The sequence below is a fragment of the Diuraphis noxia genome, unplaced genomic scaffold (assembly GCF_037042655.1).
Source record: "Diuraphis noxia isolate RWA-SAM2 unplaced genomic scaffold, SU_Dnox_SAM2 contig0004, whole genome shotgun sequence".
NCBI classification, from domain to species: Eukaryota; Metazoa; Arthropoda; class Insecta; order Hemiptera; family Aphididae; genus Diuraphis; species Diuraphis noxia.
Genome location: NW_028301714.1, coordinates 36,313,883 through 36,458,061, shown reverse-complemented (window position 1 = coordinate 36,458,061; position 144,179 = coordinate 36,313,883). Strand labels below are relative to the sequence as shown.

Sequence of the window (144,179 nt, the reverse complement as noted above, 5' to 3'; positions counted from 1 at the left end):
CTGTATAGAATAATGCAAACTACAATCGTTAGAAGTAATGATTTAACTATATTCATCAATACGATTCCCTTAGTATTAAGTAACATGTATAAACTATATAATGTTCTACCAAACCCAGTATATTTAGAAAATAATAGATTTATGTTTATACAACCTAGATTTAAGTTTATAGCCATAACTATTGATCAGGAATATTTTATTAACTTAAGCGAAAACGATGTTAGTTTGTGTACTGATACAAACCGTTTTAAAATTTGTAAAAACTTTTTAGCCAAAAGGGTAGTGACATCAAACGAATGTGAAATAAATTTAATTTCTTATTCAGATATAACAGAATTAACAGATTTTTGTAAAATAAAATACACTTCATTTAAACATGGGATTTTTCATAAGCTCATGTCATCAAATTCGTGGATTTTCACGGTAAAACACCAAAATTTAGTTTTAACGTGTTCCAATAAAGATTCAATTACAGAAGTATTAACTGGATCAGGTATATTATCCCTAAGCGAACAATGTTCCGCAATTTCAGGAGGTTATCGCATAATTCCGTTTAGAACTATTTATTCAGAATTAAAATCAGACTTCATACCAACTATGAATTTGACTCAATATATACATAATGTTAACACAATAAAAGAATTTGTAGCCCCAGAAGTGGTATTTTCAAAGTATAAAGATGATAATGAAGTCACTATCCCAAAAGATAATTTATATTATAAGCCATCTTCAATTTATATAAATTATTATGTTATTGGTTTAATTATACTATGTTGTTTACTAACAATTATTCTGTCAATTATAATAATAAGAAAAATATTTAATTTTAAGAAAATTAAAAATGCCAATGTAAACCAACCGAGTTCGACGGAACAAAATGAAGTAGAACTTAAAATAAGAAAAGGAAAATCATTACCCAAAATAATTGTTTAAAAGTAGGATAATGATCTTCCGTCTAACCCGGGGGGTGTTATATGCCCACACTATAGACTATAGAGACGTTTGTTTTACAGAATATAATAACGCCTGTATGTAGTAGGCGTCTTATCTTAGTTATTTTGCTTTTGCGCGACAAGACGATAGTATCAGTCCTGTCGGCAGTTCAGTCTGAAACTCGACTCATTCGAGCTAAGTAGTGTGCTTGCTTATAGTATAAATTACATGTCAATTTAAAAACTAATAAAGTATATAATATCAATCATCATTTAAATCTAAAACGTGTGTTCTTTTATTAATAAATTATTTAATAACATTTGATTATCACCCACTACACAGAGAACGGTTTCAACAAATTGTCGTCTTCGGATACAACCGGAGACACAATATAAAATATAACGGGACATCACAGGCGTACGCGGTGGCGTTCATAACAGGACCCTGAAACATTCATAGTTTCCTCGGGTTCGTTGCCGCTGACATCCGTGTTCCTAACACATAAATCTCTATACCACTTACCTCGAGCCAAAGTGTCCGCCACTGCCATCGTAACGAGTCGCCATCGCCGTCGTCATCATCGTAGGTACGGTCGGGGCGGAATCGTTGCCCACGCCGTTACCTCAACTAACCACCGTGCCGTCGACATCGTCGTCCATCGATCCACGCGACTGTAACTGCCGGGCGCTCGCCGAGCCGCCAGAGGGTCTCGCGCGTCAACGACGACCGAGCGCGCTACGCTCGTGAACCCGTCGCTACGTGGGTGGTCGGGAAACGCGTTCGGGTGACTTACCGCCGTGCACCTTCCGGGCTCTTTCCCGTATCCTCCCCTCCTATTCGTCGCCGTCTTCCTGACGACATCATCGGCCCTTAGGGGACCGCCAGACTAACGTGGGTCGCGGACGGTTTCTCTTCGCCAGCAACACAGACGTCGGAAAATCCGCCTGACGCCTTTCCAGCACGAGGTCTTGTACCTTCGTGGCTGGTCGGATTTTCCGGTTGTTGCTGGCGGGTCCAGCCTACCTACGACCTCACCGTTGTCTGGCTCTTCTATGCCCTGAGCCGGCTCAATTCCGTTTTCAGCTTCACACGTCTTCTCTGCATCGTCGAGTGGGCCGTCATTCGGAATCGGAGTGGTTTCGACGGGCCCCGACTCGAAGAACGGCGCGTCGCCACTCGACCATGCACTACTGCCTACAGAAAATGACAACTGGTCGTCGGTATCTTTTGCACCTTCTGTGTCGAACATTCTGTCTTCGGAGACCTCATCCACATCCATGGGTTCCGATTCTGGAGACAGATCGACAGTTCTTGACATGGTATCTTGAGCGATAGCAAGCAGAAGAGCTATGATCCAGTTGTGCATATCGTCGTTTTTCTCATAATAACCATCCGTGATACCTGCAACTATTTCATGCAATATCAGGAGTAATTGGACTTGAACGTCTTGTATTTTGCGATGGTAAGCAGCCATTTTTTAAATGTGCGTGTGTGTATACGAGTGTATGTAGTCGCTGGTCGAATTGAGAATTGCAAATGAACTAAAAACGTCTCTTTCAACACAGAGACTTTTAAATTTAAAAATCTCCTAGACGACAACGTTTGTTACTAGCCAGCGAGTACGATAGGTAATCGTTCTTATCGGCCAGCAACACTAGAATTTTGAGCGCGTTTATTTTCCTAAACTTTCTGCAATATTACCGATTCAAATACCTCATACTATCATAATACAATAATCTATGAGCAGTAACTATAAATGCAAATATTTTTTATTTCTATCATAAATTTCAAAAAAATATTTCTTAAATGTTCAATAAATCAAAATCAAAAATTAATCTTTTTACTTATCAAAATGTCAAGTATTTTATATTTTTAATGTTGAACCCAATTACAACATTTATTAGAGTCTTATCAAAATCAATTTAGTAGTTTTGTAGTGCATTGGACGTTACGATTTTTAATTTTTTTTAGCTAAAATAAGAGCAACTCATAATAAACCTTATGAATGACCTAAATTTTCAAGTTTTTTTGGTCATCCAACATTTTTTTACCGACACTTAAAAAAATTCTTATAAAAATCGAAAATTTCAGTGGTCTATAAATAACTCAAAAAAGTCAAAATATTTTGAAAATTAAATCATGTAAAGAAAATACCAATCTAAATAACTGACAAAATGTTCAAGTATCTACGACTTATACTTTTTGAATAATAACAAATATTTAAAATCGTTTCAGGATAAATCGTTATCGTTACGCTATTTCGTAAAAATTTAAAATTCAATCGCACTTAAAATTTTTCCTATAATGATGCTTCGAGTTTTCTCTATAGCTACTTGAAGGAAAACTTATGGAAAACTTAGTGTTGTATTTTTAATCCTTAGTTATAAACGCAAAAAATTTTATGATTTTTCAACTTCAAAATTACTTGCAAATTTTCGCGTTTTCGACAGATTTCGTACAATTTTGAACTATAAACGCTTATTAAAAAAAAATGTGACTTACGATTTTTAATTTTTTTTAGTTACAATAAGAACAACTCATAAGGAACCGTGTATTAAATTTTCAAATTTTTTTGGTCGTCCAACATTTTTTTACCGACACTTCAAAAAAAATTCTCAAAAAAATTGAAAATTTCAGTGGTCTATAAATAACTCAAAAAAGGTCAAAATTTTTGAAAATTAAACTGTATATAGATAACACTAACATAAACATTTGGATAAAATTTCAAGTATTTACAGTGATTAGTTTTTGAATTTATTACAACCATATAAAAAAATCGATTTGGTCGAAAACTGATTTTGTGTAAAAATTCCCGTTTTTCTGTCATTTTATTTTTGTTTTTCTCGATTTTTTTGAAAGCTGTTGGAAAATGTTTACTTTTGACCTCTATAATGCACCAAGGATCTTCAATTTTACATCGGAAACCACACCCAAAGTTTGAAATTGAAGCATTATTTCGACTAGTTATGCTGTAGGTACACAGACACAAATAAAAACACACATCATTGTAAAATCAATACATTCATCACTTCGTTCAGAATCTAAAACTTAAAAATTGATAAAAAATTTTTTCGAAATATTCAATATAGCCAATTTGTAAATCTGATTTTTAGAAAAATTGATATGGTAAAAACACTTATTTAAGTCAAATGGCTGATTTTTTACAATTTTTTTAAATATCAATATTTTCGTTAAGTAAATTACGATCTAGTTTATGTTAGCAACATTTTAATTTCAAATAATATAAAGTTTTTTAAAAATATTTTATAAGAAAATTTTTAAATAGGTGCATGTTAAAATATAATAATTTTTTTTATTGCATTTATTTTAATAATATGTGATGTATAAACTATAAATTACTATAATTAACTATAATTTACTTAACGAAAATATTGATACTTAAAAAAATTGTAAAAAATTAGCTATTTGACTTAAATAAGTGTTTTTACCATATACATTTTTCTAAAAACCAGATTTACAAATTGACTATATTGAATTTTTCGAAAAAAAATTTTATCAATTTTAAGTTTTTTACTTTCAGTATTAAAAAATAAAAAATGTATTCTAAAAATGTAGCGCAAGCGTCTATGAATTATATTTAAAAGAAATTTTTTTTAAAATATTGATTAGAACAAAAGTTATTTTAGTTGTCAGATCTTTGTGGGACACCCTAAATATTTAATATGATTTCAATAGCATATTTTGACAAATTTCAGCAATTTTTTTCATATTAATTATATTTCTAATTTATACGAATTCAAAATTTTAACATTGAAACCTTTAACTTTAAATGTTTAGTGTCAATTCATATAGCTTCTTATTGTAGGTATATAATATTATAGTCATTCAGATTGTATACATACTATGATAAGAAATTTTAAGAAGAAAATTAGCTTAATATCTAAATAATTAGTTTATAAGATCATAGAGGCATACAATTATAATTTTAATTAGTAATTACGACTATATCAGAGTTCTTATAACTAAATACTTTAAAATGGAACCAATCTCTATAAAAACAAAAACATAATTACGTGTATTTGAACAATATATTAATATATATTTATGTATAAAAACAAAATTATTTAGTCATTTTAGATGTAGAAAATTGTGACATTATGGATAATTCTGAATGGACATTTAATCACCGAAAGGAAATGTTTTTACGATGGAACTTTCTCCTAAAACTTATAACCCTATTAAATAGAACTTTTTGTTTTTAAACACGAAACTGTATAATTTAATGCGTTTTTGGAGGGGGGATCGGAATAATCTAAAATGCAACGGACAATTTTAGCTCTTCGCAGCCAGAGAGGATTTACTATGCTAATATATTTGACACGAATTTAATTTTACTAGTTCACGTCTCAATATATAAAAATACATTAATATAATCATTATCATTCATCATCATCATAATCATCGGAATCATCGTAAACTCGATACTACTCCAATTATTATATACGATTCATTTATAGACTAATATATTTTTGGCAAGGGCAAATATTTGTTTACGGTGTTTGCGTTAGACATTATAACACACGTAGGTACATCTATACGAGTATATTGACATGAAAAATGATTAACTTTTTTTTTACACTAAAAATATCTGAAGAAAAAAACAAAGCGGATAGGACATTTGTTTTAAAACATTACCTATACGTATACGAATATCGTCACGTCATTTCTTGTCCTATAAAATTCGTAGACTTGAGCCGATGATCCTATTAAAAAGTGTTCGACGACGACGGCGTCGGCGATGTGGAATGAAACAAATAGATAGCAGCCAAGGCGCGATGCCGCCGAAAAGGAATATACTATAATAATATTGTGCTATATAGTGTCTAATCGTAATCACTGAGAGCGCTTAAACGTCTAATGGGATACCCTTGTTCGTCTGCAAGCTCATCATGACTCCTTAGTAAGTGGCGGTGTCTATACACCAGCGTACGGGCGCGAGAGACGAATGAGGCTTTAACGCGGGCAAAGTCGTTTACTAGGGCCTAAGCTATATTAATGGACCTCCACCCCATGGCATGATGCTGCTCCATTGACGCTCGAAGGCTCAACGTGCATTATAATATAGGTGAAGTATATACAATAATAAAAGTAAGCATAAAGTATAATTTAATCGAACGGCAGACGAATATATATATATATATATACACTGCTGCAGTTCGTACATGATGATGATATGTATATAAGAGTATATATGTATAGATTATTATGGTCTCCGTTTGATCTTATTATACGTAGCATTCATGGCGAATTATTAAAGGGAAAGAAAATAATGTGAATTCGTTTATTATATATTATAAATATAATAGGAATTTGCTTTGCGTACAGTTCGGTACCCATGGATAATAATAATAATGATTTTTTTTTTGCTAAAGAAGATTATAATGAATTTAATGTTAAAAAGTGAGTTTTTATTTATTTTTTTTTACTTAATACAACAAGTGTTACTATGTTTATACATTTATGACTAAAATTATTTTAATTTATATTGTTGTTACAAAATGTATTACTTGGTAATGTAAGTTTGAAAATTTTAAAATTGAAAAAAAAAAACAGTTATAACGTTAAACACATTATAATAATTGTTAATTGTATTAAATTGAGAATTATTTTTTTGTATTTCGGTACCGTCAGGTATAAAAATAAAAATATGTATCATTGGAAAAACCAATACACTCATAACTCCACGAATAATATAGTAAAATATTTTTTGTAGAACAGTTAACAAAACAAACAGCAATGTTTAGAACAGTCACTTCAATTGAATATTAAATCTTTAGAAGATAATTATTTAACTATAACTAGGAGGTTGACACATTGTTGGGCGTGAGTTAATTCAATAAGAACAATGCTGTAAAATGTCTTTGCTGTTAAATGTCATTACCTACCTAACGGGCGAATTCGATTATACGGTACGGGCACTACAAATATTATGTATTTTCATTTTTCCAGAATTAAATTTACGGAAATACGATCCGTTACTACATCTATTTTTATTTTTTACCCTACCAAGTTTTTCGACCCATGACCACTTTAAATAATAATTCTACTTAAATGATGTACTAGGAAATAAGAATAACAAACATGTTTGGAGATGACTTATAGTCATATTATTAAATTATGTAGACGTGTTTTCCATATTTTTCTAATATCATTATTTTAACTTGAGCTAGGAATTAAAAATTACTCTATAATAATGTTGTCATGAAAAATAACTCTAGTTGATAAGATCTTCAAATATCGAAACAGAATTTAGACTGAAAAATATTTTGACAAAATTTAATATGGTTTAACTATCCTACAAATTGAATTTGATCCTATTTATATGTTAAATGTATATTTGTGTATCAACTTTCATTACGTTACTTTAAGGCATTATGACATACCAGGGTCCAGGATAAATTTAGAGGTATTAGAACAATACATTTAAAACATCATAACATAATTTCATCAATGTTTATCAAATATCTTGTTCATATTAATTAGGTAATGAAATATTTGTAATGTTCTATCTTTTTATTTTTACAGTCGATTAAATGATTTTAATCATTTTATACATTGATTGTTTGCTTAAAAATCAACAGAATTATTATTTTAAAGTTTTAAACATTATTAATTAATACTTTTAATAACTAAAACGACCTGAACATAATTAATAATATGATTATATTTATCTCATTACTTGTTATTTAATACGTAGGTTATTTTGAGATATTTCACTTTTTATTTTGAAAATAAATATTTTTATAGGAAAAAGTTTGGTAAATTATATTCCCTAAAGATGCTGTAGGTTTAAAATGTTTTAATGTTGATTTGACTTTTTCTCACCTGGGTGGAAATGATGAATTGTGTTGGTTACAGCATATTTTTTTTCTTTCGACATAACAGGATTACTATTTATTTTCTATGGCTCTCATTACTGTATTTACGAATTGAAACCATTGTAATAATTTGGATTTTTATTGCAAGTTGATACCAAGAAATTTTCATTTTTATCATTTAGATACTATTCTTAGCAAATAAGGCTTGTAGATACTGCCATAAAAAGATAAGTTTCTATCTTCTTGTACTGACTAACTTCAAACTAGTCATAAGAGTTAGTAAAAAAATAAATAATAATAAACTATTAATCAAAATATATGGTACAATCAGTAATTGCCAACTTTTGTTATTAATTAATAAAATGTATCAGATTAATGTTTGATTTTTCTTTTAGAATTTATATTTTCAAAAATTATTTAATTTATTTTAATAATTTGTTTTAGATTCTGAGTGGAGCGAGGAATGTATTGATTTTACCATGATGTGTGTGTGGGTTATTTTTGTGTCTGTCATCACGTTTTAGGGGCAGTAAAAGTCCTTCGATTTTCGACTTCAGTATTTCGTTCGATCAGAAAGTGAATCTATAATTGGTACTTTGGGAGGTCAAAAGTAAAAATTCCCAATATTTTTCTTAATAATTGGGATAAACAAACTAAAAATTAAGGAAAAAATGGAAATTTTTACGCGCAATCAGTTTTCGACAAAATCGATTTTGGTTTTTGATGTAACTTTAAAACAAATGACCATCAATACATTAAATTTCCGCTGAATGCTTTTATTACTATATTCTATCCACCATACAATTTTCAAAAAATCGAACTATTTATAGGCATATGTTATTTTCGATAATTATTAGTTTTTTTTTTAAAAATTAATATCAATGAAAATTTTTTTTTTTGTTAAAAAAGGTTGAAATTGTAATACAAGGCTCCTAAAATATTGTTACAATAGCAATTGAAAAATAAAATAAATACATAGTCACAATTTTTTTTTATAAGCATTCAAAGTTTAAATTTTAACAACATACGTAAAAATCACGAAAATTCGCAAATTATTTTATACTAGAAATTCATAAAACATTTTGTTTTCAAATCTAAGATTTGAAAATTTAATACAAGATTCCTTACAAGTTTTTCAATTTTTATCACAAAAAAAATGTCCAACAGAAATTCAAATTAAATTGTTATGAGCGTTTGAAATTTAAATTTTTACAACATTGGATTTTTCACTAGATTTCTCATTTAGTGATTTTCTTATTTTGGTGTAACTCTAAGATAAATGACCGCAGATACTTGAAATTTTCACTGAATGTTTATATTAGCATTTTAAATATTTGATAAGATTTTTAAAATATTTTGATTAGTTTTTAGCTGTTTATTGACATTTTAATTTTTCAACTTTTTTAGTTTTTTTTTTCTATTAATGTCAATAAAATTTTAGTGGTTGGGTCCAAAAGCTTTAAAATTTAATATAAGACTTCCAAGCATACCAGCGCCTCTCAATGCTATTTCCTATCCTAAACAAAAAATCAGTTATACAAAAAAAAAATGCTCAATATTAATTTACAAGCAATTATTACGCTCACTAATTACCTATGCTTGTCCTATCTGGGGAAACTGCTCAGTGACACACTTAAGAAAAATACAAATTTTCCAAAACAAAGTATTAAGAATAATAACAAACGCACCATGGTTCATACGCAACGAAAATCTACATAAAGACCTCCGAATCATAAAAATTCAAGATCATAGGATTATAAGCTCTAACAGAAAATTTCCATAGTTCACTCCAAAAATCAACTGGCTCAATACACTTCAACTTACACATACGTCCACCACCTCAAAGACGACTAAAACGCGGTCGCCCGCACGATCTTATTCGATAATACTATTAAATAACTAGTCACTACTATAATTATCGCTCTTAATTGTAATTGTAAATACTTATATCATGTTAAAATAAGTCAAAAAAAAATTATGTTATTTATCCATAGATGTAGAGAGCCTTATAGGCTAGGAATGTCTTATTATAAAATAAAAAAAAAAAAAAAATATAAGGCTTCCAACATATTGTTTCAATAGCAGTTAAAAAATATTAAAAATACATAGGCACGATTTTTATAATATATCCTAGAAAGATATAAACCATCTCTGCTCAGAATCGTTTTTTGTATACAGTGATATAATATCATTGATTTAAAATTTAATTCCATCCATTACAGTAGTTCACTTGTAACCTACTGTACAGCAGAGCGATACTCACTTAAAAAAAATAATTTTAAAGGAATTAAAAAATTAATGTAATATTATTCCATTTTTTCTAATATTATACTTTGTTGCTAATGTTGACTGTGGTCAAGCAACGTATGGCGTCGCTAACCTCCAGATAGGTGACCACCCAGGTTTTTGGTGACGAATCCTTGCCCAACTTAAACACGTGTTCCTCAACTAACTTTCTCCCTACAAAAAACTTATGACCACAGTTAACGAAGCTTAAACATAAAAAAAAATGATGTGACTATATAGACTTAACTATAGTAAATAATATGCAATTGAAACATTTAAGTGGTTTTGATTTATTAAATGACGTATAAGACAATTAGTTCTACGAAACAGTACTCAATATCTCTAAATATATTAGTTCTTGACCATTGAACTACATTAATTAAGCTGTTCTTATTTTGTTTAAGAATAAATTCCTCAACTTGACAACTTGAAATAATTAAATAAAATAAAAAATTAATTCGTTGATCATGTGGAGGAAGTATTATATAGTTATAATTTCTAAAAAAAATGGATAAAAACAATTTAAAAGCCTTAATAGTCTTAATATTGATAAAAAATACGATTAAAAAAATAATAACAACAACAGTATTTCAATTGCATCACTTGATTTGAATAATGCGAATGGATCTCTATAAATTATATGATAATTTATATGTATAAACCGTTTGTAAAGGTATAACTTCTGTGTTTGTTATTTATTAAATTATAATTGTTTGCAAATACGATTAATAAAAAACAACAATTAAGTTAGGTACCTACGTATTATAGAAACAGTATTAAAAATAGCGGTATGTCTAAGAAACCGGAACAGTTTAGAGAGGAAAAAAAGTTCAATTTGATTATTTTAGTGATAAAAAAAAGAATTTAAAAACGTTGTTCAATGTTATAAATACTGGAAAAACAATGATATAATGTAAATAAAATGTTAATAACATAATTTTATTTTTTTATTTTTACTTATTTTGTGGTTATATTGGATATAACTACCGATTAAATATATCCGATATCAAACATTTTATTATAATGACATGAAACATGTAAATCTATTACACTCAACGAATGTTGTGGACATAAAACAATTAAAATACATATTATACTTGTAATTTTCTTGCATAAAATTCATTTATTTTGAATATAATCCCATAATTGCACGTCAATTTTTAATTTTCAAATATTCGAGGATTTAATTAATCAAATGAACATAATATGTTATTATAGAATATTATTCTGACATAGACATTATCAATATGATAACATAGTTTTATATAACCAAGTGTTAACATTGTATGCAATGACTATACCAAAAATTATACCGAAAATTAAACCAAAAATTATATAAAAAATTATACCAAAAATTATAGTTAAATAATTTCATATTGATAACATTATAGTATTTTATGCAGATTTTAAAACTGGATGAATAGCAGCATTCCAAAGCTTGTACATTTTAAACTGAAATATCAAGTCAGCATATTGACGGTAGAAAGGTCAAGTAATATACCTCTCACAGTAGATGAAATAAATATTTTGACTGATGTTGGACTAAACATAATCAATACACATTATCTCCAAATAACTAAGCCATTAAATCATTTTTAGATTCTAAGCGGAGCGAGGAATGTATTGGTTTTACTATGATATTTATTGGTGTTTCTTTTTCTTTTTTATTCTGTAAACACTTTTTCTCCTTCTAAAGTTGCTCAAAAGTATCAAGTGTAGCATCTTTTCTGAAAGTTAATGTTATTTAACTGGTACTTTAGAGAGGTCATTTTTCGATTTTTGAAACGGTACTCGAAATAAAAGCAGTTAAAAGAGAAAAAAGTACGATTTCACGATTTTATAATATTAAATAATTACGGACAACTTTTTTTTTTTTTTTAATTATTACAATATAATTAATATAGTATAACATATCCTAGACTGATAAACCGTTTCCACTAAGAATCGTTTTTCGCATACAATGATATTACATCATTGAATTCAAATTTAATACCATCCATTACAGTAACCCACTGTACTGCAGAGCGACATCCACTTACTTACCCGTTTTTATTCACAATTTTAACAAAGGAAATTTACTTTACTTAAACTTTAACATAATAGTAATCTCTAAAAAATTTAATTTTTTTTCGTGGTGCTAACACTTTTGATTTTTAAATCACTCACATAAATAATTATAATACAACTATAAAGCATTCAATAATTGCAAAGATGGCCTTGGTCATAGAAAAATATATGGTGACCAAATAATTCAGTTGAATTTGACAAAAAAAATCTGGTCAGACCGTCTGCTGGTGTATACAGACGTATATGGAGTACTCATCAATACTTTTGTAGTTGGAGCCTGACCGCACAACTGTTCCATGTGACTAGACTAATCTTTATGCCTGATACACTGATCACCACCTCCTCAATGCCACTGAGTGCGTCCTGCACCTGATGCCGACCGTCTGATAAAAATAGCTTGCTGGGGTTTTTGACATATAAGTTTACGACTATCACGGTGGTTTCGCTCTGCTATTTATTTCCGCTTTGTTAACACATTTTACATAATATTATTACTGTAATCACGGTGTTCCGAATGACATTTTAACGTTTTTTTGCTCTAAAGGTTTATTTCACGACAGTTCTAAAAGATTAGATCTTGTTTTTGATGTAGGTTATTCATACCTATATCATATTACACCTAATATATTGTGTTAAATCTTTTTATTATTATATTTTTAAATAGTTAGTTTTATAAAGTTAAATGTAGTCATAATTGTGTTTAACACACTACGGCATTGTTATTATTTTTAATTTATAAGTATAGAAGGTTTAAATCTAAATGGATTTATGTATTTATTTATGTGGAGAGGGCAAACTGTTTTTATTACTATATTGTAAATTATAGAAAATTAGTTTCAAAATGTATTCATCTCTCATATACATATATATATACAAGTTCAATGTCTTATTGTTATTTTTAGATCGATTAATTTAAATATTTATGTTATTCAGGTCATTATGTTAAAAATGAAGTGGAAGATTTTTTTAGTAACAACTCACAATATGAATTTAAAACAATTTGAGCCAAATTGAAGCTTGTAATACTTGATGTAATAATAAATTTTGACGTTTATTAATGAATTTAACAGAGAATTGTTTCAATAGAAAAACTAATTAAAGTATAAGATGAAACAAAAAAGTGTAAAGTAGATTATGATTGGAAAACAAAAAAAATAACATTTAAAATTGTTGATTTAGTTTTTATGACAGAATTTATAAAGAAATAATAGGTTAAGGAAGAATTTTCTCTTGTGAATGTAGTAATATCTAAATTTAATCTAACTGTTAGGTAATGTTTTCCACGGGATTAGTTTTAGAGTGCTTTTAACTTATTACCGAGAGTATAAATCTTGGAGATAATATTCTTATCAATTCAGGTAGGTATATCAAAATATTCTATAATATATTATATTTACACCCCGATCTCAGTTAGAATGATATTCTATTACAGAATCTGTTCGGGTATAATAATATACTTTCTAATACTCTATTTAAGTACTATTTTATGTCATCAACTAAAAAACAGTGCCTGATTCTGAATATACTTTTTTAAGTGAGTGCAGCGAAGTTTAAATCATGGGCTGAGGGTGAGTTGCGGCCCGACCTTTCGTTTCTGGTGTTGGAGACCGGTGAATTCCGGCCCGATAATATTTTAGGTATAGGTTAGTTGCGGCCCGACAATATTTTAGCGATAGGTGAGTTGCGGCCCAAGTAATTATCATTACATATGTACCTTACTTATATAATATATATTATATACCTATTATCTATGTACCATATAAACGAATAACTATAAACGAAATGTTCAATACGTATGGGAAGTTATATTTTTGTATAAAATATGATAAAGATAATATAGATCGTTTTATCGTATTATCTGCCATAGGTATATGACTTACATTATGAATGCTTTGATTTTTTTTTTGGACATTATTATCATAATATATTACACCAATTATACTTTTATTTTTTTAAATTATTTATTATTTAATATAATGTTATAATATTAATATATTATATTATATTCTATAATTTTATGAATACTTTTATTTTATTTACGACCAATAGTAATATAAGTAGGTACGACAATTTATACTAGAAAATACCTACACAATATTGTGATGTTTACATACTATATATAGACATATAGTATATAATATATATATGTAATAATTTGTAATATATACATTATTGTATGGTCGCAATTCGTACGTACCTTTCATAAACCCGGGCCGCAGTTCGTACGTTCCTTTCATAAACCCTGGCCGCAACTCGTACGTACCTCTCATAAACCCGGGCCGCAACTCGTACGTTATTTAGGGTTTGGGCCGCAACTCGCCAACACTGAAATCATGAAGTTGTTCCTCCTCCCCCAAACTGTTCAGAAAATAAAAAATACCTACGATTTAATATACATTATTTTTATTTGAGTACCTATTAATTGTATTTAACAGTTAATAAAATTATATAGTTAATAACGTATGTCACGAATTGTCGATAAATTATATCTGCAGTTCATAAGTGATTTAAACCTATTTAACTATTCAGTATTTAAATTAATGAATAATTGCTATAAAATGATTTATAAATAATAATAATATGATAGTTTGAAAAAAGTTGCGAAACTCAAGGCTTCTTTTTTAATCCGTCTCCGCGAACGACAGGCTTTAAATCTTCACCAGCGAACATCCATCTGTTCGTCGTCACGTCACTTCTCCGTCTGTGTACGCTTTTTTGATATTGAATTTCACACGATTTCCCTTAATATTATATTTTACGCAACTTTTATACCGTTGTATAGAAGTTCGCTTTACATTCGTTATGCGATACGCGTATAATAGTCGAAGTTCGGCGAAGTGTGTGACCCGCTAGTCACCACCGCCAAAGCACCCGGATTTCCATATGCTCTTGTCGGAGTGCGCGGGCGCTTTTGCAGAACGTTTATCCGTGTCGCTTAAGCCAAAAACCAGGCACGGTGGTGGCAAGGGTGGTATCCGGGTATGTCTCGTGTAAATAATCATCGCAGGGTGTGCCCGACCGTGCTGAAAATACTACTCTTTGCCAAAGGACCGCCACCGCAGCCTATAGGTAGGTTAGCAAACACGCGCCACCAAGTATATTATATCGTATTACATATTAATATTGTTGCGTATGTATACTATTATTATTATTATTGTTATTATTATACGTTTATATATATATATGGAGTGTTATAGTGAGTTATCTGCGCAGAATGCGTAATATTGTTTTTGGTGGCTTTGCGTGCAGGAGTGTGCCCTTTGTATGCTGTTTGCGGATAGGATACACAATATTACGAACGTGGACTTTCTATGTCACCACACTCATCGTTCACTCTCTTTCTCTCTATCTTTCTCTATTCCTCTTTCTATATATATATATATATTATAATATACTCCTTTATGTCGTTTAGATGGTACCTGTCCTTTAGCTAATATTGTTATATACGATTGCCTGGAGGGTCTTCGTACTGTAAATTCTTTGTCACCGCCACGTCTGCACGTGTGCGTGTGTGCGATTCGCTTATTGTGTATATACATAGAAATTCTTTGAGACGTAATATTACATAATCGAAACCGAAACTGGTCAAAGCGTGAGAAGGCACAAATAATTTAATACTTTGTACTTACTTATTTTTATAAATTTTACTATTTTTCCTAAGTTATACACCACTCTTTTGATAACGCTGTTATTTTTAATTATCATAGAATAAAAGATTGCACTAAATGTCAATATATTATATTATAATAAAGTTTTCATGAAAATTTACTATGTTTTGAAAACATATCCCCCATTTTATTTTGAGCTACTTTGACTACTAATTGCGTTGCGAATCGGTAAGATTATTATGATTACGATTAACAGTCTTAATTGTCTATTGGCTTACAACATCACGATTTCGCTTTTAACAGGCATGTGAAATACGTGACAATCAGATATTTTGAATGAATTCACCATTACAGAATCACAGAATCGTATAATTATGGAATCCTCATTCAAGCGCATAATTTATTTTGAGTAAAGCAATGCATTACATTACTTTTGTGGAGCATTCTCCTTAAATGAGGCCGTTTATAATGCTATTAATTATAAACAAATTTGTTAAAAACCTATAAACATATTATGTAATACATAAATGACTCATATTACATTACTAATTTTTTTCTCAAATATTTGTTTGGCGGATATTTCTGCATACTATTTATATAAGATACAATATGCATATGCATATTACAATATTGTTTACTTTATGAAAGTTTTCCACTAAATTATTTAAAATAGGTACACATGCACATTGCACAGTATATTATATTTGAATTCATAAAGTATATTATATTATCGTGGTAGGTACCTATTTAAATTGTAACAGGGACAATACTTATCAAATTATTTAAAAATGGTCAATATTATTTTCTTACATTTACAATAAAAAAATAAAAAAATAAAAAATACCTCTTATAACACAAGCACGCGTTTTTCAGGCTTTACCCGATGATCGCGTGGGTACTGGACGAACGGTAAAAGTAACTTTCCCGTGATTTCCATTCCAATGCTGTCGGTACGTTTACTTAGGCAGACGACAGTCGGCGGCGTTATAATTGGGTCTCTAATGAATAGACAATTAACCTCTCCCCGCACCGCAACTCAAAATCCACCCATCGTGACGATGTACATGCCATCTCAATTTGTGGGTTTCGAGAATCAGCACGACCTGTGTATCACCGCCATCGACCGTTTTCGCTTCTTTGACCACCGCACCGCAGCCGGGGAAAATTCTCAACAAAAACATTTCGTTTCGCACGATAAAATCGTACAGGTAAATCCTTTCGTCCTTTTCCCACTCACAGGACAGGTCAACATCCAAAATTAACAAACCAATGTCATCGTGTATTCGTGCGCAAACACACTGGACCATACCCTATATAAGTACACCGAAAGGACGAACGAACGAACGAACTAACGACGACGACATCGTGCTGACAGTGTATAGTGCTGTAGGTATGAATTGGATTTTGATTAACGATCGATATAATAGCGAGTACGATGATGTCAAGTATTTTATTTTATTTTATATTTTTATCGTAAAAAAATCCTGCTAAATTTGTGAAATTGAATATTATATGCATATTATAATAATAGATTAATATGTATCTTCATTTTTTCCGTTGACATTAATTGATAAACATTTACCATATATACCTACCTGTCTGTAATTCTGAATGAATATAATGTTCGATATATGTATAATAATATATGTTATAGGTACAATAATTACTTATAGGATTAAAACAAAAAGCCGCAGTATAATAGCTTTTTTTATTGTTCTGGTTACATTTCAAAGGAATTTTCAGGAATTTTCAAGAATATTTTTTAAATTGTTCAACCTGATAACGTGTTAAATTTTAAGTAAAAATTAATGACAAAGACAATTAAAATGGTAAAATATTTTTTTTACTGCATATGTTTGTATGTGTACATATTTTAATAAAAGTGAATAAATATTTTTTTATTACTTATTGAATCTTATGCACTCATCTACAAAGCTTTTCCAAAGTTGTTCAGGGGCCCTTTGACCATAATAATACAGTATGATGAACAAAATACTCACTAACCAACCACCTTCATTTAAATTCATGTATACTGAATTACATTTTCAACAATTTCTTAGTAATGTATTATCAAATATGTTAAAAAATACATTTTATCCCTAGATAAATGCTCATGATTTTCGTCATTACTTACACTAAACATAATATGTTAAAAAACCCATCGTTTAGTTTTTCTTCAACTTACGTTGTTTTACCTAATGCTTGAATGTTTGCTCAGAAAAAAAAATATTTCGTAGAAATTAAAAATAAACTATAAATATTATTAAACGTACTTATAAGTCGATTTACGAAATACTAGTTTTGATAAGAATGAAGAACATAATATTCTACAAAATAATAAGGAATTACATAATATATCCTCACTGGCATAGGGAAAACAAATTACCTAATATTTTTGAAAACGGGTTCCGTAAAAATAAATCTACAATCGACATATTTTCTGAAAATAAATCTATGAGTATTTTAAGAGTATAAGACTTGGCATAGAAAAGGCTAATATGACTGCACTTGAAAGCGTAGAAATATCTCAGATTATTATGCAACGGAAACCCACTTAATATGTTGGATTTTTTTACGAACCAGATGATTCTAACTCAAATTAGGTAACACAACATTGGTACATTTTTACATGAAAGTGTAATCCTACAAGGGACAAGCTTATCCTTATTCCTTAACAATATTTTTAGTAGCCACAAATAATATATTTAAAAAGACTATTGAACTCCTCAAACACACTCTTATTTCAGATGACTAAAATATTTTAGACACAGCGAACAAACATTATACAAAATGAACTCCAATAAAATATAAAATATTTAATGAAATTCTGAAACTGGCTTTAAGTTTTCATCAAATAAATCACAAGTTATCTGTTTTACAAAAAAAAAAATCTAGCTTTTTTTACTAATGAAATCATTATAAGCACTCAGATAAGTATATCTAAATCATACAATTAAGCAAACATAATTTATGTAAAAAATTAGGAAAAGTTTATAAATCGACTATTAAACTCTTAAATCAAACATCAATTTTGAATTGATACCTCACGACGGTCAAATAATACTGTTTAGTAAAAAATTTGTGACAAACAGGAAATCAATTATGTAAATTATTTTTAGCTGTGATTTAAAAACGAATAACTGTACACATATCTTGGAAATTTTCATCAAATGTTAATAACAATAACGTATAATAAATTATATAATTTAGTTTAATTAATTTAAGAATGGAACATAAGCTAATGATCGAAGCTTCAAATTTAATAATTTTTTTTTTTTAAGTATGATATTATTAATAATATAATAAATGTATTGATTTCGGCAAAAAATTATTCAATTTATATAATGTCGTATAATTATTATAAAAATAAATCACAAAAAACCTATAATAGCAATATAAATATTATAGTATATTATAATTTTAATACCCAATTACCAAGTAATTTAGGGTGAAAAACCATCTTCGTTCTTAATCATTTTCATTTGAAATGATTTATGATTTAATTCAAAATTAACCAACATTATATTCAGTAGAACAACTAGGGTCTATTTTTTAGGAGGGGTTATTCATATAAAAAAGTTAATTAACAAAAAAAAGTCTTCACATTTAAATATTTGACTTTTGAATTCAGGGGGAGTGTTACAACTCTCAAGCCCCTACCCTGGTTGCGCAACTGATAATGGTAACTATTACTCAATTATGAGATACACGAGATATCTGTTGTACAGTTTGTTAATTATAAATTATAATGGCATATATTATTTTGTCGAATATTATAAATTAAAAAATGGTGAATCGAATAAAACACAATTAGTCATTAGATAGTTGCTGAGTTACATTATTAGTACTTTCGAAGAAAACGAACGTATAAAATTATTGAAACTCATCTCTTTTGTCGTTAAAAATTAAACTACATATCCAGTCACATTTCGACATCCAAGCATTAATATTAAAAGGAAATTATATTGGTAGGTAGCCAGGTAGGTAAGTTGTTTACCATTTAAAGACTTGGAATAAGTGAGTTCATTGCTATCCAGATTTTTAACGAAGTTTCTGAATTATTAATAATTTTTTTTTTTTATTAAAGCCGCAACAGCTAAGGTTATTGGCATATTAAACAATGTAAACATTAAATTAGTTGCTAGATAACATTATGAATATTAAGTACAATGTAGATTATTTATAAAGGTATAACGTTAAAGTATAGAATTACAGCATTGGAAGTGAGAGAAAGACGAAAAGAAAAAAAAAAAAGTACAAAACAGATACAAATACAAATACAAATGTCAGATAAGGTTATACAATTTGGTTATTTTAAGAAACTTTATGATTTTGATAGTGGTTTCATGATCGGGTCCAAGTGCTTCATATAGATGCTCACGTATACTTAAGGTTGTTCTGGTGTCTGCGTAGTTTCGACAGTATAGGAGGATATGTTTGACAGTTAAAGCTTCCCCACAAGTTTTATTAATAATGCATTTTGGTTACTTTACAGTTTTAGACATATATACTACTTTTATATTAGATAAGGTTTTAATGATTTTGTAGTTCTTTTAAAATTGTATTTATTGGTACTATTTAAGCAGTATAATTCCTTTACTGGTTAAATTAATAATTTATACGAGTTAAATGTATTCTATTTTTTTTTCATACAAAAATTATTTATAAAATAAAATATTTTAACTGTACATTTTTATTGGATTAGATGTTTTTTCCAAAATTTGCGTATAATATTGTATTTTTTGTATAGTTTTAAATTGAAATGTTGTTTAACTACTTTATATAAAAGCCCATAAGCTTTATTTATGGTCTTAAGTAAGAACTCAATAAGAAAAAACAACATAAATTAGATTTTTTAATTTGTTGTTTTTTTAAAATATTTCAAGAAATGATTTGAATTAAAAAAACAACACTTGTATTGCACATGAAAGTTACATTACATATTACAGACATGAAAGTTATTTTTAACTTTGTGAACCATATTAAATTAAATTAAATCATGATATTGAAAACCTGTAAATTGTGTTAAAGGACTTCAGTTCGTTTAAATAAAAAAATCATCTTTTCCAATATACAATTCCATGTAAATCATATTATATTAAATAATGTTTATGTTGAGTACTTTCGAGTATTGATTATAATTGTTGATAATATTAAATAAACATTTAAATTTTAATACAAAGATAACAATTTGATTGTTCCAGTTTTCGTTGTTATGTATGTGGTCTTTGTGGATTGAGGAATAGTAATTTCTCTATGATTTTCCAAGGGGTTTTCGGTCGATTCTGACGAGAAACAGTCGTCTGTTACGGCTTAGTTATATTAGTAAATTGTAGTTAGTTTTAATGCATCCTTAGACTCTCGCGGTTCTATAACAGTAACAAACCCTCTTCGGAGCACACAATAGTCGCATAACACTACACCATGTGTCACCTCTAGACGTCTGAACCAAAGGAAATATCATCAATGCCAACGTGTGAGACGAATTTCAAACACGAATTTATCTTATGATGTTCTTTTTTTATTACTAAAGTTACGTCCCGATATCATGATTACCTGAGCGAAATCACTTGTGCAATAATCGTTAATCCACATATTTGAAGAATATCGATATATTTTAATTTACACATAATATACGTTTATCATACATTTACTCATTGTGTTACTTCTAATAAATAATCGCTAAAAATAAAATTGTTTTGTTGTGTTAAAAATACATAAAATACCAAAACAACTTATTTCTGATTTTATTTCACGTCAAATCGGAATCTCTTAGCTGCATTATACTCGTATATAAACAGCTACTTATAAATACGCTCGGTTACTGCCTTTATATTATAATTAAATATTTAAGAAAAATTAACACGGTACTTAAAATTAAATTGTATTTACCCTAAGCTTTGAAAAAAATATCAGTACCTAATGAGTTAATTTAATAGTCGACTACGCTTAATGACGTAATAATTAAAATTAAAAAAAATATGATTATTATTTAATTTGAGCATCGTAAAAAAAAGTTAAATTTATTTATTTTCGTAATTATAATATTAACCATGACATTTTATAAAATATTTGTAATAACTTTAATTATTTATTTTACACAAAAATATTATTTATACAATATATAACATATTTTATGTTTAAACCACGAAAATGTATTAGTTTAGACACTAATTATTAGATAGTATAGACCGGTTGAATATTTTATTTTGCTGCACCTGCGAATAATTAGCTGCGACAATAAGCTTTGAAGTCTAAGCACGACTTGGTATATCTGCGTTTAATGCTGTAGTATTAGTTTCAATATAGAAATAAATTTGATGATAAATAAAATAAAGTTGGAAAGTATAATATTATACTTGATTATTGTAAATGAATGTAAAATAGCTGATTTCTACAGGTGCCGATTTTAATATAATATTTATAATATATTTACCACCTAAAAAAATTAAATATTGTTTTTTGTTCAAACAAAAAAAAACTTGCGTTTGACTGATTTATTTATTTTTTTGTTTTTGTTTTATCACTAGTTATGTCATTATTTATTTATATCCCAGGCAATGGACATAATGTGTTATAACAGTTCCGGCATGAATTCACGGGATGTCACAAAATTTAATTTATATACATCGTCATAATCATTGAATTTCGTATATAAAACTAATAAATATTTTTCTATGAATACATAACATGATAATAATGTTATTTAGCTTGATAGTGTGTGCGTTAAATGTTATATCTATTTCGTTCATAATATTTAAAATTGTGCATTCATTTTAGGATATTCCATCTGCATGTTCACATTAAATGCCTTAAAACATAAGAAAGTAAATGTGACAACTAATAATATTATAAAATGTCAAGAAATAATTTTTTTAGTGTTGATATATTTAATTTAAATAATTTTGAAGAACAGAGTAACTTATTGTATAAGACATGTTGTAAAGACAGTAACATACGATTTTTTACTTCAAAAAAAAAAAAAAAAAAAAAAAAACATGGGCTATATTGTGATTATTTATTAACGTTCAAGTGGAAGCATAGTAATAAATGATATTAGTATATAGCTATATAGAGTAGCTAACAATAATAAAAATTATTTCCACTGTTTTATCGCGTACTGGACTAGTTATATCGATTCAATCCGTAAGTAGTGAGGATGATAAGTTAAGATTTCAGGACACGTGCTGCAAATAATATAGGATACGCTAGGATTCCTATACAAACTATTGAATTGGATTCGGATACATCATAAATCCCGTTCGGAAAACGTATGGGTGTATTCTTAGTATTCTTAGAACAATAAAAAATATAAATAAGTATGGGTATGCCTATTTTCTTACTGTTAGAAAACAAAACGAAAGAAAAAAATAACGTGTTTTTCCGTACGTTTGTATGTTCTATATTTTTTTCGCTGTAATTATCCTACTTATATTTCTTCTACTTCTAATACCACAAAAGCATCTGTTATGACTTCTTCAACAGCTCTACTCATATTGGTACAACTAATATAAACTTATTCTATTACTATTACCACTTATATTACTCCTATAATACTACTACTACTACTACTACTAATACTACTTATACTATATGTTTATACTTTATATTCTAATAAAGTATACCAAATCTTTGTTTCGTTTACCGTGCATGGTCGAGTGAAAAATCAAATAAGTATATAATAAAACCTCCTAAGGCGATTTTTTTTTCATTCACTCTTTCTACCACTTGAGAGACTTGTACGTTTTTCAACGGATGCAGGTTCAATAACGCCATTGTATACATATGAGTACACAGAGCTAGAGAAATCATATTATTATTCGTTTATTCTTTTTATTCTGATAAATCAGTTCGTTGCAGTGTGGCACACACATATATTTTATTACGCCAATACCATGATTGATGGCGCATACTCTTTTTATCTGCTTATGATATTATATTATATTCATTGCTCGTCGTACTCACGTGCGCCAAAACTTTGCAGACGTCCTTCAGTAGATAAGTTACTGTGTTCTAATAATAATAATAATTGCGTGTTTCAATGTATATTTTATGATTTTTACGTTTAAATACATTAAAAAGAAACAACATATTTTTAAAATTTACAATGTCTAGAATTATAGACGTGCTGATTTATTTATTTTTGAATCACAACAAAAACACGAATTCAATTTGACAGAAAATGGGTTTCATGTAAAAAAAACACTCTTGCTTTGACTACCCCCTCAGAGTTTTTTTTTTGCTATAAAAATCGTTAACATTATTGTAAAACCAATACATTCATTGCTCTGCTAAGCACAATATTATTTTCAGGAGGCTATGTCCCCCTCTCTTGAACTCCATCTATAAGACTTTGAGTGGTGTCTCATTGATTTAGAAATACTTATTGATAATTCAAAAATATTTTATTCTTATTATTGTATTACATTTAATCATTTTATTACCACGTTAAACTTATACCTACATAGTTTCCATAATTTCCTATTGAAATATTATATTAATCATATAATTAATTTGGATAGAACGATACTATTATATAGATAATAAGTAAATAAAAATCTAAGAAGGAATAATATTCATACTTAAGACTTAAACTTTGCAACAGAATTAATCTAAATACTCATAATATCTTTAAATCATTAACTAATCAAAAACAAAAACTATGAGTCATCTCGAGTGGTTATATGTAGTTACTATAGTTTTAGATGATATGTTACGCCACCATCGTACTGATGATGTTAATCAATTTAATCAGATCTTTTAGCTAGTATTAAATCAATTGAATTATCAAAATAATAGTAAGGAAGTAATGTTTATACTATTTTTTCGGGAAAATGGGGAGGGGGGGGGGTCGGAGAGCACAAGATGCTGTAGGAGGCAAAACGCAAAGCCTTCCTGATAACATTGTACTACTATTAAAAATATGATTGTAAAATATAAAATTAATACAGTTATCGGCTCGTCTTTACCACAAACAATTATCATTACCAACATTTTCAATTTTTCAATAGGTAGTTTTTTCTTTACGTATATTAATAAAAACTACTGAGCTAATTCAAAAACTAATTTTTTTAAGTAGGTTCTTGTAAGATAAAATATCTAATCTAAAAAAGTTAGTTTATTATATCAGAATAATTATTTCACCATAAGGCATAAATAGCGATGAAATAAACATAAAAAGAAGGAAAAGTAGATAACTACTCAACTGAACATTAGGTGTCGGGTTAGATTTCGTCATTCAGTAAGCCACGGTAACGCAAGTGTTAAAATTTACACTAAATGATAAATCATCGCATACAAAAAATGATTATGAGCGAAGATGCCAGACTTAACTAAAAATATTTTATGATGATATATTTATATTACCTAATATTATAGTTTGTTTTGCTATTGGTAGGTTGAGTTAATTACATATATTTGTCTAAAAGATTGAATTTATTTTAGTATCAAAGCTTAATATTTTGTTTTATATCATACCTATATTATTACTATTATTTTTATTCACTTTTGTGTCAATGGGTACTGACTTTTTTAAGAATGATGTGAATAGGTTCGCGGTATAAGTAGGCAATAGCTTGAATGTTTTGAAAATGCCATTGTGTACCTACTTTAAATATAATAATACATGTAAAAGTTTAAGTTCCTGCGAATAATATTTTTGAATTACAACAAAGTTACCAAAATTGTTATTCTTTGTTAACTTTAAACACTTAATTTCAACTAAACTTAAACTTCAAATGTCTAAAAAAAAGTGTTTATCTAGATATTTACTTTTTATAATTTTCAGTTTTAGTAAGAACTGCTATAACTTTGTGTTAATTTTTAAGCCTGACTTATCAACAATTTTACATTACCTATATCAATTTTTAATTACAAAATATAAGTTCGGTTCCGATTGTCGCAATGTACGCGCGCTAGTTTATTAGCTGTATGCTCGCCGCTCTCTTATCTAATCGTATCCTCTTTTACGGCTTCGACCATAATTCATATAAATCAAGTTATTATGTCACCGCAACCTAATGTGGTTTCTTCCAAAATTACGAACAAAAGAAATCTTTCAGCTTTCTACATCTTTTCTATCGCCAAAGGCTGAAGAAAAGAAAACTCTAAGTTATTCACGAGTCCAAATCGGTTTTTCGTTCTCGCTAACCGTGACGAAACTGACATGAACCCATCCGGTTCCAACATCAAAATCCGAAATAGCGCCGACAAACCATGTAAGGTATCACTAGTTTACATAAAAAATGTGGACAATATCTCCATCTTCACCTCCAGCCTCATGATCATACTCGACTCTACAGATTTTATCTGTAAATCCACGCCCTCCCATCCTATCATCCGCACATATTTCTTTGAGCATTACAACTTGTTATTGACACATTTAGAGGAGAATGATTATAGTTATCATTCTTATTAGCCTGACGTCTTGCGTACGTTACGCGTAGTAATACGAAATCTTCACCCATCCACTGCACACGAAGAGCTGCTTCTGGTACCAATCAACTGTCTTATGTCAATATCGCTTCCTCCGGTCAAAATCTCTCTCAACATTCTTCAAGAATCGAAACTTTGTTAACCTAATTTATCTCCGAATTCTCGAATATCATAAAACCCTTCTCTTCTTATTTTACTATTAAGTAAGTCACAATTATATGCAATTCCAAATATATCTAGTATCTACTCGCGTAATCACGCTATATCAGTATATCACATTGTTAACCATCTTTTCTTTATCTGTATGTTAATTATTTCTAATATTTTGTACGTCCATATCCTATATATCTATATTATATATGAACTTATCATCATCGAATGTTCAAATAAAAAAAAATAAAAACTACCTATTAATATTGATTATCTTTTGTGCTGTATATCTTGACTGTTTGCTATAATGTTCGTTATCTATCTATATTCTATATCTATATCATTATTAGTACTTTTACTTTTATTATCATTAATATTGTTTTATAATATGCATCTCTAATATTGTAATAATTGTTGAGCCATAATAATCTACGACTGAAGGCTAATAAAATAAATAAAAAATAAATTACAAAATAGTTTGAAAAATTTTGTCAAAATTACAACTTTAAGTGATTATATAAAAAAATGTGGTCATGTATCTATAATATTTTTATAGTATTACTACTTAAATTAATTGTTGAGTTACGACAAACAGACTTAAATCAGTTAATGAGTAGGTACCATTAATGTACACATAATTTTCCAATTTTATTGAAATTTAAATTTTAAACGCCAATATTTGTAGAATTGCACTCAATTTGTTTATAAATTATTATAATAGTAATGTTATATAAGAAAAAATATTCTTAATATCTACTTTCGATATTATTTAATAATTATGTGATATGTGAATAATAAACATTTCCAAGCTTTTTTTTCGGAATACAAAAATATTATCTAACATATACCTAAGTTGATGATAAACTAAATTGACCGACTCAAAAATTACACTCATAAAATGTAAAAACACTTCTTTACCGTTTGTTATTGACTATTGAGTGTTAGCAGTATATTTAATTTATCTTGTAACTTCAATTATTAATATGATCATAACTCGGAATGCCTAACAATACTTATTGCAATTCGCAGATGAAGTATTTACATGAACCTACTCAGTACTCATATTACTCATAATATCGTTATACGTTCCATGTAGTGTACCTGTAATATATATTTAATAAGTAAATACTGTTATTGTACATTTTTTGATTTATTATTTATCAAGTGTAACGCCAAACTCTATTAGTATTATTTTTTGAGAGATATTTTGACAGAAAAATATTCATCAGATTTTGTGATTTAATAGAAAACTATTAAGCGTTGTACAATTTCTGATGGATATTTCTAAGAATAATATACATACAAATTTTCAACGGATAATATACCCTTCAGAATTTCTTTTGCACATTTTTACAATACTAGAAAGTATTTTAGGAAATAAATAAATAAATAATTGTGAAATCCATATAGTTACCTTGATATATTTGTAGAGTAAAAAATAACATTGTTGTATTGGAGATAAAATTCTATGGATTTTCATACGTTAAAACTACTTCCGGTTTATTTTCAAAATACAATGTACCTATATGTATAATCTTAGAAGTCTCGCATCATTATGTTACGTTGGAATATAATTTAAAAATTTGCTCATAGCATAAATTTATGAATCTTTTTTGTATTTACCTACTTATATTTACTATATTATAATAAAGGGCATGTTTAAAAAAGTGGATGCATATGTCATGAATCTTTTTCACTTTTTAATACACATTTTACAATCACATCATAATGAGAATTCAAATCGAGTGAACAGCAGCGTTTAGGGAGCACATATTAAGCACTCTACGTCATTGCAACATGTATATTATATACGTGACGATAGAGTTTGTGTGTGTATGTACATACTCATATAATTAATATACGGTTTGTAAGATCTATAATCAGTAGTTACGTTAATTGATAACTTTGAACCCTTGCTATTTCATGGAAATGCAATCCCATTGATATAAAAAGATGTTTATCTTTTAAAAACTTGAAATTTATCATGTTTAAGAAAAATAAATCAAGTCTCTGTTTGATAAGCCATATAGTAGGTTTTAAATGTAAATCTTCATTGCGTGGATCACTGTTATGAATGCATTAAATTTGAATTCCATATAAAGTAAATTAATATAAATAACATTAATATAAATAGCTTAAAATGAGTCCAAATATTTTAATTATGTCTTTGTGTATAGAAAACAATAATAATGAATGTGATGATGAAAAGTTTCAAATTCTTAAAATTAATATTTTTTAATTAAAAAAAAAAGTAGCTAAAACTGATTTACGATAAATTTTATTTTTGTAATGAGCATTTATAAAAATGAAATTGTGTTATACATTTTCAATATTTATAAATGGAATAACTAATGAAGAACTTTGTATTAAATTTGATGTTGAAAAAAAAAGTTATTTTGTTAATAATATCATGTTTAGAAAATGTTATTGTAAAAACTTTTAATGGCTGCATCCAAATTGGTTCCCATACCTGAAAATTGACATTCGAATTAGTTCCTTGCATTCCACGAAAAACACATTTGAATTGGTTTCCGATATTCTAGGTAAGTGGAACACATCCAGATTGGATGCTATATAACTGTATGTAACACTGTCAACCATAAAATTAATTTATATACTATTATACGATATGCGTACATATTATAGGCAGATAGTTAAGTGGACAGCTATAATATAGGTTTATATAAATACCGTTATCGCATTGCAATAAATACTTACATAAAAGGCGAAATACGATCTAATAATATTATTATAACATATTTCCCAACATTATAAGTACAAATGTACCAAAAGATGATTTAGATAAGTGCTAAGTCTGTATAAACTGAGAAGGAAAATTGAAAATGCTTTTTCCCGGGAACCAATTTGGATACACCGTTTTTAATAGTTTTATGAAAATTTCAAGCATCAAGAGTTATTCATTAATTTTACTAAAAACAAACCACAGTGTTGATTGAATCATATTTTCTGTTCCAAAACGTGAGTCTAAATACTCTAAATAGTACACTCAAGGCACATACACTACTTATGAATGTTTTTCTATTTGTCGTTTGTGTCAATACATCTTTAATACTACGTTTGATCCGAACTTTGAAAGAGTTCGCTCATCATCATCGTCCCGATGACGTAAATATCGTTGTAATAAAGTGCTTTATTATTATTATTACTAATAATGTAGATAGCGCATACTGCATAGATGTAAATATGGTTGGAGTCTACCACTTGATTATTATGCAAAAACATTGTTAAACGTTACCGCTGGTTAACTGGGTATGGCCGACGGCGAGTAGAGACGCGCGTGTTCAATATAAATTTTAATTAATCACATCATATACTCAGGAGAACACAATCGTTGCAATTAACCGTCGATAATTAGCCCAGACTGTGTACGGTTATATAGTAGCAATTCTACTCATTTCCACGTATACATGTCTCCCTCCCACTCTAAATGAATATATTTATACTCACACATACAGACGATGCGCAGATATGTATATATAATATGCAATGGTAAGAGAAGGTTGGTGTAGGTAGTAGTGGGTAGTGGTGGTAGTGAGTAGGTGCGTAGTTTAATCTCCATCACAAAGAGGGTAGGTTTATATGTATATATATTGTATATACTTATATACATATATAAGTATATATATATTGTATATACTTATATACATATACATATATATATATTAACGTTCCCTCCGGTGCTCTTTTATTAACATTTTGAACTTGCATTTCGCATTTACCTGCCATACCCTACCACCACGCCGACTACCCACACAACCGTTCATTCAGACTCGACATGATAATACAGTCGTCAGTCGTATTCCATCGCGTATACGCGTGTTTGTCGGTCGATTATCGATGGCAGCTGCTTTTAAATTCTTCAAAATGAATGTACGTATAGTATATAAATATAAAATTCTCGGTTGAAGTGTGTAGAGGAAAGTGATAAAATTAATGGAAATTACGATGACACAAGACAGCGGGCCTTTTTAAAACCGCGATTGGACAATATTATATCACGGAAATTGGAGATTTCTGGGAATGTGGGTTTATTTTTAAAATAAAATTTTCTCTGATGTTATTTTTTTTAAACATTATTTTTAGAGTGTTTTTTTTAACAGTTAATACAAGCAATATGTCAACACTATATGTATAATAGACTGAAGACATTAAAAAAAAAAAAAAAAATAATCATGTTTTACCAGCAACCAGCATACTTATCAAAAATAACAGTTATCAAAATGAGCTAATGAGAAATAATTTAAACTGAGCTGAATATATGGAAATTATAACAGGAAATATATATAATAGTTAAATATCTGCAATGAAGCTTTCAGATAGACTTAAAAAATAAATTATGATCGGGTATAGATGGTACCTACTGGTTTTTTTAGTTGTCTATTCCTATGGTTTTGTCTACCATTTAATCGACCGTCGAGTATCGGCTTTAAACCATAAAATACTCCTTCAATATCATATGTAACAATATCACAGTTAATATTGTCTTGAAAAATTAAAGTGCCCTACAAAAAATATGAAAAAGAAATACAAACCATAACATACCATCATAATGCATAATATTTACTTACTTGTATAAAATAAAAAATGAATGTACCTAATACTTCCAACTTCCAAGTTTGATATTAAACTTTGTTATGATAATTTATGATGACTACTTATTTATTCGTAATTGATATTTAATTTATTAAAACCAATATATTGATTACATTTTGAATATTCAATAGTTATCATTTTATTCTTAAATTAAAAACCCGTCTTGAAAAATGTTTAATTCATAAACATCAAACATTTATGATAATTAAACGATCTCAATAATAAATTATTTTATTATTAAAAAAAAAAAAAGTAAAATATAAATATACACGCCGTTAGTATTTTCAAGTTAGGTAAGTAAACGATCAATAAAACATGTGGATTGGTTTTTAAATTATTTTACATATAATTACATTTTTTTAAAATAAATTGTATGCATTTCGTGTAATATAAATTGTCACACTTAAGTTAAAATTTCGTAACACCTAAATGCATAGAAACGTAAGCCTTTCATTAATCATATAAACGTCTATGTTTTTTTGTCATCTTCAATAGAAACAGTAAATATTTTAAGTATGGTTATATATTACTATATTAGACGTATTATAGTGTTGCAACTTATAAGAGATACTTCATTCAGGATGTATCAAATGGGACGTTTTTTTTTTTTTTTATTATTATTTTTACTATTTATATTTTGAATAATGCTTATTAAGTTAATTAAAAACAAAGTATGTGTTTATAATTTATATTTTATTATACAGTACGAATTATATATTGCTCATTTAAAGCTAATAGGTAAGAATAAAGCATATGACAAAACTTTAAACGATTATGCGATTTTTAAATAGTAAAAGGTAAGACAGATGTAACCATAATAATTACATCATAATTATTTATTAGTATTATAAAATGTCAGGAAATCAAACAAAAAACAAATAAAGAAAGCGCGTATATCTTTGTTCGAAAAAACAAGAGGAAACTTCAATGAATCTGTTTAGGAGTTTGTGAAGAATTTTAGTTTTAAATGAAATAAAATGTTTAAAAGTATTATGTACTTACTTTTTATTATTCCAAATATATTAAATACAATTTCCGGATTTAATAACGTGGTTATTAACCGATAAAATATATTGTTTGTCAACAAACGTGGAATATTCATATATACGCAGGTACTGTAATAAAATATACAATATAGAACACATGCATTATTTGGTAACAATGTTGGCACCATCTGTGTGATGATCAAGAGATTCACAGAAGGCACTATGATTTAGTGAAAGCTCTGTAATTCTGTATACAATGCATCTACATAGTGTACATTTTACAATTAATTTATACCCAATAATATAATTGAAATAAATATAGATGTAAGCGTTTTCTCTTGTACATCTATGGCATCTATGTACATCATAGTTTTTTTTTTTTTATAACATTCAACCAAACACTGTTCTGTAATAAATTATTACGGTTATTTTTATTCCCCCCTTAAGCAGAGTTTAATTTTCAAATTAACCTTAAATTTTCAAATCGGAGATTAATTTTAAAACTTTCTAAATTTATAAAAATAAAAATGTATATTTAAAAATAGCATATAGTTTTAAATTATTACAGAAAATATTTTCTAAAAATTATGATGAAGGTCTCGTACATAATTAATATAATATACATCACCAAGTTATCTATAAGAGAGTAAATGAATAAGTATAATTCACTTTTAAATCAATTATCAAAATTGTATATCAAATAAATTTATACAAAGTTAATTATTTTTCTTGAAATTAAATTAAATTAATATTGTACATTTAGCAAGATGTTTAACCATCATAAATGCTCTAACGTTTAAACGAGCATATATAGTATAAGCTAGGTAGTTAATTGTAATCGTTTTTATGTTGTTGCGTGAATATTTTTAGTATTCCATTAAGTTACCTGACTAAATAAAATAACCAGTTACATAACATTAATTGTAATGAATTTATTCAGAACAAGACATACAACTTGTATATGAATTTAATTAATTTTGTTTCTTGGTTTTAACATAAAACAATTTCTGTTTAGTAGTATGTAAAGTTAGCATTACGTAATATTGTAGGATAATCTATCCAGGTGCCAAGGTACATAATATATGATTTATGCGACCATACAGGCTACAAAATAGTAAAACAATTTTTAATTTATTTTATCTAAAAAAGTTCAATTCAGACATAAAAATAAATAAATAAATATATATTGTTTATAAAGCTAATTTAAATTTATTTACCCGTGCATTATTTTATCGTAAACATTTCGAGTGGTTATTTGCTATATGATATAGTTTTCTCTTTGTACCTATTTCAATTAAAATATTAAATTATCAATCTGTGTATGCGTGGCAATAGCGTACTACAACACTCGATAGCTGGCAAATGTTTATACATCGTTTTAACTGAATTAGGAGAAAATTTGAAAAGCCTTGGATCTGTTTCGCTACTGCTCTCCAAAGCCACAACTACTGACGTCGTGGCATGGCCAATTTGAATAAAATATTCAACGTTTTGTCATTTTCTTCAGAAATGGTTTTAAAACCGGAATGAATATTCAAGGGAACACAAATTACGAAACAACTCAGAATCTACTCTTGGCAAACAGCAAAGTTTCCAGCCGAACCAGAGTATAATTTAATTAGCATCGAAAAAAGCATTCTAACAATTTATATTGTTCATCCAGAAATAAATATTTAACGAGGTGAACAGGTGCATTTACAAGGAGTACGACATGTGACCGTCATGTATTATTTTATCGATTTTTTTAATTTCTAAGATTTTATTGTTGTAGATAGGTATACAAAACTATGTACAGTTTATGACTTTTGTTAACCTCATCGATTCAAATTGTATGATGTTGTGGTGGAAAATTACTTTATGTTTCTATACTTAACAAAAGAAAATCAGCTTATATAGGTAGATAATATCATAGTAAATACTATAGTAAGTAGGTACTATGTAGTCTATATTATATTTTATATATATTAAAATATGTTGTTTGACATTAAACGGTTTGATCTAAAATTATTTAATTTCTAATTTTAGTTCATGTTCAATTTTTCTGGTAGATAACTTATTATTTATCACGTCAGAAAAAACATTTAAAAAGAGGTAATTAATATACTTGATTTTAAGTTATTACGACTAAAATAATATTATTATGATTTTCATGAAATCCAACTTTGTTAATGTTCAACGTACTTAATTACGAATAATAATTAATAGGAACTATATATATATTGCTATCTCATACCGCATTGTTTATTTTATTCAATCTTAACAACTTATTATAATCACAACTTAAAAAAACATTTTCAGTTAATATTAAGGATTTAAATAATATTTTTATGCGAACACAAACAAGCATTATGTTGGTGTTATTATAATGTTATATTCTTCAACGGTGAACTATAGAACTCTAAGATTTAACAGAATTAATATAAACTTTATTATAAATATTTATAAGAGTGGTACAATATTATTTCGTTAAAATGGTTTAAATAATCATTCAACCAATATAATTTATTGAAGAATAGGTACATTTGAACAAAATGGAAATAATATAGTGAGAAATGAATAACAGTATGTCAGTATATACCTACCAGTATTTGGATTATTTATAGATCAGTATTGTTTCTAATTTTTTTTTTTAGGAATTAATATAGATGATATTATAAGTACTATAATTAAAATTACTTTTTAAAAGTTATTAATGTCTGAACTGATTTTTACAAATCATGTCTGCCTAATTTCTATACAAATTATTAAAATAGTTATATTTTAGTTTAAATACTTTGATTGAGGCAATGAGCTTGTTATTTCATAACTTATAATATTATGCCAATATAAGCTATTTTATATAATTAAAAACAATTTGAAGTAATAAAAGTTTTGGTATTTTTTGCCGTGTAAACTTTTTAGTATTATTTCAATATTTAAAAATCTTAATAATCTAATATCTGCATAGAATTTTGTATAAAAATATATACCTAATTAAAAGTTAGAAATTTCATACAATAATACTATTATTGTACTTATTAGAATTACTTCAGAAATATTTCGTTCTGTTATAATATTCATTTTTATTTTTTATGAAATTAAATATTGTTAGGTATATAATTTAATGCTTATCTCTAGTCCGTTTTCAAGAACTGGTAATCCCAACGCTTGCTAATCCGCTTTTAGTTGTATGCAATGTCCATCTACGTTTTCTCCGTCACTTGGCTATCGTTTGTCCCACTTTGACTTTCCTCACAAATATAGACCAGGCTTTATTCTACTTCTATTCATTTACTCCTCAAGAGATATGTAAACCTTGAATCCTTTGACATCTTACGAAACTTATCGCTGTTTCTAAGCACTTCTTGTAATGCTGAGTTAATACCTTTTCCATTATGCACACATTTAAGTTTATTAATAAACTTTATTTATAAGCAGAAAATTCCTTTTTGAACTAGCGTACGTAAAGCGTATCAAATTATTACCCTCAAATGCAGATTTTGTGTAAGAAATACTTGCTATATACTAATATATACTGACTGACACTTAGCGATGATAAAAATTGTATTTAGTCTTGAACCAATACCAATACCAAGATTGAGTGTAAAACAACTTTAGCACTGCAAGGCTTTCGTGGTCTTGCTAAATTTGTAGAAACAATTTTCTTCAGAAAAATACATTTAATATATTATGGATACATTTATTTATAAATAACAATATATTATGAAAGTATTAAGTATTATTACGAACGACGTAATGCTTATATCAAATTTTTATTTGCTCAAGTGAATTATGATTTAACGAAAATGATATAAGAAATAATCAAAAGAAATAATATAATATAATTGTCTTATATCAATTAGCAGAATTGGAATAGGTACTTATTTTAGTTTTCCAAAATTTACTGAAACTTCGATGTACGAAGTTTTTATTTTGCGATGTTCCTTTATGTATTATGTATACTACTGGGTTACAGCCATAATATAGTGTAATTTAGTGTCTTGTGCTCTCATACGTACTTACATTGTATGTCAGTAGTACCAGTAAAGTATTAAAAAATAATTTAAATAATTTAAAGTATATTTAAAATATTAATGAAAAATAATGAGATTGATTCACTTTGGACCAATGTGCTTAAATTATTTATATAAATGTCAGCTATAATTTAGTTTAATAACATTTTCAAACTACGAGTAAGTAAGACTGATAAATATTGTATTTTATATTTAACTTTTTTACTATTGATGAATAATTGTTTTGAATGATCCCGAAGCATGCTTCAGCAATAAATCGATTTAAGTAAAACTAATTAATCAAGACCACTAACATTTTTCAGTATTTTATTACCTGTTTTGTTAAAATCTATGTATTCCGTCTTTTGATGTAAATATATTTGATGAAATGAACCTTCATTGGATATACATACATATAGGCATTTTAATTAATACTTTATTAATACCTACGAAACACATTTACCGAGAATGAAAATCACTTAGTGTCGGTTAACACGCACATTACACTTATTTCCGTACTTTTTTCAGAAATTTCGGGAACTTAAAATCATATTTTTTATGTGAATACATATATGTTATATTATGTAGGTACCTATATAATATAAATTATATATATGTATATATATATATATATAGGTATTATATATTAGTGTGTCAGTCGAGTCATATAGTTACCTATATATAAAAAAAAAAAAAACGCTATGCTATAAGTCTTGAACAATATTTATGGTTTAAATAAAACAAATCGGTGTATCGGTGTAAATAGTAAAAACAAACAGAAATCACTGTACGAGGATGATAACGTTGGCAGTGTCGTATCCAATTTTGCACGCACTATATAGGTGATTCGATGGAAAAACACGTAACGACCTCATAGGTTAAATTTGTTTGGCTAGGTATGAAAAAAAAAATGCAACCGATCGATTTTGTTTCGTCTCGACATCATATACTACTCGCGTCGAACAGAAGAAGTAGAACGTTGAGGTACGTGTGCTCGATCGGTAGGTATATATCTATATAAAGTACATGACGACGTCGAATGATGAATGTGAACGAATTCTTTTGAAAAAAAAATCCATAACATTATCACGAATTGACTTTATTATATACTCTTCTATACGGGTGTGGGTAGGTACATGGTTTTTGCTCTTCCCTTCCCCACACACTAACCACTATTTTGCTACTGTATAAACGACTACAACAGTCTTCGGCCGTGTCGTCCCGCGGGATATCTGCTGCCGCCGCCATCGGTGTAATAATTAATTATGTAAATCGACTGCTAGAAGCACACCCCGTGTAGGTCGTGTGTGGGTCGTGTTCGCGCACCACAGTTTTTAGCCGGAACTAAATAATAAATATACCCTTCGAACGAAAACGCCAGCCGTCTCGCACTCCTCGACTGGATCGATGGACCGTTTTATTGGTGAGCCCCGGCATGGTGGTATTGGCGGTGGCGGTGACGGCACTCACTTCCGAGCCTATTAATTATTCGAAAGCGAATTCAAAATAATTTATATTATGTAAGTCGCTGCTTGCGAAACGAAGGTAAACATTACACACTCTGCACCTACGCTGAAGCTGATGTCGTAGATACACGTTATTTTTCGTATTTGCTCAACGCGTGCAGTACCACAGAACTGTAAAAAAAAAAAACACAAGCAGATATGATTTTTACGGAAATTGGATGTGGCATAGAGGGATTGTCGTCCGCTGAATTCGTCGCTACTATTATTGTATTATGCGCGATATAGTTATTATTGATATTATTTTCATCTTTTTATTTGTCACACAATCGACTTCCGATCACGAAGGGAACTTCCGCAAGTGAGCGGCTATATAGTGGATATATTTTCCCATCACCGGATCCATTATCTACACTCACAACGGATGGGACGGACGAACGACCCGTCCCATTGTCCGAAAAACGTTGTTGAGAATAACACTGTCACGCATGCGCATGCACCACCCCTAATTGGAATTCGGTCCATTTTGGCGTTCCCGGACGTCTTCGTAAATCGAAAACACTAGGCACCAGTATGCATAGGATGCGACTTCTTTCCGGTCATCATGGTCGGTCGCGTAGGAAGTGGTGGCTCTTTTATATAATAGGCTCAGCCAGTATTGTGTCATCCGTATCGTGTCCTGTCCTCAACTGCTCCGGTTATAGACGCGTCTCCGACGATCGATAATTAATTACGAATCGCTTTTGGTTTACGCGTTACGCCTCAGACGTCTGCTGTGGAAAACTGATATTTGCGGACATGCGAAGTACTTTTACAGTGCACGCGCGTGCACACACACACACACACATGTACACACGCACAAGTAAGAAAAGTGATAGAAAACTTTATAGCGTTCGTTTCGCATGGCGAACATTACGTGATAACAAGGCTCATCAACTCAGCCGTCATTTTTGCTCGATCGTCGGCATGGCGAGTGAATACGTATAGCCGTCTATAGGAAATAATAACAATGCCATCAGAAAACAACAAAAAACATTTAAATCGTGCACGCACACATTATAATAATACATTAATAATCGGTGTCTATATAGCCATATGGGTCGATTTGCATACGTTCCTAACATAAATTTAAATGATGACGATTGTTTTATTTGTTACCATCGTGGGCTCTTCACATGGTAACATTTTCCTTTTTAATTTGTTTCATTATATGCTCAAACACCTCGACTTGTTTGAGAAAAACTACATTTTTACAACGCCTGTGGATCAAAAAATAACCATTATTTTCATGGAATAACCATTACTTTTGGGTCGTAAACAAAAAAAAAGTATTATGAGTTAGTGTTATGATAAGAGTATAAAATGTTATGTGTTTAAAAGGTTCGGAATAGAAAATAATAATAATACATAAAACGTAAATAACTATATCTACACAAATCAGTGAAAACATCTGGAAATAATGCAAACACGATTAATTTTTTTAGATAATTAAAATAATTTATGAAAATAAATATAACGAAATATTGTTATATATAAGTATACAAAAGGTAGGTAAGTAATAAAAAGTTCATAATTATTGTGATTTTTATGAAACATAAAAATAAGTGAACAACCCTTTTAGTAGTATAGTAATGTTGGGGTAAAATATTAGTTATTTGAAATGCATTATAGCTGATGAGGTTCCTTATTATATTTAACGATTTTGCCATAATAATTAGGTAGATTCTATTGATAAAATAATATACTTTCACTAATTAATCATTTTTGCAGGATATAAAATAGTATTATCGGTCCATACAATATAATATACATATTTTTTAAACTGATGGTTATAATAATGATTACTATAATATTTTGAACTATATACTTAATGAAATTCAGATCTTAACTAATATTATAAATTATAATGCACCTATTTAACCAAAATTCTCAAGAAATTCTTTAACGTAAAAGCTGTTTTTTAATTCCATAAGTTATTATGTAGGATTCATCGATACGAATTTATATTTGATATTTGGACATCTCATTTTTTTTAGAAATACCTATATAATATTGTGATATATATTTAACTATCTTTTTAATGATATAGTATTGTTTATCAAGCAAATTAACTTAATATTCAAATTATTTATACACACTATAAAATTAAACGAATATCTATATTTTATTACAATTAAAGTTTAAATCAACTGAATAATAATATGAATTTGATATACACAATCTGTACAATGTAGCACACTTGCACAATAAGTATTTGTGATATTCTGATATTATAATAGTAACATGAATATTTTGAATTAAGAAATCACCCATTGGTGACATTTGGCTGGGATTTAACAATATCTAGAATCTAGAACTTCGTTGAGTTTGATATTTTCACTTCATTAAATATTATACAGTGAAACTTCTAAATACCGGACACTCTCGGTCCTCGGTCGCTTAAACGTCGTCCGCTATTTGGAGGTGTCTGCTATTAAGAGTGGAAATACAGTGAGTACACATTTCACCGTTACCGAAATTCCGTCCGTTATTTAGAGGTGTCCGCTATTGAGAGGTGTCTGTTAAAGGAGATTTCACTGTATATGTGGCAATTTTACAAGCAATATAAAAATAAAAAAATAAAAAACTTAGTTTTTCAATCTCACCTCTTTTTTGTTTTTTTTTTGTATTATATAATTAATATTGTAATTATTCTCTTATTTTATGATTTGGACTTAGCTATAAGTATTCAATTTCATAGTCATAATACTAAGTCATTCTCAGTGTTGAACCGCTAACTTCATTTTTATCACAATAACTCATACTATACATATTATAGCATTGCAGTGTACAATATTATTGGGTCACTTATATTTATTCAATTTTAAAATCGAAGTTTTTATGAACAAAATAAATTGAAATATTATTATATAAATATATATTTACATAATCGTCAATTTAGTTTCATTTTTGTTAATATTTTGTGATGTTACTTTATGCACCCTTTATTTTTCCCATCCTTATGTTATGTTTGCTTCATATTATGCAATTAAAAATACAAATAATATAAGTTTATTTCAACATAAAAAAAGCTGATATTGGTTTTACCAGAAAAATCCTTATGTGTAATAATGTTATGTTCGTATCTGTGTGAATTTTTCAAGTGATAAAAAAAAGTATTTAAGTGCACACTTATATACACAGTTAAATAGACTAAAAATGATTATGAGTAATATTGTTAAAATCCAAAATAATTTGCGGTGAGAAATCTATTAGAGAGAACCCATGGAGAGAGTACTTATGTGACTTAATTGATAGTTAGGTATATGTTCCAATTGTAACTGTTATTGTACCTGTGAATCTTCCAGATATGTCACATATTATTAGACATAAACAATATTATATAGATTTATAAAATGTATAAGAAAGATTATACTTTTTGTATAAACCATTGTTTATTGAGAAATTAATCACCCATATTGACAATTAGTTTAAACGGTTAGTAGTAGGCAATACGTTTACCTTTACTTGTGCAGTTACACAAGTTTGTCTTAGCACGTTTCAACTAACCGATACACTTTACTCGACAAACATCTCAACACAAATGGCACACGTAAAGAAGTACTTACAAATCAAAAGAGGCGTTTTCTTGTGCATTAAGGGGGACCTAAAAGTTTTAGGTATGATCAAAGAAGCCGCAACGTCCAGTGTATTGCTCGATAACAGTTTGCACGACTTGAAACAGCTGCGTAAGTACGATTATAATTTCTTATTGAGTCTTTAAAATTAATATTATCATATGCGTTTGGCATTCATCAATTATAATATAATATACGCAGAATACGCATTAGATCAATCTAAATATCGAACCAAGCCACCTAACTTGTGTGGTTGTATGATCTTATAGAAATAAATTTTCACTATATAGATTTAGTTTATAGGTACATTTACTATAAACCAAAATTATGACAGGAGGACACTGCCATTTGGTGAAAAAAGTCGTAACATTTTAAAGGATTGTAAATGTTTAAACATGTATGTTTAATAGATACGCCAAATATTATTGCCCTGAGTCTGGGTGGCTATGAAATTCATCACAGCACTATACCGTTTTATATTTGAATTTAGAAAATACAACTGTGTAGTAGAAGATAGTTCTCGCGGATTTTAAATCAATAAATGAACAACAGACATTATGACGATATTATATCACTCACGACTAAATGTTTTGCCACTTCTAAGGAAAACATTCTTTGCTTTCATAATATAAAACTATACGGTCTGGCTGATTCAAATTGATTATATTTAAACTTATATAAAACGTGTAGGTGTGTATTTACGCGTATATTATGATATGGGCTATTACGAGTTTGTAGTTGTAAGTATAAGTGTAACGATTAATTGTTAAAGAACTTTCAATACAATTGTGTTTATAATTTTTATGTTTATATATAACATTTAGTATTTCATATTGAAGACTCGGAAAGTTTTTTATTGCTTCCGTTAAAAAAAGTTACTGTTTGTACCCGTCAAACCTTATTTAAATCAATTTTATTTTTTTGAATAGTTTTGGAAACTTGCGATTTTGTGTCAGCCAAAACGGGACAATAACACTTAACACTAATGAAATGTATTTCATGTCGTCAATGTTGAATAGAAATGTTTCGGAACAACAGATGAAACGACTACAGTTGACGTGACGGGCTTATTCTGCGACAATGAGCAAGTGCAGATATTTGCCATTCATCGTCAGAGGGGTTTCATTGGATGAATTTACGTTTAAAATGTTTCATTCTCGACAAAAAATATAATACAACGTTTTTAAATTTTACAGCTATCGTGTTCAACGGGACCGTTTAGTAAAGGGTTCATTCCCGTGGTCCACATATTAAATTCAAAAAATTCTCTCTGAATGCTTTGAAGTGTTTTTCGAAGTTCGCAACGATAACAATCTATTTTATGAATCAGAAATTTTGATCATACGGGCCCACCTGGTTTTATAATAATATGTATTTTATTTGATAAAAGTTATAGTCCCAACAAATGCCACGATAATATTATTCTTACGATGAGTTGTTCCAAACAAATAACAATTGAACACAAACTATTGTTACTCGACCATTTGTTTTACATTAAACCTTCTATTATAAAATATTGAATAGTCTCTATTGATGTAGATATGTCAAAAACTTTGAACATAACATTATGTAAGCTGATTAACAAAATTTATTGTTCAATACACTTAGGTACTCTAACTTATTCATGCGTAATTGTGTTTAAATATTTTTATGGATTGAAAATATCATGTATTGCCGATAAATTATTATTTAATTTCCACTATTGAGTAATAGAAATTATAATATTATCATCCTAAATGCCCATCGAAATCAAGTATTCTAATAACAGTAAATTTTAATCGTAAATCATACGGTTTACATAGATTTACATAATAATATATCATAACCGTTCATTTTAGTGTACGTTATTTTTTAGTATTAATTCGATTTTCACAATATTTATTTAATTCTGTAGTTGTGTACAAACTATGTAACGAACAAATTATGTAAAATTATTATGAATTCGAATTAATTAGGAAGTTGTCCTAAATAAATTTACATTATGTTATAAATGTTGTAAATATTAATTTTCAATAATTTTATCCATTGAGTAATATGATATGATATGGAATTTCCAAGCAATCGATGGATTTACCATAGACGTATCATAATTGTGTAATTAATAATCATTTATGAAATGTTTGTAATGAAATAATAAATATTATACGAATATTTAATTTGTTAAACTTACTATCGGATAAAGTTACACACCGCCGATTCGGTTTAGAAACTATTTAGCTGTTTTTATTGTGATTTAATATGTTAGGTACGTAAAGGTTAAAGGACTTTTGTTTAGGAAAGGGAAGGTATTATTTCTGGTGCTTTAATTAACAATAAATTGTCGATGTATCTAGGATCGTTTTACTGCAATTTGTTTCTACTAAAGCGTATAGTGGGCCGGTATCTACTTAATTAATTTTAGAATTCATTTTAACACCTCAATAGACCATTAAAAACCATTAAAAACTGTTTTAATTGTTAATTTATGTACTCACGATTATAATAACAACAAATATGTACCTATGTCCTACAGATGGGATACTGAAACTGCGGGAACTTGTCTCGCTTTGCTCACATCATTCCGGGTCAGTATTGGCTATTAATGTGTTATACCGTTATGTTTTATTTTAGAACGATGATAAATCATCGCGTCCATAAAACAATAATTTTGAAAGGAACCAAGCATTGTATTTTTTTAAACTATATTGTGTTGTAATTTTTACGATTTTCATACATTTGATAAAATGTTCATGCTATAAACTGCTGTATATTTCTAACAATACAATAAAATCAGTTGAATTTTAAATTTCTGAATGAATAATTTGGATGATGATAGCTGTACTAAAAATGTTTGTTTTAAAAATCATATTGTTTTTAGAGAACAAAGTTCTTCAGAAATTATAAAATTAGATATTTTCAAAAGTCATAATGAATAAAAAATTTAATTATTTATTGTTATTTGTGAAATATCTAATTAAAATCATTTTGTAATTTGGGTTATTCAAATGTATGTACAATTTCTAGTTAATTTCCTAGGAAGAAGAAAAACAATTTGCATTGATTTAATTATTCAAACGATTAATTATTTGTTTCTTTTGAAAATATTTTGCCAGGTGGGGTAATCAACTATCAATCAATAAACACGTTAGATTAAATAAGTAAACATATAGGAACGGTTTAAATAAATAAAATCATATTTTTTAGTTTAACATGTTTTTAATTTGTATTATTATAGAAGTGTTAATGTCTGTCAAAATCAAGATTTATAAGATTTATGATTTTCAGTTTAAAAAAAAAAAAAAAAAAAAAAAAGGAAAATTATATTTATAAATGTAGGTAGCACAAGTGTATATGAATTATATCGAAAAAAATGTTTAGTATTGAATACAACAAAAGTTATACCAAATGTTAGATTATCGTGATTAATATTATATACATATATTTACAACTAATGTCCAACAACTGTAGTATGTATCAAGCTCCAAATAAATTATTATTTCAATTTCAATAAGTTCCGAATTTTTCTATTATTTCTTTTTATTTTATTAAAATGTTTATTTAATGTACAGTGTTAAGTATTGAATAGTGACTATAAAATGTATTGCTTTATTAGAATACGTTTAAGTAGGCAGTGTTAAATAATAATAATAATAATAACAGTATAAAAAAGGTAAATATAAATCATAGTAAACTCCGGCAATTTTCCGTGAGCTTTGGCTTCTGACAAAGAGAAAGTTTTTGTTTATATTTTACATAGAAAGAAAGAGAAATGGAAACTATGTGTTTGATCAGGATAACATTGTGCACTCCGTGCTAGGATAAAATAGAATTTTTTCCTGCAAAGATTCAATAGGAAAAAAACTCGTTAGTCTCAATTTTATTGTTTGTCAAACTTTCCATGCATTTATAATAAAGTAATATAAATTAAAAACTTTTTGATATTGTTAAAAAGATATTGCATATTACAAATCTAAAAATACACAAAATAATATAATGGTTGGATAGTCAAGTAAAAAGTGTATAATATAATAGTTAATAATGATATTCCCATTCACTTGTAAGTTGTATTAACTAATCACTAGTGCAGATAATACATTAAGTACTTCAAGTGTAAATTTAAATAGCTAATATAATTAAGTAATTTTGTACATTTTACAGAAAACGCATCAAGGTTACATAATACAATTTAATATTTAACTAGTTAGCTGATAAAATGATAATACCTACTAATGTATCGTCTGAGAACATCGAATTTTCAGCATTCTATTTCTTCTGTAGTATAATTTTTTAGTAATTTTATTACAAACTGAAAATATGCTGACCAAAACCTAATTATTTTGTGTTACCTATACCAGATTTAAATTGACGTTGTATCTAATTTAACGTATTGTAATAAAAATTGTAAATTTTTTTTAAAACAAACACACCTGGAACTAGAATCAAATATTCATTAAAATAAAATAATGGAATATAAATTTTCCCAACAAAACAATAACATTGAAATAATAATAATATTAATAATATATTTGTCTAAATTACAAGCTTACGAAATCATTATAAATCGTTTTGAGTCTTGTCAATTTAAAATGTATTAAAAATATTATTTGGGATATTGAATTTTTGGCCAACATATTGTTTTTCTCTTCTTTACGAATACGATTGAAAATCGAATAATGGTTGAGAAACTATTTTTTTCTCATATAGAATCTATTGATTCTGTAACGATATTTTAACACTTTTTTTGCAGGTCACAGTGCAAGAAGTAGGTACTTAATAATACTCTATACATGGTTTTCTGAGTTTTCATAAGGAAATATTTTATTTACACACGTACTTTTAAAGGTACCTATATACTGTTTAAAAAGTGAACGATGTAGACAATGCGTTTTAAATGGTCAACAAAGTTTTTATTAAGACCAAGGCTGTTAAAATTAAATTTGAAATATTTTGAAACCTACTATTTCCTAAAAACTCGTACTTGTTTATTGTATATCAAATAATTTTAATGAAATATAAAAATAACATCATATTTATTTTAACTATTTTTATGTAATTTAATATTAATTGGTTGCCATGATTTTATTTTATTCGATTTTTAATCGAGGATGATTGTATTGAAATATAAACTATATTATAAATGTTAAATATTGAATTGAATCATTATAAGTTTTATTAAAATTATATTTATAATAACAAGAGGTGGAAACATTTTAAATTGAGTTTTCGTAAATTGTCTAAGAGTCTTTGTATTTTAAGTTGTTAAAAAAATATCCAACTATCAACATAAACATGTTGCTGAAAAAAATTGTTAAATATTTCTTTAATGTTTCAGAAAAATGAAATATATAGAGTAGTGCTTTATATTTTTTTTTATTTTTGAATGAGAATGAAAAGGATGTGGTAAAAATCAAATACGCATAATATTGTTACCATATTTAGATAATCATGTTTATTATTATTTACAAAACAAAGCTGTTTTAAATTTTAAGCATTATAATATTATGTATACAGGTTTATAATATATTTTTAACAAAAACTATAAATATTTATATTGGATTAAAAAGTAAAAACAAATAATATAATATAAATCTATCATACAATATAATTAATTGGAAGGATAAAATGGCGCATTGAAAGAAACGAATTATTAACAAAATAATATGTTTATTCCTTGTTGAACAACGCGTGAGTAGTATACAAGAAATATTCATTAAACAACAATATCTTTATTGTATTTATTTATTATTATGTATATTATTAACATTACACAAGTACATACAAAACAAATATATATATATATTTTTTTTTATCGTTGTCAATATTTTTTCTTTGATCGCAAGTCGATCTATTAATTTACAATATTTTCAATTCAGTTAAAAAATAAAAAAAGTCATCTTTCATGATATAAAAAAGATGCACTTTTATCATTTTGTTTTTTTTTTTGTTTTACATAGAATATGTCGTTTTGAATACGGTCAAAGGACTGAAAACTATTCAGATACGAATTGGTCAACCGTAACTAATTTGAGTTTGAAATAAAACATTAGATAAAATAGATAAAACTACTAGATATCGTTGTGATTTTTCAAGTACTTTTTTCATTAAATTTCATTAATATCAGACGGAAGGGCCTCTATCTACACGTTTAAAGCTTCTACGACGGAAATAAAATATGGATAAATAATTGTATCAAGCGTAGTTCAATCGGAATCTATCTGACATCATCCTCGTGTTTGAATACGGTAGCGCATATATTTTGCAGTCCACATAATAATATGTACCGATTTAATAAATTCAACTAAAGCAAATATTTGCATGTTACAAATAAACTGCGATATATTATACAACGAAATCCTTTATATAAGTATACATTATTTTAAACTATAAAAATCGCATGTAAAATATCAACCAACCATGTAGTACGGGATGCAATCATTACTCAGATATAACGAGTTTTTTTTTTTTTTTTTTTTTCTTTATTTGAGATAAACAATCTATACCTTAGGGGCACAATAAGTTTATATGGTTAGAGAATTTACAACATGATACGCTTGACGTGAGAAGTCATCCACTAATGACACTCAAATTGATTGATTTTTTTTTTTTTAATTTTTTAAATTTTTTTTTTTTTATTTTTTTATTTTTTAGAATAATTAGTTAAACAACTGATACTCTGTAAATGATTAGTTGAGGGCAGGGGGGTGAGCAAGTAGGTCGCGACACCATTTACGTTTTAAACGTCTGGGTGGGTTACCAGGAATAGTATGGACTGCAAGATTACGTATTAGCGGGTTGCTATTTGAGGAAAGACGATTGTGGAAGCGTTGGTAATGATCTATAGCTTCTTCATGTACCAGTTTCATTTTTAGATCAGTGTGAATAGTGTGGTTTGAGACGTAAGGAGGAGCGTTTAGAAGTTTCCTGAGTGCTATGTTTTGAAAAGTTTGTATTTTGTTTATATTTGATTTTTTTGCATTACCCCATAACTCTATTCCATAAGTCCAGACTGGTTTGATTAAAGATTTATATATGAGCAGTTTTGAGTTGATATTAGTGAATTTGTTATTGTTAATAAATGTTTTAAGAAGGCGTAAACGAGCGTTTAAGTTTGTTCGTTTAGACTTAATATGGTGGGCCCAGGTTAATCTACGATCTAAAGTTAGTCCAAGATATTTAACTGTTTGTGAGTTTGGAATAGGGATGCCATGAATGGAGACAGCTGGGCAGGTAGGAGGTCTAAGGGTAAAAGTACAATGTATGGATTTGGACTGATTTATTTTCAACCGCCAGTTGGTGTACCATTCTTCCATGAGGGAGAGGTGATTTTGAAGATGGTGGGAGGCAATAACCGGGTCATTATTTATTGAGATTATAGCTTTATCGTCAGCATAGTCGGCGACTAGCGTATTCGGGGAGGTTGGTTGATCAGAGGCGTAGATGTTGTAGAGCACAGGCGAAAGAATTCCACCTTGTGGAGAGTTGTTTTTTAATATTCAAATAAATAAATGCGTTTATTTGAAAAAGGACTATGTACTTTAAAATATACCCTTTCTTTGAGGGGTATTTACCATCGAAATAAAATAATTTTTTCATTTTATATTAAAGAGACAAAATAGTTATTTTGTTATTAATTATAATATTATTTTGTTTTATTACCTATACGAGGGAATTTTATTTTTTGTACTTGGTATATAAAATCAAAAAACTGCGTATCATATAATATTTTATCATTGCGAATTTCGTAATATTATTTCGGCTATAATAAACAATGATAGTCAATTTCATAGTATCTAAAATATTGTTGAAAATATGGATAGTGGTGAAATAATGGAATAATAACTATCTGTTCAGAATGCATACGCTTTGGATCTGTATGTAGTATGCACCATGTTATATTTGAAACGTCAGATGCGTTTTCCGCGTAAAGACTGAATAAAAATAATATGTACTCACCAGAATGATGGTTATTTCGCGAATTTACTAGGCCATTATAATGGGGGTCACAGCGATGACTTTGTACGCATTATGAAAAATTCTCCGAGACCGTGTATCTTGCGATCAGATGGTAAACAAAACGAAAACCTTAAAATTTTATTTAGCCATAGTGTGGCGATAATATGATGGGATGGGGTTCCACCAATGCTGTTGTTAGGGTAGAGCAGCAAGGGTCTTGGTCCAGACCAAACCTCTTCAAGGGTGGACAGTGCGTGTTATACGATCGGGAATATGACGACGTGACTTCTGGTGTTTATGTGTGTTTGTTAATGGTCGGAGGTAAAAATGGGGAAATATGTTATGATTTGGAAAATAGCTCACATTTTAGCCGGTCGTAGTGAGTCACGCTCGTATGTAAATACAACCCCATTACCCCGTACGTGCAGGTAGCACTAAGACAAGTAGGGTTGGGTGATAAACCCTTCCTCCGTGGCGAACGATCAGTTCTGTACACAGACCGACGACGATGAGAATATAACAAAATGATAATAATTCTTTTTCCAACGACAGTGCTAACCTACAACTTACTACAGGCGTAATTTTTCATTGGTGTGGTAAGAAGTGAGTGTACTGAGTTATCGCTTAAAAATGGATTAAAAAATCATTTACCCGATTATTTCATACACATAACCATACCATCTCACATGGACATACGCGTGGTCATCAATCCGAGTCACGTATCACTGGCAGCGAGTCCCGAGGGAGTGCATAGTTAGGGTCAGTGGCATCCTCAGGCCAATTTATAGGAGTGGGGGAGAATTGAACTCAATATAATAATATACACTATACACTATGCTGGTCGAAAAAAGTACCTATATGAGTAGAACGATGAAAAAAAAATGAAAATGACCACGTGAGTTCTCCTTTGGCCCCCTATCTCGCTGAGGACATCACTGACTCTTAACAACAATACATGGTAATGAAAAACACGATTTTATACGATAACACAATGACATAATAATATTATACAGTTTACATAAGTACGCGTTTTGAAACAGTTGACGACATCTCTCGTTCGTTCAGTAGACGTTACACCAGACAGTTACCAGATAGAATACTGCTAGTGAACGGGCCAAGCAGACAATAAGATGCGACGTCTTAGTCGCCGTATTTCCGGTTCCGCTGCCACTCAGCGCGCTCGCCTTGCACCGCAGGTCTTCCGGATAGATGTCGGCCACTGGCACCCGAGCCCCTCCATTCCTAGGGTCCGCGCACGTGGCCCGTCGGGCCGTCCACTGTGCCAGCTGCGTTTCGGCCATGCCCAGTGTGTGCACCTGCACCGCCTCCCGGAGCCATCGACGTAGCCACTGGCCCAGCCAAAGTAGACCGCAGTCGCACTGCAGAGGATTGTCGTCCAGGTACAGTCCACCTGTGAACAAGAGTAACCATACCAATTTTGTAGTTTATTTTTCTGAAAATATTGACGTTTCAACATTTTATTTTCATTAATTTCTTGATTTTTAATATTTTTTCTAGTTTTGAAGAAATAAAAATATGATTAACCAGGCACGCTGAAAGTACGAGATGCGAGAACGCGCAGGGCGCGCTGGGTCACATGTTTAATAACACTACAGTGTGTGTTAAATAATTCGTAATTTTCTTCGAAATTAAAAATCAAGAAATTAATAAAAATACAATTTTGAAACGTCAAAATTTTCAGAAAAATAAAGTCTTTAAAATTAAATAAATCATTTTTTTACAAAAACATTAAAATAAATTAAAAAATGAAATAATTGTAGTTTTTATCCCTGAATCTTATTATAAAACCAGAATTTTTATATCTCCATAATTTCGTGAGGTATCACATGGGTAAATCTTAGCGGGACATCCTGTATATATATTTGAAACGTCATGTTTTATTTTGATTAATATACGAGTATACGATGATAAATACCTATGTGTACCTATTTAAAACATAAAACTAATTACTAGAATGATTTAATTTTTTTATCAATAAACCATTATTTTGTGACATTATTGTACCAAATTGTAATTGTTTAAATTATAAGAGCTAAAAGTGGCTGGTACCTTTATGAACATAACAATTAATTGGTGTATTGTTTTAATTGGTCAGAAAGAAATTTGGTAAGTACCTACTTATTTGTAAATATGTTATTAGCTATTAAAATTGAATAATTTCTTAAGCAGAAAATATCATATTGTACCCACCAATCATACTCACTCCCCTTTCCCACCAATATAATGTAGTTATTTTATATTAGGTACATTGTATAAGTAAAAGCTCTTATATTTAATGTATGAGTTCAATTTTCAAACATTAAATTTCGTTATGCATTCGTTAACAGAATAATATTATTGAAACTATATGTTTTAAAGTTTGTTATGAGTTAACTTTATTTTGAATATATATTATCAAACGTAATATAGCAATAATTGAATCGATACATTATAATATTATATTCTGTTGATATTGGGCATTATATTGTGTTGTATATATACATTTACATATTGAATATAATATTATACATAATTTGTGAATTTGTCTGAAATAGTAACCCTTTACCATCAGCATGGGATCCATTAATTAGTGAACTTGTATGTAGAAACGAATTTGTATTGACACTCGTGACGGACAGTTTAGTGAGTTTTTTTTCTGTCTAAAGTTTATAAAGGTTCAAGGTTTGGGAATACTATTGCATTTATCTGTCAATCAAAGAGATATTTTTCTGACAAGTATATGATTTTTCACTTATCAAAATGTTTAGTTTAATATTAATAAACTAAAATTGTTTTGAGTGATGGTCAAAATTATAGGGTTTAAAAAATAAAAGCATTTATTATACTATTTGAATGCGTAACCACCTATGACCTACACATGCACATTTTTTTTACACAGATATTGGTATATCATTTAACAGTTACTTTTTGTAGTTGGATACTAAAAAAAAAAAAAACTATTATTCATGTATTTTTTGTGAAACTTTTATAAAAATAGAATCTTTCTAATATTTTTATATATATTAAAAATTATTATAATTTTTAATTATTAGGTAATACCTAACCTCACTTTTTACGAAGTTTATTTTTCGATGCTATAAAATTTATAAGCATATTAAAATACAGTGTATAAACTAACTTTTAATTTTTTTTATTTACAAATATGTAAGTATGTAATATTCAGATTTAATACAGTTTCTCTGGTCTAAAATCACATTTATTGTTTTTTTTTTTGATATTTTTGTGTTACTACCTACCAATGCATATCTAATAATAAGGTTTTTAATTAATAAAAATAATGATAGTGATTATGTCATTACTTATTATTTAGTATAAACTTTAATCAGTTCAAAATTATTATGTTTCTATGATGATATTATGTTTGTTTACTTAATACAGAATAACTAAAAGCTATTAAAAAAAAAATACATACACCGTCTATATTTCGAAAACAACATGAATAATGACTTTTTGAAATTTAATTAATATTATTTAAATATTAAACTTTAAAGTTTTCAAAAAGATTAATTTAACTAATGATTTATTTTGATACATTTTTTGTTGAAAATTTATTAATATATTTTTTACCGTAAAATGTTTATCATAGCATCGTGGGATAAGCCTCAATACGTGATAAGAACGATGCATTTATATAAAATACGATTTTGTCTGTTAACTTTTTTTTATAGTCATCATTTATTAGAGCAATAAAAATAATGGTAGACGTTTTAAGCTCAAGAAACATTGATGTTACTAACTAATTTTGAAAGGTTTCAAATAATGACTGTGCTTTGATGGTAAAATGTTGCTAAGGAATTTACACCCGTCTTTCGTTTGTTATTCTTCTAAATCAAACTATAGCCCATTATTTCAATTTGCTTCTGTTGTTTTATTTTTATATTTAACAAGTTTATCTAAAATAATCTACACTATTAGTTAATATAAAACAAAATCGTAAAACCAACGATAAAATTTCACCAAAAAGTTCTTAAAAATATTAAAGGTAAATATAACATAAGCTTGTCCATGCGTTACACTATATTTATTATATTATTTTCCACCCTTACATTATCATTTATCTATTATGTTATTTAATGACAATTCTTTAGAATTATGTGGTCGTGTATAACTCGAGTTGTACGTACCCCAAACTAATTATATTATTTTGTTATAATTTGAGTTAAAAATAAGGTACCTACTAACTACGCATAAATAAGATGAAATTCAAAGAATGAAAAAAAAAATGTTTTTAATTTATTTCTTTTCCAGTTATAATGCTACTTATATTTTTTTTATACGGTCTAAGATTTAATTAGTTATCTTCTAAGTTGTACGTTAGTATTTTATGAAGTCTGACTTGAATCAAATTATTTTTTAGTATATAAGTTTTGTTTTCAAAAATAATTAAGCCGTTTACGTGTAATTACTGCAATTTATGAAGATATAGTTCTATAATGTAAATCAGACACGATTTTTTCATATTATGCTTATAAAATAGTATTATAGTTTTCATAATATACTTGAAATCAATTTTCCCCAGCTTTTAAAATAATAATTACTGTTAAATTCGTTGGCCTATGTTAATTTATACTGTAGTTGTATGATACGACATTTTAGCGAATGTGTTTCACATCTACTTAAATGTTTTTTAGCGTGCAAATAAAATTTCAATGGAATAAGTTCAAAAAGTTTTGGTAACTCAATTGATAAGGATTTCTTGCTTTATTAGTTAGGTACTAAAACGATCTCTTTTAAAATAACTTGAAGACGTTGAAATAGTTCTAAACCACCAAAAAAATTTAATAAGCTATAATAAATCAAAATAAACGGAGTTTTATAATTATTTCTGAATTTTTTATAAGTCGTAAAAACCATACTTTTTTTGTAAAGTTGAATATGAACAAAATTTATTTAAATTTTTTAGTCTGTTTTCTTCTAATAAACATATTAATATATGTTATTTTAGTTGTATACAAAATAATATTCATGTGCGATGAATTGTAAAAATAATCATGAATAATCAGTAATCACTTATTATTATATTTATACTTAAATAATAATACAACGTTTTAATAGGTAAATATACAAAAAATAATGATGTATCAAAAATCTGATGACTAGGAGAAATAGTTAAATGCTGCATATTTTGTATATAATTATATATTATAGTATTATGAAAAGTAATAGTTATTGGTGTATTAAAAATAAATTATATATTTTATAAGTGTAAATCTATTCGAAAATTATAATTTAATATGCACTTACGTGTTTATGTACACTATGTGTCTATATGGGTACTATAATATATTAATATACCTAAATTTAGACCTATTAGAAGATAAATAGTAGCTTAAATAAATTACTAAAATGTATTATACATAAATTATTCGTATAATTCAATTTCTGATTCCAATGACATTTTATATTTTAATTAAGAAAATAATAATTTTCAGTAGTAAAAATATTAATATAATATTGATGGATTTAACTGTGATATTCAAATTACGTTAATTTTTTTTTTATAGAAGTACGCCATATATATATATAGAATAAAATTAAACAAATGCGCTAATTTGAGTTATTTGTAAAAGAAATAAAGCCATGAAGACAAGGGGTTTATATTTTTAAGATTTAAGTATTGGTTTATTTTTAGCCATCAAAAGCTCATGTAATAAAACTGTCACAATTGAAATGTCTAGTAAAATATACATTTAACATTTCCTCTTATAATGACGAACACATATTTTGTCCCCTTAATCATATGTTCATATTATGTTACACTGGCATGATTGTAATGAAAATTGTGATCGTTATCGGGCATGTGTCATTTGACCCGCCTCTAGTCATCATCGATATAAATAAATTATTTACACTAAGGAATGATTATTATAATACCTACTATTTTGATAATATTATTTTTTGCATCGATATTAGAGACCTACACATAATATAATATTTTTAGTATTAAATGTTAAATAATAATAATATGGCAAAGACATATTTTCAACTTGTCATTTCGACAGCTCTTTGTGGTTGTGTGTTTACTTATATCGACCAAACGGAAAAGCAAAAATACGTACACGTGTATAGAAGAGTGAGAGAAGAAAGAGCGACCGAAAAGAAAATCGCGGTACGACAAAAAGTCGTGCGTTAGATACCGTGGAGGGTGAAAAATATATCCTACCCGACACAGATGTGCTTTAATATAACCCCTATTCCTCACTCATCCCAATGCCACCACATACTCATTCTTTTCAAGCGGCACTTCGTCAGCACTTCAGTTCACAGTAGCGAACACAGCCATTCTGGAGGAGAAACAAAAAAAAAATAAATAAATAAATGTGAAAAAAATACAACACAAACTTCCGCCACTAGCACTCTTGTCAGCCTAAATACTCGAAGTACTTGGTACTTTTTTCCTCTCTTAATTTTTTTTATTCCTGTAGATACACGCATATACACACAAAAAATGCCATTATGTTTGCATGGCATGAACAATGACCGGTCGGCAAATAAACCACGTGTGACATTGTTTAAATTTATATACATATTATATTATAATTCTATGGTCACCCAATTTGCTCGAATCTCATGTTTTCTTTGTATTCCTGTCTTCTTTTATATTCTTTTTTACACTCGTCAGTCCCAACATAACGTAAATAAGCCATTATTTTTTTGTTTCTTTTTTTGTAATGAACTCATTATGCAGAAATGAAACAAAACTATGAATGTAAATTACAGTATAAATATATACGAATGAGTACCTAAATAATTATCTAAAATGTAGAACATAAAATATGAGTCAGTATATAAATCTCTAATGAATGAAAAAATAAAACCTGATAAAAAGAGGGTAGAGCTATTCTGCTCATTTTTGAAGTAAGTACACAAAATGAAGAGGAAAAGGTATACATTTTAATAATATAATAATTTAATTTCTAACTATATTTTATGGTGTAATAGATCAATTTAATAATAAATATTATTTTAATAACTTTATAACTTTATTTTTGATGTTAAATTTTATAAATTAAATGATAATAGAATACTAGTGTAAAATATTGTGAAATGTGACGTGTAACGAATACATTATTTGTTTGTCACAAGAAAACGTATGTGAACTTTAGAATACATTTATTATATAATTTAGGCAGGTAGGTATTAGAGTTTATATATTATATTGAATATCAAACAGTTAACATTTTATATTTATTTTGAAGTTATAATTTAATATTTTATTTTGGTTAGTAATTTGTTGAAGTGTGGTTTTATATACTTAATATTATGTATTATAATATGGGTTAGTGTAAAATATTTAATTGAGAAACACTTACCTTTTAATATATTTGTCCCGGAGTTTTCCCATGTCGTGTAATTGGAATATATTGTCAATGGATTGAGTGATGTAAGCTTGTTACCAGTTAAATCCAGTGCGAGTTTCGGTACGCCAACCAATGGCAGCAATAGATCAGAAGGCAAATCTTCAATTGCAGTGTCTCGTATGCTAATTGCTAGTCGTTCACCGACCCCACGCTCTAGACCTGAGAATACCTGCCGATCAACGAACTGCAACTTCGATCCCGTTATGGCCACGGATTCTAATTTGGGACCGCAGGTGTCGACTATCGGTCCTATTAATTTAGATCCTTTCACGTGAACCGAAAGTCTACGGATTGACTTAACAGCAGCGCATACGATTTGTCCAAGGTTAGGTCGCCAATCAGTAGCTAATGACCGGAGTGTGGACAACTTGGATAATGATCCCGCATCAAAACGGTCTAAATAATCGAGTTTTTGAACTCGTAAATGCTGCAAACGGGACAATCCTGAAAAACTTGCTTTAGTTATTGTCTGAAATAAAAATATAAAAATAATGAATTAGATATTTGATTCGAAAATTATTTTTATTTTATTCCAATCAATAATAGTAGGTTTTTATAAGCGTGATTACAGTATATTTATGAAAATTTTAAAATAGCTAAAATTAAAAAGAAATTACTTTTATAGGATTTGAAGATAGATCCAATGTTTTTAATGATGGTAGTAACGACCAAGCGTGTGACGGAGAAGAACTTAATTTATTGTCATTTAAGAACAATGTTTTGAGCCGGGACAACATTTCCATTGAAGATCTGGATATTTTTTCTAATTTATTTTTTGACAGTCGAAGTGAAATTAAACTAGGAAGTGGTAATGGTGGCGTTTCGATTAGCCCTGTATCTTCCAGATTTAAATGCCTAACATTTTGTACATAGTGGAAAAGTTCTTTGAAATTCGCTCTTAGGCTATTTGAAGACAAATCTAATGAAATAAGATTCGTGAGTCCAACAAATGTGTTGTCTGGAATTATTGTCAACTTATTATTCGCCAAACTTAAATTGGCTAATCTTGGCACATCAAAAAACGTTGTCCCATCAACATGATCTATCCGATTACCAGCCAATAAAAGATGTCTTAGAGTTGAGCCCGTGTTCAATAGCACACCAGCTGGTACCGCGAGTAATTCATTATTGGATAGATCAATATACTCTAATGGCGTTCCTGATAATACATCCCAACTTAATGTGCTTAGTCGATTCCGGGCTAAAGATAATACTCTAAGTTTTGGTAATGTTGCAAACTGTTGGGACGATAATTGTTGTATCTTATTACCAGATAAATATAGTATTTGCAAAGAAGTTAAATTACTAAATGCTTTTGATGCTATTGATGTCATACCATTTTCGGTGATTGATAGAACTTCTAAGTTCGTTAAGTTTATGAATTCGGAGTTATATATCTTGGTTATTCGATTATGATCCAAGTATAAATTTCTAAGTGAGCTAGATATGAAATCTAACAATTTAAATGGTAAATCTTGTAAACTATTATGACTTAAGTCTAATATTTTTATGTGAATTGGCGTCAATGAATCGTCAATCGGCATTCTTTCAATACGATTGTTGGATACGTTTAAGGACAATGGCGTTTTTGAATTAGTGCAATTTACAAATGACGTCATTCGCAATTCCTTCAATTGATTTCCTTGCAAATCAAGACGTTTAAAATTTGGTAAGCCGTGAAATGCTGATGGCTGGATGTATTCAATTTGATTAAACGATAAGTCAATATTGAGTAGTCTTGGAAGTTCTTTAAAGGAGTGCGACATCACTTCAATAATTTTGTTCCTAGATATAGTTATCGTTTGTAGTTGTTGCAGATTGGAAAACGTCTTTGGTTCTAAAGACATTAAATAATTTTGATTCAGTCTTACTTCACGAAGATCAGTTTGGTTCGGTGCACCAAATGTCCCGGGAGCCAATACAGATATCCTATTAGACTCTAAGTTCAAATACTGAAGACTATCTAGCGAATACAATGAATCAAATGGCACCGATGAAATATCGTTATTATCAAGTACTAACCACAACAAAGACTTGAGGTGTCTAAGTATTTTAACTGGAAAGTTGTCATAGTAAACGCCGAAACTAATTTCTAAACTTTCTAGCGATGTAGCTAAATCCAAAAATACGTCAGCATCTACGTAATGAATATTATTAAAAGATAAACTTAATTCCCGAAGAGCATTCGTGTTTTTGAAAGGTCTTCCAATGAGTTCTTTTAATTTATTGTTCATCAGTAGTAATGTATCAAGGTGCATGGCCCATTCTCCAAAGTCATTTTCTTTTATTTCTCTGATAAAATTATATCCTAAATTTAAATGAGATAGTTTAGTGCAGTTCATCAATGCATTGCTTGGAATTTCCGTAAGGAGATTCCCAGATAATGAAAGTGACCTCAAGCTCGATGACACGCCTGTGAAATCCCCTGAATCTAATTTATTGAGATCGTTTGACGATAAATACAAAAATTTTAAATTTTTTAATGTTCTTATTGCTGTTGGTATTATTCCTAAATTATTATGTTCCAAGTCCAAATACTCTAGTATTCTTTCAAGACCTTCAAATGTTTTGTGGTTCAAATTTTTTAACTTGTTATATGATAGATACATCCGAACTGATCGCAATCCATCAAATGCATTAGCATCCAGGGACTCTAATCGATTCATATCTAAGTGTAAATTTCTTACTTCTGAACGACCGCCAAACATTCGACCTGACCAACTGTCTAATCGATTCATGCCAAAATCTAAAACATCTAGTTTAACAAATCTATTTGGAATTATTTTTGTCATATTTTCTATATAATTGTCGCGGATGTATAATCTATTTAATGCAGTACCAGTTTCCAATAGTGACAATGGAAACTCTTGTAGAAAATTATTTGATATGCTCAATGTTTCTAGCGTCGGAGGAGTTCTAATATTAGATGGAATTGACGTAATCAAATTATTATCTAGATTTAGTGTTGATAAAGTTCGTAGTTTTGAAAAATGTTCGGGAAATAATATTAAATCATTTTCGCCAATAAATAAATGTTGTAGAGTATCTTGCAAATGATTCCAATGCGTTTCCACAACTTCTATGTTATTACTGTAATTCACAACATGTTAATATAATTAATTCAACTATTTGTTAATATATGTAAATATGAAAATAGTGTAATTTATATAATAGTTATTCAAATCTAATAATCACCCATGTAAATTAAGCCAATCCAAATTTTTTATATTGAAAAATGATTTAAGTGGCACTTTATCCAATTGGTTGTAGCTGAGATCAAGGGCTCTTAGAACTGACCCGGACGACCTGCAATCATTGAAAATACAATTATTTACTAATCATTTATATGTGTTTTTTTAAATAAATAAATTAAAAATATTTTTTATCAGGAGATATTGCATCATTACAGATTTATATAAATAATTATTTATTTTCAGAACCAATTATAAAATATGTCATTCTAGCCAATTTTTGTAATTTTGGAATAACAAACTCACTATGATTTTTGATTCTTGTAATTTTATAAGGAAATTCAACAAGAAGAAAAATCTTATTATAATTATTTTTTTCATTTTACTAGAAGCTAAAACAAAATAAAAATCTTACTGAATACGAGGAAAATATAGATACCTGCCTAATAAACTAATAGAAATACCAAAAATAACCCGTTTGTCACTGTAGTAGACAGAATATAATGTTGTGTTAAAAATGTTTGTATAAAATATGTTTTAATTTTAATGGTAGCAAAACACATATTTTCATATTTTGTGACTTGTGTATTGCTAATAATTATCTTTACGCCTAGACATACATTAATTTAATTAAACATTGCTAACTCTAGAATTAATTTACTTGTAAGATTTTTAGTGGTAACTTATATATATTATAATATAAATAATGTTATATCTACTATTAATTTCGTTATATTATTTAAAATATATCTGTGATAATTAAATGTGTGTACTTTATATTTTATATGTTATTATAGATTAGTAAATTCAATTAATTATAGAAAGAGTTTATTTTTACAAGAAAATATTATCCAAACAATATAATAACACAGTGTAAGAGTTGTAATAGTATACAGGCAGCTTTAAATGGACTTAAAAACTATGCAAAACAATCAAATACTTAAGTTAAAAAACATATGTTTGTTGTAAAAATAAAGTAGATTTCAATTCGTCTAGACAGTGAAAAAATAGGCGATAATTGTATATTGTTCATTTGTGCCATTCACAAGAACCTAATTCCAATTTCGTTGAACTGATCAATGACAATATTTAGATGAGATTGATCTGATAACAGAAACTCAGCTCGCTAAAACAATTTTTATCGAAATATTGTAACCAAGTATGATACTTCCAATGTATGTAATAATGTCTCAATTCTTTTACTGACTGAAATGTTAAATATACATTGAATGATATAAATAATCATACCCGTAAATGCAATTAATGTATTCGCCTAGCGACAACGAAGTGATATAAAAATACTCAATCAAAACAAGGTAATAGAATGATACTCATCACATGCCCTTAAAAAAGGTTTCCAGTAAAATTGTGGCAGCTTTGCCAACACAGGGTCTCCGTTTTGCTGCTTTTAAAATAATTTATTAATTATCCCGTATATTAAAGGTTTATTTTGTTAATTTTTTATACAAAATATTTATTTCATATAAAAACTGATGGTGTAGTATCCAAATATAAAATTGATACAAATTCCAAAAAAAGTGAATGATTTATTAGCATGCTATTAAATAATATATTATTTTGATATAGTAAGTAGTACAACACATTAAAATTGTATAAATTTTTTATGAAAAATTCTACATTTAAAACTTGGAAATCAGTTCTGTCGTATATTAAATGTATATAGTAGGACACTGTAAGAGATATATTAAATTTTAAATCAATAATAAATCATTGCATGAGAAAAACGAATGTCTATATTATATCTGAAGATATTTTATTGTATATTCATATTGCTATTAGTAATATACTAGCTATAAGTTACCATTAATTTTTTCCTAAAAAACATGTTTTTATTATATTGTAATACCTATTATTGTATTATTATTATTATGTTATTGGTTGGTTTTAATTTATAATTCATAAGTCAATACTGGAGTATCATAGAAAGGTGTTAATAGGTACACGGTATTTAAGATATTTTTTATTGGAGTGTGAACAACTTATAAGGAATTTCGTATTAATTCTAGTTTTTTATTCAATGATTAAAATGGTATCATACATAATTAGAAAACAATTATTTTTTTTAAACCTAGAAAATGCTATTTAAAATATGTAGTGTATATTTATAATTTATTAATTATAAGTACCTAACCAAATTGAATCGTTTTTAAGTTACCACAAAAATTTAAAAACTGATTTTATGCAAAAACTTTTGTATTTATTATCCCGAATTTTGAAAAGAACCTACTTGAAATATTCATTTTTGATCCCCAAAAAAGTACCAATTATACCCTATTTGCTATTATAATCTGAAATTTTACTGCTCGAAAAATAGACTAACATAAAAAAAAATTATGTATATATTAAGAAAACAAATCTTGATAAAATTAATAAAAGTAGAACTGATACGTTGTTATACAGCGATGATTTGTTATCTAAACTCTAAAGTCCCTCATGAAATAAAAATGTGTGCACTTTTTCTACTATTTAGTATTCGTAAGTTTGTTAAATGTAATTACAAACTGTTAATTACCATGACAGATAATCAGTTGGATAATTATTGTATGATATTTAATTAGACTAAGAAATTTGAAAACAACAATTTATATCATACAGAGAGTTAGGAAACTTAAGGCATTTCGCATTAATATTTACGTAAGTTACATACATATATATTACATAATATGATTCTATAAAATATGTTAATAATTATTATTCTAGAATATACAAATATTTCAATGCAATTACACTGGAATTGTTAATATTATTATTTTTATAACTTACTATAATGGTGTATGGCTATTTATACTATTATAGATATTTTAATAAATCACATTTCATAAATTACCTAAAATAATTTGTTTTTGAACAAAATATGTTGAAATAATATGTATACAGTATGTATAATTAGCATGCTCAATCCCATTTTTTCTTTAATAATGAATTTATTTGAATTCTGGTTTTTATAACTTTTAAATATACTCAAATACAATTTTTTTTAAATTCTTAATTTGTTTTTTACTACGTAAGAAGTGTTCTGTGTCGATATTAAATACTGTTTTTCAAATGAGAATCTTTTATTACCTACTGTAAATTATTCGGTGTACAATTACATTGGTATTTTGGTAATTTGAATTTATTTGCAGTAATAAGGATAATAATCCTAAAAAATAGTTTTCCAAAAATATAAATATACTGAATATTGGAACTAATATTAATTATACTTGGACAAATTATTAATGTTGATGGATTAATATAAATCAATACAATTTTTAAAACACCATAGTCCCAAATGTCATAAACGACATAAACCCATATAAAACCATGTACCTTTTATCCTTAAAACACAAATTTATTTAACTCAAAAACTTATCGTAGAAATATTCTGACATATCATAATAATTGTTCAAAAGAATTATGAACTGGAAAATTGTTAAGTAGTTGGAAAGGAGGGGTTCTTATTTGAAAAAAAGAAGCTTGCTCCATAAAAAGCTCCTTAATAGTAGTACATAAAATCTCAAGAATTCTAAAATATGGATCTAAATTCTAAAGTATATTCAAAATTTCAAAAATCAGATTTTTAATAACTGTGATATTGAAGAAAAAAGTGTGTGTACATACTTGATAGATCACAGTGCATGTTAAGTTGTATTATTCAATATATTATCTTTAATTATAGTTTTAATAATGTAGTATATGATATAATAATAAGTAATTATCCCAAGCTATAAGACAAAAATGATCAATATCACCCAATTAAAATAAATACATTGATTTTACATAAAAACTTGGATTTGTTTAGAATGTGATATTTAAGGTAGAAATTTTGTTACACTTCTACTCACTACAGAATATGCTGATGACAGTCAAACTTCAACTCACCGTATAACTATTAGAAAAACTTATTTATTTTAGTAATAAATAATAATAACAATATAAATAAATTCTAAAATATCCTTATAGAAGCAAAGGATGACATATAAATTTCTCACTCAAAGTCGTTTTTTTGTGAGCAATACTTTATTATTGAATAAAATTTAACACATACATGACAATAACCTACTCATGACATTAAAACAAAAATAATTTTAGCTTGAAAATAATCATAACATAATTTAAAAACAATATTGAATTAACAAATAAACGATGATAGGAAAATAATGATAACATATATTTTTATTTTATATTTGAATTATTTTATTTTTATAATAACTAAAATTGTAAAATATAAAACAATAATTAAACGAAAATTTACAGTTTTTAGAATCTAAAAAAGTTTAAAAAAATTGTTTGTATTTAAAATAATTCCTTATCCCTAAATATTTTAAAAATACAATGTAGTCATTTTGAACATTGGTTAAGTATCCTGTTTTAGCCATTATACGAGAATACTTGATGATATTACAATACTTCTAACTTCTAAGGTTTATTAGAATAAAACAATGCATTTGTCTTGTGTCTGATTATTGTAGGAACAATGGCACTACATCAACTCAAAATATTAATGAAATTATAATACCTTTTAATAATATTATGCAAAGCATCTTATAAAGTAATATGTTAATGATAAGACCATTAATACTACTTCTAATATCACAGCGGTTCTCGAAACTATGTTGAATTGTGTAAGGAAATGTGATATGTGCTAAGTAAAATTAAATAACTTAAATAGTAACATATTAGTTATTAATTTAAAAATTTAGTTGAGAATTTGAATTTAATATGCAATACATTTTAAAGAAAATATGTACATTAATTTAAATTTTTCATTTAATTTGAAACACTTGAAACTATTGTGTGAAAAAAATAAAAAATATGAAAAGCCAAATGTTGATTCCTAAAAAATTGATTATTATTTACTCTAAAAAATGTTTGAAGATTTTCTCTATGAAATTAGTATAGCCTGCATAAGGTAATAGCTTTGTTTTAATTATTAACAAAGCCAGACTTAAGCAAGATATTTGCAAATAAAACTATATAATGTGTAATATTATTAAGACTAATGTAATGCATAAGATAAATGACAACAGATTGTAGGAGTTCAGTTAAGTTTGACAAACATAAATGGTTTAATATGCCATAATATTATCATTTGTGCAGAAATGCTAATAAGTTCATAAGTGACTTGACTTAACGAAATGTATAATGTATAATGTATAATCGTTATATTTTGAGTATAAACTAACATTTAAATGTTGTATTCATATTATTTTAGATTTTGAGTGGAGACAGGAATGTTATGATATTACAATGATGTATATGTTTTTCAATTTGTCTGAAAAAACTTTTTATAGTAGAAAAATTCTCCGGTGATCAATTTTAATATATATAGATATTTCTGTTGTAAATATTGATCTAGGTTGTATTTCGAATGGTCAAAATTTGAAATGACTCTAAAAAAATTTAAGTAAAAATGGGGGAAATCGGAAAAATATATAACCTCTCTGTTACCCAATAAGTGTTGAGTGTACTTCGTTGTTGAGTAGGTCATCACTGCAATAGCGTAATGTATATTGTGTTAAATTTAAATTTTATGATAAACCACTATCTAGGTACGAAAAATGGTTGAATGAGGACAGATTGTCAACCAATGATCTATTTATATTGCTTTTTAAAAATTTTATTTTACTACCTACTCTAATAATACATCATGTTGAATTAATGTTCCCCTAAGTCATTGCATTAAAAAACTTAACAATATACGTAAAAATGTCATATTCACATCAATAATATTTTTGAATTTCAACAAAATTACTAAAATTGTTTAAATATCTAATCTTATCAAAATTTGATCCTAAAATGTTTATAAAAAACATTGATTTTATATTTTTTCGTATTTTTTTTAAATTTTGGCGGAAGAACTTCTCATAAAAAATAAACATAAATTTTATTCAAATTCTTAAAACTCTCTTTTTTATTCGAGAAAATATACATTCCAAAATAGTTATGATTTTATGAATATTAAACTTTTGTATTTAACGATAGAAATTACAATACATTTTCATTAAATGGTTATTAATTATTATAATTATTATAATAAATAGTTTTAACATACGCGAAGGCCCTTTCAGAAATGATTCCGATTCTATTGCTCATCAACCTTAATGATTCAATATGTGTTCCTTGTAATATATCATTGTCGACAACCTCGATCTCAGATGACATGATATCCATGTGACTTATCCGAGTACCAGTTGCTACTTCTATAAAAAAAAAAAACAAATTAATCCCAAAATATCCAAAAATATAATACAATTTTATTTAGTTTGTTTAAGAACCTTGACAAATTTCATTTAATAACCATAAACTGTGACTTAAAATCAAATTATCAAATTGTGACTTAAAATTATTTTTTACCAATGATTAGATATTATGTTTATTTTCAGTTACCTGGGATTGTATATAAAGGAACAGCAACACATGCGATGTGCATTCTTAATGCTTCGTCTGTTTTGCATGTACACATGCTGTTGAATATGCAAGGTGTCGCCGCCACTGTCGTGAGCATGATGACCAGAAGTGGAAAACATGATTTCATCTGAAAAATCAATTAATCGATTAGTGTTATTATGTGTCCTTTTAAATCATCAATACGCATATTAACATTTATAAATCATTTACTGCTTATAGTAATGCCCCAATTTATAACATACTATGGGTACAGTGTACATTATATTATATACTATGCATTCCAAAGTCATCAATAGTCTAATTAATTGATTTGTATCGATGCAGGTTAAATATGTCGTTATTATTCGAGATTAAACTCAATGCGTTGAAAACAAAAGGTAGCTGGTTTTATACAATATCATCATTTTTATTTTATACCATTATAGTGGTCCTCATTATTATCACAAACGCATATAACTTTATTTTATTATTCATTTTGCAGTATTAAATTACATAAAAATATAAAGTTCCGCAAGTATAAGGTTTGCACTACTATATTATTCAATACAGCTAGAGTAAGTACCTATCAGCTGTTGCTATAGCGTTGTAGTTCTATTTCACTATGTGTCTTATACTCTTATCATAGAAAACCCTGTTCAACTACAGTATGACATTGTTTTTTTATAACAAACTACATATTTTATAGAACTTGTAAACTTGTTTCCAGAGTGAAATTTTGGAGGGATAGAAGTTCCCCTTGTGGACATTTTAAAAGAAATGGTGACTAGCGTGTTCATATATTAAATTTACTAAACTAATTTTTCATTTGTTCATTGACGTGTTTAATTAATAAATAACAGTGGGATAGTTTTTCAATTTATAATTTTAACAAGCACAAAAAATTAATGTGAACATTTGTAATCACAGTGTACGTGAAGCGGCTCAGTTCTGTATTGCCCAAGGGCGGAAAAAACTCTTAATAAAAGGTGCTAGCCTGTATCTGAAGACGTTGAGATTAAGATTACAACTACAGATTTATTCACATACTATACATATATATATATATATATATATTATACACCAACATTATGGGAAATCACACAGAAATTGGAGAGAATAAATGTACTTACGTCACGCCAAGGACATAGCTATGAATGCAAATTACGTTTAGCTACAGGTATACAAGGCGATTTACTGGAAATTCATACTGTATACTACATTTTGTTATGCATATTTTTTTAATTCTGTTTTTAAGGATTTTTAAGTTTAATCAAAGAACACGTTTTAAAATAATTATAACACTTACTGTTCCACCATTTAGAGTTTTCAAATAAGAACTACCTTTTCTTATTATAAATGATTACGTGAATATCGTATACACCTATAGTGGACGAGAGTGAGAGACTTGACAGTAGGTACCTATATTAATTCATAGCTGACGGTAGGTACGCTCAGTAGACGCGACCGGAGATTAGGTGTATGCGATATCGCTGTTTGTTGCCGGAATACGGAAACATTCCAAAAGTCGTTTATTTACCCAACCAATAGTGGGTAGTATGGATAAAAATCCATCGTTCTCTCGTGTTGATTTCTTATAATAATTTTATTTATCTATACTGATGTGAAATTAAGTTTCTCATAAAATTAATTACGACTACGTAGGTGATATTCAAGAATAAAAGCAAAAAAATAAAATTTATACTTGAACTAATCAACTTAAGAAATTCATACGATTTTGAATCATTTTGTATTAGGTATTAGATTCTAGATAATAAATCTAGTAAATATCTTCTACTATTATATTTAACAGTTTCTTACTTATGGGGTAAGTCGTTTGTGTATATAATTCAATAATAGTAATAATTAATTATTATCAATATCGCATTGAAACTGTGTAAAATTCATATTTAAGGGTATTCTGTAGTTATTAATAAAAAGGTAAATATTCGTTTATTACAATAATTACCGATATACTACTCATCACAGTGTAAAAATTGTTTTATGAAAATTAAATACGTTCTTGGACACTATAACTTGATATGGATAATTATTATGACTTACATCAATAGCCACCCAGAAGGTGGTTACACCCTATTATAAAAGAAAGCCTACAAGAAAACTAAATTTTCAAATAAATGATGCCATTGAGCATTATATAGCGTTATATCTTTATGACATAGACAAATTACGTACAACTGTACATTAGCTTTGAACTTGAATTTTTTTTTTAAATATATCTATTTTAATTCTACAATAAAAGTGTATAACTATTATATATACATAAATAATATTAATTCGATCTCATTGCGTGTGGACATTGTACGGTTGATTGTTGTTCAATCGATGCCAGCCACATTATATAATATTAATATTATGTTTAAATATAATTGAACTATAAAGGTGATATTTATCTAAAGTTAGCTTTAGATAAATATTACACTTAGTGTGTGCGTATTCGTTGTTCACGGTTAGTGGTTCGAGATTAGTTTAAATATATGAATAGTACGTAGTAAAGGTTATTCGTCATTCGAGGCCCAAAACTATTCACGAATGATTCGTAATCTTTTATTTCGGATTTCAGGAGAACAGTAAAATCAAAAGACCAAGAGTACAAATCGATGAAATATCCGTAAATTTATGTAAAAATCTTGTGGATTTGTGTTCATTTGTCAAATATTTGTAAAAATTTACTTATTTTTACAAATTACTTATATTTATTTACTTATATTCAACTCAAGCCGAATATTAAGAAACTTACCCAATTCTAATCATAGAATATTTAATATTTCATTATAGGTACTTTTAAATTTAACATAATTAATATTATTCCATCATACATTTTTTAGAATTTAGATTTAATTGTGAGTATTCGGAGTGAACAGCAAGTTAAAAACAATAAAACGTAAACTAAACTAAAGGCTGTAACAGCTGTTCTATTGGACCACTTACTGTTTTTGCCTTTGAGTGGCAACAAAGATATAACACTACAACAACCTAACAACTTCATAACTTACATCGTGTACGTCAAAAGCACACGGAATTACTATTACAAATTTCATAAGGTAGACAGGTGCACGACAACAATATTTGGATCTAAACGAGTCACTACAATTATACATCATTCTAAATTTCTAACTTATTAAAAATAGTGGCGCACGGTGATGGATATAATAAGCAGTTCAAAAGAACGACGGACGCTCACGCCGATAAGTCTTAAACTAAAAAATCACGTAAAAGAGTAGTCATTTACGTCAAACACTAAAAGTGTATTACGTAAGATAACTGCAAGTTCTATTATAATAACATTGGGTAGGTATGGAGGTATAAGCTATAGGCGATAAAACATCGCGACCTTTTTTTTTTTTATATAAGACCGATTATATTGTATTACCTATCAAAATAAAAATATGGCAAATATATTTTTATTTTTGAAAGATATTGATTTGTACAATTTAATTTAAATTATCAGTATCTGTAAAAACAAGCCAATGGTCACGTTACCGAGGCTTTTTCTTTAATAAAAAATAAAAAAATATGGTGTTGAACTTAAATATCGTTCAAAATATTTAGTACCGACAATATTATAATATACTCTCCATAACCTATATCAGACACTTAAATTATATTATAATTGCAGTAATTAGATGGTTGTTTTAAGCTCCAAAACTTGCATTGTAGATATAAAACCTACATAAATAATATGATATATTGTTATTCCTTGTTCTAGCTTTCAGTTAATATACTTCCGTCCAGCCGTCGTTTATTTATTTGTATTCGAAATGTTTATACATACATTTCGAATTTTTATTATATGTTTTTTTTTTTAGTCGAACTTGCAACAAACACCGTTACGCAATAACGTTGACAGATACGAGTAAATCACTATTTATTTCCTGTTATAATATCGAGGAAGGGTCGTACTATTTTTCTTTCTAGTAATAATAATATATCAGCTATATGACAAATGTCTGTTGTAAAAAAAAGTGTACTATCATAATGTTAAATTAATGTTTAAAGACCAGTCAAAGAATTATAAATACCCAATATTCTTGTGTATTACGGCATTAGATTTCGAAAAATTGTAAATAAAATTGTGCATCACACAATATATATATTTAAATAAAAAAAGTAGGGAAGTATACCAGTATACGTTATTATTAACTGACACATGGATGAATAATATTAAAAGTTAAATATTGTATAAATATTTTTCATTAGAAATTTAAAAAAACATACGTGCATTTTTGGAGTAGGTACTTACGGATTTCAAAATATAACAATTATTTAAGTTCTAAAAAATAGGTTGGCTTGAATAATAATTTTATAGCCATTATTTTAATCTTCATAAACTTTAAAAGTTATGAATTTCAATTTTATCTCTCATCCCTTTAATTAAAAATTATTTAATAAACACTACATCTATTTAAAACAAATCGTTTGAAAATTATTACATGTGATTTGATTAAACTTAATAAAGTTTAATCTAAATTTGTTTTGAAAAGTCCTTTGATTTACTTACCTCATACAACACTAAGGTAACCTGATTAAAACATTTAATCAGTAAACTTAAAATATTTTTAATAGTTTATTTCGTATAAAATGTAGGTATAAAAAATTAATGACAACGAAAGCATAAAAAAATAACGAATAAATTACTGTCGATTTATTAATTTATTTCAATAATTATACATTTTAGTTTTTATAACGTGTGTCATGACTTTCAACTTAATAAGGTTGAAATGCTGAGAATAGGTGTAAGAAGCGTTTTTAAATGGCAATGAACACAGTTTTTAAATATTTTCTAATATTGAATAACAATTTTTTTTATCTATTAAGATTTAAGAATTAATTTTTTATTTTAGTTAAATAATCTAACTATTTTGTCTATACAATATAGAATCTCAAATTGACAGAGCAATCAAATCGATAGATAAGTGGATCTTATGTTTACTGGAATACCTGCAGTTTTTATTTGGAAAATTTTTGAATTATTTGTGGAAAGAAAAAGTATAATTTATTAATATAGACTAAGATCAGTTTAATGTTAATCGGTATCTTGAAATTTGTATTCTGTATTAGATATTAAAATTTATTATGCCTAACAAGCCAACTTCGGAAATAAGGTTGATGTTCAATTTATAATTGACCATCAAAAATTAAGTATGGTAATATATACCTATATATATATATACAGTGTGTTCACCGATTTAGGGAACATTGAATTTCTCGGCCGGATTTGTTTGAAATAAATCGATTTTTTTTTACAAACTGGTGGTATATGAATACACGTTTTTCAATACATTTCAAAATTTTTTGACTGGTCTGCGCATGCGCAGTAAAAACTTTTTTTTTAAATAGCAAAACCTATTTTTAACACCATATTCGGATAGGCCTATTTTTTTAAAGTAATTTTTATGTATCAACTATGGCTCTAAGTTCAATATTGACTGAATAAGAGCCATTTAAATTTTATCAAATAATACATTTTTAAACATTTTTAATTAATTCTTATTGGTTACTTTTTGAATATTTGTGCGTATTTTTTTTTTTAGAAATGTTATCAACAAGACTAACATAATATGGATACAACATTATTTATTAAAAATCGACTAGGTACAACAAGTGAACAATAATTTATAATTACACAATAAACTAAATACATTGTTCAAAGTTTCCTTCAAAGCAATAAATAATTATAAATGTTTAAAAATGTATTATTTGATAAAATTTAAATGACTCTTATTCAGTCAATATTGAACTTAGAGCCATAGTTGATACACGAAAATTACTTTAAAAAAATAGGTCTATCCAAATATGATATTAAAAATAGGCGTTGCTATTAAAAAAAAAAATTATATTCATATACCACCAGTTTGTAAAAAAAATCGATATATTCCAAACAAATCCGGCCGAGAAATTCAGTGTTCCCTAAATCGGCGAACACACTGTATTTATATATACATATATATATGTAAAACAGATCCAATAAAACAGAGGTGGATTGAGCCATTAGGTTGAAACAGTATTACTGAATTCGTTTTAATTTGAGAAAATATGTTTTATTCCAACAGTCTATTTAAATAATATTGATAAAGATGGTGACTCTTTTTGATTGAATTATTATATGAACAAACTGCATTTAATCGCAACTAATTTTAACTAAATAAATTACTCTTTTTATAAAATGAAAAAAATTCTAATTTCTCCAAATCTAAGTCATTTAATTCAAAATTAAATCCTTAAAACATAAACATTTGACATTTAAATAAAATATTCGATTGTTCTTCTATTGCATTTTCCAGTCTCTTGGATGAGAGAATAGGATGATGTGAATATTTCAAACTCGTGTATTCAGTTTTCTTAGTAATATATTATACTATTATAATACTCACATATTAATAACGCCTAAGACATATATTATGTATTTTTTTTTTTTTTTTAGTAGATTTAATATATTTTTCCACGGAAAGATATTATAAGTTAATGTTACGGCAAGTAAAATTCATTTTGAAATATTTTATATATAATATTCTAGTATAAAATATTGTTCAGGTCATCTGAAACGGATTCACAAACTATAAAATGAATGAACAAAGTCACTGCCGGAATTTCATTCGATAGGCACTAGAAATTATTTCCAAAAGTCATGCTTAAAATTTAAAATGAAATTGACGGGGAGACGCGCCTTAGAGACAGCCTGTTCGTTGCACCGAGGACGGAAGAAACGTAGGCTGACGTGACCTTGAATATGACGGAGAGCGCGACTGAAAACACCCTGATGGTAGTGCGCTGCGAAATGGCTACCGACGGTTTAGTTAAGAACTTTTTTGTACGACGCTCAATGCCGAGTTTGCCTTATCCGTCACGACCCAAGTGCAACGACGCTCTGAAGAAAGTGCCACCGATCCCCAAATTGACCATATCCACCAGTTCGGGGGCGCTAGAACTCACATTGGACGGTGGGATCGTGGTCGTATCCCATCACTTGTACGCGACAGTCAAGGGTTTTGAGCTGTTTGTCTATGCTGTAAGAGGCAGCAACGACGGAAACAAATGATAAGGAATTGCACTTCATCCTCTCACCAAGCCACAAGCCGTCCATCAAGTTTGAACTTTTCCGCCTGCCTGTGGCCACCGGGCTATGTTGTTTCACGGTGCGCATGGTGGACGTAGGACGTACACTCAAGACGTGGCCAGTGTACCACTGCAAACGTGGTGCCCTGAAAACTTACGATGTCATAATATTTTGTTGTTTGTGCTTGTTTGTTGAAACCTAAACAGTTTACTTATAACTAAAACGTTTATGTACATATGTACATATATAGTACATAGGTATATATATAAAAAATATTTTTATAGGTCAAAAACTGTCGGACATATTCAATAAAAGTTGTCAAAAAGTTAGACCGTATTTTCTCAAATAGTATACTCGATTAATTTTAGTTTATTTTCTTTGAGTATCGATAAAATAACATTCGTGCTTAAAAATATAATAAATAAAAGGTTCATCATAAGTTGTTATTTTAGTTAGGCATATAAAAACATAAAATATATGTACGTTACAAAAAAAAAAATTAAAATGTTGACAAAATATGCATCACATCCGCGTAAATTTGCAAGTTATTTTGTCATCAAACACCGAAGTTCTATGAATCCATCATAATTGTAATATTTAGGTTTCACTAAATATTTCTTTTCAATAAGTTTCCAAGAAGATCAAATTTAACATATTAAAGGCGTAGTTATTAAGTATGTTCAAAGGTTTTATAATATATGTAATATATTCATTCAATTTACCTATAAAGATTTCATATGAAACCCGTTTTATCTATACCAGCGTTTTTGTAATATTGTTGCTAACATTTCTTGTTTGTTGTATTTCAGGCTAAATCAGGCATGCTGGCATCGCCCAATTCAAGGAACATATAAATTATCCATTTCTACCAGACAAAAACAAAATAGTTCTGTTAAGCTCGTGTGTTTTTCAACTGCGTTGATATATATATATATACCTTATTCAAGAACTAATCTACTTAAAAAAATGTATAAAGTAATTATCAATTTAAGAATGTTGTATAAATGCATAAACTAAAAGTATGCTTTGTAATGCACGACGTAATCTATGACAATATTGGAAATTAACAATAGGTCACGAGTCACGAATTACAATAGATATTTTAATTATTTGGTTTTTAATAAATGCAATAATTCTTGTATCCATTAATATATAATAAAAATAACCTAACACGATACCTAGTTGAGTTGTTTTGTGTTAACTAAATATTTGAACGAATAAACGTAGTGAACCCCATTGTGTACTAATGCTAGGTAGGTAATGAATATAATAATTGTTATTGTTTGTACCGAATGAAAAGCCAATTAAGAATTAAAAATTAAACTTCACAGTTAAAGTAGTAATTCGCAATACTTAAAATGTTGTAGCCATTATAGTTAATCACATAACATGTTGACATAGGTAGTTTACAAAGAAATAAGTAGAAATATGTTTGCTAAACAATATTAGATTTTGAACTAAACTATAGTACTATACGTACTATGATATATAATTTTTTTATTTTTCATTAGGATTGTCAATACATAATAAATAAAAATAAATTGAAAGGAAATACATTTTCCACAGTACATACAATTTTAGAATTATACATGGTAAAAGTTGAGATTTTAAAATAAAGATGATATTTTTAACATAAAAAGCTAAAAACGATTACATGAAAACTAGCTTGTTATTACTAGGTACCATCATTATTTTGTAAATTAAACAAAATTATTAGAGTATTTTCAAGACATGCGAAATATAGAGGAATGAAAAATGCATTATAGTTATTTTAAAGTAGCTTCAGTTAATGATGTACAATTTATTTTAATAGCCATGGTCTTTAGTCATGCTGAACGTTATAACTTATAACAGTTATTATTATAAAAACTTTGAATTAAATTATATACGTATAGGAGGTACTTTTCAAACAGTTAAACGACTAAGTCATGTAAAAATAAATGTTTCATTCTACTTAGATATCACACAAACGTTTTTCTCATATTTAATATACAGTGAAAAAGAAAATAATAAATATAATTCAAAATGTTATTAAACTTGAAAACGTTTATAAGCAAAGTTAATGTTTCAATTAAATCATTTTTATTTAGACGTATGCCATGAATACCACGTGTCGTTTATAAACTCCGGTAAGTTTATTTTTTAGATTTTAACGGGTTAAGTGAGCGTGACGAGTGACTATGTGACTTTGTTAGTTGAGGTTGTTTAGTGCACCAATAAAAAATTATCTAGTTTGAAAAAGTGTATTAGATTGTTAGGAATTAAATTTCATACAATTAGTAAAGTAGTATAAATTAATTTTTACTTTATTAAAATATACTTATTATTATTGATTATGACCAACTCAAACAGGTAGATATAATCGACAATCCTCTAGTATTATTCAGTCTATTTATTTTATTTTACTACCAAAATATTTTTCCAGATTGTAACTAATGATCAAATTTCACGTTTTTTTGTCAAAAATATAAATTTGTATTTTGATTCACATCTGCATAGTAATCTGTGTTCATAAAACATTACTATGGGAATTGCATTTATTTTTAACTGATTGCATTTTACTTTCAGGATTAGAATGTGTGTGAATACTTAACTTTTAGTTAAGTAAATATTTGAACCTATATTTATATATATCCACCCAGAGTCCAGGGATATTCCCAGGTTATTTAACTTTTCACCTACACGTATGAAAACACAAAGGGTTTTCAAACCATTAATAATATATCCTCCAAAAACACTTTAGACATAAAGACTTTAATCTTCAGAGTATCGATTTGAGCTTTACTTGTTTATTGATAAAATCTGTTATATTGTTCATCAAATTATTTTTATAGGTATAAGGATTAAATATTAATTCTCCTTTATAGTTGGTACTACATTTTGTTTTTAAGTATATAACTTGAAGATACATATACTATTACAATAAAATATGACATAATTTGTACCTTCTTTACTATTTTTATATTTTTATAAAATGCGCTGTTCTATATAACTCACAAAGTAATAATTTAATTAGTTAATATAATTTTTTTTTTTTGTTTTTGATGAGTAGATCTTTCAAATGTTACATAGGTATATTATGTAGTTTTAAATATATTTTAACAGTGATAAAATAGTTAAGAAAAATAGCTGTAAATATTCTATAAAAATTAATAAAATTAAAATGTAATCTTTATTATTGCTTTAAAAATATTTGATTAAATAATTGTTAGAATAAATAAATAGGTAACTTATAATTTATAACTAAATATATTATACAACATACAAAATACATGGTGTAATTGTATCTGAATTATATGTATATTTTATATAATATTATTGTGTTAGTGAACCATTATTGTTAGGACTAAGACTAAATGAATATAGATATCAGTAGATTGATTTCAAGAATTTCGTTTTTAATAACAGTGGTTAATAAAAATAAATGAAACGAATTCAGTGCAAATTAACTTCTAACATTCCAACAGCCAACATACTTTCAAACTTTACTACGGACGTTTTTATAATCAATTAACTAATTAATCTAACCTAAAAATCTATAAATCTCAACTATATCTTTGAAAACATTCCTGCTAACATAAATACGTGACTCAAAAGAAGTTTGCCTTTAGAACTACATAGTATATCATTTAAAATTTAATCAAAACGAACAACAACAAATAATTTGAGACTTAGTCTATGAATGGATAGTTTCTTTACTATATAATATTAAATATCACCAATAATCACCATCGTCATTCTTATTCTAATTTATATTGTACAAATACTGTTCTTTTAACCAATTAAAAATAAAAGTTAAAAGTGGCTTAATGAATAAATTTTATATTCTAATTCAACAAACTTGGACTCAAAAGGTGTTTATTGTTCATGCACAAATGATATATTCATAAATTATATTTGATCAAAGTTATACATATACTATTTATTTAATTGTGCATTTAAGGTTATTTATAAGTTTGACAAATAACCAGCTGCATGGAGCTTTAAACCTACGACCTATGCAATCATTGTTTACAAACAAACTCTAAAGAGTATGCTATAACACATCCGTAAAGAATAGCTTAAATAAATAAAAGCAGGTAAATTATTTAGCAAGTACCTACAATATTGTCCTTACTCTTTAGACGTAATATAAACATAACGTGGTTAGTAGACTTGTAAAAATATTATTTGTTATTTAGTATGGCAGTTTTGTTTGACAGTTAAAATATAAAAGTAAAAAAAAACCATTCAATATAAAAAAATGCAGAACTTTTGTCACAAACTGGATACAAATAACTATTGTAATGAGTGAGCTAGAGTTTTAATATTCTCTGAAACAAATCATGCAATGATAAATTCATTTTTATCCACGCTACATTAGATATATTCCGATGATTTTTTTATGTACAAATTTGATAATACATTTTTTGGAATTTCACTTGTTCAACAGCAAGTAGTTATAGTCGACCAGTTTTATAACAGTAGTTATTTGATTGGCAGAGAATATAGCACAGTTATTGTCAAACTTTTTGCCTTATTTGAAATACATTATTATACCGTATTGAAGTACTCTGATAATGTACGATTTTCAATAATATTAATTTTGTATTTCATATTTATTAATTAAATATCCTGTCTATGGTTTTAAATCTATTAATTAAATGTAAATCATTCAAAACTAATGTAATCAAGAACACAAGTTAATTTTTTTTTCTTTGTAAAATAATGTACACATTCAGATTTTCGTTCGAAGTCATCATAATAATTAATATCAATAAATAATAACTTATTACTAAAAATCAATAAAGTAACTTCGATTTCAATTTATTATTATAAAAATAATAATTATACTTAGTTCATGAACTCGTCGACATCTTGTTTATTTGACTAACTTTTTGTTGATTTTATACATATAACATGTACCTATTTGAATAAGTCCGTGTTAAGTGAGTATTAAATTTATCGGGATTAAATGTTATTTTTAGATCAATGTTAATACTCACCACTGATCATTTTTAACAAATGAAATAATCAAAATGTCAGTTGATCTAATTAATTACCTTCATATACTCACGATAAGGGATTTTAAAGGCTGGGGGACACTGAGAACTACAAATAATATAATCAAATTTGCATCACTGCTTTCTAAACAGTATTATTTTAAATACCAAAAAATAATGCATTGATGTCCCTACACAGTCTTAAAGTTGAAAAAGACTTACATATGTGAGAATTATCATATTTTATGTAAATACTTTCTACGCAACCGATACAACCTATAAGTTATGAACATACTAATAATAAATTTAATAGAATATAATCCTACTTGTTAAATTTTTACTTGATGAAATAATAATGATTATTTATTCCAGTAATCTATTCCCATAAAAAATACTCAAAATATAAAATTTATCTAATGTTTATTTTATGATTCCTCTCTTTTTTTTATCAATTTTAAAAAGACTACCTAACCACACATAAACTCTATTATAAAATCAATTTAAGTGACGATAAAGTCTCTTTAATTATTCGAATTAATTCGTCAACAAATATGTAAATATCAATTGTTAATACCATCCATTTAAATTTTTTTTCCGTGGTATTCACATTACGATATGCAATATGCATATTCTCATTTTTATTCATTTTTATTTGATGCTTGATAATTTTTCTCGATTATATATAAAATTATTTATACGTCATTTTATGCATAATATATTTTACCAATATATACGAGTAGGTTCTCAGGCCCTTATTATTCATAATATAACCTACATATGAGTTATAGTTACTCGTATCCTCTATACTCATTTTTTAAATATATAGTTATTCTTATAATAATTATTACCTACCTATGGAAATTATTTCTTAATAAGATAGTGATTATAAATATTATTAAATGTGTGTAGAATACATTTTACACTTGAAATAAAGCAATTTTGTATCTGTATCTCTTCATAATACGTGAAATAGGAACGAGAATCATTACATATTAATGTTGCTCGAGGCAGTTGGTTTGTTCGAGACATCCAAATTGTAAAGCTATTCCTGGAAGTAAAGAAAACCAACCTCTTAAGGAATATTTTAGCCACAGGGAGTTGCTATGGCGCACCCCAACCATTCCACTTCCAAATGAACGAAGGAGTCTTGTCCGGTAACAGAGTCCTCATACAATATTCAAACGCATCGTCGTACTGGTCTTGTACCAAAGTCGTTACAGTAATACAGTGAGAAATTATTCACCACTAAAGGGACGCGTTTGTAGATAAAATATGAATTGTACATGATTTATTATTATTATTATTATGTTTACTGTGCGTAAAGCACACAAAAAGTAAAAATTACTAGTAATTAAATCATGAAATATATATAAATGTAAATTTCTTTTATACATATTATATATATTTTGTTATTTTTAAATATGTATTTAACAAATTTCTGTTAAATTCAAAATCACATGTTTTATACGGAACTTGCATATTATTTTGTAATTTAAAATTCATGAAATTAATCGTTTTAACACTTACAGTTTGAAAATTTAATACAAGATTAATTTTCATAGCTTTATTATACAGTTAATTTAAAATGTTTATTTTAATCAACATTTTTAATGAACGCGGTGAAGTTCAAATTTTTAAAGTATTGAATATTAGACTATTACAACAATTTATCGACCTTTTTTTTTATATAATTAATACTAGGTAATAAGGACAAATAATCAAAGAAATTTGAAAATTCGCTAATACTTAAACTATATTTTCTATAAACATTACAATTTTCAAAAATTAATTTTAAACTATCTGTAGAAATATCTTAAGTTAAAATTTTTTAGCAAAATTTATTACAGCCGATAAAGTGACCTATCCGCGATGAGATTAACTGGATAACTACTAAACATCAATATAACTATTAGGATTATGGTTATACAAATAATGTATAATTACACCTACATTAAAAATCGTACATATAACCCATAAAGTTATTCATTTACCGTCAAAAAAATATTGCTGTGTAATTACTAATTATATAACATAATCAAAATCAAAGATGAAAAAGAAGAATATATACATTTCAGAAATATAATAGAAATCAAATAATAGATCAATTTTAACAATTATTATTTGTATTACGTACATTGAAAATATAGATATCACACATTAAACTAAACGTTTTGGTTGTAACAGTATTTAAATATTTCAAAATAAATATCTTAATATTGTTATTTAACAATGTACGTAACCAAAGTAATTTGTCGCATAGCATTTAATATTGTTATATTGTGTATACCGTAACCCACATCAGTGAGGCAGCGGCCTTCGACAATGACAGCCACTATTGTATGATAAGTGAGAATGGTTAGAAACGCATATTATTTATACTTTAAAAACATTAAAGTTGTAGAAAAAAGAACATTAGAGTCATTAAAAATTCACAGAAAGTATCCTAGGTTATGTTGTAATCTGAAACCTAGATCTTAAAATTACAAAACACTATAATGGTTGTGGTTAAAGAAAAAGCACTAGAGATCATTAGTGACTGGCTAAGTTAATTATTAAGGTCGACTTTTTAAAACTTTTTTTATTTACCTACTCTTATTCGGGGGCGGTAATCTAGTATAAGCAATTTTTTTTTCTGAAATCCAGCTTTTATATATTTTTTTTTACGCAAAGGTTATGTTTAGGATACTTATTGTGACTAAAGTAAAGTTGTAAGGGTATATAATATATAATCTTTTATAAAATTTAGTTTATTTTATTCAACTATCAAGAATAACCATCAGAATTAGAAATATTTTGTTCTCTAATTTTTTTCACTAGCCTCGTATAAATCAAATATTTTAGTAACGTTAAATATTAATGAAAACTCTTTATATTGTGAACATTATAATGAAAGATTAATTCAAATTTATATTATTTTACTTAAACTTATATCACGTATAATTATTTCAAGTATCATTACAGGTAAATGTAAGCCTTTACGTGTATAGTGTATTACATTTTTTTTGATCTAGATGCTTTTATGGCATACACATGTAGTATTTAATAATACATTTGGACTTGATCGAGAATACAATATTATTTCATAAGTCAGTGAATAAAGCGTTTTTTACGAATTAGTTTTAATTATATACTAAACAAATATTTTACCCCATAATATTTGGTATGTATCTTTATGTAGTACCAAATATAATGGCAATATATTATCGTTAATTTTATCTGTATTACTTTTTAGTTCAACACTAATTCAAATACACTTGGTAAAAAGTTTGTGAAAACTGTTTAAGATGAATAGACGAGTTAACTTCTTATTGGATTAGATACAAATATTATCGTATATTGTCGGAGTTTAATTTTACAAAGAACAACTTAGGTAATACTAAATAAGTCAAATTATGTAGTTGTCATTTAAATTAAGACAAAAAATGCTTACAAATCAGTATAACTTCTTGGACTTCTCCAGTAAGTAATAATCATACATATACTATTTAATAAAGTTATTTACAATATAATTCCGAGATGAATACTTTTTATATAATCGTACAGATCGTTAAAGGCAATCCAATTAAATACTTTAGAATTTAATAAACATATGCGTTGAATATTTTTTAATAAATCATGCATTATATTGTTATGTGAAAATATTGTTTGTTTGTTTGTTTTCCATATGCGCAGTGTTAACTGATCCTCTCAGTGTATATGCACGTAACAAACTGTTGTAACAAACAGAGAAGTTTTTGAATAAAGTTCAAAACGAAATTTTTTTATGAATGTAGGTACCTACCTAACTAACTTTGTTAGGAGAATATCCAAAAAAGGAAGGAGGTTACCACTCGAATTTTAAGTGTGACATTATCAGTTTGATCGCTTGTAATATTTCAACACACGTGGTTTACAGGAAGCAAAAGGAGATTATCCGTTTAACCGGACCTTTCCCTACACATACCCTTAAGGGTACGGTTGATGCGCCAAAACTTCGTGGAGGTGTACACTAGTGTATTGGTTAACGATAAGGGAAAGCAATAGCTGGGTAGATTTTTCCTCAACATCGGGTATGACACAAAGGGTGGAAGACATCCGATCGATACTGGTGGTCGGCGTTACTCTAATCTGGTACATTTTCAACTTCCTGTCTCCTACCCTCGTCTTTCGTGTATGACCTGTCGCCCTCGAGCCGCCTGAACTCGTCTTGTCAACCCCAACCCCCCTTTGAGTCTTTACAAAAGTTTGTTTTCATAGGTATATCGAATTTACTCACATTTTCCGCCTATATCTCCTCTGGGAAGGAAGAGTGTTAGAATGAAGCAGCAATCAATCAACTAAAAATATAACTCGTATCTCATAAAATATTCTTTTGGGCTTAAATTTACAATTTGCTTTTCTTTAGTTGTCAAAATGAATGGACAAACATTGTACATTTTCAAACTTGGTCTATACTAAAAATGACCTATACATTGGTTTCATTATTTTCCCAATGAGATGACATTGTTACATTTTTATATTCAAGTAAAACTGATTTTTACTTTTTGAATAAAATATGATGTCCACTTTAAAACTTTAAGAAGTGTATTGATAAATTCCAAAAAAAACTCGGTACCAATTTGAATAACATTTTTATGTGTATTTAGAGTTTATTTATCAACTTTACAAACTCCTTTACCTCTTTCTTAAGTTATTTTTATTACATTGGAAGGCTTTTAGGACTTAGGTAGGTACAACATTTTTATGGTCAAATATAGTATTTGATAGTTTTTACAGTATGAATTTAAAATGCCATTTATTGTGTATATTATTGTTTTTAAATGATAATTTTAAAATTTTATATTTGACATAAAAATTAATATAAAGCGTAATCTAGGATGATAACATTGTTGTTGATAAATTAATATTGTACTTCTTGCAAAGCGTATGATTCTTAAGATAAATATAATTAATTTGTGATTTGGAAGATTAAAAGTTGGCAATGATATGATTAATTTTTAAATTTTTTTTTATTTATTGCAATTAAAATTTTTCAGCATATAGTGCATGCTATTACAAGTTTTAGATTAAAATTTAATTACGGATTAGTTTGTGGTTTTCGGTTTTTATACAAATAGAATATGGTGTGGGGATCGAAGATAATTTTAATGAGGTTTGTGTATAAGAAATTTAATGTTAGAAATAATGACTGTTATGTGAATATGGTTGTGAGTTTGCTCAAAATTACGGCTATTAGAGATATTAATGGATATAATAATGTTTTGAGTTCATATAAAATGTTTGACGTAAAATCTGTATTACTGGATATTGGTTGGGTGGCTCTTATACTGACGTATGATGAACCGGACAAGGGTGAATAAGTTGCATAACGACGTACCTACGGCGCCTTGTTGTGTTAGAATTTTTGCCTTTTTTGGTTTGTTTGTGGATTATTGTTGGTTTGTTTGTATATGATACAGGTGATACAACCTTTATAATATGATACTGTATGTGCATTGGAGCATGATTAATTTAATATTTTTCTTATAATCAAAGTTTTTTGGTGTTGAGTAAAATTATTTATTAGTATAAATGACAAACGCGTATGTTTAAAATTGTAAATATAAATAATAACAATGAAATTACTACTATCCAGAAAAAAAAAATACACAGTATTTACAAAGGAAAATGTTGGGAGTTAATGATCACCCCTAGTGCACAAATAACCGTAATTGTTATACCGGGCTCGTCTGAGTCATAACATGTTACCCTAAAGTCCCTTTAGTTGTAGTCTTATAGATAGTCGCGTACTTGACACATGTCCTCCTTTATTTCATCATTGGGTTGTTGGGTAGAGAAAATGACACACACTGTTGTTGTCCTGACGACGGCACATAACCACTAAACCTCTTTGCCGTTCCACCAACACTAAACAAAAAGTTTCCGAAAAATAAATTTCTCTCGGTCCTCCTCTATTTTTCTGCTTGGATTTGTCAACGCCGACTTCAGTTAATCCGGGTTTCCGATGTTTTGATAGGTTTCAGTGAGATGATAACATATCAAATTCACTGCTTTCCTTTTTGCCGCTTATACTTGCAAAGTGAATAGCACCAAAAATCAGAATTCTTTACCCGATTTTATCATTGTATCCACTGGCTTAAGTGCAGTTTCTAATAAAGAAGTTTATCCATCTCCATATAGTTTATCTGTCACTAAATTCTGTCACAATATTGAAATACACACATGTGCTTTCCAAAACAGAAAAATAAAATGGTGTAAGATTGATTGAATGTTCACGTAATATTGTATAAAACCATTCTTATCACGTGAATAACACTCTGATTAATATAATTATATGTGAAATGAAGTTATATAATTAAAAAATTATAATATAAGTAGATGAATTAAGTAATGAAAAATCATGTATTGACGCTATTCATAAATATTTTTTGTTGGTCAAATTAAATATAGTTCATAATAATTTTAATTAAAAAGTGTAATAGCTATAATTTTGATTATTTATAATATTATGCATTACGATAACTATTTGTTCATTTATTATATTGTATAAAAACAGTGTCACTGGTGAAATCATAATGTACCAATTATAAATTGCACATTAAGTAATTGATTCATCATATATATATATATATATAACCCCTTAACCACGTATTTTCTTTATAGTAAAATGATAAAACCGCTAAAATGCTTAATAGGTATTACTACTGTAATATTGGCCTGGTTTTAAGTTATATTTTATCCTTAAAAGAATACGTATATTAGAAATAAATTATTTAAATTACATAAAAAGACCACTTGCTGGATATAATAACTATATCGTGTACAAACAATAAAATAATAATAATATATAACGAAACACAGGTTTCTCGCAATTTCACGTTCACCCAGAGTGCAACTGATAAATTGTGGAGAGACAAATGTCTTATTATTTATGCTTTGGAGAATGGAAAGGATAGTGGAGGTCCACGGTAAAAAAAAAAAAAAAAAAAAAAACGTTTGTGGTGGCAGGAAAGAGAACTTCTACACAGGTTGTTAAGAGTGGCAATAAATCAAGACAGTTTTATGCGGGTCGGTGGCAAACCCCTCTAGTCTCCCTCGTGACCGTCATTGAGCTGGAGTGGAGCACCTTCCGAACAAAACTAATTTCCTGCGGGAGCTTTCGTGCAAGCTCGGTTTTATTATTTTATTTTGCTTTTATATATGTGTAATACGAAAGGGAGAATGTGTTATGTTAGCGCACCATCATTCACAGCCCAAAAATACGAATATCATTACACGTTTTTAATGTATATCAATTATTTATGCTAAGATGCTGTAAAGCGTAAACTATTGTGTTATACACGTCTTGTACACAACTAAATTAAAACATCACAAAATTAGTCTTTAATTTTTGAAAATATTAAAATTTAATTAAGTTAAGAACCGTACTGATTTATGAGCAACAAACTCCAATGGATGGCGTTGGTCGTTGAGTATTCTTCAGATAACGTGATTAAATCATTTAGTATAGACTAATAATTACTATACATTTATTCACTACTCATTTTCATATTCCTATTATAGATAATTATATAAATACAATACATAAAATAAATAATTGGTAGATTCGTAGAGTATAATAATATTTTACATTCTCAGTGGAGTGAAGTAGGTATTGATTTTATGTAATTCGAGTGTGTAAACATTATGCATAGTAGAAATAATGCTTTGATTTTATTATTAACTCTGGAGATGATTTTTAGTAGAAAATTAGTTCTAGTTCGTACTTTTAGAAGGAAAAAATTAAAAATGTCAAATACTTTATTTCATAATTAAACGAAAAAAAAAATGGAAAATGTGTAGTAATTATTACTGAAAACTAGTTTTTTACAAAATCAATTATGATTTTTGGTGTTCCTAGAATTTAAAAATAAAAACTGAACATTAATACACGATAGGTTTCACCAGAGTTTGAAATAAGAATTTTAACAAAATTCTTCAAAAATGTGTAAATTTGCAAGTTTATCATTTTAAATAAATTCTTAAAAATTATTTTTTTTTTCATATAAATAAGGTTTGAATATTTAATATTAGATGCTACATAAGTTTACCTTTTTACTGTAAAATTAAGTCCACCTGAAATTCACATTAACTTTTAATGAGCGTTTGAAATTCAAATTATTACGACATTTGATATTCGCATGTAAAATAACGATTTTCTTAGTTTGTTGTAATTATTCAAAAACTGTAGTTAGTAAATACTTTAAATTCTTACCAAATATTTAAATTTTTTCATATGGTATAATTTTTTTGAATAGACTCTTTTCGAGTTTTTTTTTTTTATATATAACTGACTTTTCTTGACTTTTTTCTATTGATTTCAATAAAAATGTTCTGCTTGTCATAAAACTTAAAAGGTTCCTTTACAAAATAAATATAAAATGTATAACAATGAAAAAAAAGTATAATTAATCAAGTTAACTATCGCTATATTGAGCGACTCCTTAATCAACCCGTTTCATGTCTATACCGACTCTTAGTAGAATATAAGCTCATGGTAATTTTTTTATAGATTATTTAGTCCAAATAAAAAAAATATAAACCTATGTAATATTTAAAATGACAATACTATTTTCTTAAACATGTGTATTTTACTCTGGTTGTATTACCCTAGGGTTTGTTTTATTATCTTCATACCAGTAGGTAGCTATTTAATACAAAAATCATCATTTATAAATATTACTAGGTATGTATTTTATTATGTTGAAAATAAAAAAATATAGTTTTATTTTCAGATTTTATGACAAATCCGACGACGCGCGACGGAGAGAAGAATATGACATCGGATGTGCTTATTGTGCTTCCGTCGAATAACTAGTCGAGAATTTGGCAGAACAAGGTTGATAATAAAAAAGAGAAAATAGAGTTACAGAGTCTTATTTATAGTTAACGCTGTTTCACCAGGAATTCTTGTAACGGTTATCGATGCTATACAATCAACAACTATGCCCAGAAAACAGAACTTGGATTCTAGACAATTTATCTAACTTAACGAACTTAGTACAGTTAACATTTGGTGGATGGAAAATCTGTGTTTATTCATTATTATTGATCGACGTAGTTAACTTAACGCCGTATTATGAATATTTACAATAACATATGTTACCTATTGACTGTTGGCTGTTAAGTGCGTAATGACAAAATCGCTTTATTTTATGTATATTAGAAATAAAAAAAATGTCTTAATAACAAATCAATTGTTAATTAAATTTACTGGTAACATTAACAATACGGCAAAGATTCTATAACAATGTATAATTAGTTAATTAAAATGCAGATCCACAGTTTTGAAAATGTGGACACGGTATATTATCATATTTTTAAAAAGTTTAGAATGAAAACAATAGTATCCACGCGTGCCCTTCTTTAAAAATACAGTTTATGAAATGGAGTTTTTTATAAAAATATTAATATTGTTGTTCATAATGATTATAGTTTTTACGTGTGCTCCGTTAACCTAAATATATTTCATGAAGATGTGAGAAAAAGCATTAAAAATAATTTAAAATTTGTAGCAATTATATAAATGTAAAGGTTCAATTAAAAACTTCGTGTTTTTAAAGAAGTATTAAATATGCAAATCTGTATTTGTAACATCTTTCTCTGAAATTGTATGACAGACAGTTAGCAGATATAAAATGCAAATTTTTATTTATATTTTATTTACATTCTTTAGAAAATAAGTAACGCAGCTCAATTAATGTGTATAGAAAAACTGTACACAATAACTTAAACGGAAAAAAATACATACATAAGGGTACTCGTGAGTACAGTAATAAAAATTGCATATTATGTTCAAAGTGATTTTTTAAAGATTATCTGTCAAAAAAGTTACGTAGGTAGGTATATTGTGTTTTTGCTTTCATGTCATAATCCCACTATAATCAGTTGATAGGTATTCATAATAATCATAATATAGTCACGCATGGAAGGATAAATTATTTATGAAAAATATCAAACTCTTTTTAGTGAAAAAAATAAAATGTTTTAAGTACAAATCATGTATATTATTATCAGTGGTTTCATGTAACTTTTACAAATGCATAAATCAAACTAGATTGGTATTAATTACAATGAAGGCCAAATATGTTATGATAATGAAACTGATTACCATTTATTAAAATTGTAAAAAAGTTAATGAATCTATTTGTTATAAAAACACTTAATTGAGAATTTTCAAATAACACATTAAAACACATAATTTATAATATTATACAATCAAGTAATAGATATTAACAAACTTTGAAAATTGAACATAATTCTATGATGGATATAAAAATACATAAATACCTCAAATGTTAAAATGTCAATAATATAATATTATAATAATATTTTTCAAGTTTTTCTGTCAAATTATTCTCAACGAGATTCAATTGCATATGTAATTTTTTTCTCTTGGTAATAGCTAGTGTAAAATATAATCAATAATCGATGATATATTATATTTATAATTTTGTTAATAATTACCAATTGCGTTAATTAGACACTAAGGCGTATACGTTAAAACCATCGAATTTTTATTTATACTGGTATACCGAAAATGATCATAAAAGTCATAAACAATAAATTTACCTATAAATACAACGCTACAAAAGTTTCCACAGACCGAAAAGCCACTTCAAATTTCTTAGGAAAATGTTACACGTCTACCACTTTACAGACAAGACACATGGTTGTAAGTACTTCCATATGAACTACTTACAGCTGAAAACAGATTTGTTAATTTATTAGAAGTCTGACGCCTTTAAAAATTCACCGTTTAAATTTATCTTCTATTGTTCAATGTCTTTTTAATCAAAAGTAAACCAATAAAACGGATTTTACCATCCACTATGATCGTCATGACAAATAGATTTACTGGAAAACTGTACCTATAAATACAAAAAATAATCTTTTTATCCTTAAAGTAAATATTAATAATAATAATGAAAAAAAGGACTGTGTCATTTTATATTTCTATATATTTTTGTACTTACTCTAGGTTTACAGTTTTAGACAAAAGAATAATAATAAAACAACAACAAAAAACATTTATTTCGTGTAGGATACGACCCCCAACCACACTCAAGTAATTATATTATACGCCAGTCTCAATTTTATTGTTTTACACGATTTTTCAGAAAAATAAATTATAGTCTATAATATTATAGTCGAACAATTAGTAGCACGAGGGTCACACAAAAAAACTTTTTGTCACGATTCCGAAGAAAATCAGAAGTCGATGTGGGTTATGTATAAAAATGATTTCAAGAATTATAAAATGTATATGTATATATATATATATATATAAATTAAATACATATAATATTTAAATTCGGTTCGTTTTCGTATTATTATTATTTATAACTTTACAAGTTAAGCTTAACTCAAGTCTATATGGTTTATTCGAATATTTAAATACGTCGATCTTTAATGTTTTAACTAAGAACCTACATGATAAACTGAATACTTATATTATGTAGAAGTTTTTAAAGTTTAAATTAAATTTTTGAAGTAATGTAAATTATTAGTAAGCAGTATCTGCCTATATGATTTGACGGCTTCAAATTTCTCAGTATCTAAAAAAAGTGTTATCCTCTTGAAAACCAAAAGTTATTTTAAATTAAAACCATTGAAACTTTAATTTTTCGATGACTAGAATTGTTTTTAACTCTATTTCGACATCGAGCTTTTGCTACTCTGCTATGAAAATATCCTAACCTTTTATCAATTATGTTTTGTCACATTTTATTTATTTATTCATTAAAATAAATTGTATATCCATATAGGTATTTATTTTATTTTACTTAATGAATGAAGGCAACATAATAAATATTTGGTGGCTTGGCAAGGCGCGTTGGCTGCTACCGATCGCGGAATGCGACTGGAAGTAACGGCCATAGCTACTAGCTCCCGGATGGGTGACCACACGGGTTCATAGTAGTTAAATCACCTTACCTCACATACATGTGTTTACTACCTACCGTACCAAAACCTTACCCCTACAACAGCTAATGGCCTTAGTCACCGGGCTTAAGTTCAATAAAAAAAAATATAAATAAATATTTATTTTTTAATAACTATTACAATGCGTAGTATGTCAAAATTCATTTACAACCACTTTGATTATAAAATTCCCAAGAGGTCCATAACATTTTTTATTGCTTTAAAATGTATATTTATGTTTGAATATATTATCGAGATGTACCTACTGAACGACCCATTACTTATTTTCACAGTTGCAAAAAAACCTAAGTTTAAATTGTTATTTCAGTTTTTTTGAATAAATGTTCTCAATAAATCATTTAAATATAAACCGTTATCTCTGATTACCTATTTCGAACGTAATTTTTCTTTAGCAATTGTAAGCAACTTTTAAACTTTAACTTCGTTTTGCAGAATATCTGAACAGTTGAATTTGTTTTAAGATTTGAATAGTATATCAAATACCTAATTAAAAAAAAGATAGCATAGTCATTTTATTTCGTGTAGTACCATAGACATTCAAATATCAAATGTTTTTGAAACGCTCAGAGGAAAACGTTGTTTTAATATTGAAAACTATAAGTAGTGAGTTTCGTGTTTTAAAACCAGGTGATCTGTTGTTTAGATGTAAGGAAAATGTTTGAAAACAATCTTAAACATTATTTTTGTTAAGGGTTTTAGTAGACTTTTGCTATAGTTTATGTACGCAAATAAGTCCTACGTTTTGGGTTATTTGTCACAGGTATTAACAATGCGTGTGCTCAATCGAGTTGTACATTTGTACGCAAATGAGTCGCAAAAAAGGTTAAATGTACGCAAACGGGTATCGCCCGTTTACTCATACCTTTCTGATTTATTTTAATATCAATATTATTTATAGATATATGTTACAGAAGTTTGAAATATTCGCAGTATTTTATTTATCACATCAATATAAACTGCGGTATTCTACATAATTATTGATGGGAATAATAGAATACAATAATTTTACAACTTCGTAAAATTATGTATTTTAGTTATGTACTCTGTACAGTATGTCAGTGAAAATCTTCATTTGTAATATTTTCATCAAAGTGATTTGGAATTTTTACAACAATCTATAACATTTTATTTTATTCTTCTGAATTAATAATGTAATTTTTAATATTATATTATACCTAATACCTACTACCTAATAATAGATTAAAGAAAGTATCTTAATATATAATTTTTTGACGTCATCTTAGTATATTAAATTTTGTTTTAACAATAGTAAGTTTTTCAATTCTAATTAATATTAAAAGAATGTTCGTATTTTACTACATGGAAACAACATAAATATTATACGACCAAATCACTCAGGAGCTAAGTTTGTAAGTGTAATATGTCTAAGTGATAAGTTTAATGATAAAGTAGCATTGATTTTAATAATTAATTTAACACTTTATTTGACTAATGCTATATAATAATTTGCTGACTCTATGATTTAGATTCAAGTTTGAGTTCCGTTATAATTTTTATAATAATATATTAGAAGCTTTTGAATAATTAATTTTGATAATTTTCTTTACTGGAAATAAAACTTTCACTACCTGGCTTGGATTTATTGCTACTTAATATCGTCATTATACATTTATAGGATTATCATGTTTATATTTTGGTAAAGGACCAGCTTTATCAATATTTGTTTGAAGTTCACCGATAGAGCAATACACTTCAACAAAACTTTCAAACACTTCACTTTATTATAGTTTCACCAATAAGTCTAACCATTTAACCATTGTATAATGATAATGTATATGTAAATATATAATATATAAATATGTAATATTATGCAATGTCCCACCACGATGATTTACCAATTGCGATATTTACCGAAATAATGGAGATATCGAAATTCTGATTTTGTAATAAAACTCTCAGGAATAAGCACTACAGTTATTTTATTTTCAAATTTATTTTTATGTTTGGTAAAAAATAAAAAAATATATTTTTTCAAATTATTTTTCAAAAAATTAAAGATAGCCATTTGTGTAGGGTTTATTTTTCTGAAAAATTTTGACGTTTCAAAATTGTATTTTTATTAATTTCCTGATTATTTATTTATTTTTAATTTCGAAGAAAATTATGAATTACTTAACGCCCGTAGTGTTATCAAACATGTGAACCATGCACGGCGCGTTCTCGTATCTCATACGAGTGTACGACCGGCCGAATACTTACAGTGTGCCGTGTGCCTATTTAATCATATTTTATTTCTCCAAAACTAGAAAAAATATTAAAAATGAGGAAATTTATGAAAATAAAATTTTGAAACGTCAACATTTTCAGAAAAATAAACCCTACAAAATGGCTATCTTTAATTTTTTTACCAAAACATTAAAATGAATTTAAAAATGAAATAACTGTAGTTCTTATCCCTGAGAGTCTTATTAGAAAATCAGAATTGTATTTTGACATCTCCATTATTTCGTTAGATATATCACAATGGGTAAATCCTCGTGGGACACCCTGTATAGTAGGTAGCAGTATAACCAGACTTCAATGTTTAAAAACATGAACAATTAATACAAAATACGGTACTATAAAGGTGTATCTCGGTTTTAGTGAACCACGTTTCACGGGAAAATCCGCATCAACATACCTCGCTTTGTGAACTAATTCCACCAAGATGGGCAATCCACCTGTAATGGATTGGAGGTAGAACTTGGTATATTTTTTAACGTTAATCAAACTACTTTAGAAACCTTTATAATATATGTATATATATCTATCAAAAATCTCTGAAGTTTTAGTAAAAAAATCGAGTAATTCTTAATATCATAAAATGTATTTTTATTTATATTAATCATTAATAGGTATAACAACAAGACATTAAATTATATTTTTTTTTATTTGAAAAAAATCTCATAGCAACGCATTGTGGTTAGGTTAGTCTGTAAATATTGTTTTAAAATTTTATCTCAGTAACTCATGACGACATTTTATAATATAAAAAAAAATATGATGGTTTTCGTAAACCAAAAATTGGTATACCACCTTATATGTATTGTAACCTATAGGGGTTGAGAAACGTAGCAAAAAATGCCCTATGATCTTAAAGAATATGAGTGTGCAATTTCATGCCAATTGTTTTATTAATTTTAAAACAATAAACTCTTATATACGTACATTCATATTTATATAGTTTAAATAGTATTATTTTTATACAGTATATTTATATAATATTTATTATTTATATTGCAATACTTCATTTAATTACTAAATAAATAATTATTTAATGTTAAAAATAAATATTTAATGGTGTTTATAGGTTTGTCTTCTTTTTTTAGACTCCCTTGGGTTTTTACTTTTAATTTTTTCCATCTATTGTTTAAGACTATGCATAGTCAAATGGTATAAATCAATTCCCATAACTAATTTATACAGACAATTAAACTGAACACATTGAAAAAAATTTTTTTATCTAGAAAAATGTTAGTAATTAATTAAACATTTATTGATCGATAATACTAGAATTGTGTGATCGACTATAATAATTTTTGATCAAAAAATTCAATAGTCATTATATACTTTTTAAATGTAATTTAAATAATATATTGATCATAAATAGGTAAACGCAAAAAAACATTCCAAATATTTCAACCATTTTATAATGTATTTTATTCATTTAATCTTCAGATACAGAATTATTTCTGAAAGTTTAATTTACTTTATATTATTATGTTTTCTTTTATAGTTTACAGTTCACCGGGTTCTGTCGATGATTATTAATAAATTCATGCCCATTACAAACAATGGTCTAGATATCATTACCACTTGTAGAATGGCTTTTGTCACGCAAACTACATTCATACATAATCGCGACTACCACTCTTTATTCCCTTCCTCTCATCGTTATTTAAATAACTTAAATACAACCTTTACAAACATAATTTTCGAATGACCCGTCTTTTAGATTTCTAAAATGAAAACATCTACTGTAAATGATTATTATCATGTAATCACACCATCGGCCATCAATATCAGTAGGATTTGTATTAAATGTATAAATATGTATAAACACAAGAAAATTATTTAGAATTTTGTAGAACTTATTATTTTACATTGTAACATTCAAAATACTATATAGAATTAATAATCATTTTGTATCATGCAAACTTCAAAATTAATATTTTTTTAATAACATTAGGAATTTATGTGTAGAAAATTTTCTGAACTTTTCAACTTTATGGAAAATTGTATGTATCATTTATTATTATATTTATGTAAAAAATAACTCATCTCAGTCTCTGAGAACAAAAATAAAAAAATATTAAAACACAATGTTGTATTCTTTTCAAACATTAATAATTTTGTTTTTAATTTATTCCAAGTATACCAATGTAAATTTTACTTACTTTGACTAATCTCATAAAGTTATTAACGCAATTGCTACAATATATAAGATGGAAATATTAACAAATCTTCATTGTTTATTCTACAAGTCGAGTAGTAGCAGCAATAGGTAGATAGGTTAGACGATCCTTAGACTTTTTACCTAAACATCGTTGCAATCTAAATGAAGGTCACATTAAAATAAAAACGTAATAAATAAAAAAATACAACTATTATTTTTTATAGCAGTTTCTGTCCCTGTTTATATTTTATTTTAATAGTTTACGTTAGAAGGTACCTAAATAACCATTTATCTTTTTGATGTACCTACTATTATAATAGTCCGTACCTACTTACATTAATTATAATAGCATACCGTTGCAGCTAGGAAAATAAAATGTTATTTGTTTTAATATATGATTATAATACGCAATTAGATCGATGAAAAAACAATAAATTATGCAAATATTTCAGTTATAGTTGTTTTACATTTTTATATTACTGCATGTATTAAATGTATCTTAATCGGGTAATATTTCTCATAATATTTATTTTACTAACCATCTGTACAAGAGTACTTGAAGTTTTTTCGCAGGAAATTCAATGAAAATGCTTGCACATCGTCTACTCAATCCAGTATTGTTCTGCAATAACAACTAACATTATGGACATGATATTATTATTGTTTGATAGATATTGTGTAAATGTATGGAAATTTTCCATCGTCCAAGACAATTATACAATACGCAATCATTAAAAGTTTTCAATACAAAGGCTAACTGGTTAGGGGTCTGAAATAATATGCGGTGCATTATACGATTGTTTTCTGCAGCTAAATATAAATTGAATTAAGTCTCGACAATGGTAAGAAGTGTTAAAACAAATATAAAAATTAAAAGTTGACGTCTATTAAAATTAAATGATATTAATATGTATAGATGAATAAAAATGTGTTTGTCGATACATGATCAGCTTAAATATAAAATATCATACTATCATAGAATATTAATAAACCATACAAGTTATTGGGTCTTAATAAATAATTGTTCCATGATTATATATGTGGTATTATAATAATATACCCAATATTAATAAATATATAAGTATTGAATACACTAAAAATATCAACAAAAACTTTTTTCTTTTTTTTTTCATAGTGCTCGAATTCTCGTGTTAGTTTTTATACGTGCTCTTAGCTGTTTTTTTTTTGTATGCGCGTGCCTATAGTTTTCGGCCGTTGTCCCTCTAAGCTCGATATGCAACATACTCGAGTAGTCGGTTCATAGACTTATATTAAATTAAATAAAAACTAGTGTCAAGCAAGAAAAAAAGTAGTTGTAGGTACACGAGTGTTAGGAATTAAATCGCTTAGTCATAATTTATCACTCACTCATTGTACCTACATCAATATTATTGTGTCGCGTACCTGGTACGTATTTGTTGTGAAATTATTGTCGGTTTGTGGATATTTTTTACTCAGGCCTACAAAACTTACACGACACGAAACACTACGCCTTTATGTTTCCAATATAACAATAACAATTATTACTATAACATACTGATAATGCCGATAAAGGAAATATTGTCACTTGTTAGGTATATAATAATATTATGTACCTATTTTTATTGTATTTCCTACGTACCTATTTTTTTCATGCTTATGAATAGCACGTGTATTCTGTACAATACACTGTAAAGTATAAAATATAATATATTATAATGTACAGAAGTTTTACATGGGGTCAAGATTATTCTAGAAGAACATGAAAAAATCTAAATAAAAATATATTTTCTAGTAGAGGCACTAAGATGCAATTTAACCGGAGGGGAGCATAGTAAGCACCTATATAGCTAAAGTATTACGCATACGAGTTATCAGAAATCGGCCAATTTTCATCAATATTTACACGTTTATTATTTATATTTAGTTCCTAGTTTCAAAGTCGACCGTCACTACATTTTGGGAAATATAGTAGATATAAAAATTGTTCTTCCCTCAAACCTACTGTTTAGTCCGTATCGTTTGCATATATTGTCCTATACATAACAATAACAAGACATTTATGTCAAACAGAATTAAGGTTTATGTTGATTCGTGGAATTCCGGTAGTTTCACTACTTCTATTATAATGGGAGGCGCTCTTTGTAGAGTTATGAAATCGAAAAAGTAAGAAAAGAAATAAGTAAATAGGTATCTACACAAATATAAAACGTAAAAATGCGTAATACAATACGCAAGATCACGGTGCTGTTTTTTAGTACCGGAAATAAATACGGAACATAATACATAATATATACGAGTACCTAGTATATACCGTAGTGTCACGAACATTTTATCCTCATAAGGGAAATATTGAAGCTAAAGTGGCTAACCCAACCAGTTGTACATACAATTATTAAAGCCTGCCTATACGTATATATATATATTTTTACACTAAAATAAATATTTATATTATTTATTTTGCAACATCCATAAACATTAATATAAACAATAACTTTCAATAATAAGTACTTTATTCATACAATGCAATATTATATTTCCAGTTCCCCTATTACATACAACAGCTATTCTACATCATAAATTGTGTTACCTATGTGTCCACTCTTAGAGTAAATCAGTAACATACATACATTTTTAATTAGTTATGTATCACACTGAAATAAAATCAACATGACATTACTTATTCAAGGATGATGGTGAAATATAAAAAGAATTACCCATCTGATTAATACTATTAGGGGCGAGGGGGACCTAAAAATATTTGTTCATGGCATCACTGATTATACCTAATATATCAACTAACCTATTTAGTTATACCTAAATATAATGTAATATACTAATATGTCATAGGATAACTGAATTTTTTGGACGTAAAATAAAATGTTACAATTTGCCAAATAGTTATATTGTAGATAATGTATAATACTAAATGATAAAAAAATTAATATAATTTCTTGAACAATGATTTAATACAGGAAGTCTGTTACAAAATAACTATTTATAACTATTGTAAACTAAAGCACGTTACTCATTCAGTACTTATACATAAAGTTCGATGATAAATTAGTATGCGGTTCATTAAAAGATGATTATTCACGCAACAGGCAGAAACTGGAATAATGTTTAGTATATAATAACGAATAATTAATCGAAAAAAAAATCCCCAGACTACAATATTACTCACAAACTCATTCACAAATATTTTTTAAACGTTAATTAGTATCTAGGAATCTTATCATTGTATATGATCTAAGGTATCTATAATTGTGAGTAGGTGTTATCGGAATATAAAACAAAATATAAATACAATTATTTATGTTATCATTAATATTCTTTTATCACTAAATATTAATTTTTTGAATGTATTTGTAATTAAATATTAATAGTTGGCTAATTATAGATAATAATTAAGGTTTAGAAATATTTGTTCCACCATTTTAATGAGGTTGTGAGTAATATTGCAGTCTGGGGATTTTTTTTCCTAGCGTCGGGAATTTTTTTTCCCGGGGATTTTTTTCCGCAATTCTAATGAATATTATACGCATGGCCAACAGTCGATGATTTTTAAAGAATTTTTGTGAAAGGAACCCAAAAATGATCGTGTTTACTTTAATGAAATGATTTTTCAGTGGAATTGGATTTTATTTATTTGTAATAAAAAATGTTTAATGAGCTCGAAAAATTGATTCATCGCAATCTAAATGGCTTTGAAACATTTTATTATTATTTTTAAATTACGTAACGTTATCAGATCCCGAATTATTATAAGCAATTTATTGTTGCTAGGTACAAGTCAATAATATCGCATTGAATATTACGTGGCCTAAAAACTCGCTGCAGGAAAAATAGGTTTTCACACGTCTAGCACACGTCAAAAACCCCAAAAACGGTAGTTGTCATAATAAAAAATATTATTATATTATTCTATAATATATTATACAACTTTGGTTCACAAATCGTTTTATATTTTACTGAAATATTTACGTATCTTCCTATGATTTGTTTCCGATAACTCTTCTTTATACAACATACCAATTGCATATTATACCTGCGTATCATAATCAATCAATCATAATAAAAATGTCTAATATTCTAATAATATATAGATCAGTATAGAATATCCGAAAACAGATATACCGATAAAAGGCGTACCCGCCAACATCTCGTCGATATATCTTTGTGTAACCGTTTTTTTTTTGTTTTTTTTTTTTCCTACAAATTGTAATATCTGGTGGTGCCCGCAGGTGATGAGGTGTTATTGACGCGTTTTTATAAAACTATCTGTTAAGTGAGTTTTTATATTTGTGTTAATTACGCCGTAATTATAATCATAGTTATAATAGATATCAATATATCATGCATATATAATATATTTTATATATGCGTATTTGACATTATATTGAAACATATGTCGGTGCAGCAGAAAGGACACGATTATTTTGCTAGTTAAGATGAAAGGATGGTAGGTAACACCACGTCCACGGTGTACGTGCTCGCGACTATAGTTTCGGTGAAAATCGTCCATTATAAAATGTAATTATTGTAATCTGATGATGTATCGCAGTAATGTAATCTCGCTGACTGTACGCCGAATACTGCAGAGTTCATTACCTAATTATATTGTGTAAATAACGTATAGAATAAAGTGTCAAGTTCTGCGATCAGGTCATCAGTGTCCTAATTTCAGCTGTTGGTGAAGAGAAGTAGAAATCCAAAAGTTCCAAATTGAATATAAATAGTGATTAAATTATATTGATAAATATAATTAACTACTTATCTATATTAATTATTATGATAGGTATGATTGTCCGTAGAACTCCAGGTCGAAAATTCATTGATAACTTAGTACAAAAATTTTGCCGTTTACAGTATATGCACGATACACTAAACTATAAGATTTCCAAGTCTACACTATGTGGAAACGGCTAGAAAATATATTAATTTTCCTCATTTTCATATATTTTCAGAATTTCAAAAAAAAAAAAAATTAAGTGTTAATGAACTATTTATTCAGATATTTCAAAAATATAAATTAGGTTATTTATTTATTTATTCTTTTATTAGAAATAAGCTTCGACAGCGATGGATATTGGCCAACTTTTGAAATGATGATTTTTTGGTACAAAAATTATCTTACATATTATACTGATAAACCTATATTACTAGTTTACAATAAATTTTTAATTTCTATTTTTTTAATAAAGTATAATGTCTATTTAATTATTTATACGTTCGGACCAACACCAAGAGACTGTGATTGAGGAATTCTGCAATGTGGTATTAATTGGTTCTATAGCATCATATGTTTATTTGCATTAAACGAGCAAATATACGTTATCATAATATAACAAATGTAAAAAAATGTTTAGGCAATTTTCATTGTAAGTGGTGAATAGGAATTGACTTTGATACATTTCTTGGCATGGATCATTTTGTATAATATTCATAATAAATTATTATTTATTTATAATATAGAATTGCGTTACCTATATTATAAATAAACATATAATTTTACCGAGGACCATCTGGCGATGGATATTCAAAACTACTATTCTACTTTGAAATTATTGGTCCCAAGGTGTCAATTTCGATTATTATTTAATCTAACTCGTCTACTGTAAACTTTGAATTTCAAAGTTCGAAATCTGTTACTAGATGATAGATGCTATAATGAAGTATCCAAAACACCAACAAACAAACTTAAATCTACAGATTTTCTATTCTATAAAATATAAATAAAGTAGATATATCCTCATTCTTCAAATAAAAGTTATACTTTGATTTGTTTTTCCAATATGTACATGCAATCAGACCCTACATATAAGTTGTTGACCTCTTATACCAAATGTTCTTGTGAGCGCCGTAAAATAGTATATACTATAAAATCAGTAATCCTAAAAAATTTAAAAGTTACAAATTCATTTCAACGAGCCTTAAAGTAGCCAGACTCCTGTAATTCAGGTCCAACAGCCCCCCCCCCCCCCAATGTAGAAGCTCTGCATGTAACTTAACATTTTGTTTTAATTATACAATTATTGACGTATTATATTAATTTTGTACAGACAACTTCACTGAATGAAAAAAAAAAAATATTAAATCGTAATTATAACAAGCAGTTTCGTTTATTTTGCATTATGCAGCTTTTAATATGAATAATGTTTATTAAATTATTTATATTTACAATTTACTTTACCTGTTTTTTATTCAGATATTTAATAATATATTCTGTGAATAATAAAGGTTGGTTTTTTTACGACAACTTCCATATTTCCTAAATCAATGTTAGTGAAGTTTTAGTAAATGGTGTTTGGCATTCTTCAGAAAAGTTGGTAACTCGTAATTAATTTTTTTTTTACGTAATATATACAAGTAGAATTGCAATTTTCAAACTTATAACCTTTAGCTATGAAATGTTTATTTGATATAGTTGTTGAGAATAATAAAGCAATAATTCAAAATTGTATTCATACGAATTTACTACTTTATTTAATGAATGCATTTTTTGTACAATTTTTAATAACTATTAGAAATTCACATATTCTTATGATTCAAGTAAACAATTGTGGATGAACTAAACAATATAAATATAAAGGCTTAATAATGAATGTATGTATTAATAAACATGGGTATTATTTTCAAACAAATAATTTTTGTATGGAATTTCTCTTTAATAATTAAAACAGTTTAATAATGTTTACTAGGTATTCAACTTAGATATTGTAATTAATTATTGATATTGTAATAATTGCATTTTTTTTTTAAGATAAACGCTCTTCATTCTGTGATTGAATGGCAATACAGTTTTATATTTATTGTTTATTTGTATTTTGAGGTAGAAACTCAACATAGTACTCATAAGAATATAAGATGATACAAAATTATACAATAAAAAATAATTGGGTATACGGAAAAAAATAATTTAATACTATTAACAAAATAGTTTTGTAATATGATTTATAGTTAGAGTAACACAAATATATTAGTCACAGCCATAAATACTATAGCCATTATTGAAGTACATTGTAATATCTGCAAAATTTTTTTTGTTAATTGATCTGTTAATCATATAACCATATTATTAATAAGAATAGCAAATGTATTGTTGTAGCTACAGAAAGTATTGTTTACAACTTAAACTATTTATAGTTACAAGACATTTGATAATAATTATATATAACTATATAGAGTAACTACATAATTCAACTATAGGTATACTCATTGAATGTAAGATATAAAATATATATTTTAGAAAGTTTCTTTAGTTATATGGATTAATTATCCGTAGATTAAACTAAATAATTAATTATTATCAACATTATAATATGTTTAATGATAACTTTTAAATCATCATGATTAAAATTGAATTTTTTATTGTATATGTGTGGTTTTATAAAACTGAATAAATTGATTAAATAAAAACTTTGTTTGTTTCTTCTAAGTTTTATACTTATTAGATACTCATTTTGTTTCTTAAGGTATAATTGTATGTACAAAATATGTTTTCACTTTGTTTGTGAATAAAACTACAATACAAATATATGTATAAATCATCAATAACTGTATATTATTAAATAAAAATAAAACCTTATCACTCTTTTTTTTTAAGTTTCATACGAGACATTGATTGATGGCTTTGGTCATAACTCATTTTTATGTTTGATCACATCTATAAGAGTCCAATATAATATACAATTAATGCATAACTTTATTTTATCAGCTATCTTACAGACCCTGAGATCCAATAGATAAAACCTCAATTTCATCTAGCTATTCTTTGTAGCTGCATAATAAAATAAATATGAAGTTATTAAAATATAGGTAACAAAAAATTTGCTCCACGGAAAGTTTAATTTTCCATGAAATTTAAAAGTTAAGTATATCTTTGTTTTTGCCGCTACTGTAACCTGTACGTAATTTATTTTCACGTGCTTATTTTTTCAACAACTGTTTTACGCTCACAATCTAACTCAAACTCGGACTAACTGGAAAAAAGGCAACGACATTTTTCATCCGGGACTTTGATGGATTGTATTAAAATCAAAACGTCGCTGGTGAAGTACGATTAATTATACCGCATGCTGTGCAATCAGAAATCAAAGAATAGATAAATAAAATGCAATAGAAATCACTGATGCGTAAACGTTCTATTTTAAAAGGAAAATAATAATGAACTAAAAGTTGTCATCGTAAATAATTATACACCTACATCATATTATCTAAAAACAAATCAAGTCATTTTAAGATCTCATTTTATGAGCTATCAGTAGATGATACTAATAGTACTTATACATTATACGCATATATAGATACCTAGCTCGATACCTAGCTCGATATCTAGCTATAGGTTAAAATGACAAATCTATGGTGATATTATGTACGATCAATTCTAACTTTTATAGAACAATAGGTCTTTATAGTTACTTACAACTTCAGCTGTAGGTATACAGATTTTTGGTCAAAACGAGTATTTTTAATTCAAAAATAGTATAATGAGTATTTGATATTATAATGGCTATTCATAATATGGATATACTATCTGCACATAAAAACAATTAAGTGATATGGGCTAATAAATATTACTATTGATAGAGATAAATGATAAAATTACGTTTAAATAATTAAACTAAGCCCTCACTTTGTGGTTTATTATTATAGACCTATTTACTTATGTAAATTCTAATAACACTTCATTCAAAGTTTAGTTGGTATTTGATATTAAATTAACATTGCAATTTATTTATTTATATGGTTTGCTTTTCATAATTACGAAACAGAATTATTAGCATTACAAAATATGATTGTGATATATTATACATTAAAGTACATATTAGCTGAATTTCATATTTTTAAAATCTCTCATGGTGTTCAATATAGTTGTAAACATAGGTACATATACCTCTGAATATATGAAGTATTTATGTATTTTTATAGTATCAAATATTGAATATTTGTATAGATATTAGGTAGCTGATAGCTGTAATCCATATACTATTATCTATGAACCTAAATTCCAATATGCGTTTGCGAATTAAGTACGTATGTTGTTCAAATTTGGCAATTTAATGAAAAAAGTTAACTTGAATTAATTAATTCAACAGGTAATTTACAAACAATATATTTAATTATTCAACTTTAAAAGTTGATATGAGGAAATTTCTAATTTAACTTAGTCAAAAAAAAAAATTGATTATTTTTTATAAAAGTAATTGGCGTATGTTTTTAATGATGTTTTAGTTCTCAATATTATATAAAGTGAGTATTTTCATTAATTGAATTCTACTATATGTCCAATAGAATAGCATTACCTTTTAATTATACAATTGGTCAAGTCACTTTAAGATTAAACCTAAAAACATAAAATAAGTTCTACCAAACCGAAATTTGTTATATTGTAGGTAGGTACCTACCTACGTTTGTAATACGGTGACAACAGTACAATACACGTAGACATGTAGCAGCCTCTTAAGACTATTTTCGAATCGAAAGACGCACGTGATATGTATTAAGACTTAATAATATAAGGCTTATAAATAAATTTCAAGCTCCAACCAAGTTAATGATTGTCTGCACTTGGTAAGAATATGAGAATCCGCGTACTGTACTATACAACCTAGGTAATATAACACAATACCACATCTGATTATAATTAAATTTATTATTTTTTTATGTCAGAAATCAGTGGCATAATATACTCGATGTTGTTTTGTTCACTATTAATATTATACATACCCACCATAAATTATTAATTATTATGCTCTCTTCCTAGGCAACAAGGAGTCTAAAGGCCTCCGAGTAATAAAAGATCGGAGTAATAAACGCATATAATATAATATTACTACATTTCGCATGCACATGGCCCCATACAGGCAGCTAAATGCATGTATGATTTAAAATCACACATCTAGTGTTCATACGAACAATATAATAATATGCACATCTATGATATGCAATATGTAATTATTCATCTACGAAATCGTAAGAACGGTTTGATTGTTCTTAATAGATATGTATTTTTTAAACTTAATGTATTATTATTCTATAGTACTATCAAAAAAGAACTTCAAGTTCATATATTATTATTTATATATTTTTATTTGGTACTTATTCATAACATTGATAAATTCAATGACTAAAATAAACTGTATTTTATTTCATTTTATATTTGTGAATATAAAATATATATTTATTTTATTTTATATTGGTGAATGCCGTCTAATACGATATTATTATTACGTATTGTTAACTATAGATATAACGGTATACATTATCGTATAATTATGTTTTATACTTTTATCTAAAAGTTATTATATAAAATGTGTTATCCGATATTTAGGTCAGGTTGGAATAAAATATAGTTTATGTAATTATAGTTATATATTATGTTATATATTTTAGTACCCACATAATAAATAATATGGTGTAATCTGCTGACATAATGTTTAGTATTTTCATGTTTAGTTTTTATCAACAAATTGAAAGAATCGTTATTAAAACTTTGAAAAATATTATAACCTGCACTCTGCAGCAATATAACATTTGAAGTTTATGACTTTTCGGATTACTGGGATTCATTATCGAAAAATATTTTTCTAGTAAACTTTATTCGTTCAAACTACACATATTGTTGCAGATGCTTATGTTTTATTTATTTTGGTAGAAAAACATTCAATATTTCTTTGTAGTATTTAATATTAAAAATATTTATTTTATGTTTGCTGAATTCTTTTAAGTTTTAAATATAGTTATTTATTGTATATTAAATTTTTTGTAATTCTTTAAAATAAATGATAAAAAAAAAAAAGTTGCAAACATATTATATTTTAGTATGAAGTTGTCAAATTACATTTATAAATTACTTGACTATAGTTACTCAAAAGTAAGTAGATATAATTTTGTTAATATTAAATTTTGTTCTTTTCCAGTTCAAAAAAAATAATAACGCAACTGTTTCTAAAATAACAATAATAGTCGTTGAAAAACTTTATTATATGAATTTATTAAAGAAAATCACGAATCACACATCATTTATATTCAAATCTCAAGAATTCATAGCATTGCATACAAAATTGTAGAAGTGGATAAAAAAGCATTTTTATTCGGTCAGCACGGAATTCCTGAATTGTCGATGATGAAAAAATTGTTATTTCAATGGTATAGTAAAAATAAAAATAAATTTACACAACAATAATGTAGTTCAAATAGTAATAACATGAAAAATATATACATATTTCCATTTTTGTACATAATACATATTTCGTTGGCGAAATTCTTAGTTTTATTTTTCAAGACAGAAAATCACAAAAATACGTAAATGTTGATGTTAATCATTTCACACAGGCGAATTATTTTTAAAATGTAAAAACTCAGCATCTTACATAATAAAAATAATAATGCAACAGCTGCCAACAAGAGACAATTTTTCTTAATCATTTTTTTTCTGTTCCGTCATTTTTTCCTCGGTTTCGATTATATATATTTTTTAATTCAGTCCTATTGTACACGCACAATATGTCTTCACCTTATTGATTTTGGTAGAAATGACTTGATAAAGTTTTCAATTTTTACCGGGAGCTCACCCGAAGTTTCTCTACCATTTTTTAATTTATGGTTGTTTTTTTCTTGTTAGATTAATATAAGTTTTCGTGCGTGAACAATCCATACGACACCTGTGGCTACCCTGAGAAAACTTTTTATGTTTTCCCACAACAACTCGGTATCCTTAAAAATATCGTCACGTTTGATTACTATTTGCGCCAAGCTTAAATGCTTTTCCTAGGCAGTACACTTTCGTTCAATCATATATTCATGTGATCAATAAATAAATATCAATTTTACTTCCTTTGTATACGTTCATAACATAATATTAAGATTAAACCTTCTTTCAATACACCTATAATTAGGGTAATAATTAGATAGCATAATTGTTTCTTGTGTTACATGCTTGATAAATCACCTATGAAAGAACCACTCACCACTACAGTCTGAATTCATGATGTTAATAAAACCATATTCTCTTATTATGATAATATATTAGCTAATTATTAATATTATCTATCAAAATAAATTTGACTACTGTGATATTATACTGATGAAGTATTTATATTTTTTCTAAAAATTTTCAATATATTTAAGTACCTAATGTTTACGCCGTTTGAATAATATTAAATATTATAAACAAATTTTGTTTAAACATTAATTAAGTGATGAAGATGTGTGTAGTCAATTTATTAACAATGTAATAAATGACCGACGTTGTAAATTAAAACTTATCATATAGGTATATATATATATTATTTTTATACACCATAGTTCATAATCATTTCACTTTTTATGATTTACATGACACAAATATATAATTTAATATTTCTATATTATTGATGCTCCAATAAATTATATGGCCGTGGTAACATGATTCTACGTTACTTTAGTGTGTATATAATAAATTATAGTAGGTATAAAATAATGTTGTTTTTATATAAAAATCTCTTACACACATACAGTAAAATTTGAAATACGCGTAAAATAAGTTTATTTTATTCTTTTAAAACTAGAGGTAATAATTTCTTGTATCAAATGTTCACTCCCACAAACCTTGTTGATTTTTGATCAGTGCTTAAAATTATAAGCCGATCAATGACCATCATTGTAAAACATTCCCTAATGAACATTTCCGGCCATAAGTGGGTAAGTGTTTTCTCAATTTTAAAAAATAACATAAAAATAGGAAGAGAAAAATGCAATAGTCTTTTCTATACAATATTAAACTTGAATTGTAATAACTATTTGTGGTGCGTATTTAAATAAATGTTATATGATTAATTGATAAGATTAAATAATTCATAATTTTTACAGATTTAGTTCAAAATTTAATTTATTAGTATAGGTAAAACAAACAATATTATTTGTATAAAATTAATTATACTATAATGTATACAATGGTTGAAAACTACATATACATAATTAAATATATGGTGGAACAATACCACCATCTATTAACCAATGATTACCGCTGTTATCATTTAAATAAACATACTTGGATATATAATATACAAAATGAATCTTTTAGAGTCTAATGTTTTCTCTGTTATAATAATATGTAATACACATTGATTGTCACCACTTGAGCTTGGTAAATATTTAAGTACTTAATCTAGTTACTGTAGAGACTATATTAATATTATATTTACGAGTATAAAATTAATATAATTATAGCTATTAACAATAATAGTATTGAGCTTACCTAAATTAACTTAACGTAATTTAACCTAACATTAACAATAATGATATTCTAATATTCTAGTATAATATTAATATTTAAAATTATGTAGTTTGAAAAACTATAATTTATTTTTCCGATTGTACCTGGTATGTAAAACCAGTTTGTATTTAATTTAGAAATCAAATAAAAAAATATTAATTTGTATTTAGATACAATTGAGTAGATACTAAAAGATAATTAAGGATCGCTTAAATTAATTTCCATGTCTAATTGAAATGGTTTATTTCTAAAAAGTAAAAATATAGTTTTATATCATGATAAAATATATGACTATAAATTAGAGTATCAATGTTCATTTTATGAACACAAAAGCTAAATTAAATAAAATAAAATATAAAAAATATAATTAAAATATTAATCATATCTAGATATTATCGAATAAAATAATGCTTTATATTTTATTTCGGAATAAGTGAAATAACCTAGATAATTATTGTAGATTAATTCACAGATTTTTTTACATACGCATTAGAATATTATGTTATAAGATATTATATTTCGAGAAAAATATTATTTTATTTTTATTTCATGATTATTTTATAATTACTAGTTTAGGGAACATGTTATTTTTAGCTTCTTACTGTATGTGTATATAATATGTATCTATATATAATATATATATGTGCGTGTGTATAATATATATATATATATATTAAGTTATACAATTGAATATTTAGGCTCAGATAAATCTTTTTTGTAGTCGTTTGAAGAAAAGGTATATATATTAAGCTAATGTATTTTAATATTTCTAGATTTGTTATAGTTTTTTTGAAAATTCTCAACTAACAAATTACTTAGCTTCAAATAATTTTACAAGATGCGGTTAGTTGGTTAGTATCTACTTGAGAAATCAAAAACATATATCTTTAAAATACCAGCCACTATACATATACTTAATATTGAATTTAAGTCGAAATAGATCTGCTTGAAACTTTAGCAGTATGCTTATTATTCTCAAAAAGTATTTCGCGTAAAAATACAAATATTTTAAAAATAACCATTTACTGCAGAGAATTTATATATCTTTTGGCAAAATAATTCATTTCAAAGTAAATAATTATGTTAAACAAAACAATTAATACTTTTTATCATTGAAATTAAAATTTCTATGTTCATTTATCTTGGATTCATTTTTTTGTAAACCAAAAAAATATTTTTATTCAAAGAACATAACTTAATAAGTGATAACCAACATAAATTAAACTAATAACTATTGTATAAAAAAATTTTAAGTAAGTTCTAAAACCGTAAAATATGCACACCGCATTTTAAACATTATACATGTTGAGTTTATCAAGCAATTTTTTATTTTTATTTTTTTAAACGCCATAGACGTGGGTTTATTATAGTTTAGCAAGAAAACTTTAGTTGTACCTAAAATAGAGTAGCTCTCATCTGACTTCATGCTTACAATGAATCGTAACTAATCGGCGGTACATTGACACAAATTTCTGGTTGTAACTTGTATAATATATACGTTTGATATCGAATAAGAGTTTATTCTGACAGTACCTACTAGAAATCGTGGCTGATATTTTTGTGTTCTCTTCAATTGCTTTTGTGAGAAAGTTTGTGTATTTTACCATTATTAAATAAACCATGTGACCCGTCGATGACAAGTGGTTAGTCTCAAGACGACCTTTTGTTTTTCACGACGTGCCGGCACTTCTACGGGCATCCCGCCGACTTCAAAACTGTTTCTACAAGTAGATATTTCGGTTAGGGATGAAACAACATTTACATCCGATGTTTATGATGAGGATAAACTAATTAACAAATTCCTAGATAAAACACTTTCTAATAATTAAATAGCTATAACAGACACTCATAATTTTTCATTAACTATATTTTATTTTAATGCTCGTTGATATAAAAATTTGCATCTTCCAATAAAATAATATATTTCATGATAAAACAGCAAAAGTATGGATTCCAGCCTTTTCCATAAATTTATCTTTGAATTATCTCGGATATTATTCTAAATGATAAGTTATAAACTATGGTTATAAAGTCCAATAAATATATTCAAAAACGAAATGTGCAAATCAAATGTGATGAAAAGGAAATAACGATTTTAGAATGTTTCTAATTTTATATTATTAACATTTAGTTAATTTAATTATACGTGAAAAATACTTAATAACGTTTCTATGCTTAATGCACAAATGTGAGCTTAATTCGGAATATTGAATTGCACTCACGCATTAACTATGACGTACACAATTGTAAGCCAGGAAGTGGATATCCCCATATCCTCTTATATAGTAATATACTCGGATGTTGGCTGCTGGTACCACATGTATATTATATATGATGTGTATCATCAAGTAACAGCAAAAGCTACTTTTCCCCTACAACATGATCCAACGAAGTGACAGGGTTTACTAAATCATTCGACGAACTGCTGCCAGAAAACTTGCCAAGCAGATAGCCACATCCACTTCCACACACACACACACATACAATAGGTACCCACTACAACATACATATGTGACTATCTTACTAAAATATTAAGTATAATATCATGTATCATGTATGTGAGTAAAGTATTGAGTAGGCATTTGAATATCAGTAAATGTACATTATACCCTTAGTCTATATATTTTCGCATACTTGCTATTGATATTCTATTCTCAATGTATATAGTAAGTTACCTATAGTTACAGTTAAACTATGACTAAACATATTTAGTATAATGTAGGTATTTTAATATAGACACGTTAAGATACATTTACAAAATATGGAGATACTTAAAAAACGAAATTGCTTTCGTAATATTTTTAACTGTTTCATAATCGTTTTATAGACGAAACTAATTATAAATAAATCTTTAAATTATTTTCTTAGGAACTAGCTGTGCTATTTAAGAAGTGTCAAGTGTACCATCGCATCGTCATTGAGTAAGTGAGTATAAGAACTATTTTTTTCAGTAGTTTCCAACTCTACACACCCCATTTAGTTATCATACAAACATACATTCATTAAATACATATAGATAAATAAATTAAGTTCTTTGTTAGTTGTTGTAGTAGGATTTCAAAAACGATTTAATTTATTTGTAAAACAGAATTAACACAGCAAATAATTAAGATAGAAATATCAAAATAAAAACAATATTCGCATTACTGTATTATTCTTCACTTTTTATTTTTCTTTAAATAAACAACTTATTTAATTTACCTATGTTATTTAAATTTTTAACATAATAATATGTTCAGTGAAATTTATTTTGATTATTATTTGTTAAATGGTTTATTTCTGTGTAATCTAAATCAAACACTTCTGTCATCAGTTTTCATGCCTATAACAAATTATGGTATTTCAAAATAGTATAATATCATTGATGATTTAACGTTAATTAAAATTGTAATACAGTACAAATTACAATTTTACAGCATGCGTGCAAATCGCGTCAGGGATAGCATCCAGTACATTAGTAATGTATACATAAAGATTATTATAGGAAAATTTTAAATGGTATTGTACCTACTTCTTTTTTTCTTAATATCAAATATGAGGCGTGTAACTTACTTAATTTAAAACATAGGGCATGGACTATAAAATAAGTATAAAGAATATTATTTGTTTTAAAATTTATGACAGATATTTAAAATACTTTAATTAGAAAATAATATATTTGCCACACCAAAAACATTATTAAAACACTATACATAAAATATAATTGTTTTTGTGGGTTAAGTATTATTAAAGTTTTATAGAAATAAGTATATTTATGTGTATTTTTTGGATATTATGAATTTATTATACTAAAAGAAAAAGTGCTTTTAATTTATGTAAGATCAATAATATATATTTTAATGACACTTTATACTATACATTTTAACGTACCTATTAAATTGACAAAGATTATAGTATTCATACAATTCAAATCCTACTATCTAGTATCTGTAGGAATTAACCCAGCATAAGCTAATAATTAGTAATCATATTATAAACACCTATTATGTATAACCTTGTGGTAATGTTATTATACAATTAGAAAAATAAATAATGATAAGTTCTTTTTGAACACATATACAGTTAAGTATACCTAACCACTTATTAAATAAAACGACTAATAACTCAATGGAATTATAGGAAGCCAATATTAATATTAATTTTATGTCTCAGTTAAGAGATAATTATGATTATTGGAGTCTCAATTCTTTATGGTTTACAATTAAATATTTAATTTGTAATAAAACATTTATGTAATTAAATTAAATTTAGAGTGATTGTATTATAAGCGGAAAAATGTGTGAGCACTTTTGAGTGAGAGATTGTTATTTCTTAAAAAGGAACCGTTTATTTTTATTTTTTTCGTATAAAAATATAATTTATTTGATACACAAAACATTATTCCTTGAAATTAGAGTAATAAATTCCTGTATGTTTTTTTTTTATACATCATTCATATTTTCATCTCATATATTAGGATTTATCTTAATTGCAATGCTTCTTCTTTTATCTAACCGTTTCAAAGATCCACTGCAAATATATTTTTCTCAAATTTTGCCTGCGGTCAGTTTTTATCCTTTTGAAGTTTTCAATAGCTACCACTGATTCCCCTTAATATGCAATACTAATATATTTTCTTCTTTAATTCCACTGGACATGAAAAAGGACCTAGTGCTTTTACCGTAAGTCGTATAAGTATACACGTAGTAGTTTTGAAAACTTCATAAAATTTTGTCATGTATTCTCGTTTCAAAGGCTTTTAGGCGATTAAAAAGTGTATATTATAAAACTGTTCGCCTTTATAACTTAAGACATTTTTAAATGAGATCTTAGAGCTGTCTTAAATCATTATTAAATTTAACGAAATATATATTTTTCAAATCACTGAAAACCATAAAATTGAAAATCGTGCTAAAATAAGTTTTATAATCTTTATGTGGTCTTTCATATTGTATATATATTATATAATGCTCATTGATTGAATATCAATTTAAACTGATGCTGCATCGTTGTCAAAAGTGGTCATCATATTATTATATAATGCTCGATAACCACCATTGTTTACCATACGCCATGAACTACGCTAATTCCTTCGTACACGTATCACGTATGCGGTATGCCTCATGGTACCTGCCGCTACCGCATTAAGGTTATCATCTATACCTAAAATCAAATATATTATATTATATATTAAAAAAAAAATTATTTCGGCTTTCGGCTCGTTTGAAATCGATTTCATAATTACAGAAACCCACGGTTCAATTCTCACTTGTGCATATAGTGACTTAGAAATTGAAGTATAATCTTTAAATTGTTCATCAAATGATAAAAGAATAGTCCAATAAACAGACAAAATATTTATACTTCCAATCGATCGATTTTAATTTTAGAACATTTCTGTATTTAAGATATCCTCAGAAAATGGATTTTGTTTTAATTTTATATTCTGTGAGCATTTAAAACAAAATTAAAGTAGGTATCTATAATGGATACTCGTATATTAGGTATATAGGTAATTAACTAAATATTAAAAATTAAATGTAGTATTATATTTTGTATATTTTTCACAATTTATTCTAATGTTCACTATCAGTTTAATTGTAAAATATAATACTTTATTGTATTGGGTGTTTATGTAAGATTTCAGGGTATAATTAACCAAGTTAAATAAATTCAAGTTAAATCCAAAATGATTTATTAACATTAAAATGCTTAGCTTACCAATTTGTATGATACGATATTTGTATTAATATACATTATATTTACTAAAATAAAAAGTTTTTTTCTTTTATTTGGAAATAATTTGGTTGAAAATTTTTAATATTTGGAGTGGAGAATTTTTATCCTAAATAAGTATTGTATTTTCATAAAAAGGTTAAAAAAAAATAGCTGAAACAACCGTTTGATATCCGAATACCATGTACGCTATATTACTCGGTTCAGATTCAGATAATTTGAAAAACAAAATATTTATTTACAATAATAAATGTCCGCGTAGTCTCTGTATGTATAATGTATTTTTCAATATTCATATAAAACAATTTCAGATGATAAAATATTTTAAAAGTTTAAGCCATATAGAACATAGATTGATACATTGTAATTAATTTACAAATTGAATGCGTTAATTTATGTAACATTTTAAAACCCAATGAAAATGTCAAAGCAGTGACCTTTGATATACAAACTTATTGTTGTATATAAATATTAAATGTAGTAAATACAATATTTAAAAAAAATATAATAAAATATTATTTGTTCAATATACTTAACACGAGAAAATATTATAATAAAGGAGAATCGTCATCTATTGAGTTAAAAAATGTTATATTGTATTATTGGTTTTTAATAATGTATTGTACTAAGGAAACCATGGCCAATAATATAAAATGTTATAATAATTTAACATTTTAATTTTAAGTGTAAAACATTTTCAAAATTAAAATTATATTCAGTAGTACCTATACTAGTATCTTAATATGTTTTATAATTCATAAAAATAAAACAAAAAGTTGACAAGTGGATATCGTGCTGTACTGTAGATGGAGAGTAGGTCACTATAATAGATGTGTTAAATTTGAATGAAATTACATATAATTTTATACGAAAAACAATTCTGAACGGAGATGATTCGTCAGTCTAGGATATAATATATTACATATATTTAAATTATAATATATTTTATACGCACACAATATTTAAATATAAATTGTATACGCTCACAAAATGTTTTCTATATTTACTTGGGAGTATGTTTTACAGTTATTTGAAAAATAATTTATGGAGAATCTTGTGTTGTGTTGGGTTATTAACCTTAGATATAAATCATATCAATTTTATGAATTTTCAGCTTCATAATTCCTTCAAAATGTTCGTGATTTTGACCTATTTCGTAAAATAAATTTTGTTAATTTTAAAGATTTTTAGATAACCATTGTTTTATAGGCATTTCAAAAAAAAAAAAAAATCGATTTCGTCAAAAGCTGATTATGCGTGAAAATTACATTTTTTTCGTAACTTTTTCAGGGTTTTTCCTGACGCTTTTGAAAGCTACTTAACATTTTTACTATTAACCCCCCCCCCCCCCCCCGAAGTACCTACTAGATTAATTTTCCTTTTCAAAGAGAGGTTGAAGTCAAAAATCAATATCATAGACATACAAAAAAAAAAACATACATCATTGTAAAATCAATTCATTCCTCACTTCAGAATCTAAAATACTTTATATAATATTTTTAATTATATTATTTTCTTTAGTAAAATAATTTTAACATTGTTCGGTTTAACTCAGTTTCTTTAAAAGTGTATTCTTAGTCACTTACTTTTCTTATCGTTATCACCCGTCATTTATTTTCATTCTTTTTACGTTTTTTTCCCCCCCAAAAAAAAAAAATCACAATAAAATATTGTCGACTGTTGTCACTTTAAGATAAAGTTTTATTTATGTTTCTTTGACGAAATCTATCTAAGTTGAATACTACATAATAAAACTTAATTTGATCACGATAATCATAGTTATTAATATAGGTAAAATGTACATATATTATTAGTTTGTGTATCAATATGTGTTTTCTTAAACCCCATACAATTTTATAAATATAAATAATTTAAACCGTACTATAATTTATAAATTTTACAAATTATCTAACTTTCATAAATCATATTTGATTGCCTAACTCCAAATTTTCAAATTTGTATATGTAAAAAAAAATTTCATTTCTTTATAAATAACTCAAAAAAGTCAAACAATTTCGAAAATTATACCGTAAATAGATAACAATAACATAAACACTTGGATAAAATTGCAATTATTTACAGTGATTAGTTTTAGAATTACAACCATATAAAAAAATCGATTTGGTCGAAAACTGATTTTGCGTAAAAATTCCCGTTTTTCTTTCATTTTTTTTTTTTTTGTTTTTCTCGATTTTTTTGAAAACTGTTGGAAAATGTTTACTTTTGAGTTTTGACCTCTATAACGCACCAAGGATATTCACTTCTACATCGGAAACCACCCCCAAAGTTTGAAATCGAAGCATTATTTCGACTAGTTATACGACACAGACACAAAAAAAAAAAAACACACATCATTGTAAAATCAACACATTCATCACTTCGTTCAGAATCTAAAATATTTAGGGTTTTATTTCCAAAAGTATAATTTACAATGAAAAAATTATTTAAAAGTTTACAAGAGTACCTATTGCTTTTCAAAATGCATGTGAAATGCAACACATAATTAAATAAATTCAACAACTTTATACACATTATTGTTTTTAGATGATATAATATTTAGATCAATGTATTCCTTGCATGAAAGAATTTTTAATAGTAACACATGAAAAAATCTCCACAAAACACGCGTGTTACAGACGTTTCTCATAAATTAATATTCCAACCAAACCATACACACAACCCCATAACTTTTTTGGCCCAGGTATATGTCCCATCGCTGTTTAATACATGGACAAAAACCTTATAGTATCTATCTCACGGAAAAAGTTAAACCAAAAAGTTTTAGTTCCCCTTCGTGATAAATCATTTGTTTTTTTATTATTACCTACTATTATTATTCCTCATCTCTTACCATTTTTTCCATACTTTAGTATCCAACGTTATAACTATAACACATATTATATAAATTATATTATACGGGGTAATTCACTAAGTATGGAAACTCAAATTTTTTTCCACCAACAATGTATTTATTTGAATTTTGATTTTAGATATTTTTACGTATTTGCAGTTGATTTATTTATATGAAAGAACAAAACAATTTATCAAAAACAACTAATGTTTAACTATGACTATTATAAATTTCTTGTTATCTAGTAGAATATTTTTTGAGGGGTTCTTTGATACATAAAAATTTAATTTTTGATGATATAAATTATATGATTTAAAAGAATTATAAATGTATATAGAATAGACATGGTATAGAGTAGCTAGTGTGTTCAAAAAAATGTCGGTTAACTACAAAATCGGTATGCACAAATGAGCTTTAAATATATAGGAAATAAATTAACAAATTGTATTTTATACATTAAACATGTTCTTAATAATAATATGCTTCTGAAAATTAAATTAAAATTTAAGTTGTCGTTTAAAAAAATAGAAAACTGAAATTGTAAATATATAAATCTTTTTAAATGTTGTTTTGAAGTGTCTTAAATTATGTATAGAACCTAACTTGAAGAACATTAATTGTGTTTAAAACAGTGAGTGTTTAGTGTAAAATCACTTGGTGTGAGTATAGTGTTGACCTTATAAAACTTTTAAAAAAAATTAGTTTTAAGGGGTTTTATAATTTAAAAAGTATGGTGATACACTATTTTTTTTGTAGAGCTGTAAAATTTTTATATTGGTAGCTTAATTAAAAAAAAAAAAATTAAATTATTAATATCTATCAATTTTAATTGTTAATTGTTTGAATTAATTATTTTAGATGTCGATGCAATCAATTTAAATTCGAGAATTTCGAGTTGATTTAGTTCTTAAAATTTAAGTATTAAGAATAATTATTTATACTCTATGAAAATAGTATTAGAAGAAATTTGGACTATGATGGTTATTACTAGATTATTATATACATTTTTAAATGTTATAATTTTTAATAATCATACAAATTGTTATAAATAAGAATTATAAAAAGTGCTATAGTATATGTAATATTACATATATTTTTAATTTAATTAAGAACCATTATTAAAGTTTATTACTTTTAAAATAAATTAAAGCTAATATTCAGAAATTATTTGTTTGAGTTTTGATGTATCAACATTAAAAAAAAAAAAAATCATTTGCTTAATAATCATTTAGAGTAGAAAAAGATGGTTTTTGTTTGGAAAAAATAACTTTATTCTTCAAAAAAACATTATTTAAATGATTTAAACAAATTATTCAAAAATGTTGTGTATGGAAATTCCTATAATTAAAAATTGTACTATGAAATAGTACTGTGTCTCGTTGGCAAACCATCCTACAATTAATATTGTATTATTGTGATAATTAAAGAAATGTATTTAACAGGAAAATAATTTTAAAAACTTTTATTTTTTTTTTTTTTTATTAATTAAAGGCTTCAAATACAATGTTTATTAGCCTACAATGGTTTACATGTTTAATTTATAATATAATGGAAATTGATAGTTGTGATGTGCTGTCTTTGGTTCTTGTCTTATATGTTGGTTGTAAAGTCGGCCATCTTGATGAAGTTAACTATGTTTTTTTCTTGTCCTGGTCCGAGTGCGTCTTTGAATGAGGAGGTGTTTATTTTTGCTTTTGATCTAGCGTTATGGTAAGTGGGGCATTCTAGGAATATATGTTTAACGGTGAGTTCGCAGTTGCATATTTCACACCTGGGTTTGAGATCTCTACGCATAAGATAAGAATGGGTGATTCTGGTATGTCCGATGCAACTTTTATTTTATAATTGCTTATTATCCTTTTATATATGGATTTTTTGTAGACAAAATAAAAATATTATATGTACCTACGTGGTAAATATTGACACCATAATAATATTATGTTACAGAGTAAAAATAAAGTTCGTAATTTACAAATAGGTAGAAGTAATTGTTATTTTCATACAAAGAATAGCGAAAGTTTACAGAAAATCAATGCAATATGATAGTCTATACTTAACACCAGAACCATTAGTTAAAATATGTACAAAATTTGTAGTATTATCAGATAAATCCAAGACAATTCTAAATGTATTTTTGAATCTTTAATTTCTTGTATAAAATATAAAACTTAATTTTTAATCTTTTTTGTTAATTCACTAAGTACATTTTCACCATTGCAGGAGATCAACAAGCATAGCAGTTAATTAGTGACCATTTTCCATTGTTGATTAAGCATACCGTGTTTTCAGGAAAATTGAATTTACATTATGAATAAACTAGAGAAATACTATCGGTATAATTTTATCTGTATACCCAGTAAATAGTTTGCTCTTCGATGCATATTTCATAGAGGAATAATTATAGTGTAATATAGTATTAAAATCATGCGCACGTCTCGAAGGCAAATTTCTAAAATTGTACCACCGTCAAGAACTCAATTAAAAAAAATAAAATAACGAAATAAAAGGATATAAAGGGAAAAAAAATAAAAAAAATTAAGTTTCCTGTTTATCTATACATAAGATGCTTTTGTGCGTATAATAACGTCACGTAGCGAATAGTAATGGGTATAAAAATAAAGGAGAAAAAAACGTACTGTTGTCTAAAAATTGGAACGCCGTGCACAGGACATTAGGCATAATCTTGTAGTTGGTTCGTTATAATAATATATTAACTTTATCATTCTCCAGATGTTTTTCGTTTGCTACACCTTAAAGACAATTTTTTTATAATATCAAGAACTTAATACTAAGATAAATAAAAAATGTTTTCTTCAAAAACGCAGTAAACTATTTTAACACTTTTAGAATAAAATCAAAAGACGGCGTTGTGTGTATGCAATTTAGTTACATAATTTAAGTAAAATACGAAATATTGATGTATATTGTATATTTTAATTTTTAATCATAACATTATTTCATTATATTAAAGCAATATTGAATAAAACAAAAAAATTAGATTTTTTACCATGATGATATTATAATGCAATATTTTTTTCCCTTTAACAATGCATGTTAACAATGCATTTTTTTATCAGAATATTAATGTTAAGGTTTTTGGTATTGTTTCACACGTGGTGTCAAACAGTTTTTTCTTAATAATATTATTTGACAAAAAAAAAACACCCTTTGCCTATAACAATTTTTTTTGCCTCATCCGGACGTGTCCTCGGAAATGCATGGTGACACTATTTAAATTAAATTTTAAAACTGTGTATGTCTTCTTTGAAGGTTCTAAATCAAACGATATTAAACTTTCAAGAGATTTGACGCTTGGCTGCTTTACGAAGTTCTTCACTCAGCAGTAATTCGTGATTATTTTTAAGTTTTCATTACTTGAACGGTAGTTTATATTGAATTTTATGCAGTTTATAAAATTTCTTTCTCACATGGGTGAATAAAATTTAAAAATATATCCATTTCAGAATAGAAATTTTAAATTATACTATCATAGAATTCAATAATAGTGCACCTACTATATTAGATTTATTTTTATTTTTATTCATTATGTTTGATGAATATTGGATTGAAATATTAATAGATTTTATATTGTATCTTATACATTTTATACTTTTGTTTGTTTTATATATTTTTGGAATTGGTTTGTAAAGTATTTTTAATACTTATTTCACTTTACCTATTTTACCTTACTTAAAATTTTACAATATTTCATAAATTTATGTTAGAAACTGTTCTCAAGTAAAAATAAAAGTTATTAATTTATTTTGTTAATTGCTACAACAAATATAATATAACATAATGTGTATTGATAAAGCAGGATTTAAATTAACTTCCAATGCTTGATAACAGTATTTTTTGACGATCTCGTGATCATCCAATATAATGTGTTGATTTCTATCTTTTTTAGTATTACGGAATAAACACTTATACCGACTGTATACATAATATAGTACATCGACCTATAAAATACAAATAACGGCTGTATGGTTAGAATTGTGATACCAAAGAAATTTAACTGCATTTTGGTTGACACTACGTTAAGCAGGTAATCTTCATTTCAACTATTCGATTGTTTCTGTTGGGGTGTCCTAAAAAGGCTTTTCGGAATAAATCGAGAGGTCAGTTGAGAGTTGTGACATGGCGTGAGAATGAAGAAATGTCTACCAACCGTATATTTTTATAGTCCCTATATTTACTCATAAGTATTTATGATTTACGCACATTTTCATTGTATAAAGAATAATTATATAACTTATATTCGCGTAAAATATAAAATATAATTATACCAATTTATTATTTATTTTATGAATATTATTAAAGTTATCTTCTCTCATGATATAGTAGTATTAGTACAATATTTTATTGCAGGTGATCATTTTTAAATATAAATGCTATCAATGACTGATAATAATAATAATAATAATAATAATAATTTGGGTTAAAGGATTTTACCATCTTGCAAAAGTATAAAAATTACATACCTTTGAAATAATATTTTTCACAGTTCTTTTTCAATAATCTTCTTTTCTCTGTCACATCATGTAGTGTTGAGTCTTTTTCAAAGATCGCCCCCTGTCAAAAAACAAAGTTTTGTGTAATACTCAACAAACTAAAAACAACTAAATACATATATTTATACATATATTACAAAGTTATATCGATACGTGTATATCGTATATTTATATTAGACGTTATGCATTAAATGCGAAGAACAATATAATCTACCAAGGTCCTTCAATTTTGTACAATCATTAATCTCGATTAACGTTGATTCCCTAACGTTTTCCCACCCGAACAGTTTTCGGGTATTTTAACAAAATACCCGTCTCTTTACTGAAAGGAGCACCTCCCTTGTCGTTGTCTCATCCTTGCCTTTTCGATGCCACCAAAAGGTCAGCTCATTAATTCAAAGTTGTCTTACGCCCGTCCAAACGTTAAACAAGCGACCAATTTACGGTGTGGCCAAATCGTGAAAATTCAAAATCGGTTTATTGTTATCAAAGCTACCTAAAGTCTTCTCAGCGTTAGAATTAATGAAGAAAGCAAAGCAAAATTTTCTAACTAACACATGAAAATCAAAATCATTAAAATTGTTCTATGGTAACAACAATTTACTAAAATATCATCACATATTTAAATATATACAAATAAAATACTTTGATAAAATATTATTTTTATATTATAGTATTATACACAATTTTATATGAACTTATATTTTAATAAGTTATCATAAAGTTTTTGTATAATACAACTTTATAAAAATCTGAATAGTATTGATTTTTCTATTACTATTTTTTGAATAAGTAATTAAGCCTTCTTTATGGATTGATATAAATACATTTATTTCATCATAATAATACAAAATATTATATATACCCAATTAAAATGAACATAAAAATAGATTAGGTTATCTATGATCATTTCATAGAATAAATTATTGAATGGAACACTCATCCGCCTATACATACAAATCAGCCTAAAGGACGTCAAATTTGTCAATTTTTCTTATAAAAATGGCTATTTTAATTTTGAAAAGTTTTACATGGTTTAGGATAAAATCTTGGTCATAAATTGTATTTAAAAAAAATTGTATATTAACCAGTAACATTTATAAAAATAATCAGTACAATTTAATCATAACACCACTAGTACCAGTGTTTATTAAAGTGCAAAATAATGTACCGAGATAAATTGGCACATATCCAAAATGCTTTGATTAGGGTAAAGGATGTATGGTTTTCACGCAGTAATCTCTAAAGTTATTACTTGGCAGTTTATTATATTAATTGCGTACTTACGTTGGAAATTTTTTTTACACCTTTACTGAGAGTATCATATTATAATGAATTAACATGATAAAAATAATATGCTGACCACAGAATTTTACTGTTTTCCAATAGAGTGAAACAACAAAAGTAAGCGGGGAGTTTGCTTGACTGTGTACAGTAGGTGTCGAGTGTTCCTTGAGATTTAATGACTTAATATAATGCATGTGTTAAATTTGAATTTAATGATTAATCGTTGTATAGAAAAAACGATTTCGAACGAAGACCGTCTGTTGAATGTCATCTTATATTTTAAAAGATATTTAGGACTCTCAGGATATTTAATTTTATTATAATATATTTATATTTGTATAAGTAATTTATTTTTCTATTAAATATTTGGTAGATGGAATTTATTTTTTAAAAAACATCACCTATATTATACTATTAACTAGATGTCCTGACACGGCGTTGAGCGTGTATTGGTTTCTATTTTCGGCATTTTTGTAGGACGTGTGTTTTTTTTTAATTCTAATCTATGAAATATTTATATGCTTAAGTACCTACATACATTTATTCGTTAAAAACTTTAAATACTATAACTTACTTTTCATTAAATACAAAATAATATACCATACAAAATGCATCTTGCAGTTTTGAAAAAAGTGAAAACAGTAGCTATTTAATATTTTAAATTTAAATATTAACATAAATTTAAAACAGGATACAAATGGATTTTCTTGATATTTTTTTAATTTTATAAGGTTTATGTATAAAATTCTATACCTATTATTTTCGATCTCATTGAACATTTTAATGTGGTTATTGCTGTTTTATAAAGTTGTAAGTTTGCGGGTCATATTTTTCAAAAATCATGAAATATTGAAACTTTTTTTTTAATTCGTGACTTAGAATTTTTCCTCGCTTGTTTTCTATAACATCAGTGCATTGCGTGTGTGACTACACAAAATAAACCTACCTGTGTCATAACAATGGCAAAAAAAAGGTAAGTGGTCAATTCGATAAAACTTTTCATTTATTTTTGTTAAACTTCAATACACTTTTATTAGGCATACATATAATAATATGTAAATATGTATTTGTAATATTATATAGGTACCTACCCTTAATTTATCCGAAAATGCCGTGACCATTTGATTATAATTGGTACCCAACCAGGTCAATGGTACCCAGTTTTGGGAGTTCTACTCATAATTATACGTGTATTGACTTTCATGATGTAATCTAAAATTAAATTGCTTGACCTAAACGATTAATTATTCAGTATGTAATACAGATGCTATTAAAAATATTTTGCAATTTTTAAGTCAGCAGTAAAACACATTGACAAATCGAATTAATTAATGAAAATACCTTCGTAACCCGGTTAGCCTGTTCTACAGTATTCAACTAATCCTTCTCCCTTCTAAATAAATAAATAAATAAAAAAATAAAAAATAGTGTTTATTAATGAAATGATATTGTATTATGAACAGTTTATTATAATGAAATAGTTTAATCACGATAAACTTGTTGCACAAACATTTTGATATTATTTTTATTTTCATAATATATAATATAATATAATAATACAATAAATGTAATGTAATTTTATAAGCATTCATATACCTAGTTAATTAAATCATATTTGTAAACAATAACGTATAGTTTTTAACATATTAAACGTGTTACGTGAATTGTGCATTATATGAACAACATTCTGATGATTGTGTATAAAATATTACCTATTATAACAAATATGTTTTAAGTTGAGAAAAATTAAACAATATGCAGGCATCTAAATATATATTATACATATATCAATACTTATTTTTAAAATGTATTTATTGAATTGTATTATTGTTTTAACATATTTTCTGTTTAAACGTATGGTAAAAAAAAAAAATTTAGAACATCGATAGTCTTACCTATGCTTAAAAATACAGTATTACTTTTCTATATACATTAGGTAAATATTTTATTTTTTGGTATTTCTTTTCATTTTTACCTTAACATTAAAAATCATCGTGATGCGAAAAAAAATGTTAAGCAAATGTTCATTGTAAAAATGTATTGTATTAGTTAAATTAAATTAGTTTCAAAGAAAAAAAATTCTGGTTCATCGATTTCATTACTCATTATCAAGTAACAAAATATAGCACTCAGTTATTCCTTAAAATGTTATTATTATAATTGTTTTTTTTTTAGGTTTTATTTTTAAAATATGTATCAATATGATAAAAAAAAAATTGGATAGGCAGGTGTAGTGCAGATTTATAAAAACATATAATACACAAGAACAGTTATTACTAAAATTCTCAAGTTTAAGAAAATCAGCTTTAATTATATTATGCAATGGTATTGACATGATTTTATTAAAATATATTGTGACATTATTCACAACTAGTTGTTAAATTATATTGTGGACCTTTTGTATTAAATATTTATAATCAACTCAAGCACTTACACAACATTTTTATCTGTAGTTAAAATTATTAAAAGCAATAAAAATTGTATCCAAATATTTAATATTAAAATAATAATTTTTTACTTAATATTTCTATTTTTAGCTCGAACATATTATTTTGATTACTATACTTAACAGGAGTATAATTTAACTGTATTATTGATATAATATCCAACAAATTTACTGTGAATACTTTGGATATTTTTCGCCGTAAATTATGTTTTCCTTTTCTAATTTATGTATGTGTAGATTTACAATAAATAATTATTATACAAGTAAAAGAAAAAACCTTAAAAGGCTCAAATCAAAACATCTTACTCTTTTGCTAATTTGAGATTTGAAATAAAATAAAATAAAAATAAAAGGAAACAAATACTTTGAACGACAATGTAAAGCTTTTATTTGTTCACCAACGTTTCTGGAAACTAATTAAGTTTCCCTATCGAGCCAAAAATTTCAAACTTTGTACATTTCAAAACCAATCGTACAATAAAATGTTAGACACTTGACTATAATAATTTTAATTACAATTAAAATCAACAATAAAATTATTGTCAAAAATTTGAAAAAAATAATATACTCGTCATTCTGAAAATAAAAGAGAAAATATAAAATTATGAAACTTATGTCATTGTAAAGATCTTGATATTTTTATGTTTAACGTTTAACAATAATAATTCTATACATACATAGTATGTAAATAAATATCTTTAAACTAGGTACTTAAAATGTAATAGCTGTCAAAGTAGCCCTTTTGAAATTTGGTGGACTATTCACTAAATTTATCGGTATTTATGTTACACATACTTTTGTCGTAAACTAACAGAATTAACAAATCAATTTGATAAAAATAGTTTGATATAGGTGCAATTAAAAATTTACGATTGATTATTGATTATTATTTACACAAACAGGTTGTACCTATCTAAAAATATAATTTATATTCACAGGTTTTTTTACCACTTTGACTTTTACCCTTTTTTTTAAAAGTACATCAATAGAATTCAGAGTTGTATATAAAATATGCATCTATGTTGTAAACAAAAAATAATAATATAATATGGTTTTTACAAATAAAAATTGAAATACTTTGAGGACGAGTAGATATTTTTTAATTTCTTAGTTAATAGCTGAAACTTTTTCCGGTAGCTTAAATATTATTTAATGTTAATTTGAATACCATCATATATATTTCTTTGATGTTCCTAAATGTTATAATTATACAACTGTAACTTATAATCATCAATTATTATTCTATTATGTAAGAATCAAGAATTTTATACAGTATATTGTTTTAAAGTTGTATGAACTAATGTTTAAAGTTAAGTGAATTAGCTTAAATGACAATGGAACATTTGAGACATACATAACTATAGAACGTTGAATTTCTAAAAATCTTCTCTCAATGAATTAAAATAAAATACATTTAATTAACTAATTGTATATTATAATATTATGTATACAGTTGCAGTTTAGACTATGATTCTTGTATTAATACTTAAATTATTACTCCTCCAATAATGAATGTAACTGCGCATAAACTTTAGAAATCCGTACATGCCTTTTAAATATACATAAATGTTACTAAAATATTTCTGTCCTTAATTTATTTAAATAGAATTAGAAAACAAATTGCCTAATTTGAATTTCTGTTTCATTCTATATATAGACACATTAAAATAAACGTCGTACTACTTACTTTATTAATAATGTTATTGACATGTAAAGAAATATAAATCTTTCGATAGTATTTAGAATTAAATTGATACATTAAATTCAGATTACTCAATAAATTCAGAAAGTATAACATTATTATTTATTATTGGCTATTAGGCTACGAGTATGTCAATCGAAATTACAGTACACACGAAATTAAGTGTAAAATACTAACTAACGTTTAGGTATATTATAATAATAATGAATTACCAATATTCTTACTTAAATGATCGTGGTTATTGTTTTTTATTTAATAGATATAAGCACAGATAAATGGATTAATAAACTATAATAATTTGTGTTGAGTTTTAAACTCAAACTTGATAACAATCGGAAATATAAAGCTATAATACTGTCTTAATTACTATAAAATTATCATAATATGATATATACACAGGCACATAGCTAGTCTACTTATATATTGGTTCTATATGTGGGGGGGGAGGGTGGTTGAAATCCACAAATATGATTTAAAAGTACCATATTCTACTTTAATTTTAATTACTGCACCGTAAATGTTACAGCACGAATTGCAGGAAATTGCAAGGCAAAGTTTACGTTTTATATTATGTATGTGCAAGTGTATTTTCAATTTTGTACCAATATGGCAATATAACACTGTACTCATAAGTCATAATCGCGTAAGTAATGGTATTACGTACTGTTTCCCATTGAAGATTCATCTAGACGTAATATTTTAACGTAAAATTACATTTCTATGTACGTATTTATTAAACAAGTTGATCAAATTTAATAATAACCAATTTTAATGGAAAATTAATAATTCTTACATTTTCTTGAACCTATTTCGTGATATTCAGTGATTACTTATCAATTACCATAATTGCCCTACACTACCATTTCAACGGTACTTTCTTATTGTACTTTTGTATATTTTATAATATGATTGTAAATAGTAATGTAAAATCAATATTGATCAGTAGATACTGGATAATATAATACATTCATATTTCATAGGTTTAGTAGGATATTAAATTTTGTTTTAAAAAAAGTCGCTAAATATATTACTCACCAAATGGTACATATTATATGTTTCAATAAAATTGTAAATATCCAATTGTATTTATGTTTTATTCTCTAAAATTAAAAGTTAAAGATATTAATCTTCAAAAAATAGGATGAGAAGAATTATTGATGTACGTATAATATACTATGTTATAATTTTGTGAGAAAAGAAAAGTTTAACCAATCTAACCGTTTCGAATGCAGCATTTTATGAGCACCTAACATTTAAATTGAAAATTGACACAGATACCTAATACAAGATTAATTAATATAAATTATACAAAAACCCATAAGCTTTTAATTGTATGTTTCAAAATAGTAATGGAATCAAGTGAAATCTTTAGTAAGTTACTAAATAAAGTAAGACATTAACCACTTTGTAAAACAAATTTTTGATCCCCAAATCATTACATTTTATTATGTTAACTATATAATAGGTATATAGGGCCCGAATTTCAATGCAAAGTGTATCTTTTTTTGGTCGATTATAAACAAATAAACAATGCTTTCTTAGTACATAATTCATTTCATGTAAAGAGTGTTTCAAAGCTAAACATTTTATTTTGAATTTTTCGCATATTTCGGAATTTTTAGAATTTTTGGGTCATTATTATGGTTTTTAATGCATATATTTTGTTCAATACATTATACAAATTTAGCATATGTATTAATATATATTTTAGTATCTTTGTTTAGAATGAATTATATCACTCCAAAACATGCTTGTCAGCATCATAGCATCAAGTTAATTTATCCAATTTTAATTTTTTTTTTTTTAATAAAATAATAAATAATAAATATATTTTAATTATAAATTCCAAATTAAAATACCAAATTGTATAAAAAAATATATAAATGGCATTTTTAAGGTAGTTTTTGAGGTAAAATGCATTTTTGACTATTTTTTAGAACATATTTGTATGATTTTAAGTACATTTAAATTCTGGCTCTAGATAATATACTATTCCCTTGATTAATGTGAAGTTAGTTTGGTATGAATCTATAGTGAAACACTGTTGCCCCAGAATTATGTCTCCCTTATTTAACTTAACCTACAATCTACATATAGTTTACATGTATAGTTATGCCACCAAATCGATTCCTTCACTAAACATAAGTTAAATACCTAATTACATACTTTGGGCGCGGGTCTTAAAATTAAAACGATTTACAATTTATAAATATTCATAAAATTTTAAAATCATATTCACAACTTTGTGAATCAGGTAACTCATTATGATGTATGGTAAGACGGAAAGTTTCTCTTATATTTGAAAACATTTTATCGACACTATATAAAAAAAGAGATTAGAAAATTTAAAAAGCTTATATAAGTATCATACAATTTTAAGTTAATTTAAATATTTTGAAAATGTAATTGCTTTTTTATTTGATTCTGATAATATTGCAGTTTTATATATTATTACAATACATTGTATTAACATACATTGTATTAACATACATATTTTATGATTTGTTTACGTACAAATTTCATCAATGTTAATATAATAAAATATTTGTAAAAATTGTGCATTTCCAAATCACTCAAAATTGATTAGATAATATCACTTTTTCAAAATCACTCCACCATAACTTTACGGAGTATCTAAAATATCAAATCGTAATCTTATAATGTTCATAAAAAACCAACTGAATCGATTTATTATACTACCTATTCAGGAACACGATTTAAATTGACTAAAAAAGTCTTAATACGTATTCATAATTTAATTTTACCCGATAAGTACATCAATTGAATATCTTACAGATAACATTTTGTAAATTCAATTAATTGATATCACTGATGGGCAATACCTGAAAACGTTTTGGGTATTCACGCCTCACCAGTACCATACAGAAATAGCGAGAACGAATTATAACTTACGTATCATAAGGCTAAAGACGTATTATAATTTATAATGATTTATTTCATTCAAATTTTAAATATTCTATTTGATTTAGAAATAAACAATCTATACAAAAATGTACAATAAGCTTATGTGCTAAGAGAAGACAGGACGTGGAAAATTGATTAAGAAGCCACCCATTGGCAACACTTAGTATGAATTATAATTTATATATATATATATATATATATGTATATTTGTTTTTTAATTATTGATGGTTGGAATTGTGTGAATATATCTATTGTATATTTTAACTTAGTAATTGTAAGAGGTCACGACACCATTTCCTTTTTAGCCTTAATTTCCTGGGAGAGTTAGAGAGGAGAGGTTTTTAATAAGAGGATTTTCGTGGTATAGAAGTCGCATGCGGAAGCGCGAGTAAAAGAATTGAGCTTCTTCATTGATGGTTTTCATGTGAAAATCTTTATGTAATGTAAGGTTTGAGACGTATGGTGGTGCATTGGAGAGTCGTCGAAGAGTTAGGTTTTGGAATGATTGGATTTTATTGGTGGTTGATTTTTTTTGTTGAACTCAATTTTGATTTAAAAAAAAATATATTTATATTTTTCTCATTTCTCTAAGAACAAAAAAACTTAAGACAAATGTGTTATCGGTAGTTCAGTAGTATATATTGTCATATAGGTACTTACTCTGAACAATGTTAATCTTTTTTTTACTAAAAATGTGAAATTATAACCTAATGAATAATGATGAATTTTATCCTATATTATATATAGGTAGCTATAAGATTTTATTACACATTTAGAAAATATTAAAATGTAAAATTAAGCCTAAGCTTAAGTAAAAAAAAACACGTAAATTAAAAGGCAATAAATTAAAATAAAATAAAATAATTATTATTGGAAAACTTTTCATTTTTGACAGCTGATATTATCTAGCAATTCCCGATACCACGTTTTTGAGAATTCCTAAAAATGGGAATATTCATTCTTGAGAGATCGTTGCTGGAAATTCCGAGAGTACCCTAATTGACAGGTATGGTATATTAATATTAAATCGATAACTTTAAGAACAATTCATTCCATATTGAAAGGTATAGATGTATAGATGGTGTTAATCAGTTATCAGACGGCTTACAATTTAAGGTAAGTATTATACAACATTTTCAAGTTTACAGTATATCGCAAATTTGCATATCACTAATACCTTATTGATTTGTTAATAAATGGAAACTATTAAATGTTTAGAAAATAAAAATTAAGTTGCAACCTATAGGTACTTTTATTTTATTAAGTTTTTCTCCGATATCTTTCAATAACAACAAATTAGATTTATCAATAAAGCACCAGCTGTATATAATACAAATTATTTATTAAGTTATTTTCTAACTATAATGAATGCAATTGGTTGTACTGAACTATAATGTATTATGGCTGTGGTGACCTGCAAACAATTTCCCGCTCATTGCCATTATCTCGTGATTAACTTAAATTATCATAAGCCATGGCAGATAAACATTCTAAAACTGTCCTAAACAAAACCACGAAAACAATACAATAATCTTGTCAGCATAGTGTGTCAACGCATAATACCATTTCAGCATCTCAATCTAATAATGAGTTTATCACTACAATACGTCTTCTAAATGCTTTATTTTGATGTATGTTTCAATCAATAAATACAACTTATAATCAAACAAAAACTAAGAACCTGTACCTAAATATATCTAAAAATCGATTCTCCCGAATCCCTGATAACCAAACCAACAATATTGAATTAGAGTTTGGTTCTATCATCTCAATAAAATTACTTTTCACAATTTATATTTGCTTTTAATCTATATCAATTCAAAAAAGACTGAGTAGGTATATCGTGTTGCACTTAGAAATATTCATCACTCTACCTTTTGATAGAGGATAAATTAAAAATGAAGTACTATCACATCATGGTTACTTACAGAACTACTTTATAGTAATAAATTATTTAGCAACTATTGGTTTTGACAATTGAATACAAGGTTCCTCATAAGATTAAAATATAAACTCAAATAAACTTCAGACTGTCATGATTTAATTGAGATGGCTCACTACTAAATAATATGTATATCTAACTTTATTTATTGTGTAAGTTTCATAAAGTTGTAAAACATGATTGGAAAAAAAGACATACATTGATTTATTCTTTAAAAATATCAGTTAGGTAAAATGAAAATGAAGGATGTGATTCATTACGACGAAATGAAAAATTCAATTGGAACGACTTAACATAATATGGATATAAATTTTCGATGAATAGTGGTGGTACCAACAAATAAAATAAATATACGTTCTTACACATCCTTTCATTTACATTTTTTTGTTTCAACACTTCATAATACACTAGCTACTTATTGTAAATTATACAATGTGTAATTTTATAAATTTCGATTTAAAGTAATTAAAAATGTTATATTTTTAATTTTGTATTTTGTGTAATAGAATAAATATCAAATATTGTATACTTTATTTTTATTATTGCAGCTTTAGGGTACCTTATGTGAACATAATACCTCTATTGAGTGATATAACATTATTATATATTATAAATGTATTTGAGAAGAGAAATAATTATTCTATACAGTATATGTGCTGTGAGGATATATCCATTAACCGTAGAGGGGGATTTGCCGCCAGGATATAAAACAGTTATTTGCCTTTTTATCTATAATTTAAAAAAAATATTAAAAATCATGTGATCGATAAAAATAAAATGTTGAAAGATCAAAATTTTCAGCAAAATAAAATCTATAAAATAGGAATCTTTAATTTTTTGAAAAAATTAAAGTTACAATAAAATAAAATACAAGTAGCCCTTGTCTATGTGAGTCTAATAAAAAATAGATTTATGATATATTTATTATCTTAGAAGATATCGTAATAGATAAACCCTTGCGGGACACCCTGTATATTATTCAATATAACATTAGTATAAATACATTTATTAGATGAAACATTTTCTCACTTAATGGATAACTTTTAAAAAAATGATCGTTTAATAGTATTAACCAGACGATTAATTGAATTAAAATCTTTAATAATAATTTAATTGTATAGGACTTGAAAACATATTTAATATAATATGCATAGTATTGGTACCGATGAAGAATTAAATGCTTAAGGGTATATCAATTAAGTAAACTAAAATTTAAATGTAGTTAGATATGCGTACAGACTATAGATTTTCAAGACACTTGAAACGTAAAACATTGTATTATTAACTTAAATTAATTTTATGGAAATAAATATAAAAATAGTTCAATATTTGAATTTAATATAATATATTAACTATCAATTATTTTGGATGGAATTTAGCCATTCTTAAAATGCTATAGTGTTTGTCTAAACACCTATTATAATAATTATGCTTACTGAATTAAAAACTATAGATACTACAATTCACGCTATTATCACGCTAATTTTGAATGTCTGAATATAAAAAATATAAACGATATTAACTTTGTCTGTGATAAATGAAAGAGAAATAAGCAAGTTTATTTTTCTACTGTATTATAAATACTCATCAGACCCGAAAAAATATACGGTTGACTGAACGATGAGATTTTTTAGGTTATTTTTTCTTCCAAAAACAAAATCGTTAAAATTGTGTTATAATTTTTAACGTAGATAAATATAATATAAAAAATATGCTTTAAAATAAGGTTTACTTTAATTTGTTACATTTATTGAATTATTGAACACTGTTTTATAACAGATCGCTAGCTAAGTGTTTATGCAAATGATAAACTTATTTAAACTATAAGAAATTATTAATTTAATAGAATAAAAATATTGTTTCATACAATTTTAATAATTTTGATGAACTATTTGGCAATTGTTTTAATTTTAATACATGATAAAAAAAATTTGAATAATTATTATAATTAAATTATCATCATACATTGCAACACAAAATATAATAAACATTGAAATAAGTATTGTTAAAAGTAGGTAATAAAAATTTAGTAAAAATACTGTAATAATGTCAAACGTTGAAAATTAAAGACATTTTATCAGATATTTATCTACACTATAAAAAGTTCTAATAAAAGTAACGAAACATTTATAAATTAAAAGAGAGAATATCGTTAAAGTTTCAGGTAGCAAAAAACCCATTTACATGCGAGTTTTCGCGCTAGTTTATTTACGTACGAGAATTAACTCGTTTCCATGAAAAAAAAAAAAACGTATCATGAATAGCACGTGTCTTCACGTACATCAAAAACAAACATGCTCAAATAATATCGAAAAATCTTTATATTTTACCTACATAATATTATTACGGACGTATATCGTATTCGTCTTGTTGGGATCTAGATTTATTGCTGGTGCACTTGCATAGATTTTGTATAGGATATTATTATCACAAATAGTTTTATCTATACTTAAAATAAATTTAATTATTATTTATTTATGTACGTCTAAGAAGTAACTATGTTACCATCCACTGGTATCAATAATATTGACGAAAGTAGAAAATTCTAGAATCTTATCAATATTTTGGAAGTAAAAGAGATGCAATGTCAAGTTTTTGGAAGAAAAACGAGTCCGCTTTCGGGGGTTATAAAAATACAATATTTTCATATCATATGTTTCAGAACTAGAACAAAAACGCGTACAGATTTTGTATTTAAAAAATTATAGGTATATTGCAGAGTGACTCACAAACTTATGTTGCATGTATGACTATTTTATTTTTAAAATCACGATACAATAGCATAATGATTACTGTAAATTTTATTCCTCTGCTAAATATTGTGTCTTGAATTATTATTTCCTTCTTTTAATTTTTTTTAAAATGTTTTTCTATTTGAATTTAAACACCTATTCTAATGCAAGAATAGGATAATATACATTATATTATAGTGTAAATTTTATAAAAATATTTATCTGGATGTAATCATAAAAAAAAAATAAATATAACCCATCCTGACTTTTTTTTTGTCAACATATTTACGATAAATTTGGACTATTTAAATTTTAAAGAATGCAATTTTTGAAGATCTTATAGTAATAAATCATGCAATTTATTTTTTGTTAAGTATAATTAATCTGATTTAATTTTTTTAATTATTATTTATATTTCATAATAGTTAACTAGCAATTAACATTATTTAGTGTTTTCATCGAAATATTATCAGCCAATAATTAATCATATTAAAACTCCGTTTTAACAAAAAAATTTATATTTATAATTTAAAAATTAGTTTAATAATAATAAAAAAAATAAGTTAAGATGAAATATTGAATAATAGGTAATACATTTTTACACGAAAATAAATTGTTTTTAGAATAATTTTTAGTATTCAAAAAAATAAAAATAAATTTAAAACAGATTAACTGTACAATTTGCACTGTGTTTGGGACATACGGCTTTTGGTGTCTTGGTCGTCTAAAATATTGTAGTCTGGAAAATACATAGTTCGTCCTGATTCATACAGATTTAATCCACACGTTGACAACATAATATTAGTAGAATTGCAACAATAATAAAATTAAAATAACCGTCAAACGTAAAAACTAGGATAATAAATCCAGACTTTCATCGTCGGACTTACCTTCTGGGACCATCGCAGATGGTGGTGTGAACTCCGCAGAAGTGTTTGAAAAAAAAAAAAAAACGTTTTGCTCTCAGCGGACGAAGACAGGACTGGACCCACGCGCACTCACGAGCATACACGTACTTACACGTCCGTCACGTATGTGTTGTGAATAATGACGGCAACAATATCGAACACGTCGGTCGGCGGACACTCACACGCGACCAACGACCACGGCGACGGCGATAAACACGGCGCACTGCCACCGGTAGACGTTTTACCGCCGACGACGCCGCCGCGCCGACGCGCATGCCGCTCATAGCGAGTCGCTGTAGCGTCGTGAAAAATTCGAGCGAACTTACGGAGAAATGCACACACGCGATCATAACGAAGACGACGATGACCGTCGTCAGGTGCACGAGGTGTATAATGTGTCAGCAGGCATGTTCCTCCGATGGGGAAGTGGTGGTGGTACAGGCGTATATGACACTGTAGAACGATTTGTCCCCCCTCCCACCAATCATATAAATTGTATTATCCTTATTATAATTCAACTATATTGACGTTAGTATAACACGAATTCTGTCAAACTTTGATTTTTTTTTAAGTTTCTACAGTATATAATTTTAAGTCCATATATTAAAATATGCCCGGTTTTTTGCTTCGGCGTTTAAAGAGGGTGACGAACGACGACGGTAGAAACTTTTATTTTGCAAATGACAACTTTTCTTTTTTTTATTAAATATAGTAAATAGGAATATTACATTAATACAATTATCCAAATATTACTCAACAATATTATATTACGTTCAATATTCAATGCATAACCGCTATATTTATGGGTTATAGCTAATAAGGATACTATTAGGTACCCACTAATTATTGCGATTAAAATTATTTCAGAAATCTGAATTTTGAATTATATAATTTAACGACAAAATGAAGGAGATCATACCCAATTAATTCGCCAATGAATAACTCACTATATTCTGCTTTTTCTTATTATTATTGTGCACCCCTCTTTTGAAGCTCCCTGCTACTAGTTTGTTAATAAAAAAAAAAAAGAGGTTCTAATAAAATAAACGTTTCAAAATAATAAAATAATAAAATATCCATAAAAGCTGTAGCTCATTGAAAGTATGGTAGTTATACATGGAAAGAATTCTACAACGGAATTGGATTCCTTGAAAGTTAATTTAGTTGTTCTACCTGTATCGAGTTTCCAAGAATTTTACTCAAGACTTAACGCATTTTTAAGAATGTTACTTTTCCACTATTGCTGTTGCTACTTCCTTCCCTCAAAACTTTAGAATTCGTTTTAAATATTTCCAAATATTTAAGGTCTTCAATGTCTGTATAGCCATCTTCATAACTTAATATCTGATTAAATGCCATAACAATATTTAATAAAATTATGGTTTCAAGAAAATGTAATAAAATAAAGTGAACGTTTAATATTATAATTTATAATAAATACAAATAGAATTTAATATACAGGTTTTTGTTCAATTTATTGTTGTCTAAAAGTCTTCGACTTGTTAGTCGTAACATAATATTATATTAATGCATTTTAGTACGTTTTGAGTATTAGGCCAATAATAATCAATGATTGGTACCTAATGATTGTAGACAAATGAAATAAGATTATTAATTACTAATTAAGTGTTATCATAAATTGAGCATTTTTATAGATAATAACTTAAATTTTACTAATTCTGTTTGGAATGATAATATGCCGTCTTTGTTGATGAAAATTTGTTTAAATGCGTTAACAAGAACGTTGCTTAAATAGATATCTAATTTGATAAACTATGGAAAACTAAATTATGGGGGGGGGGGGTTGGGGAATATCATATGGGTTTTATTTTTATTGGTCTTAAGCTCGGCAACTATAGCTATTAGCTGTTTATCCGGGAAACAGTAAGTTTGGAACACATTTTGTATGTTTGGCTAAAATGTGTAGGTAGTCATTCATCTGGGAGCTATAAACACCACGCCGTCCAGTGCGTACACTTCGAGAGCCTACAAAACTAAATGTAAACACCTGGCCCACTAAACCACAAGCAAATAGTTTGATCTCGATGAAAACAGATTTTTTAAGGAATATTTGGATTGAAAAATTAAGCCGAATGCTAATTTCTGTTGTGTGTGGACATTTGGTTTAAAATATTATTAATAATTAAAGGGCTAATTTAAGCTCTAAGCCAGATCTCACAGCTAGGAACCAATTGAAATAATTGATAGTTCGTCATCACTTTTGAAGTCGTATCAATGTATAAATGTATAATAATATTATGATTTGAAAAAAAATAATGCATTATGTAGGGTAGTGAATGAGAAGTGTTTATAATAATAACATTCTAGGTGGTTTCGATGAATTATAGTCTTTATTTATACTATTATTATATTTTATCAGAGTATATAATATGTTGACCAAATTTGTACTTTATACGTACATTTATCATTTTTGTTATTGTAAAAATTAGGTTTATTATAGGTTATAGGTACACAGTAGAATTGATGGAAGTTGATTATTGAGATTTATATTGATGTTTAAAGTTGTCTAATTAGAACTTTTTCTGGTCTTCAACTTATTGAAATTTAGTGTGGCGGTTTAAATGAGTATATATTTACTGAGAATGCTGCAGCCATTCGGCCCAATAATATTTGTTAACTTTTAATTAATTAATAAAACACAATAACTATATGATTAATTTACAGGCAAGACGACTGTTAACGACGAGAAGAATGTCACGACAAGGCCAAGTCATTAAAAGTTACAAAAGTCTTAAAAAGTTGAAGCTTTCTTGGACCACGCAATGGTTGTGGAATTTAAAACATGCACTCTTGTCGCCTTTCAGAGAAAGTATAGCACACTGATGTGCAATGGAGCAAATGTAAAGAACCTAACATTATCTTATTAAGAAATTATTAATTAGAGGGCTTTGCCTTTGAGAAATTCCTATTCAAAAAAGTTATGGTTAGGTTATAAAACATGAGCATGATTCGTTACGTTGTATAGGACACGGATGGTAGGAGTTATGTAGTATTATTACGATTGGTACGAGTTTGAAAGTAATGATAATTATATTTGAAAATAAGTTTATTATGCAGTTTTATGCATACTATAAAATGATAAAATAATGATGTGGTGCTCAAAAAAATCGTGTCCATTTTAAAAATGTTTAAATTGATTTAATATTTTTAAATAAATAAATTCTGTACAGGTCTGTACTAGTCTTATCTTGAACACGATATTAAAAATATTATATACTCATTTTTGTTTTATACCAGGAAAAATGTTTTAATAAAAAGTTATTAATGGTATAGATAGATTATGCCTTCAATCAATATTATATAATTTGAATAATTCAAGCGCACAAGAACACAATAACAAATAGAAAATTCCATCTAAATTGGCAAGTTCTTGTATCAAAGCAAAATAACTTAAGACCAAACATGTTTTTATGTAAGTTGCAACTAAAATGCAAGGCCTAATGGCAAAAATAAATATTATTATTATTATGACCTACGGTGGATTGGATTTCAAGTATTTGGATGTTTGGCTTTTCATTTTATCGTTCAGCAGTTTAACAATTAAACATATATATATATATATATATATATATATATATATATATTATTATTATTCACTGTAGTAAAGAAGCATAAAATATATCTACCCATAATAAAAATTAAATAAAAAAGAAGCAACAATTCATTTGGAGGCTATATGAATATTAAAATGAAGAAATTCATATAATATATGTATATTGTTTATATTTTAAGGATAATAATCCTCTAGAATTTTTTAATTTGCACAGATTTTTTTGGGTCATACTACATATTATTCAAAGTTAGTTCATCATAAATTGAAACACTGTGACGATGTCTTGATCATTATTGGATAAATTAAACATAGCCTTTTTTTAAATACTTTAAATTATATTATCATACACAAAATAATAAATTCTTCAATTATTTATGGAATAAAAAAATTTCTATTCAATTATAGAAGTTTTCATATGAGTAGCCAATTGTGCACACTATATTATTTATTATTATTATTTATTTGAGATATACCTACTAATAATTATTAAAAACAATGATGTTTTTTTTTTTCGTAACTTGTGAAGATTAGAGTAACCCAACCACCTGCAACTCATTTCTACAAAATATAAACACTATAATTTAAGATATATTTTAAATAATAATAATATTTATGATTTTATAAAAACCATTTTTAATTGCTGTGTTTTTTTTCTAAAATATGAATTCTTATTAATATTAATACATATTTAATAAGTAGTTACAGGTTTATTTTTGAAAATAATAATACAAAGTAAAAATAATCAATAACGAAATAATTATTTTTAGTTACATCATATTCAATAAGCAACGCCATTTTCGTCAATTTTTGCTCAAAATAGCTAAGTTTTGGTTAAATTAAAGTTAGCTTACATTTTTTGATTTTTATTATAAAAAATAAAAATGTCTACAGATCGAACGATGCACTTTATAAAATGTCTTTGTTATAGTTCGATAATTCTTGAGCTATCATAGCGTTACACTTGAAGCTAGAAAAAAAAATGTGAAGTTCATATTTTATTGTGAATTTCAATTGATAAATAAAAAATATGAATTTTTCAAATTATAATATTCAAATAAATATTAAAAACGGTAATTATTTCTTGTATGATCTACAGACATTGTTGAATTCAAATAATTTTCAGAATCAAAATCATGCAACTTCAACTAACTTTAGTTTTATCAAAACAATAAGTAAGTTGTCATAAAATTCGTAAAATGAATTTATATTGTTGTTGAGTTATTTATATAACGTAATTTAATGAGTTATATAATTTTTATGATATTTACTGTAGAAAAATAAGTTCAGTAATATTACAATATTACAAAAGTTTTATTAAAGAAACGTTGAATTATACACATTATGTAAATCTATATAAATAATAGAAAAATTATTAGTGAAATTACCTATTCAAAATAATTAGATTATATATTTTTTTATCCTACTGGCAGCGTCAGCGCAATCATAAATCAGAACCTAAGAATATAATATTTTAGTCCTCTGATATAACATTTGTAAAACGTTAGCTTTATTCTTTACGTTTAAATCGTTTAATTGACATTTTTGTTGTCAAGTTATATTTATAGTCATTCGATTAAAACGAATTTTTGAAAATTATACATTATAATAATATTTAATTGCATTATACAATGATGATAGTTCTTATATTTATAGTTAATTGGTTTTTATTAATAATGTGTTAATACTTGATTATATTCAAGTATGTAATTATCATAATAATATATTTTATGAGAAAAAGAATATGCATAGGTATTATATATATTTTATTTGATATTATATAGAATTTAGTTTTTTTTTAAATTGTATTAATAACAGATTAAAAAACCAATTTTTGATAAATCATGTTTTAAATAAATATATTTATTTTTATAAATAACAAATTTGTTTTACGTTTCCATAGACATCTTATTAAAAGTTAATATATTGTGAAAATATAGCATTTAGTTTTCAGGGATCTATAATGATGAATAATATTCAAGCTAGTAAGAAGAAAGTACTCACCAATAGTGAACACGGTAACACGAAGTATTATACATATTTTTAATTCATACGTATGATAAACGTTTTTAAATAATATTTTAATTATTTTTTCATTTGGTTTGTGTAGAACAGTTGACGAATGGATCGATATGTATCAGTCCGAAGAAATGTATCATATATTTTAAGCTTGGTCATACATATATGCAAACAATAAAATTATTGAACATGACTGATTTGCCACAAACCATTAAAATAAAACCTTTGAATTATAAAATATTCAAATTCCCCAATCTAACTACCGTGAGTTATGTACATTTTTTTAATGTAATCAAATATACCTATCCTATGTCTTGGTTACTGTATAAGTGTATAACATTCAATTTAATTTGACAGAAAATACATTTTTTAAGGTGTCAATTCTTCCCAAAAGATCTTGGAATTTGCAGTTTACTTTCATAACTTATTTAAATAAAGAGTTCAAAAGCTTTTTACATTTAAAAAATCCTACTGGTCAAGGAGACTTTGCTATAGAATTACGGGCAATTCCAAAAATGAGTTCCTGTTTTCCAAAGACCATTGATTTTGGAAACGTAAATATAGGAATGAGGTTAGTATAGTATGGTAAATTTTCATGTAGTATCTATAAAATGTTATTTTTTAGCGTTACGAGGAAGTTGAGTCTGGCTCCTAAATCAAAACCTTATCAGTTTCGCATATTTATCCCACACGGTTTAAAGAGCTTATGTGTAAATCCGACTTGTGGTTCGTTTCAAATAGTCGTACAAGAGATTGTTTGAATAAAAATTGATTTTTTTCAGGTGAAGTATTTTGTGATTATCCAACAAACGTCACAATCGTTTACACGCCTCAATCGTATATTACTTTGTGTATTGATTTAGTACTGTACCTCACGGAATTTAATCAAAAACCACAAGTTATTACTTTGACTGCAGTTACAAAACCTAAGACTTTCTGGTAATTCATTCGAATAATAAGTCTAGATAAAAAGATTGATTACACTTTTTGAGAATACAAATGTAACATTAATTTAAACACTTGTAACACGTTTTGTGTTGAAATCAAGATATATTAAGTATAATCAAATTCACGTAAAACATTTAAAATAGATAAATTAACATTAGTCATGGTAATTGTAAAAATAGGTATAACTATTTTAATATAAATACGCAAGTTGCAAAAAACGCGTAAAACGAAACCAGCTGAAAATTCTTATGTTAATTATTTCTTTAATAAGACTATTATATCCGGACGTTACTTTTGTTTATTAGTTTATTACCATTATATAAATTTAATGCATTTTCTAGTATTACAAATATAAAAATGGATGAAACAATTAAAAAAGAAAAACATTTACATTTGTTTCATAAAACACATTCAGACAAGGCAGAAAAGGATATTAAGGTTTTTAACCGTCTGACACTGAATAAAATGTTGAATGATAAACCATCTATATTGGAAGACGACTCGTATAAATGGCTTAGTTAGTATCAATAACATATTGGAATTTAAATGTTCTAATATTAAAATTGTATAGTTTTGACAAATAGGTAGTCTATGTATAGGCTATAACTATGACATGTACGTAGTTTGCTTAAACGAACATAATATGATACAGCCATGATTAAAAATCTAATACATTTTATAGATTATATAATAATTATCTACTATAAGTTATTGAAATATTTATTACGATATCTAGATCCTTTTGGCGAGTTAGACAAAGTATATCGAGATACGTACGTAAAATACTACAGCGATTTTATGGTAAGTGCAAAACGTTTCGACGATGAACATAAGAAAGATTGCTTTGAAATATCTCGAAATGAACTAAACAGCAACTACGAACAGCAAAAATCTGTTTACGACAAGCGAATAACTGAATGGGAAACTTACAAGGTAAGATGAATAAATTATAGGAATTCACTTACAAAATAAATAAATATAAAACATAGGACAAATTGTATTCATATAAAGTCATATCACTTGGTAACCAATTTAAACCATTGGGATTTCGTGAAAGAAGCATTCGAACAAATTATATTGTAAGTCGTAAAAATGATATCAAATTTCTTTAATATGTGCTGTACATAATTATTTTTTTAGGATACAAATGAATTCGATTTTGATCCAAATCTCGATGATAACTGGTGTATACGATATCAAATATACAACAGATTCATTAATGGTGTCAAAATAATTATAGTTAAAAATCGTTTAGAAAAGAGACTAAATCTTTTCAAAGTATTAATAGCTAATGACATAATAAATATGTTGTGACTCAATTACTACAATTATATACAAATTATTGGTGTTTATTCGATTACCTATTATTATATTTTGTATTTGTTTTCACGCTTATGAGCTACGAATACATTTTAAGATTATAGATAAATTAATGTATTATAAATAATTAATATTAGAATTGTTTCTTATTAATTTGGTTTTTACTGAAGAGTTAAAATAATACACTTAAAAATGTTAAGTAATAAGATATTTAATTATCACCTCTTAATTATCAGCTGATATATTTACTGATAATATTCATGCATATATATTTACATCAAATATAGTAATAATAAAATGCATATTTTGACATTACTAAGTGCGATTATAATGTAACTTATAACGGAGTACTTACTAAGGTTAGAGAGGCTTAATACTCTATAAAATATTTAATACTAAATTTTAGAATAATTCTTAAGAAATTAATTCATGTGGGTTAGGTATACTATAACGTATTAGTTATCATTATTGGAAATATGAATAAAAACGGTAACTGTGTGATAGTGATTTTTGAATGAGTTACTTAATGTCCGGTGAAATGCAGAAGTTGTTGAATGTGGAATGGTGTGTTTTAAAATTAAATTGAAATTTTGAAATCACATTTGTGCAATCTAGGTAATTTAGCGATATCGAGTACCTGTATAACTTTTTCAAAAATGTTCAAAAGTGATTTTAATAGACTAAATTGTATACATATAGCTTTCCAGGTTTGACTTCAACTGTTCTTCCCAGGATTTTTTATGAGATTTTTTATGAGATTTGTAATTATTTTTTTTTAGTTGTGTAGAATATAAGCTAGTCAAAGTAAAATGATGAATAGAGAAGTCATAAACAAGATTGATTTATTTGATACATTTTAAACAGAGATTTATAATTCAGCCATGGCTAGGAGTTTTTTTATTAGGAAGATTTTTGATAATTACTTTTGTTTTGTTTAGAGAAATACAATTTCGCACAGAGAAGTTCGATCATTTTAAGAACTGATCGATTCTTAGATCATTTTTGGATTGGTTTGGAGAGAAAGTGTTCCGTAGTATAATATATGGATATACTTCACAATTTTCCACATCAGATATTACAAAACGTCATGTTGGAGTATCAAGAAGAGGAATACAGAATGTTTCTTGATTAAGTAGTGCATTTTACTTTCCATAATCTAGAGCCACCGCGAATCCGTGATGAATATTTGACAAGTACTTCTTATAAGAGTTAGCATGGAAAAGTTGAAAGTCAGATTGTACTTTATTGGTGAGCTAATTTAGTATTTTTTTACTACGGTAATATTCATACAGACACGTACATTTTATGTATCATGTTCATTGATTTATATTTTTATTGAAATATCGAGTCATATTTTATGTGTTGTAGAAAAGTTGAATGATGTGTCTACGTAATTCTACGATTTAATGTATGAGTTATAATGTATGTTAATATAATTAATTTTTCATAAATGTAGTGATTACCATGTGAATATTACGTAAGCACAAATGAGAATAAAGTGACAGAATATAAGAATAGACAAGTAGCTAGACCATAGTATAAAACAAGTATATGGTCTGCAATCTTCGTTATAAGTGAAAACATAACAAATTACTGTAAAATACATAAAACATCCAAGACAGTTATAGTTAGTTAAATTTAGAAGAATATTATTCTTTTTAAAGGTAGATAGGTATAATTTATGAAAAAATTGTGCATTTCATCTTCGGTAATGTCAAAAATTAAAGAACATAATTTCAGAGTAAAATTGGTTCATCATCAAAT

General features: G+C 26.7%; 2 protein-coding genes across 2 annotated transcripts; one reads left to right on the top strand and one right to left on the bottom strand.

Annotated features, from left to right (window-relative positions):
* Nucleotides 1-48,240: 48,240 nt before the first annotated feature.
* LOC107162832 (chaoptin) lies at nucleotides 48,241-134,770 on the bottom strand. The gene is made up of 8 exons (XM_015509876.2): nucleotides 134,540-134,770; nucleotides 120,586-120,676; nucleotides 65,885-66,032; nucleotides 65,550-65,697; nucleotides 59,499-59,609; nucleotides 56,921-59,393; nucleotides 56,256-56,772; nucleotides 48,241-50,332 (listed from the first exon to the last, which is right to left on the bottom strand). Exons 3-8 carry the CDS (start codon nucleotides 66,030-66,032, stop codon nucleotides 49,983-49,985), a joined length of 3,747 nt encoding a protein of 1,248 aa, XP_015365362.2. The 5' UTR covers nucleotides 120,586-120,676; nucleotides 134,540-134,770; the 3' UTR covers nucleotides 48,241-49,982.
* A 5,324-nt stretch (nucleotides 134,771-140,094) lies between these two features.
* Nucleotides 140,095-143,543, top strand: LOC107162831 (uncharacterized). Its single transcript, XM_089226985.1, has 10 exons — nucleotides 140,095-140,114; nucleotides 140,231-140,411; nucleotides 140,522-140,718; nucleotides 140,773-140,873; nucleotides 140,930-141,086; nucleotides 141,437-141,612; nucleotides 141,832-142,028; nucleotides 142,085-142,174; nucleotides 142,236-142,405; nucleotides 143,411-143,543. The coding sequence occupies exons 1-10, from the start codon at nucleotides 140,095-140,097 to the stop codon at nucleotides 143,541-143,543; spliced, it is 1,422 nt and encodes a 473-aa protein (XP_089083111.1).
* The last annotated feature ends 636 nt before the right edge of the window (nucleotides 143,544-144,179 follow it).

Bases quoted from the DNA above. Each gene is read 5' to 3' on its own strand.
- LOC107162831 (XM_089226985.1), top strand. From the start codon at position 140,095: ATGAATAATATTCAAGCTAG. The intron at 141,613-141,831 runs GTTAGTATCAAT...TACGATATCTAG, and splicing joins CGACTCGTATAAATGGCTTA to ATCCTTTTGGCGAGTTAGAC. The intron at 142,175-142,235 runs GTAAGTCGTAAA...TTATTTTTTTAG, and splicing joins GCATTCGAACAAATTATATT to GATACAAATGAATTCGATTT.
- LOC107162832 (XM_015509876.2), bottom strand. From the start codon at position 66,032: ATGAAATCATGTTTTCCACTTCTGGTCATCATGCTCACGACAGTGGCG. The intron at 56,773-56,920 runs GTAATTTCTTTT...TTTTTATTTCAG, and splicing joins TATCTTCAAATCCTATAAAA to ACAATAACTAAAGCAAGTTT. The intron at 50,333-56,255 runs GTAAGTGTTTCT...TCTTGTTCACAG, and splicing joins CGGGACAAATATATTAAAAG to GTGGACTGTACCTGGACGAC.